Below are 144,179 nucleotides of genomic sequence, written 5' to 3'. Positions count from 1 at the left end.
AACCTTGCTACATTATTCATTAAACACATTGGACTATAAGTATATACTTCACAGACATGGGAATACGAAAAACAACAAAATACTAATTTCTATCCTAAATAACTGATACAAGGAATAGACTAATTCTTTATCGCGATGTCCACTTCCTCAAGCACAAGCCTTCACTACAAGTGATCAACATCTGCCCACTTTCATTGTTCAACTTGCAGTGAAAGCAACAACCTGGTCCGAAGGACCCGCTAACCTACTGATCCGCCTGCCCAATTTGCTTGGGGCCTTAGGTTGAAGAAATGACCACAAGATGCGGTCACATGTTTTGTCGTGGATGCATTAGAAGTGCTACGTCAGCTCAGGGGTGATCTCTTCCCGACAGATTGTGCACTTGCTGACATGGCACTTCTTATGCAGCCATGGCAATAAAAATGTGACCACATTTTGTGGTCATTTCTTCAAAATAAGAGCCCAACCAAATTGGATAGGCGTGGGTCAAGGCGTCTTCTATAGCTTGGTGCGGAGACTCCATATATATTCTCTTAGCCATAACAAGAAGAATGAATACATTCTTACTGGAGGCTAGAGTGCTATGAACAAGCCTGACACACCACTATGAACAATCAATATGTTATGATCTGATCTGGATAGACTGCCAAAGATAAGTGTATATAGTGAGAAAACAAATAAAATTAATCAAACATAAAAAATAGCAAAGCAGATTGAAAACACACCATTTTGAAAAAAATTTTACTCTTTTTGTCCTTGGTTTCTTTTGCAAAAAATCACTCTTTTCAAGTAGTCCTCCTGGTTGTTCTTCCGGTTCATCTATAACAAAAAGAAAAATAAATTATGAATCACGCATCCAAAAATTCACATCAAATAAACTGAAGAGAACAAATTACTTTCACTAAGTCTATAAGAAATGGATCTAAACTAATAAGAAAAATAAAAGTTAAAAGGATTAAAATGATTTTGACCCTGCAACACAAATCCTAACTGACTTAAAGACCAAAATAAAAATTCTTTATTATGCGAAAAGAGCTATATTTGTCTTAAATCAATAATAAGAAACAACTTTTGGGGATATCCCGAAATTAGGCTAAACAGATTTAAATTGAAGTGTTTTTGCAACATAAGCATATCCTTAATACCGAATTTGCGCGTAACTCATAAACAATATCTACTTCAAAGTGATTATAAAAATTGATATAACTTTAATTAAACTCAAAAAAAAAAAAGGCAAGATAAAGCATCCATTTCAAAACAAGCAGACGCGATTGATAGATTCAACGATGCAAGAATTAAATCGAAAGGAAGATCCTACCATTCTTAGTCATTGTGCCCTTCTAGCTACTTCTGATAAACCTTGGTATGTATGTGTATGTGTGCAAAGATCAGATATCAGAGCCCTTTTTGCAGGATTGAATTGAAATGGAGAAGAATGGAGAATATATATAGCCAGATATTAGCATCATATTTTAAACAAAATAAATAATACTTTTAATTAATGAACATTATTTCAATATATCGAGCCACCCGACACAAAAGATATAAAATGATCGTGTTGTCGGCAACAAACTACTTCTTTAATCGAAGGCTATAAGACATAAATATCTTCGTGTATTTCCAATTACGGGTGTGAACCCATGAATCTGTACAGCAAAACCAAAGGTAAATATATATATCAGATTTTAAACAAACAAACAAAAATAACACCATTAATTAATGTTCATTATTTCAATATATCGAGCCAACCGACACAAAGGATAACAAACTGCCATCGAAGGCTATAAGACATAGAAATCTTCATGTATTACCAATTAGGGGTGTGAACCCGTGAATCTGTTAATTAAAAACGCAGGTAAATATATACATCAGATTTTAAACAAACAAACAAAAATAACGCTATTAATTAATGCGCATTATTTCAATATATCGAGCCAACCGACACAAAAGATATCAAACTGATTGTACGGTCTGCAATGAACTACTTCTTTAATCGAAGGCTATAAGACATAAATATCTTCATTTATACCATTTAGGGGTGTGAACCCTTGAATCTGTTCATCAAAACCGCAAGTAAATATTTAAATCATATTTTAAATAAATAAAATAATTGAACTCTAGACATTAATGCTCGTTAATTCAGTCAATGAACTGAACAAACTCATCGTACGGTCGGCAATGAACTACATCTTATATTTTAAAAGTGTGTTCTATGTCTACCCTGATGAATAATTACAGTATATGTCAAATAAACCAAATAAATGAACATTATAAATTATTACACATTAATAATTCGGTATAATGAGAATTATATGCCACATACACCAAATAAATTAACACTACAAATTAATGCGAATTATTTTATAAAAGAAAAACAATAATTGTGTTTTTAGTTAAACCATGATGAGTTTTTGAGTGAAAAGTTAGTGAGAGGCCCCAAGCCTACGTGCAATGACGTGGCAGTCTTGTTTTTCAATTTTTAGTTAAAACACTACACAGTCACCTAGACTCAGCCTCTCAGGCGTCCCTCACACTTCACCTTCTTCTCAACCTTCGTCACTGTCGTCTTCAACTAGTCGACAGCTAACACTTCGAAGTGATTCAAGAACCCGCCATTTTCTAACAAACAATTCTAAATAATGTATATATGATATGGGCTCTTTGTTGTTATCAGCAAACTTTCAATTTGCTATTTGCAGCCCTTAAGTGTCTTGAGATCATGAACAATATCTTAGTCAATGCTGAAGTCAAAATTGAACAAGAACAGTTGTATTTCATTAGAAGTCTTACTACATTAACAACAAAATTGACCCTTTACAACTTAACTGGTCAATAGATACATGACAACAAAAAAGTAAAACAAACTGAAGGCGATAACTAACAACATAAATTGTAACAGTCAAAAGCAACTATTCAAAGGCTAGACTCAAGGCGCGATAACTCCTCCATAGCATGCTCCAATCCATCCGCGGTCTCCTTCCACTGCTTTTCAAACTCGTCAATTGACTTCTGAGCCTCGCACAATTTCAGGGCTAGTTCCTCTAGCTTTTGTTTAGCCTTGTCACGGGCCTCCCCACAAGAAATTCCTTCAGCTCGTGCAGCAGCAGCCTTGGCCTCGGCTTCTGCCTTTTTCCCCTCCGCCTTCTTTATTTTGCGACTTAAACGCTTAATTTCATATGTGAGTTCATCTATATCATCTTGCGCCTCTTTAAACGCCCGGTTATAAACAGTGCGCCTTTCTTCCTCCTTGGAGAATTCTAAGGCCATTTGGTCACGGGCGACTTTTATCTCAAAATCAGAATGTGGTTTCTGTTTGACTAGTGCCTCTTTGTCACACTGGTGACTAATAACAGAATAAACCGCTTTGTACAACGGTGAGTAAATCAACTTTGATGTAGGAAATCAACTTTCCTGATTTCCAGTTTAGAATCCACAGAGACGACGGTTTCGTACTGAAACCATCGGATCTTGATGGAGGCTTGAGTTCGGACAAGCGCGGGTGTTTATGAACAACTATGTGTTGATCCTCACTGGATGAGGGGTTGTTGTAACATGTTGTTTGTGTTTCCAATGTTGGCCCTTGCATGCGAACTCGATTTGTTCGGCTTCTTCTAGCTGAACTTTCAAAAAAATTACTACTTTCAAGACAATGTCGTGTCCGATTAGCAATTCTCCGTCTTCATCGTCTGTAACATTAAAATATCAGAATATGAATCACATAATCCAAAAATTCACAAAAAAAGAAAAAGAAAAAAAGCAATCAGATGGAGCAGAACAAATTTATTGAACTTTCTTTTTTTGCATATATATATAATTTAAAAATCAAAACTTACATATTATATATATTTTTAAAGCAATTAAGTTTAAAATATGCCAATTTATTTTTAAAGATTAAAATTTTGGCATAAAAACACCCAAATAGATTTTAGTTATTACATAAGCACATTTAAAAAATAAAATAAATAAAAAAACAACTAAAGAATTAATTAATAAGTTAAACACGCCAACTCGCTGGATTCAACACGAACACGACCCGTTTAGCTGAACATGTTCGTGGTTCGACCCGAACCCGCTTACACAAAACGCAAAAGTAGGCAACTAGAGATATCTTTTTCACAGTCCTCTTCATAACCACTCCTAAGAGATTGGTTATTAAAAATGGTAAAAGCTTTAACTAAACTCAACAAAAAATCGATCCGTTTCAAAACAAGCAATCGCGATCGATAGATTCAACAATGAATTAACAAAATCAAAATACAGATGTTACCGATTTCAGCCATTGTACCCTGCCGTTGATTTGGCTTACGCTGGCGGATATTATATGACATCTTGGCAAACCTCGGTGTGTGTTTGTGCTGGTGTGTGTGTGGGTTTGCAAAGAATAGTGAACAGAGTTTATAGCAGTGTATCTGTGCTTGTGTATGCGTGTTTGCAAAGATCAGTGAACAGAATTTATAGCAAACTTATAACAAACCACAGGTAAATATTTACATCATATTTTAAATAGTAGATTAACGCAAGAATTGAATGCTCATTAATTCCAAATGATGTGCTAGAAGACAGAGAACGTAACAAACTGATCGTACGGTCTGCACTCTGCAATGAACTACCTCTTAACCAAAGGTTACAACGACGACGACAACAACCATACTCAGTAAATCCCACAAATAGCCAAAGCTATCAGTAGGGTTTCGGGAGGATGGGATGTAGGCAAACATTATAGTAAAAGAAATAAATAATATATTGGAACAGTGTAGTATTTAGTACTAGCAAAAGATTTTAAATAAAAATAAATAAAATAATAATAATAATAATAATAATAATAATATCAATATTAATAAAAGTAAAGATTGCTAAGTAGGTAAAGTTATAATCATAACGCATATTTCTAATCAAAACTATTTCTTCCCCATAAAAGTCATTAACCTTTTAATCCTATGTCTCCAAGAAGTCCTATTATCAACCATATCCTCAGTAAGTATAATGCAGCCTGACCCGTATATCTAGAACCGGTGAAAATTATATTGTTAAAAAACTAAAGATATAGGCATGTAAACAAATCCAATGAATACAATTACGAACAGAGCATGTCCGTATTCGTTCATTTAAGTTTAATCGCTTAAATGATCAAACATGAACAATTAAAAAAACGAACGATTTTCTTGTCCATGTTCATTTGTTAAGAAAATGAGGGTGTTACGTTATGTCAGTTTGTTATTAGTATAAACATACAATTCACGAATGTAAACAAACGAACATAAATGTGAACAACAATGTGTAGAGCCTAAAAAGCTATTAAAACTGCACTAAGTTGTAATGGGCCGAAACAGTTTAAATGCATATATTAACGAACGTAAACTAATGAATTGAAGCAAACACATACTAATAAACATGAATGAACAAATGAGACATGTGTTCATGTTCGTTCGTTTAACTAAATGAACAGACATTTTTTTCTAAAATGTGTTTATGTAATTACTTACACTATTTGGGTGTTATGTTTTTTTGCCAAAAGTTTTGAAGTTTAAAGATAAAAAAGCATATTTTAAACATAATTGCGTTAAAAATAAAAGTAAGATGTAAAATTAGAACTTTAATGTATTAATGTGCAAAAAAACAAATCATTTCCAGCCTGTCACATGATTTCCAGGTTCATGTATAATTTTTTAGTCCAACGCGCCAACTGATGAACACGACCCGTTTATCAGCCCTAAGTAGATTGGGTCGCTAGGCACAAGCCGCCTATGCATTAATATAAAGTTCATGTTATCTAGTGTCATACCGTTCTTTTGATCCAAATAACATATGGATCAAAGAATGGTGTTCATAATTCATAAAGAAGCATAACATACAGTTGCTTAAAGATTTCTTGAAATGGTAAACAAACTCCAAATCAATAGAAAAGCAAACACAAAAGTGCAATAATAAAGCTGTAAGTGAGTTTTGAAGCATACCACAAGAACTAAACATTTTGAAACTTGGAGCCATTTTTTCAGCATGCGCAGAAGCAAGCTCGGCTTCATCTTTTGCATTTTTATTCTTTAATTCTTCCTCTAGATAGTCAATGTTAGCTATAATGACAGAAAGCTCATGTTGACCGTCTTTGACCACCGAGTCAACTCCAGGCTTTGTTTCTTTGACCAAACTTTGGCATCATTTGGTCATGCAAATTTTGAAACAAATGCATGACCCTTTTTTCTTTTGTGAAGAGGCGGAAGCTTATTTGTCTCTTTGAAGAAGGAAAACGATAAAAAACGCTTTGTACATAACTGCAGTGAATAAGGAAGTAGTGAACAACTTACAACAGCTAAAACAATGATTGCAGGTTAATAATAATTTAACAGAAAATGTAACTAAAAAAATCATATAGACAATGAACATAGAAGTATAAACCGAAAAAAAAAAACGATTTGAATCAGAGGAAACCAAACCGAAACAAAAACCAACGGTTTGGTTTTATGTTTTTGTAAAAACCGAACTTACGGTTCGGTTTTGGTTTTGCATATAAAAAAACTGTTAAAACCGAACCGATCCAAATTTATAGATTTTCATTTTTTATTTTAAGTAATTTATAAGGCAAATGTATTATAATCAATTAGTTAGTAATTAACAAAATGATTTAAGCTCAAATTCATTATTTTGGGCCAAAAAAAACCGAACCAAACAGTATATGAGAATAATTAGACATTTTGTTAATGAAAAATAAGTAACAACTGATTACTAACTAGGGTTTTAAGTTGAGTCATGTGTATCTTATTAAAGTAACAACCATGTTATTCAATAAATAATCTGATTCAACAATTAGCAAACTTATAATGCATAGAGGATTATCATGAATTAAGCTTCTTATAATAAAATATAAAACTTTACTTGGTCTTCGCCGGAGCTGAGGTGTCCGGTTAGGGTTTACGGTTTACCATAGACATTCGCCGTTGCAAATCTATTTTATATATAATATCAATATTAATATTTTATATTCAAACAGATTTTTATTTTAAACATATGGTGTGATACAGTTTTTTCAAAAAATGAATATTACTTTTTGTATGTTACTATTATTATACGAATCATAAAAACTAAGTTTTATATGATCAAAACTCATTTTGCTGAGCATTTTGATCTGAACCAAATCTATTTTGATAGTCATGGTTATTTGAGAAGTATTTTGAAACTTTCATGCATAACCAAAGATTTAATGTTCACCCAGAGTCAAAACTAATAATTTCTTTAAATGACCCATATTTGTTTTGCATATAATTATTATGACGCAAAGCAAAAGCTATTTTTTTAAAGATGAATCGAACTTATTATGCTTATAACATGTTTTAACCAGAATCAAAGTTGAAAGCTTACTTTTAATGTCCAAACTCATTTTATTTATTACCCATCTTAATATGAACAAAACTTTAATTTTTTTTTATAATAACCTAAACTCATTTGGCTTACATTCCATTATAACTCGAACCCGTTTTAACATGTCAAAGTCCTCGATCTTTAACCCAGAAAAATAAAAAAATGATCGAAACTCATTTTACTGGGCATTTTGACCGAACCAAATCTACTATGTTAGTCACGGTTATTTGGGAGTCTACTGAAACCTTCATAAACGACCAAAGATTTAATATTCACCCAAAGCCTAAATTGATATTTTTTTAAATGACCTGGATTCATCTTGAATATAATTGTTTTGACGCAAACCAAAACTTTTTTTTAAGATGACTCTAACTCATTATGCTTATAACATGTTTTAACCAGAACCAAAATTGACAACTTTTATTTATTAAACGACTCAAACTCATTTTACTTATTGTCTGTTTTGGCCTAAACACGATTTTAAACTTTTTTTTATAATGATATAAACTCATTTGGCTTACATCCAGTTATAACTCGAAGGCATTTTGACCTGTCAAAGTCCTCAATCATTGACTCGAAACAATAAAAGTATTTTAAAGAAAATGATCAAAACTCATTTTAATTGCATTTTGACTTGAACCAAATTTGATATTTTTTTTAAATGACACGAAATCATTTTGGTTATAAGTTTATAACATACGCGCCAGTATTCTTACATTGGAACGTCGACAAAAATAAACATGTCGTGATTGTATGTTTGAAATTTATTAAAACGTATTATATTCAAAGATATAAATGAAATCAAAGAAAAAGAATATATATGATTATATGGGTAAACTTAAGGGGATGGAAAAATAATTATTAATTAAATTTACAAAAGTTGAGTATAGTTGAAGGTTAAATTTGTAATTATATTTTAGATTCATAATTGCATATTTGAGTTGTACTTTATTCTTAATTGACTTGTACATTATAATCAACACCTCAAAATAAAACAAAATTTACATTGAAACGTCAACAAAAATATGCATATTATTAAATAATAATAATAATAATAATAATAAATAATATTTAATAATAATAATGATAATAAATTATAATATTAATAAATTATAACAATAATATTAATAGATATTATAGATAGTAATAATAATAATAATAACAATAGGGCACCCCATTTTGGTGAAAAGGAGGGTTAAAAAGGCCCTTATAATCCTCCTTTTCATCAAAAGGGACCCATATGCACACAAACAAACATTCAAACAAACACACACCAAAACACTTCAATCGTCGTCTATTACTTCTTTTTTTATTATTATTTATATATTAGAGAAATCTGCATTTTGTCTCCCTGGTTTATATCATCACGCGATGGGTTAACCCCTGAAAAAGACTTTGCAAAATGTGGGCCCCTATGTTTCTCCGGCGGGTTCTTCTGACTCCTACCGTCAGTTGACCGTTGGTATTTTAGTAATAATACCAACATATTAAGGGTATTTTAGTAATCTTCTTCTACTAAATAATAAATATAATAATAATAACAATAATAACAATAACAATAATAATAATAAATTATAATAATAGCAACAGTAGCTACGATAATACATACATATACTAATATTAATATCTATATTATCATATAATAATTGTTCTATGTTAGATTCATATAACAACAGCAGTTAATCTTTCTCATCATCATCGGTTCATCTTCATCATTATCAACCTCAAATCCTCAAACCCACCACCAAGTAATCCCTCTTAATATCATCATCTTCATCATCAGTTTCATAACAAGTAATCAAATCTTTCAAATCCTCAAACCCTAAATTTCATCACTCAAACCCTCAAATCTCTCAAATCCCACCACCAATCGCTTCAATAATTCAACCACCACACCCATAAATCATTCTGATCAAAACCCCTAACCTCCGGCACCACGCCGCCGCCAAGCAGCCACCGCCGCCATGGATTCCGGCCATCTTGTTTTTAGGTTACAGACTCATATATATATAAATACCTGAATAGATTTAGGGCCGTACTTGAACATGACACCACGGAACTGATTCTTCCGGTTGATAGGTCTGCCGGTTCCGGCGCCGGAGACGGCAGAGTTGGCGGCGATGGCTGGCGTGTTTGACTTGTGGCCGCGGACAACGCCGGAAAACCAGGAAGTGGAAGAAGATGCAGGTGGAGAATAAGATGAAGATGAGTTGTCTGGATTCATGTTGTTTTCAACCATTGGAATTGGAATTTCATTTGACTGAATGAATGAGTTCTAGGGTTTGTCAAAATGTTTTAACGGTTATGAACAAGACAGATATATATGAGATATGTTTATGTTTATCTTAGCTACTAATAATTAGTTTATTGGTGATTATTAGTGATGATAATTTTCAGGAATTTAAACATTGGAACCCTAATTAGAATTGGGGAAGATGAAGTGATAAAAGTGATAATATATAGTTTATGTTGTATAAGTATACCAAACACTAACTTAGTTCAAGTGGTAGTTTTGGTGCGATGTTAAACTGGAGGTATCGGGTTCGAATCCCGACATTCACATGGTTTTGGGTGATTATTTTTAAAATGAATTAAAGGCTCAGGGGTAAAAACGTAATTTCAATATTTTTTAACAAGTCAATGCTTGGTCAACTGACGGAAGGGCACAGACTGACCCGCCAAAATTTCACTGTGGTCCAAAGTTCGCAAAATCTTTTTCAGGGGTTAATACATCGCGCAACGATATAAACCAAGGAGACAAAATGCAGATTTCTCTATACATTATTATTTAATTATAATAGTTATTATTTATTTATTATTATTTATTTATTAAAAATAGGGGACGAGGTGGAGATGGAGATCAACACGCGCCCCTTACGTCCCTGTTCCTTTAGTCGAGTGTGCCCCAATAGCAGTGACGCTCCTTACCACCGCCATCTACCTTTGACCATGAAGCGAGCCCGTCGGGCGTTAGAAACGAACGAGGCGACGACGTGGACGACGCCTATCAGGGATCGGCCGTCAGACGCTGGGCCGACGACCACGTCAATGTTCACGATGCGACGTTTGCGGCCCCCGACATGGACGACACCCTGTTTTTATACTTCGTGTATATTTTGTTTTATTTTGTACAAACTCGATGTTTTGTATATAATAATTTTTTTGGTTTAGTGTATACGAGTATATTGTTTTGTTTTGAAAAAAAATTGTTATAAAAACATATCTTTTAAAAAAAAATATTATATAAAAACAATAAAAAAAGAAAACAAAAAATTAAAATTAAAACATTAAAAAAAGGAAAAAGCATAAAAAAAATTAAATATAAAACATAATAAGACAAAATTGGTTGTGTTTTCTGAAAAAAACTCTCAATAGGCCGCATATAGTGCTATAGGCGGCCTATTAAGGGTGTCTTTTAAAAAAACCCCATGGTGTGTCTAAAATTGGGACGCCATGAGTTTATGTTTTATGTTTATTTATTTTTTTGTTTTTTTCTTTTCTTTTTATGTTTTAATTTTATTTTTTTGTTACTTTTTTTTAATGTTTTTATATAATAATTTTAAAAAAAAACCATGTGTTATAATAACAAAATTTTTTTACCAAAACAATAAACACGTATATACACCAAACCGAAACATTATTATATACAAAACATAGAGTTTGTACAAAATATATAAAAACTAAAAAACGGTGTGCCGTCGATGTCAGGGGCCGTAAACGTCGCATCATGAACATCGACGTGGTCGTTGACCCTCCGTATGACGCCTGTTCCCTGACCATCGTCGTCACCCCGTCCGCGTCTAACGCCCGACGTGCTCTCCTCATGAAAAAAAGTCATGACAACTGAACACAAAGTCAAACTGGTCATCATTTTACCCATTTAAACCCGCTTACTTATAAATTTGTCGATTCGAGTTATATGCTTTCAACTTATAAAGTTGTCAATTCAAGTTATATATTTCTAACAAGTAAAAGAATATAGCTTAAATGAAAAAGGTTCAAACCGGTCAAAGTCACACTGGTCGAAAGTCTCTACTATATACGGTTAATGCATTACATTATCTTGAATCTTATTCAATTAATTCTATTATAATTGAAACAATGTAATTAAAAAAAATGATGATAATAATAATTTAAAAAGAAAAAATTAACTAATAGGCTGTATATAGGACAAAACGCCGCCTATTATCTTCCCTTTCAAATTTAGGTGGCCGGAAAGTGGCCGGATTCTGGCCATGTTTATTCTCCCCCGTCCAAATCTATTATTATAATAAACAAAAATGATGGTTCAACCACACATTCCTTAATTAGCCTAATATTTTGCCAAGTGTCACCCCTCTATCTTTTCATCTTCAATTCTTAACTATTTATTAATATAAATCATTTAAAACATTCCATAACTTATCTCTTTCACATCAAAGCACCAAAATTATAACATGTTTTTCTCACAATATTTAATTTTAATAAATGAAAATGGTTCTTAATGATTTCCCTCTTCAATATTTGTTTTAAAATTTGAATATAATATTCTATTGTTTTTTACAATTTAATGACTTATACAAAATAAAAGTCTTAATAATTTCATATTACAAAGTGAATGCATTAAATTTATACTTAATCTTATTGTTAAATTAAACTATAAACTACATTTAAATTTTTAATTTTTAAAAACCATTCATAATTTTTAAAATCTTTCACTTTTCGACTATAATTATAACTTCTATTATATTCCAAAAAAAATTACAATAATAACATGGTCAAAATTTAGAAACTAATTTTTATATAATCTTACTATCCTATGTGTTTTTATTAACATTTGTTTATTTCACATAAAAAAACAAATGTTTAAATGTTACAAGTTTTGGACAACCATTCAACAACGATAATATTCATTGTCAGTCATGCAACATGCTCATGCGCATCAAATCTATATAAATACCTTTTAGGAAAATACATGTCAATATGACCAAAATATTTTAGATTCGATGTTATCCAAAACCTATATTTGTTTCATATTGTTTGAGATGTTTTATTATTTTGAAATAGTGAAGCGACTTTTTATAGTTAAGATAATGTTTTTTTATGTTTTAAAGTACTTTTTCAGTTTTTGTGAATTAGTATTGTTTTAAACTCTTAGTATCCGGTGTTTTGATTATATATATTTTTTTTGAATGTTAAACACAGATATTAGTTTATATTGCTTTTATAAGAATATATTTATTTAAACTTTGAGTACAGTTTATTTTAAGTATTTATATTGTATCATTTTTTTAAACACCATTATTCTTAAAAATATAAATCCTTATATCAAATTAATATTAGTATTAAATGATGAGTATATGTTGTAGTAATAGTCGTGTGTTAATAGTAATAAAAGTTGATTAAATAAATTTTAAATATTATATACAAAGAAAGATTTTAGAGATTTATGTTGCACTTTTCTAGATTAATACTAGGAGTGTGTGCGTGGTACGGTTTGGTGTGGTTATTGGCAAAAACCATACTGAAAACAAAAACTTCGGTTTTTGAAATTTTTGAAACCGTTCGGTTTTTGTTTTTTGGTTTAGTTTCAGTTTGGTTTCGGTTTTTGCCATTTAAGCTTGAAAATTTTAGGTCTTAAAAAAGGTTGACAAAAAATAATTAATTTAGGAATAAATAATTTTGTTAATTGTAAAATAATAGACTATTATACATTTGATCAACAATACCTAAGTTACATATTTATTAAATTACTTAATATAAAATATAAAAAATAAAAATTTAGGAATTAGGTTCAGTTCAGGTTTTTCGGTTTTTTTTACATGCAAAACCAAAAGCGAACCCTGAGTGCGGTTTTTACAAAAAATTTCAGTTTTTTTGGTTTTCGGTTCGGTTAGGTTTAGGATTTTTGGTTTTTGCCATTTGAACTTGAAAATTTTAGGCCTTAAAAAAGTTGGCAAAAAAATAATGAATTTAGGTATAAATAATATTGTTAATTGTAAAATAGTAGACTATTATACATTTGATAAAAAATATTGGAGTTAAATATTTATTAAATTCTAATAAATTACTTAATATAAAATATAAAAAACAAAAGTTTAGGAATTCTGTTTAGTTCGGTTTTTTCAGTTTTTTTACATGTAAAACCAAAACCGAACCGCGAATGCGGTTTTTACAAAAAACATTAAACCAAACCAACATTTTTTGTTTGGTTTGGATTATTCGGTTTCGGATCTTTTTTTTTTTGGTTTCTTGTACATCCCTAATTAATACTAGAGATGGAGTAAATCTTCTAATATTCAACGAAGAGGGTAACTACAAAAATGTTGTATATGAAGAAATTTTTAGAGATTAATGAAAATTTACCATCTAATTTTCTTTTCTTTTTATATTTTATGAAAATTTTATTTTATTCAACGTTGTAATACATATTCATATTCATTCATCTAATACCAAATTAGTATAAGTATTTCACATTGTGTTGTTCTTTTGTTAATATAGTTTATCCGTCCCGTGTATACACGGGTATTTAACCTAGTCTTCAATAAATCTTAATCAAATCTTCAATAAATCTAATAATAACAATGATAATGAAAAGCGTACCTTTGAAATCTATTAATAACAATAACAATGAAAAACGACAACAATGATAATGAACAGCGACGGTGATGGTAATGAACGACGACGTGGTGGTGATGAACGTAATAGTAATAGTATTACGTAATAATATGAATAATAAATAATAATAATAATAATAATAATACGTAATAATAATATTAGATAATAATAACAATAATAATGAATAATTATTAATATTACTACATAATAACAATAATAATGCATATTAAAGCCATTCAATGTCTCTTTTAACAGAAAGGAGGGTTAAAAGACGACCTAACCCTCCTTTTTGTTAAAAAAGACCTTGTATGGTTGTAATATTTAATATTATTATTATGTAATATTTAATATTATTCATTATTACTATTATTATTTATTATCATTTCGTAATATATTTATTATTCTTATTATTATGTAATTTTATTATTAATGTTTAATATTATTATTATGTAAGATTATTATTATTATTTAATATTATTATTAATATTATTATACAAACAAACACCCATCCACTTGTTTTACAACTTTTTATAAAAATATGTCAATTTATATACAGAAATATATGTACAACGCTATTACAACTTTTTATAAAGAAATATGTCAATCTACATACAATTGTTTAGGCAGGGCGTGCCAAGCTTGACTTATGTTCATATACTCGTTTAGGCAGTCTTCGAAAACTTTTTCCCATTCTATTGCATCTGGTTGCGCGTATCTTGCGCAATTCATTACGTCATCTAGAATTGATATAATATTATAATAAAAATCCAAACAGTAATATTAATAATAATAATAATTAAATAATAATAATATAATAATTAAATAGTAATGTTCATTTCCCTCGTTATACGGTGAAACTTCTACTGGTACGTGGTACGAAGAAGACGATTGGCCTCCATAATCTGACCCGCCAACAGGTAACCGGTTCATTGGCTCACCATAAAATTATTCAGTTGAACTTTCGTAAGCGAAATACTATTGAAAATCGTAATAGGAACATATATTAGTTAAAAATCAAATAACGACTTAATATTAAACATATATTACCTGGTTCAGATTTGGTAACCCGGGCGTGCTTGGCTGCTCATAAGATTGTTCAGCCCGACTATCGTAATGGTGATACTCCTGACAAACGTAATGGTAACATATTTTAGTTATAAACAAACTAACAAATTTATATTATATCAATATACAACGAAACCTTATTCAAACCAGGTAATCTCGACGCGCTAGGTTGATCGTTAGGTGCGTATCCTGGCCTATATATAATAAAGAGAAGAAAGGGGAGCCGGGTGAGCTCAATTATTCAAAATGGACCAATAGCCGCGTATAGCACTATATGCGGCCTATCGGGTACACCATATAAGACAAACACCCCTTAATAGGCCGCCTATTAAGGGGTGTTTGGGGTGTCTCTAACACAACCCTTATAAAAGCTCACCTAGACACCTCCTTAAATTTAGGGGTGCAAACGAGCCAAGCTGCTCGGTAGCTATTCAAGATCGGCTCGTTAAAAAGCTTGATCGAGCTTGAACCCAAGATCGAGTCCAAGCTTCACTTATCGAGCACGAGCTAGCTCGCAAGCCTAAACGAGCCTATCATTTATATATTTAGTAATTATTAATTAATATATATAATGTTATGAAAAAATAAATGAAAATAAATAAATAATATATTATTTTATACATAAAATTATAATAGAAAAAAGTATATAAAAATAATTATAATTGATACACTAAACGAGTCGAGCCCGAGCCGAGCTCGAGCTTGAAAATCTACTCACAATCCGAGCTTGAGCTTCGAAAATAGAGCTCGAAACGAGCCGAGCTCGAGTTCGAGCGCTGTGTAAGTTAAACGAGCCGAGCTCGAGTCTAGTCGAGGTCGGGCTTGGCTTGTTTGCACCCCTACAGTTGAAATTTTGTATTTCGTAACCCCAAATGCATGCTTCATTCATGACTTCAACTTTGTTCTTTTCACTTCGACGGTGACTGTTGTTTATGTATGTTTCTGTTTGATTAAACACGAAAAACATGATTTTGCAAGGTAATGAAAGGAGAAAAAAGAATTTCTGTTTTAGATGCAGGTGATCAACAAATTTTCTGTCAAAATACCATATACATTATTTGCATATAGAACATACATAGATATGTCTTTAGATGTAGGTTATCAGCAAATTTTCAATTTGCAGCCCTTAGGTGTCTGAGATAATGAACAAGATCTTGGTCAATACGCGATGGTCTTAAAAAACGTGAAAAAACGGATTTTGACTTGTATCTTCTATTTTCCGAACCCTAATCAGGATGGACGACCAGCAGCAGCTATTAGGCAATTTTGGGTGAATTCCAGGGCTACCAATCATCTCTTGATCAATCCTAATGGCCTTCCTCATCATAAATGAAGATCTATCGATTACGATGCTCGGCTAGTCTTCTCCGAATCATACCCGGGATGTATAGTTTGTAACTTTTACAGTTTTTCTCATGTGATTAAGAACACTATGTATAATTGTTTATGGTTGATATATGATTACTGATGTTTAGTATTTCTGTGTGTTCAGTCGGTTTAGGTTTACGTTGGTCTGAACGATTTGTTACCAGTTGCTAGATAATTGATCATATGATTGTTTGATTAGATTAAACATATAATTTCCCTTAACTGAGTCACACTGGCAAGGACCGTTTGATAACCAGTGCCGTGTGTAAAGCGATTATTGATGTCTAAGGTTTTGTCTGATTGATCAGTTTGTAGTTAACCAGTAATAATTAATCTGTTAGGTTGCATGAGATTACTATAGGTTGCTTACTTGAATTCCCGAGTGTGATTTGCTTTGTTAATTGATTGAAACTTGTTAACTCGTTTGCTTGTTTAACTCTAAATTTAAACCATTGCTTGTGTGATCAACACTAAATTTGTTACTTCATAATATTAAAGTTGCTTACACGAATCACATTAACCACATACTCCTGATGAATACGATACCTTACTTATCCTATCTAGATAGTTTAATTAGGTTTTTGATTGACTCAAACGACGGTCATCATCTACCCTGATGAATAATTACATTATATGTCAAAATAAACCAAATAAATGAACATTATAAATTATTACGCATTAATAATATGGTATAATGAGCATTATACGTCAAATACACCAAATAAATTAACACTACAAATTAATGTGAATTATTTTATAAATAAAACAAGAAGTGTCTGAGATCATGAACAATATCTTAGTCAATATTGAAGTAAAAATTGAACAAGAACAGTTGTATTTCATTAGAAGTCTTACTACATTAACAACAAAATTAACCCTTTACAACTTAACTGGTCAATTGGTCATTAGATACATGACAAAAAAAAAAGCAACAGTCAAAAAGCAACTGTTCAAAGGCTAGACTCAAGGAGCGATAACTCCTCCATAGCAAGCTCCAATCCATCCACGGTCTCCTTCCACCGCGTTTCAAACTCCTCAATGGACTTCTGAGCCTCGCCCACTTTCGGGGCTAGTTCCTCGAGCTTTTGTTTAGCCTTGTCACAGGCCTCCCCACTAGAAATACTTTCAGCTCGTGCAGCAGCAGCCTTGGCCTCGGCTTCTGCCTTTTTCCCCTCCGCCTTCTTTAGCATACGACTTAGAATCTTAATCTCATCTGTGACTTCATCTATATCATCTTGCGCCTCCTTAAGCGCCCGGTTATAAACAGTGCGCATTTCTTCCTCCTTGGAGAATTCTAAGGCCACTTGGTCACGGGCAGCTTTTATCTCAAAGTCAGAATGCGGCTTCTCTTTGGCTAGAGCTTCTTTGTCACACTGGTGACTAATAACCGAATAAACTGCTTTGTACAACGGTGTGTAATCTACCCGGAGAGCATCAAGAGATGCGAATGCGTCGGATGACATAGCAATCATATCATCAGCATCATCAGCCTCTTTGATGCAGGAAATCAACTTTCCTGATTTTCAGTTTAGCATCCACAGAGATGACGGTTTCGTACTGAAACCATCGGATCTTGATGGAGGCTTGAATTCGGACAAGCGCGGGTGTTTATGATTGTCCTCTTCTTCACTGGATGAGGGGTTGTTGTAACATGTTGGCCCTTGCATGCGAACTCGCTTTGTTCGGCTTTTTCTAGAAGAACTTTCCAAGAAATTACTACTTTCAAGACAATGTGGTGTCTCAAGTAGCAATGCTCCGTCTTCATCGTCTGTAACATTAAAAAAACAGAATATGATTCACATAATCCAAAAATTCACAAAAACTTACATATTATATATATTTTTTAAAGCAATTAAGTTTAAAATATGCCAATTTTTCTTTAAGGATTAAAAATGTGGCATAAAAACACCCAAATAGATTTTAGTTATTACATAAGCACATTAAAAAATAAAAAAAAAACAACTAAAGAATTAATGAATAAGTTAAACACGCCAACCCGTGAACCAGCCGGATTCGACACGAACACGACCCGTTTAGCTGAACGTGTTCGTGGTTCGACCCGAACCCGCTTACACAGAACGCAAAAGTAGGCAACTAGAGATATCTTTTTCACAATCTCTTCATAACCGCTCCTAAGAGATTGATTATTAAAAATGGTAAAAGTTTTAACGAAACTCAACAAAAAATCGATCCATTTCAAAACAAGCAACCGAGATCGATAGATTCAACAATGAATGAACTAATCAAAATATAGATGTTACCGATTTCAGCCATTGCACCCTGCCGTTGATTCGGCTTACGCTGGCGGAGATTATATGACATCTTGACCTCGGTGTGTGTTTGTGCTAGTGTGTGTGTGTTTGCAAAGAATAGTGAACAGAATTTATAGCAGTGTGTCTGTGCTTGTGTATGTGTGTTTGCATAGATCAGTGAACAGAATTTATAACAAACTTATAACAAACCACAGGTAAATATTTACATCATATTTTAAATAGTAGATTAACACTATAATTGAATGCTCATTAATTCCAAATGATGTGCTAAAAGACAGAGAACGTAACGGTCTGCACTCTGCAACGAACTACCTCTTAACCAAAGGTTACAACGACAACAACAACCATACTCAGTAAATCCCACAAATAGCCAAAGCTATCAGTAGGGTCTCGGGAGGGTGGGATGTGGGCGAACCTTATAGTAAAACAAATAAAATAAAATAATATATTAGAACAGTGTAGTATTTTAGTACTAGCAAAAAGTTTTAAATAAATATAAATAATAAAATAATAATAATAATATTAAATAATAATAATAATAATAATAATAAAAGTAAAAAATGCTAAGTAGGTATAGTTATGACCATAACGCATATTTCTAATCAAAACTATTTCTTCCCCATAAAAGTCCTTAACCTTTTAATCCTACGTCTCTAAGAAGTTCTATTATCAACCATATCCTCAGTAAGTATAATGCAACCTGACCCGTATATCCAGAACCGGTTAAATTATATTGTTAAAAAACTAAAGATATAGGCATGTAAACAAATCCAATGATTACAATTACGAACAGAGCATGTTCGTATTCGTTCATTTAAGTTTAACCGATTAAATGATCGAACACGAACATTTAAAAAAACGGGGGTTTTATTGTCCGTGTTCGTTCGTTAAGAAAATGAAGGTGTTAAGTTATGGTCGTCTGTTAATAGTATGAACGAATGATTCGCAAATGTAAAAAAATGAATAAATGTGAACAACAATGTGTAGATCCTAAAATATTTGACCTACACTAAGTTGTAACGTAAACTAATGAATTTAACCAAACAAATACTAACAAACATTAATGAACGTAAACAACCAAACATGAATGAACAAATGAGACATGTGTTCATGTTCATTCGTTTAACTAAATGAAAAGACATTTTTTTTCTAAAATGTGTTTATGTAATCAGTTACACTATTTGGGTGTTATGTTTCTATGCCAAAAATTTGAAGTTTAAAAATTAAAAAACAAATTTTAAACATAATTGCGTTAAAAAGTAAAAGTAATATGTAAAATTAGAACTTGAATGTATTAATGTGCAAAAAAAACAAATCATTTTCAGTAAAATTTTTGAGTTTGTGTTGGGTTCAACCTGCCAACTGATGAACACGACCCGTTTAACAGCCCTAAGTGATTGGGTCGCTAGGCACAAGCCGCCTATGCATTAATATAAAGTTCATATTATCCAGTGTCACACAGTTTTTTTGATCCAAATAACATATGAATCAAAGAATGGTGTTCATATAGAAGCATAGCATACAGTTGCTTAAAGATTTCTTGAAATTGTAAACAAACTCCAAATAAACAGAGAAACAAACACAAAAGTGCAACAATAAAAGCTGAAAGTGAGTTTTGAAGCATACCACAAGAACTAAACGTTTTGAAACTTGGCGCCATTTTTTCAGCTTGCGCAGCAGCAAGCTCGGATTCATCTTTTACATTTTTGATTCTTTAATTCTTCCTCTAGATAGTCAATGCTAGCTATAATGACAGCAAGTTCATGTTGACCGTCTTTGACCACAGGGTCAACTCCAGACTTTGTTTCTTTGGCATAATTTGGTCATGCAAATTTTGAAACAAATGCATGATCCTATTTTTGTTTGTGAAGAGGCGGAAGCATATTTGTCACTGGCGAAGGAAAACGCTTTGTACATAACTGCAGTGAACAACTCACAACAGCTAAAACAATGATTTCAGGCTAATAACAAGTTAACAGAAAATGTAACTAAAAAATCATATAGACAGTGAACATAGAAGTATAAACCGGAAAAAAACACGATTTGAAACAGAGAAAACCAAACCAAAACAAAAACCAACGGTTTGGTTTTATGTTTTTGTCAAAACCGATTCGGTTTTGGTTTTGTATGTAAATAAAACTGTTAAAACCAAACCTATCCAAATCTAAGATTTTCATTTTTTGTTTTAAGTAATTTATAGGGCAAATTTATTATAATCGATTAGTTATTAATTAACAAAATGATTTAAGCTCGAATTCCAAAAAAAAACCGGACCAACCCCAAACGAAAACTGAAACCTAATGGTTTTTAAATATCAAAAACTGAACCCTAAATTACTAATCAAACAGTATATGGGAATAATCAGACATTTTGTCAATGAAAAATAAAAATGTATGTAAATTAAAGTAACAAGTGATTCCTAATTTGAGTCTATGTATGTATGTGTATCTTATTAAAGTAACAACCATAAAATAATTCTGATTCAACAATTAACAAACTTAATTATCATGAATTAAGCTTCTTATAATAATAATAATAATAAAAAAGTTTACTTGGTCTTCGCCGGAGCTGAGGTGTCCGGTTAGGGTTTACCATACACAGACATTCGCCCTTGCAAATCATTTTCAAGATATTCATATTATATATGCACACTTTATTCACAAAATTGAACTGTTTGTTTTTATAACAACCATTTAGGTTTTTTTTTTATATACTTTTATGCCAAAAATTTCAAGTTCAAAAATAAATTACCTTACTTTTAACTTAATTTCTTTTTAACTAAATTAATATGTAAGTTAAGAATTTTCAAGTACTAATATGCATAAAAAAAAATATTATAACTGTTTTTCAAGCTAAACGAGTCGAGTTCATGTCAATATACGAATATATGTGTCATGTTCAGGTTCATGTGTGTGACATGTTGTGTCAGGTTTGACCTGCTAACCTACAAAAACAACCCGTTTAATGCGCCTAAGTAGAACCGGTTGCTATGTACAAATGTATGAATCTCATTTATGAATTAAATTAATGTTCCAGGTTGTTTGGGCCTTAACTCTTTGAGCCCCATCTCATGTCACACGGTTGTTTAGATCTAAATGACAAACAGTTACACACTAATGATGTTGAACAGTTTATTAGAAACCTTCCAACTAAATGTAAGCATGAACAAAATTGTTTTGTTTATTTGATTAAATGAACAAGCATAAACACATGTTTTGTTCGTTATTTATGTTCGTGGACGTCCATTTATGTTCGCTCGTTTAAACTTTAATAAGTGATATAATTAGTTATAACTATATAAATATAAACATTAATTCATACATTTGAATAAATTGTTATGTATTAGACTTGTTCGTGTGTGTTCATTATTAATGTTAACTTAAGTCTGTTTATGTTTGGTCAAATATGTTCGTTTGAATTTGTTTGTTTACGTTAGTGAACTGTTAGTATAGTTTTAAACGAACAAACATGAATAAACACGATTAATGAACATGTTGATTTTCTTGATGAACGAACATGAACAACAAATTGTTTTATTACGTGCTATTATTTGTTCGGTTCGTTTACAAACTTGTAAGGTTTAGAACCGGACGTGACGCAGAAAATAGTTTTTCTCTACACTAGTAAAAGTGCCCGGGCGTTGCTGCGGGTTCACGCAAATTATCCCCTCGGATTGGTCTGTAGTGTTTGGTGGGGTGTGTATTATCAGTGCGAGCGCATTACCGCATGTGCATATGGTTTGTTGGATTTTGTTTGTGCGGGGATGCGCACTGAAATAGTGTACACATATATATACTGGATGCATCTTGTTTTGTGAAATATTTTTTAATAACGTAGGTTTATTGGTTTTGTGATTTTTAATCAACAAAAAGGATTGGATGTGTGTTAATTGATGAGTAATTAAAATTGAAATTTAATCGAAGATGTAAAAACACTCAAATTAAAGACGCAAAGTTGTCGGTCAACAAATTGTAAAAATGGTATAGTGTTGGGCATGCGCGGTTTGATTATGCACATGTATACTGACGTATGCATATATATTGGATAGATTGTGTTATAAAGTGATTGGTACTCAACTTGCAGAAACAAAAAAATGTCTATTGAGAGGCATTATAAACTGATCTAATATATTGAAAAAATATAACTGATCTTTTCTCCTTAGCTTGATTTCCTATCTCCTTACTTTCTTCTTACAGGGTTCTACACTTAGTCATTAGCACTTTCCCCAATTTTACTTTGTGGGGTGAAGTTGACCGCAACAACGTTATTCTGCAGCTCTTTTACTTTTCATTATGCTTCTGAAATTGCACATGTAAATCATTCAAGACCACTAATAATTAGTAATTAGGATTTTAATACATGTAAAAATCATGCTTTAGATTTAATTATCAATTTGTTTCAAATTATCTTAGTATTTTAGAATACTCATTTCAGGAGTCGCGCTTCGCGACGGGTACGCCGTACGCAGGAACTAATACCAAATTAATAAACGAAATGAACTATACTTGGTTCAAGTTTATGGTTTTATGCATATAAGATTAAACAAAAGATAAATAACAAATATTAATAACAAACAGAAAACGCCAACTGCTCTCGAAAAGCTTGTGCCACGATGGCTTTGCGTGCTGCCGCCAACTTTGGTCCATTTTGACTACAAAAGTCAACTCTTGCCTCAAACCAACTTTGAACCAAAAAAAGTGAAAATTGATCCGAATGTAAAAAATGACTAAGCCAGCTTCTTTTCACAAATTATATTAAATACCGAAATACCCCCGATGGCGTAACCCTTCATTTGACCCTCTTTCATACTGAACAAGAGTCCATCAATCCTAGTCAGCAAAATACCCACTAATTTTTACCCGTTAATGAAACAAAAAGTGACCTGCTGATTGGGTTAAGTTTAACCCGTTAACGAAACTCATATTTTATGCCATCGACAGGGTAAACTTGATACCTGACAACAAAACTTAATTTTTGAGTATTTATTGAAACAAGAATGACACGATTATTAGGTTGAGTTTGAGCTGTTTATAAAACTTAAAATTTACCAGTTTATAAAACTCACCTTTGATCTATCTAAACTGGTTGTGTGGCCTCCTTTTGGTTGTTTCATCTGCATAATGTTAAAGGTAAGTGTTAGTTTATTAGATGTTTACACATGGCGCTAGTACATTTTAACATTTTCATGTATAATAAAATACATGACTAATTGCAAATAATATTTGTTGCAGTTTTTTGGCAAAATTTTTTCACAATGAACCCGAGCCGTTTCTCCCATTCCAACACTACCCAATTCTACTACAAATACATGAACAAATCCGTATTCTTGAACCACGTACTTAACTATGAGATTATTAAATGTAACTAATGTTTACAACAGAATATGACCCACAACCAAAAAAAGATCAACATTGACCCTTTGTTACATTAGTAAAACATACATAAAACAGTATGTCAGTTTTTTCTGTGTTTGATGTTCTTAAGCATTTGATAAACATGCACATGAGAGACACATGAAACGATTTCTGTAGGTGTACAAGATCCTAATTATAAGTTAATAAAAAACTGAACAAAGTAACATTGCAGTAAGCGACCACTGAATATGTTAAGAACAGTTAACTAATTTGTAGTGAATGTGATACTAAAGGCGAAAAAGTATTTGGTTTTAAACTAATTTACTAACTACTAATTAGTAATAAAGTAATGTACACATTCACAACTACTTTCAATGAGATTTAACTACAAACTGATACTTGATGTCAAATATTGATAGCTTCAAATGAAAAAATTGCCATGCAGATTGCGAAAGACATAAAACTAAAATTTGTATTAATTGACCTTTAAAAGTCAAACCGCACATGTTAAACATATGACCCATAAAAGAGAATATGCATGCTCATTATTGCCAACTATAACAAGAACATGATATGCACATGTTTCCTGAAAATCCTAGTTGATGCTGCCATCTTCGCCATCTCTTTAAATAATACTCCGAATATCTACAAATCATTTGCCTGCATTTACTTCTAAAAGGTTATTTGACTGGTGTGCAATTAAAAAAAATAACCCACATTATGTAAATTTAATCTTCACGGGTATGCCTCAACTGATAATTAATGACCCAAAACGTTTGCAAGCTACATAAAAGTTTATTGCAATACAATTAAAGAATAATGCCACAACAATTAAAGAATAATACCTTCTAATCCATTGAATTTTACTTTTTAATTAGTTACAAAATTAAAATAATGAAAATGAGTTTAAAATGCAAACAATCTTACTAAAGAATGTTGCAATAACTGTTGTAACGGGTGCTATTATAAAGCCTTACCATGTTTTCCTTGGAAAAATCTTGATAAGCAATATCTTCTTGAAGAAGAATTCAAAGAAATAAGCAGCTACATCATTATTTGCTATAAACCTGAATAAACATTCAATTTCTTTATAATAATCCAGCTAAAACTTGAAAATTGAAATCAAGAGATGATAACTCATTGTCATATATATGAATGCCAAATTGTATATAAAATGTAGTGAACTTAAACCAAAAAAAATTGAAGGTAATCTTGTAAATTAAATGGTTTCCATACACTACATCAGTAAGAAAAGTCAACATAGTGAAATATACCAGCACATCGCCTACCAAGTCATTACTTTGACTGAATTGATATTTGTACATATTTTTCTTTAGTGTAAGAATGAACCACATGAACCCCCCGTAAGGCTGTAACATGTTTTTTAAATCTGCTAATTCGGTAAAATGTCACGTGTTGGCGATTATTTCTTCCTTTTGCAATTTTTTGCAACGACTCTACTCGATTAGCATTATTGGATTATAAAGACATGCACAACTAAAAAGTTAAGGAAAGCAGCAGTTACAGTCATAGGTATATTCTTAAATCAACTATGCTAAACATAAACTTCAAATACTAACAAAACATAATAATGGTTACAAAATTACCTTTAACAGCAGGCGTTCCAAAAGTAAACAGACTCGAACTCAACAACAGCCTACGTAGCAACATAAAAAAAACTAAAGTTAACAAACCGCAGTACACAGATGCATTCGCAGCCGCCAACTCAAGGCAAGTTTCTTGTAGCTATGAAACAATCCCAAATAGCAATAAATAAAACATTAAACCCAATCAAAATAAACCCTAATTCACACAAAAAAAAACCCTAAATTTGTTTTACCTTTTATTTGAATAAAACTCGGAGGATGTAAGGGTGGTGCCACTGCCACCGACGCCCTTCCCACCACCATCGTAAGGCGAAGAAACAATTAAAACGTAAGGAAATTGAACAATTGAGGTTTCAGTGGATGAACGATTGGGATTTTAAAGGTCCCTATTGTTTAAACAAGATGCAATCTGAGAAATAAAAGGAATTGTAACAGATATCAATTAAATAAGATTGCACCCCTAGTATTGATTGCAATTGAATGTTAATGTCTCCGGGAGTCAATTGTAGCGTCGGGTGAGATGAACTGGAAGGTCGCCGCCGGTGAAGATCATAAATTTAGCGGCGTCTCCGGTATTAATGTTAGCAGCGTCTCAAAATAATGAAATTGCTCCATCAAAAATGTTTTATATCTATAATATAATAATATATATAAACGAAAACATAAAAATCCAACATGTCACGATGTGGTCGCTCCCCATTTTTTTGAAGTCACCAGATTTGCTTGATTTTTAAATCGTGGCTTCTCATGCATTTGACCCGAATTCATGGGTATGGGTCTTACCAAACCCAGTTATTCCTTAAACGGGTTATAACATCTCATTAAATAAAAAATTATTCTCACCAAATTATTGATGTAAAAATCCTATAAAATAGAATATACTAAAAATTAATATCTTATTTATTTTAAAAAAGATATATATATTATTTAAATTAAAAAAACCAATTTTATAGTAAAAAAAATAAACGGGTTTTGGGTCTCATCAAACCATAAGTATATTATTAACTTTCATAAATATTATTTATAATTAAAAAAAACCAGTTTTATAGTAAAAAAAATAAACGGGTCTTGGGTCTCATCAAAACCATATAGCTTTTAAACCGGGTTATAACATCCCATTTATTTGTGAAACAACTTATCATTAAACCATAAGTATATTATTAACTTTCATACAATAAAAAAATATAAATTCAAAATATAAATAAATATTAAAACAAATAATATAAAAAAACCCCAGTAATACAGGAGATAAAAACTAGTGTAATATAGATATAGATAATAAAATTCAAATATTCAATACTAGGTTTTAAGCTTACAACTCTTCCAGTCAGTTATGTTATATTACATTTATCCTCAAAAAAAGTCATTCTTTTACACTAGGTTGCTTCTTCAAATTTGTATCTCTTAAAACAAAAATTCATAAAACTATGACCAGATCTATTTTCCCAAAAACTGCAAATTTGTTATTGCAACACATCCTAAAAAATCAGATTTATTAATATAGTTAAAGCAAACTCCTTATGTAGCAGGTAAGAACACAAACAATATACAGCTAACAGCCCTATTCATATTCAGCATGCCCAAAAGTTATATGATGATATTATTAAATATTAAGTTCTTAAAGGCACATATGAGTTGAATAAAAACTACCAACTATCTTCTGTCAGTCTGTCACTGTGTCATGAACATAACATTTTAATGTGGATATGTGAATTCATTATCTATTTAAAATTGTGGTTTTGTGAGTTCTCAAAAAAGATGTTCAACTTTGTAATATTCCAATAAATTGACACATGTTTTACATAGATTGAAAACCATAAATAAACGAATACCGATATCGGTTCTAATAATACCGTTACTATAGTTTATAGTACCAAGAAACACTCTATTCTAAATACTTCACTTTCAACATTGTTCGGTCATAACCGATTCGGTTGATCATGGCACGTGTACGATACCGGCACTAACTATATAGTTTACAATACCAAAGAAAAAAACACTCTATGTTGCTAATAACTCAGTTCACAAGAAAAATTTTACCATAATGTCAAGAGAAAAAATTAAACACATTGTGTGTTCATCTTTTTTTTTTAAGTTAACAAACAAAGATTATTAGAAAACAACTCTGATAAAAACTAAATGAGCTAAAAAAGTATATTATTTATAACATTAGTGATAAAACTGAAACTTATAAAGAAACATTACAAACATGTTTTGATGAGTTATACCTCATCGATCATTATTCATAAACACGCTTTTTACGGTTAATATAATGTAATGCAATGTAATTGACAACCGACAAGGACAGTTATTATCAATCTGAATAATTGTTTTATATTTATTTAAGAATAAAAAGGTATATGGCATTATGAGACTACCTCTGAATCGTGTGACTATTTCGGGATAGTTGTTATAACTGCGTTGAGCCGTTTAGAAGTCAAGCGATTAAGCAAGTAGCCTCCAAACCAGTAAGTATGTTTCTAAAACTTATCCATTAAAAGGCTCAATGAACCATTAAGCGGTGTATTCTTAAGAGGTTGTCATACAACCTCTTAATCAATTAAAGATCATGTTAGTTAATATTCGAACGCCCTGCTTGCGGTGCGCGCATATAAAGTATATATGTGTGAACCCTCGGGTGGGCAAAAGTAAAATTGCACTAATTTTGACGTTATTTTACCAATCTCGTGAAAATAACGTTAAAGGTGGCGGAAGGTTAATCAGGCATCATGTGGTGGCGTTGATAGCCGAAAGACAAGGGCACATGCACCAATCAGCCGGTGTCCCTGATGATTGAGTGCTATGTGCCTTATGTCCAAGGCTTGATGCAAAACTACTATCGAGCCGGGGGTCTCACCGGAAGCAGCCTCTCTATCCCTATGGGATAGAGGTAAGGCTGTCTACATCTTACCCTCCTCAGACCTTACCATAGCATTGCTATTGGTGGGATATACTGAGTACGATGAAGATGATGATGATGATTAGTTAATATTCGAATTATATATTGAAATCAATAAAAAGTTACATCAAAAGCCTAATGCCAACTCAGCTAGAGCATTCACATTCAATCCATTAAAAAATGTAAATGAATTTTTATAATGTAGTAGTGTTTAGGGTATCGTGAGTGGAGAAGAGAGGAATATAGTGATTTTCTATAAAATTTAAAAGTTATTGTTCACCCCTATAATTTTTTAATATATTTTGAAAGTGGTTGTGAGTGAATGAAAGATAAACGTTAATGATAAATGTATAAAAAAATATTATTTAATTATATATGCAAGAGAAAATGTAATTATTTTTAATGTAATTTTGGGTCTAGAGATAGAGGAAAGGATGAGAATGCTCTAATTCACATCTCTTCCTCTATATATTGTTAGTGGGTGTTTTTGTAATTTAGAAAGGGTTGTGAATGAAGTAGAAATATATGTTATTGTTTTTGAAAATGGTAAAAAAATAATTTAATGATAATAATATTTAAAAGTAGGCTTATATAATTGAAAAAGAAAAAATAAAAGTAGTGTTTTTTAGTGTATGTATAGGAACGAGGATATCGAAAGGGATATGCATGCTCTAATGTAATGTAATAATATAATATAATGTAATGTCATATAATGATGTAATGTGATATAATATAATAGTATTGTTTTATAATAACAAATAAAAAACATAATAATTACAAATGGTCATGTTATTCTATATAAAAGAACGAAAATGAGAACGATGAGAATGTTTTGTAGCTACAAAAAAACCCTTAAGAAAAAAAAAATCATAACTCAAAATATAATTGAAAAAACAAAAATAAATATAAAAACACAAATAATGTTTTCATTGTCTCCCTCGTTCTCATAAAAAAACGCAACGTTGAGGAAAAAAGATAATTATGTCATTTTATTTATCATTGTGTTTGTGTTTATTTCCATCATTGGTTGTGTATTTTTTTTCGTTGAATTGTGTATTTTTTTTTCTTGATATTGTGTTATGGTATTCAACATTTTGTTATATTTTGTTCTGCATTGTGTTATATTTGCAATCTATTGTGTTTTTTTATTTATAATTGTGTCTTTTGTTAATTTTTGACACTGTGTTTTTTTTGTCGTCGTTTTTTTTTGAAAAATGAATGACAGAGGAAACATTTAAGTTTTTAAATTTTTTTAGTTTTTTATTTATATTTGAGTTATGCTTTTTTTTATGTTTTTTTTAAATATTTTTTATGGTATTTTTTTTCCACAAATTCTTCTCATGCTTCACATTTTTGTCTCAAATTGTATTTTAACTTTTCCTTAATAACAAAAGAATCGGAATCAACAACAACATAATAACAACAGATAATCATAAGAACAATATAAATAAATAAAAACGATAATAACAACATCAAAATTGAAATCAACAAACACTTATAATGTTTCATAATCGAAAATTAGAAAAATCCAAACAAAAAATAAGAGCAAACACTTGTAAAAGCATACCTAATATAACAATAAATTGATTCTCATTGTTTTCATACTAATAAGTATTTGTGTTTGATTCTAAAACATATTTAGCATAATATAGTATAGTGTGATGTGATATTTTACGTTATGTTATGATAGTATAATATAATATAACATAACATAACATAACATAATATTGGTTAAAAGTTAAAATTTGAGGGAAATAAACTTTATAATTTTCTTGATTGGTAATGTAAAAAAAATATTAAATACACTATAATTTGACTGTTTTTATCTCAACTTAAAAAAAATTATTTTAGAAATTTATATTATTCTCAAGTAGCTTTATTCTTGATTGGATGGTCGTTTGTTTTATACATTGTATTTTTTTAAATATTATTATATTTTTCTATTATCAAAAAAGTTATTTACAATTAACTGATTGTAAGTTTTTATACTTGTATTATCTAGGACTTGTGGTGAAAGATGAAAAAAAAAGACAATTGTGCATCAATTTGTGTGTGGTGGTGACGATTTGTGTGCTCGACAATTCAACAAACATTTCTCACTATTGAGTGACGAGCGTAGTTAATTAAATAAAATTAAACGATGTAGTAAGTCCAAGAAATATGTTTTTAGTTTGGGTGTGATGAAAAAGTGGAATAGCCTTTCTTTCTTTCTTCCTTTCTATTTTTTTAATGTGTTCTTTGTATTATATAAATTGTTGTAAGTTAATGAAATAAAAATTTTTGTTCATGACCCATGAGTAAGTTTGAATAAACATTGTGCACCCTCCGTAATTTTTTAATGTTTTTATAAAGTGATTGTGAATGAAGGAGATAAATATTATGATGATAAAAACATAAAAACTAAAAAGTATTATTTAATTGTAAAGAAAAAATAAAATATAATATCTTTTAATGTAATTATGGAGATAGAGATGTTATGATGATTTTTTTTTTCATATAAAGTCACTTCTTTTATATTTATAGACTAGATCTGATCCTCCACACAAACCCAAAACATTATCATGCACATGTGACACATAGGTGCAAAAATCAAATCTTACCAAATCTACATGACCACATGTGAGTTACTTTGTACATATGTACACCTTCACTGGTTGAATGAATACATAAGTCTAGACAAAATATTGAAATTGTAGATGAACATACATTGTGAATTTATGATGGGGGTGTTAAAATAAAACGAATTCGAATTATCTGAAAAAAGAAAAATAACTAACAAAATACAAAAGTGATGATGAATACTTTTGCTTAACCCCTCGTATTTTCACGTTATCTCACACACACACACAACTATTACATATTATTAATGTGTTTTTCTTCTTAATAACAATAAAATACAATATATTTCTATAGATTTAATTGTATTTGTCAATGATGTTCAGTCCAACTGGTCAGAGATGGAAAGGTTTACCTACTCGTGTGGGGTTCTAGAGATGGCAATGAAACCCGAACCCGATGGGAAAACCCGAAACCCGACATAATTTGAATGGGTAATACCCGACCATTAGGGTTTGGTATTAGTTTTAAAATTTTTCGCGGGTTTGGGATTTCCAAAATTCCCGATTACCCGACCCGTTTACCCGATTATATACCCGACATAGTTTTTTTATATATGTATTATATATATATTTATATATTAAATACGTAAGTTATATAGTTACTTATATTGCAATTTGTAATTACCATACTTTTTCAACTTAATAAAAAAGGACTTTTGAGTTTCCATTATCTAAACTTGTGTCTCTAAAAAATTACGCTGGCTCCAATCTTCTGTGTGTCTATCAAAAATCGGGTATAATTTTTTATGTATATATATTGTTAATTAATTATAGGAAAAGAGAAAGAAAGAATGAGTGCATTTAAAGCCAAAAGATGAATGAATTTACGTCTTGAATTTTTTGATAGTTGCTAGCATGCTACTTTTTTTTGTTGTATTGTGTTTTCCTTTCATAGAACTTTTGAGAAATACTTATTTGTCCAAACTTAGTTATGTGAATCATTTGAAAATTTTACTTTTTATGGAAATCATTGTTTGTAATTAATTAGTTATGACGAGATTTGGCTGGGTATACCCGACGAGTTTTTTTGACAAAACCCGATAGGAAATCCGAAACCCGACGGGTAATTACCCGATAAAACCCGACTGGTTTGGTATGGGCTATAACAATCGGGTATGGGTTTGGGAATACATAAACTCGTACCAAACCCGACCCATTGCCATCCCTATGGGGTTCTTGCCCTGGTGGTCCAGGTTTGATTCCCGATTCATGTGCACACTTTGAAATATAGACAACACCATTGTAAAGAGGATTAAAACTCGGATAAGTGAATTGTATAGATAATACACGTTTAAAGTCTCCAAACAACCATCCGAACAACCAGTTTTCTTTCGCCGTTAAAAAAGTTGTAACTCAAACACATGTATGCCTAACTGGAAAGTCAGTTTTAGATGTTTAGTGGAGTCGTCGAAAGATATGGTTATGTGGACGGATAAGATTAATTAAAGCTTCGTAATTATTTATTTATTAACATTTTCTAAGTTTGCCTTTTTGAAAAGCTTTTATACATTTATATGTATTTAATTGGCTAGCAAATTCTAGATGTTCTAAAAGACGACCTATTCAAAGCAAGTTAATTACGATTGTTATTAGTTGTTTTTGACCAAATCTCTTTGTTGTTTAATTTCAAAATTTTCCTTTTTAATTGCTATTGTTAATCACGGGGTTAATATTTTTTTTTGATTTTTTAGTTTTATGTTTATAATCTATGTTGATAAACTTCATGCTTTAGTTTACTTACATGAGTAACTATTAAACTATGTACAATGATGATAAAGAACATACACATCGTATGTGCAAAATTCGTTGTAGACATGTAGGACTGGTATCAGTAGTTATATGGTATCAACTGGATGCCGATTAAATGGTTGTTTCTCGCTTCACATTCTTTTTTCATTTTAGGTTTTAAGACGAAAGCAGTAGAAACCAAATGATCGGCTAAGTAGCAAAAAAATATCTTTTTAGCTAATAAAATATTTTCTTAAAAATCCGTAAAAACCCTTCAACAACATCTCTAAAGTTTTCTAAGTGGACGCTTTGATGACATAAACAGTCAAGCCTACTTGGTTTTTTATGTTGTTGCCTTTCAAATTAGAATCCACATAAGCTTGTGTGATGAATTTGTGATATGTGGGGGACGATTGCACACATGTGTAGCAAAGTCGATGGAAGCTGTTGCACCACAATTAGGTTTTTAGAGTTGATTACAAATTTCATGATGTTCATGCTTTTGTGTATGACAATGATCATTAGTCACTAACACATGATTAATCTATGATAAGAGTCATCATTTTTTGGCCTTTGCACGTCATCTTTTGATTTGATTTAGAGCATTCCCATCTCATCCCCCATAATTATGTGAGGGGAATTGGTAAATTACAGGGTGGAGTATTAAATAATTGTGAGTGTAAATTATAAGGTGGAGAGTGAATTATAGTGATGTTTTGTAAATTTGGGAAACATTGTTTGCCTCTATTTATTTTCTAATATTTGTTGGATTGGTTGTGAGCAGAGGAGAGAGAAACTGTAATGATAAAAGTATTATTTAATTAAACAGGAAAGAGAGATATAGCGTTTTGTAGTGTAATTATAGAGATGAGAATGGAGAACGGGATGTGAATGCTCTTATACAAATTTAAAGCCTATTTCAATTTCAACTTTATTTTTTTTAAAATGTTGGTGAAAACAACCTTAAAACATTGTTTTAGGAACTAAGTGTGCTCATAAAAATTTAACACGAGAGGTTTGATGCTTGAAATACGAGGGTGGAGACAAACTGGTCATGGATGGTATAAAGCCATTTGAACTAACAAATTTTTATGATAGTCGTCAATTTTGATCCACTGTCTAATTTGAGACTTGAATTGACTCTTTATCTAGTTTGACTTACCAAAGGGTTTATAGCATAACAGTACACTTTGTGTAATAAATGTGTTTTTCTCATGTGCTTGATGTTTCTAGTTTTATGGTGAATAATTGTATAAATTTATAAACAATTGTGAAAATTTATAAGTAGTTTTACATATGGATGAGCTTGGGACAATACATGTATCTGTACCCGTACCAAAAATCAATCAAAATATGTACCAATACTTGTACCAAATTTTTCGGTATGGTACAGGTATTTCGGTACGGTACCCGTTTTTATACCACTTTGCTTTATTATTTTCAAATCTTCGACGATCTTGAAACCGATACCAGTACGAGTAATAGACAATCTGAACTAGTCCGGGTATCGGTACTTGCACAAGTACATGACGAGTACCAAATTAGTATAAGTACCATATTGGTTGTCGATTTAATGAAGATAATATTGAATATCCTTAATTCGATCGCCGACTTTAAGTGATTTGTTTGTTGGTTCGAGACTTGGATATTATATTATTTAATATTGAATAAGCGTTTGATAACCGTTGAATAATAACATGGTTGAAGAATTTATTTTATATATCAAATATGAAGAATCCTAATTAAACCCCTATATATTCCTAATAGGTACAAAATACCAAATATACTCGTACCTGATTGTACCTATACCGAATTCACCAAAAATGAGTATCAATATCCGTACTAAATAGGCTAAATCGGTACGTGTATAAGTACGTATACGGGTACGGTACGAGTACGAGTATTTTGGACAAAATGCTCATCCATAGTTTTAAATTGCATGTTAGTTAGTTGGTTTTTTTAAGAACGAATCATGATTACCCCTATTTTTGAGTTTAAGTAGTGTTTTAAAAATCTTGATTAATCGCTAGTTTCTCCCTCACTGACTTGTCGTCGATTAATACCGATTTTCCTGATGAATTGAAAATTTTATACATAAAATTTGGAATATATATGTATATTTGAAAATTTATGTATAAATTCCAATTCGATTAATCCCGGCTAATTCCTATTAATTCAATTAATCGCTAGCCCTAGTTTTATGTAATATTACGGAATTTTTGAGCCATAAAAGACAAGTTTTCAAAGTAAAGGGATTGAAAATGCCAAATTCCAAACTCTAGGGTTTATTTTGTAAAATCTGTTTCTTGACCCATCGCGGTACGCGATGGATCAAAAGAGACACCCATTGCGATACACGATGGGGTGTCTGACAAAGTGTGACACGTGTGCCACGTGGCACACGGTGGCACTGTCTGTCGCCACGTGTCACCACGTGGCAACATGTCCGCCATGTGTCGCCACGTGGCACGGCGAATGCCACGTGTTGCCACGTGGCAGGCCTATGCTGTGACTCAGCTGAGCTACGTCGCAGTATGCGACGAGCCACCCTAAGGACCCATCGCGTACCGCGATGGGACCCAATTTCATGTCTATAAATAGCAAGGTCCGGGATTCATTCTTGGCACACCAAAACTCAGCCTTGTTTTCTCTCTCTAACATCTCTCTAAATCCCGACAATCATATTAACGATCCACCTCGATAAACGTGCCCCGATCCCTTGTTTGTGTACCGACGTTTTCTCGAAATACGTGTCACCCTCCACCCACATTTGACCAAGATAGTGTTTGTTCTCGAAGTACGTGCCAACGTGTGTTGAAGATTGACGTTCATCGATTTGCGTGTCGAGAAAAGAATTGATCGAGAAGTGAGGCGGCGTTGGAGTGCTGTTTGTGACAACCGCCAAAAATTAGACTAATCTGGTAATTATCTTAACCGTAATCGCGTATTAATTAGTAAAATAAATACATAGGAATAATATTTTTAGCTAAAGTTTTTGATTTTAGTTAAGTTTTAAAATATGGAACCCGAAAAAGTTCAATTTTGTCGTGTAGCTGACACTATACAGATTGACACCGGGTAATGTTTCGAAACAGATAAATTCATAAACGTGTCAAGATGACCTCGAAAAATTAAATTTTATATTAGGATATTAGAGATAGTATATAAACTTAATTTTAGAAATTTCGAATCGCAAAAATTAGAAAATAAGTAACCAAAAGCCAGTAGAGGACACCGTGAGGACCCGACATCAAGTTTCTCAGAAAATTATGTTTTTCGGCAGACATTGACTGTAATCTAATTTCGCTCAAAATCTGATAAAAATTATTAGAAACAGATGTCGTTTGGCTAGATAAATTACGAGATACGTTAAACCTTAACACCTAGATAATACCACATGTTATTATTTACAAACCAACTCTTTTAATTTCCCACCCCTAGTTCAGCCGTCATTTTCTCACAAAACCACCCACTTGCATTATTATATTAATATATACATACATACATACAATGATTACCTAGATTACTTGGAAGCTTCAAACATGGACACATTCACACTCTATTATCCAACTCATAAACCTATACCTCTTTCTCTCTCTACAAAACCGGTTACCACCACCACTTCACCATCATCACCATTTCAGAAACCACCTTACACCATTGTTAAAGATTAGGAGTTTTGATGGAGGATTAGGCAAATAACAAGGAGTAGGAAGCCAAAGAGGGAACCATAAGCTAACTTAAGGCCACATTATCACCTCCATAGGCACCAAATCGGAAATCCAAGGTAACCCACTTCAAGATTTGTGTATATTAGTTGCTATTTGATGTTTAAAGCTTGGTTTTGGTATGTTTGATAATGTGCATGCAAGTGTAATGTGGATGTATGCATGCATGTGTGTGACCCGTGAGTTTGCATGTGAATGTATAAGATGGGTTTTGTTGATTATAGGACTTGTTATGGTTGCATTTTAACTTGTATAGATTGTCTATATTGATGTTACTTGAGTTTATTTAACAAATGGGTTTAAGTATTGTTTTAATAATGGAAGTAAATGTGTAAATGGTCAAAAGTTTGGAAATGGATTATGGGTAAAAACGCCCATTAGAACCGTGGGTTTTGATTTGGGTGTTGGATTGAAGTTGTAAGCTTGTTAAATGGTAAAATGGTTAAAAAGAAAGAATGATAATTTTGAAAATCCACATACTTGATTTCTTGAAAAAGTTGTAAGTAATAATAATAATGGTTTTAAAAAGATAAAAAGGATATTGGAAAAGGGTTGACAAAAGTGTAGAGATATGATTTTGTTGGAAAGTTACTTACACATGCAAGTAATACAAAAATTTGATTTTGATCATAAAGCTCATACTTGTCTTGTATTGATTTTTATATGGATTGAAAATGACAAACTAAGTGATTGAATGGGACATATAGAAAAGAATAAAATCTACTAGAAGTACTAGGATGCATGAAACATGATAACTTAGATAAACCAGAGCTTGTGTTAAACTTACTAATAAAAGAAACTTCGTAAATTGTACAAGATGTTTTGCAAGATGATTTGATAAGTGAACATAATCTTGTGTGGATGATTAAAGACTTGTGGTTAGGATTACTTTAGTAAACTCTATTGTAAAGATTGTTAGTATGATAATAAGGTTATTAAAAATTGCTACTTACTAGTAATAGAAACTTGTTGTTAAAGAATCAAGAATGTGTTTGTTTAAAAGATGATAATGGAATGAAATAAGAGGTTAATATGGGTTATTAAGATCTGGAAATTTTGGTACATAAACACCTTGTAGAGACTATAGAAATAACATGTTCATTGTGTAATTGAAAACTTAAGTTAAGGTTTGAGTATGTGTAGAAAAAGAATTGTTTTGTGTGCATACTTGGTGCTAGATAATCAAACATGGGTAGGATAATATATTACTTGTTATTATATGTATATTTTCTGTACCAAATGGTTCGGTTTTGACATTGTGACTTAAATAGCTTGTCGGTGACTTTAACGGTCGGAAAGTTCGACTTTTAAAGTGAACCGACATGAATTTTTGGAACTGAATTAAAACAGCTCCTAAAGTCATAATATTCTTATATTTAACATAAGTTAAAGTATAAGAAAAGACAAGAATAGCAAAACTTAAACCAACCCGGTTCGTGTCGCGAAAACCGACACGAAAACGTCAAAAATTGGCTTTTTAAGAAATTGACAACAAAATAAAAACCATAACATTTTTATTGAAAAACTAATAAAACCTGACTAGAAACTATATAAAAAGTGTTTTTGATAATTTAAAACTAAAAGTTTTCACAAAATAACAACCGGCTTGTTTTTAAGCTCAAAATCGACGAAACCGATTATAATAGAGTCAAAATCCTAAATAAAACAATAATTTAAATTTTTCAAAACACTCCAGCAACTAAAGGTAATAATTTTTATAAATTTTAATAATTAATTTAAATTATTAAATAAAACAATTATTAGTTGATTACTACTTGTTTATATTTTTAAGTATGTATTTATAGAATTATAAGTAGTAAACTTTATGTGTTGTGTGCTTGTATGGATTTTTAGAATAAGAATATATATGTATATTTTGGTCAAACCCGACTTAAAATTAACGAACGTGTACTATTATAGGACACGAGCGTTATACGAACATCGGATTCAAAGGTGAGTTCTTCCTCCGAAAAGCATATTGTATATTTATATTCGTATTTACATATATGGTTTGAAAGCGCATTATACTTTACAAATTGTCGTTATTGTGGGATGAATCAATTTGGTTAAATAACTGTTAATCGAATTAGTAAGGGCACATAAATGTTGGTAAATCTATCGGGGTGACGCCCCCCACTTCCATTCGCGTTGGGTTAAAAGTGGGAATATTTCGAGTATGGTACGTTTCGAGTTATCAAATTGGTAGTCATACACGCGTTGTATTCTTAGCTAGTTTACAACTAACGCTTTTTGTGCTAAAAGGTAAAATGCGGGTTTCGTTATTGTGTTGTGCCGTGTAAAGATCGGTATTGTTGGGAGTATAATGGCCGTACATTATTATATTCATGTGTTATTTATATATAAATGTAAGGCTCCGTTACCGGTAGCCCTACTTTCGTGTTGGATTTACTTATAAACACAGTTCTAAATATCAGAGTTAATTAAAACATTTACGCGGAATATAAAACTTTCATAAAACATTACATAATTCATAACTTGTCTTAAAACATCCTTTGTCTTTCAATATTAAAGCATTAAAATTAAAACATCATAAGTCTTCAGATGTCAAACTCTTATTCAGTGCCACGTGTCTCCTCAAGCGAGCTGCCTCATCCTACTCACCTGCGTGCATACTAAAAGTCAACTACGCTGAGTGAGTTCTAGTTAATCATACACTATACAATACACATAAACTTATATTCTTTCATTCATACTTTCTTACTTTCATACTTTCTTTTGTATTAACTTACTTTCATATCTTACGTTATAAAGAGCATTACGCCCTACATTCCTCGAGTATTATTAGGGCTCGGTACCCTCCTTCCTCGAGTATTATTAGGGCCCGGTACCCTCCTTCCTCGAGTATTATTAGGGCTCGGTACCCTCTTTCCTCGAGTATTATTAGGGCTCGGTCCCTCTTTCCTCGAATATTAGTAGGGTTCGGTTCCCTAGTTCTCGAATATTAGTAGGGTTCGATTTCCTCTTCGTTACCATACAACCATCATTTTCTTCTTTTATTAACTTTATCACATTCATACACATAAGCATACATATCATACTTACCTTATACTTAGCGTTACAACCTGACAGTACGTGCAATATCCGAAGATCGTTCACGTACCATCAAGCAATCATTCATACATATCACATCATTCACATAAGGCATACACTTATCTCTTAGGATAAGCGTATTAACAAACATATCGAGTATGCACACAGCCCCGAAAACATAACACATAAATGGGGCTAGAAACTCACCTGAACACGGTTACGTTCACCGTTAATTGTAATCCCTTTATTCAGTTGTGCACGGCTGACTGTATAACAAGTATACGTATCAATTAATTATTACTACTCATATCATCTTTCTAGTCTTAACTACTACCCACAACGAACGGGGGTCCGGGGGCAGCGCCCCTGGCGGCGGCGTCTAGGGGCGGCAGCCCCTAGCAGGGTCCAAGGGGCAGAGCCCCTGGCTGGGGTCGAGCTGCCAGGTCAGCTTGGAAAAATTTTATTTACATTAACTGTCTTAACACATTTTTCATTAGTTTTTTTTTTTAATTTATTTTCTAATCGAACTTGGCTTTAGGCGAAGTTAAACCTTAGGCGAACTTAGCTTTAGGCGAAGTTAAACCTTAGGCGAACTTAGCTTTAGGCGAAGTTGTCATCAGGCGAACTTGGCTTTAGGCGAAGTTAAGCCTCAGGCGAACTTAGCTCTAGGCGAAGTTGTCATCAGGCGAACTTAGCCGTAAGCGAAGTTATCAATTAGGCGAACTTGGCCTCAGGCGAAGTTATCGCTTTGAAGGCGAAGTTATCGCTTTGAAGGCGAAGTTGCCCAGTTGCACGCGAAGTTGCCTAGATCAGCCGCTGTTTTGGTTTTTATTGAGCATTTTGGCGATTTCAACACCTTTGTTAAGGTTCGACATCACCCACTACGCTTCCCGACCATTTTCGGTCGTATCTACACTATAAAACTTGGATCTTTAAACTTCAAAGATCAAGAATCATACCTTTCTGAGCTTGTTTGGATCTTGTTTAACTTGTTATCACAACTAATCGCTCTCTCTCTCGGATCTGGCTCGGTTCTTCCCTCAGCCGGCGGCGGTGTTGGTGTATGGTGTGTGTGTTTTGGAGTGTTAGAGAATATGGTGAAATGAAATATATTTTAGAGTTTAGGGGATATTTATATCCCTTAAATCCCATGGACCTAAGGCCCATTCTCATTTATCCCATCTCAATTAATCCAAGTCCATGATCCGCTACTTACTCGATATCCAATAATTAACGCGAAATCACTAAACATAACTTTCTTTATTCAACATTAAAATTTTAGGATGTTACAATAAATTGTCTATATAATAAGTTTTTATCGGGAACAACTCACCAACATTCGTGTTGACCCAAATATTATTTTAATATACTTTTCAGTAAGTGAAGATTTCGATGTGGCATGGAAATAAGAGCGTGGGATGTTTGAACAAAAGTGAAGTATTGTAAACCGTGCATTAGCACGTGTAATAAACTCTGATTTGTAAAATATTTTCTTATAATAAAAGATGATGCTTTTATTATTAATTATCTATTATTGTTGGCTATCGGCATCTGTCATAACCCGAACGGCTTAAGTTAAGACTTCCGTTGTGTTAAGTTAATATTTTCGGGGTGTGACACTGTTCGAGTCCCTAGGGTTTCCAATACGCCAATAAGGTCAGGCGTAACGACAAATGAATATAATATAATATTATATTAAAGGCTTAAGCCTTAAGTCGAGGTTATACTCGATACCTTGATAAAAGAAAAAGAAAACATAACAAAGAAATGAATGAAAGATAAGATATTGAATATTGATACGTATATATGTGTGTAAGTATATATGTATGTTCTTTGTTATGAAAATATTATTTAATGAATAACGAGTATTCTTAAATAATAAAAGAAAAAGAATACGTTTCTTGTAGAAGAAGAAACGTCGGGTTTTTATATAAACTAAAGGTTTATAATTACTTTTAAACTAAAGGTTTTCAAGTAAATGAGATATATGAACTAAAGGTTCATCGAGGTATAAAACAAGACTAAAGGTCTTAAGCCGGATTGTGTATCCGACTAACAAATATTTATACTCGTACTATAGGTACGAGATAAAGAATGGAAAGACCCTTGGACGGTGAATGAAGCCGATCCTAAAGTGAAAAGGTAAATACGCCCCCAAACTTTTATAAACTTGTTTAAAAATGAGTCAAACATGTTATGTGAAATTGTTTACAAGGAACTACGTGTTCCTAAAATCGTTATAAATAAGGGTATAATCCTAGCCCTCAGGCTGTGGTATACGTGTGTTTGGATCCTTACATAGGTGGTACTACGCGATGAATGGACACATCGCACCACCCTTGGTCGTAGGACGCTCTCCTGTAGGGAGTACGACCGTTGTGTATATTTACGGGTACTTAACTAAGTCGAACGCTGCGGTGTTTGCTGAGGTGACCTAGAGTAGAGGCTCGAGTTTATAATGTGTTATTTAACTTTGTTATTCCTAAGCCACGTTGGGCCGAGGCAGGCGTAGTCTCGAGGGGTAATAAAGTAAAATAAAATATTTTGCGTCGGCGTGTTCACCAGCATTCGTTGCTGACGTATTTTAATGACATTTTGCAGGTGAACAAGATTAGCGCTTGGAATGTCGAAGTGCTACATTTTAATCCGATGGTTCGGATTCATTTTGTAAACTTAATATATGGTGGTTTCTAATTATGAAACAAGTAATACTTTTTGTAACAACTTAAACAGGTATTTTTATAATCCCGTCTTTTGAATATATGTAAATGTTATATTTTGATCCTTAAAGTTTTATAAGTCTTCCGCAAACTAACGCAACTCTGATTTATTTACAATTATGATATCAACTATTGGTCGCATTCCTAAACCTAAGACGAGGGTGTGACATTTTAATTACCCATTTACCTATTGAAAATTAGTAAAGTATATTAATTTGGACTAGCAAAACCAACCATGCTTCTTTTTTTTTAAACTAAACCATTACCTATTACCTACTTTATAATAAAAACCTACTAATTCTTTAATCCAAATACACATTTTGTGGTGCATAGAAATATTCAATGCTTAATCACACTTTTTAATCACATACTTTTTGTCCTTACACTCATTTTTAACACATAATCATAGTAGTCGTTTGGCTAATGGGGTGGTCAAACAAGACAATTAGCAAAAACAATAAATAAGTTTAAAAGGTTTTAGGTGCTGTTTGTTTTTGCTTCAAACATCCTCAAGATGACTGATGTCTGCAGGCGGGCAGACATCAGTTGTGAAGACAGTTTGGTTTTCTAAAAATATAAGATCTGCAAACATCTTAATACATCTTAAAAAAAAAGCTCCTAGGGTTAGCTTCAAACTTCTTCACATTTCTCATCCATCCCCTGTGCACCTCTCCGTCGCTCCTCCACTCGCCGGTCGGCCATCGCCACCACCTCTGCTCCTCCAGACACACTCCTTCTCTTCCTCCTCTCCCTTGGTTCCGGTTGGCCATCGAAACCGCCGCCTCCATATATATATCTGTTAGGTGCCTCCATGAAAACCGCCGCCTCCATGGACCATCGAAACCGCCGCCTCCATGGACCATCACGACCACCGAAACTGCCGCCTCCGGTACACTCTTTTGCCCCATCATGACCACCGAAACCGCCGGAAACTTCCGATTCCCCACCGCCTATTCCTCCTCGGCCATCTGTTACCTCCACCGCCTAATCCACCATCTCACAACCGACCATCTGTTACCTCCACCGCCTAATCCTCCTCGGCTTTTCGATGTGACAGGAACCAGTTGTTGACCAACGTACATATTGAATTTTAAAGTAACAAGAAAAAAAAAACCTCAAACTACACTTTTTAGTTTAACATGTAAACTTATAAAAACAAACGGTCTTAAAATTTCAGCTTACAGATCTTCAGACCACATCTTCAGTTGCAGACATAAAAACAGATGAAATCAGCTTACAGACAGTTTATGTCTGCAAAAACAAACAGCACCTAATTGTTTGTACACTTGGAATGCCAAAGGGATCTCATAACAATAATAATAATAATAATAATATTATTATTATTATTATTATTATTATTATCAAACAACACACATGCTTTCAAGATTTCTCATTTCAACTCAATTTCTTCTTTCTTGATCTTGATCTCTGATTCATTCAATCATCCAAGAGAGAGAAAAAGCAAGAATCTTGAAAGACCAAGTTGTCCTTTTTAACCCTTTGACCCATCTGGGTCCAAGAATCTGCAGCTCTTCTTGAATTTTTAAACAAAGGTTTGCCAGATTTCTTGATGGGTATTGATTCTTAAGAGTCTGATTTGATTTGGGTGTTTTGGGTTTGGGTTTTTTAGTTTAAAGTTGAAAGCTTTAGCTGATTTGAGCTTGAAGTTTGGTGCCCTAATATGATTCTTGAACTTGTGGTTTCTTGATTTTTTTTTGATTTTCAAGATTTTGATGGGCATGTTGCATTAGTTGCTAATAAGTAAATTTGTAGATCAATTGGTTGAAATATAGCTTTTAAGCAGGAAAAAGGTTTTACCTTTTGAAGCTTTATAGTCACTTTTTTGCCTAATTTGTATACTTTTTTGAATCTTTCTTGAATTAGGAGGAGTTTTATAACTGGGAGTTTTTAACTTTGTAACCCTAGTTAGATTCTTGTAACTGTAAGTTACTGATTTTTGCTAATTTAGGGTTGATTTTTATATTTGCATGCTACATTTATGGATAATAATGGAACTTGTAGATGCAAAGTTGAGATCTTGCTGATTGTGAAAAAGAATTTGGAGGTTTTGAGTTAGAAAAAAGATATTATTTTTAAAAAAGATTATGCTTTTAATCTTGTTTTGTAGCATTTCAAGATTTGTGTTCTTTAAACAGTTATTAGGTGAGCCTAATTTGTGTTCCAATGCTGTTTACCAGGTGTTTTGATGTTACAAAAAGCAGAATCTTGATTCCCTGATTATAAATTATATAATATACTGAATCTTGATCATAAATTATATATATTGAGAAGTCAAAGATTACAAGTAAAAGTCAACTGTCTAGAGCTTATTTGAAATCATGGGCTGCGAGTTTTCTAGAATGTGCTCGTGTTGTGATACCGTGCAAGATGGAGTTGTAGCTCAACCTGGTAATGTTGGTAAGTGAAAATACTCATTTTGTTCATTTAGTGTGCTAATATAAATTTATTTAAATATTTAGGCTCTTTACAATTTAGTCTAATTTTGACGTTATTTTACTAATCTCGTGAAAATAACGTTAAAAGTGACGGACGGTTAATCAGGCATCATGTAGTGGCGTTGATAGCCGAAAGACAAGGGTACATGCACCGATCAGCCGGTGTCCCGATGATTGAGTGCTATGTGCCTTATGTCCAAGGCTTGATGCAAAACTACTATCGAGCCGGGGGTCTCACCGGAAGCAGCCTCTCTATCCTTATGGGGTAGAGGTAAGGCTGTCTACATCTTACCCTCCTCAGACCCTACCATAGCTTTGCTATTGGTGGGATATACTGAGTACGATGATGATGATGACAATTTAGTCTAATTTGAATAACTTTTTAGGCCCAACACATTGTTGTTCACTTTTACTTAAATTGGTTTTAATCTATTTATGTTTGTTCATTTATGTTTAGTTATGATTGTTCGTTTACGTATGTGAATCGTTTGTTTGAACTGTTAACGAACAAACATACACGGACACAAACACGTTTATTTTCTTAACCAACGAACACGGACAAGCGTTCGTTTGATTGTAGTGTTTGATCGTTTGTTCGGTCAAAGTTAAACAGGCGAACACGAACATGCTCTATTCGTGTTCATTCTGTTTGTTTACAAGCCTAGACATGCGTTATGCTATGGGTCAATTGGCTAAGCTAAAAGATATGACTAAAAAGAAAACAGGTCAAATAGGCCATGAAAGTCATCTAATTATGGTTCAATTGAATAAAATCGTTTAAAACATTTTATGAAAAGAATCATGTAATTATTGTTAAGTTCGTGTTTTTAAATCAGAAGCTAAGAAACAGTACAAAGAGCTGACCCGTCAGGCCAACACATTTTAAACTTGATTCATTATGAATCTATGATCTGCCACCCGACACGCCTGCTCAACTTTGCTTATCTTGGCACTCCACACATTATCATTATCGTATCCGAAAATGGCTTATGTTTGGTGTATTTGATGTTTTTATTTATTTATATTTTTTCGACAGAAAATGAGTTAGGCGAGGCAAGTGATCTGCCGGCATTTCGTGAATTTTCTGTTGAACAATTAAGGACAGCTACTTCTGGATTTTCTGTTGAAAACATTGTTTCTGAACATGGGGAAAAAGCCCCCAATGTGGTCTACAAAGGGAAGTTAGCAAATCAAAGAAGAATTGCTGTCAAACGGTTTAATAGATCCGCTTGGCCTGACTCGAGGCAGTTTCTGGTAAATACACTATATACAAATATTTTTTTTATGCAGAGTTTTCTATTCATGTCATTGTGTTGGCTAAAGTGTTTTTTGGGACCTGAAGAATTATAATAGGATAATATTAAGCTATTGATGGTTATGCAATTTTACATTGATTTCATTAATTAGTTTTTTATGTCAAGTATGATTGTGTTGATCTTAAATAATCAGAATTGGTTTATTGTTTACATTTGATTATCTACTAGAGTTTGTTTACTTTTGCTTATTTTTAGGGATTGTAATACTTGAAGTAGATATATGCATTCTTTCTTGTGATTTATTTGTTTTTCTTGATTAATAAAAAATGAATATTTTGTTTAAGTATGTTCAACTTAATTTTGTGTATCATAACAGGAAGAAGCAAGAGCTGTTGGTCAGCTTCGGAACCCTAGATTAGCCAACCTGCTCGGCTGTTGTTGTGAAGGTGATGAAAGATTACTTGTTGCTGAATTTATGCCACACGAGACCCTTGCAAAACACTTATTTCACTGTAAGTTAGTAAAAAAGATACATTTTTCTTTTTTTCAACAAATTAAGTTAAAAACAACATTTTGAAGTTAAAGTTATCTTTTTTGAATCTTGAATTAGGGGAAACGCAACCTATGCAATGGGCAATGCGGTTACGGGTGGCTTTGTATCTTGCGGAAGCTTTAGAGTATTGCACTAACAGAGGACGTGCTCTTTATCATGATCTTAACGCATATAGAATCGTCTTCGATGATGTATGCTATTAAGTTTATTTATTTAACTATTATTATTTTGTTCAACTTATAATATCTTTTTAAAACATTTTGTAGGATGTAAATCCAAGACTTTCTTGTTTTGGTTTGATGAAGAACAGTAGGGACGGAAAAAGTTACAGTACAAACTTAGCTTTTACCCCTCCTGAATATTTGAGGACTGGTATTTTTTACCCTTTATTATTTTGAACACATAAATCATATATAAAAATATCATTTTTACCATGTGGGCTAAAAAAGTTTGTATCTTTTATCATTGTGTTTCATTTTCTTTATAGCATATTATGATTTCTTGATTTCATTGATAATTGTTTTTTATTTTTTTTCTTGAAATTGTAGGGCGGGTCACACCCGAAAGTGTAATGTATAGTTTTGGCACCCTTTTGCTTGATCTTCTAAGTGGAAAACATATTCCACCTAGCCATGTATGCGCATATTCTAAAATTACATTCATGTTTTGTAATCAAGAAAGTGCATTTTAGTATATTGTCAAACTGCTTATGTTATACTCTAAATATATATTATCAGGCACTTGATCTGATACGAGACAGGAATCTTCAAATGCTTACCGATTCATGCTTAGAAGGTCAATTCTCTAACGATGATGGAACCGAGTTGGTACGGTTAGCTTCACGGTGTTTGCAGTATGAGCCACGTGAGCGCCCAAATCCAAGATCCTTAGTTTCTGCTTTAACCCCCCTGCAAAAGGAAACCGAGGTAATTTATATATTTTTTTATCATTAAATCACAAAAAAAAGCATTTTTTAACTATAATGTATAATGTATATGCAGGTGCCATCTCATGTGTTAATGGGAATGCCTCAAGGTGGGTCCGCCGTGCCGTTAACCGCACTCGGAGAAGCATGTTTAAGAAGGGATTTAACGTTTATACATGGAGTTATGGAGAAATTGGGGTATAAAGACGATGAGGGTGCTGCAACTGAGGTCTGATTATTGACTTTTTTGCGATTTTGACTATTTTCAATACAAGTGTGTTTGACTTGACTTTGCAGCTGTCATTTGGGATGTGGACTAATCAAATACATGACACGTTGAACTCCAAGAAAAAAGGTGACTCGGCTTTTCGTCATAAGGAGTTTAAAGCTGCAATAGACTTTTATACACAGGTTTGTATTTGTCGTCTTAAAAAAGTAATATCCAAAAAAACATCAAACAAAAGCCGGTTTCTAATGTTTGATGTGTTTTTTTGCAGTTTATTGACGTTGGAACGATGGTCTCACCAACGGTGTTCGCGAGGCGAAGTTTGTCACATTTAATGAGTGATAATCCACAAGAAGCACTTAATGACGCGGTACAAGCACAGGTAATATCCCCTATTTGGCATATCGCGTCTTACTTACAAGCGGCTGCTTTTTTCGCACTCGGGAGGGAAAACGAGGCACAAATTGCACTCAGAGAAGGCACGGTTCTTGAAGAGAAACATGAAGCTGTTTGAAAACTATGTGAGAAAAGGGTTTAATTTGTTTGTTTATGTTGAATTATTTTCGGTACTCGTTTGATAAAATTGTTTTTTTGGTTATTTGTCGCGTTTTTTTATAAAAGATTAGGGGTGGTGTAATGACATGTTTTTTACTTGTTTCTTGAAGGAAAGCAATGACCTTTTTCTTTTTTCATGTTAATACAAAATCTTTGGTGGATGGAATGGATTTATTTTATTTTTTGTTTTTCTTCATGTTATTGTGAAGTTATATATCTTTAATGTTTTCTGTAAAGTTAGGTTGTTTAAGCTTAAAAGAAACTTTAAAAAAACAAAAATGAGTTTTGTTATTTGAGAGTACTCATTATCTGCAATAAGCTTTTCAGTGTTCTTAAGTTGTATTCATACTCTTCAAAAATTTCTTTTCATGAAAAATGTTGTATAAGATGATGCTATAAAAATTCAGGCAATTAATATAATTTTGACATGAGTTATTTGCAACAAGCTTGTTTAATATTTCAAGTTGAATTCTACTCCTGTAAACTGTGTGTTCATGTTGTCTTAATTTTTATAAAATGAACACTTTGAAGAAAAAAGTTCTAAGTGTAATGCTTTTGAACAAGACAAAGAATTAAACAATCTAGTTTTCTTTCTTTTTTTTTAAAACAGTCTGTATAATATATTATATATCCAAATATAACTTAACAAAATATAAAAGTTAAAAATGAAAAAGGCCCAACCGGGTTCGAACCGGTGACCTGTTGATCTGCAGTCAAATGCTCTACCACTGAGCTATGGACCCTTGCTTGTCGTTTTGCTCAGTATCATGTATCTTATCTGGTTAACGAAGTTTAACTGTCTAAGATTAAATTAAAAACAGTACTAACCAAGCTGTATACAACCACACAAGTATCAAGTATGTGAGATAAATCATTCAGTGTAACAAAATATATCATTACTTATATCATAGCAAGCATATAAGTTTTTCATAAAAAAATAATATTATGGTAAGGTTGTTGTCATGTGACATGAAGGCCGCAGGTTTGAGTCGTAGAAACAAACTCTTATAGATATACATGGTAAAACGCGTACATCAGGCCTAAGGGCTAAGTCGGCCTGACAAACATCACAATTGACAAATTTCAATAATAGCCCCTTTCACTAAATATTTGAATGAGTATATGGATATTGGTAAAAAAAAATTATAGATGTTCAAAAACTAGTGTAACTAGTCATATTCTCCAAACTGAACAAGTCGGCCGGCTTGATCTATACGATAATTTAATTTGTATTTGATCCAAACCCTAATACTAGCATATAATCCTTTTTTATTTTACACTCTGACCATAGGGCTATTAACATTTTTTTTACCAACAGACTTTAGCTCAACTGACATGCTCACATGGGAGGAGAGGTGAAGATTTGGATTGCAGGCTATAAGGTATCAAGTTCGAATATGATCTCAACCGGGTTTTACCGCAGTGGGACTTCGGGCGACATGTTTTCCCCGAAACAGGAGATTGTTGGCTTGGGCTACCCAACGTTGTCAATGATTACAAGCCTATGGGGGTCACATTAGGCCATTGGTTTAATGTTATTATTTCACAGTTATTAGTTTAATCCCTTTATCACTTGTATTTTCACAATTCTAGCCTTTACGAATAACGAGCCTAGTGTATTTTTAAGTTTTAACTTTTTTGAACTTTTATGTATTAATTTCACACTGCACAGTTTAGCTCGAGTTGAGCGTTGGCTCGTTAAATCAAAAATATACATATATAATTAAAATGTATATAAATTAAATAATAAATAATAAATTAGTTGAGCCTGAGCTAAGATTGAGCTTGAAAAAATGACCACGAGCTCGACCTCTCATAAGGCAAAACGTGCCGAATTCAAACCTAGTTGATCTTGAGCTCGGCCCGTTTGCACCCATAGTTACGAAGTAATATTACCAACCTAAACATTCTGCATTCATGTTTCCCTTCAAAAAAAATTATACTTGCAGTAACTAAACCCTATCATCATCATCACCGAAAAGTTATTCATATTGTTCCAATGATCAAATTAAATATGGCAGTTTATAAATGTTTGTAAACCATTTTTTAAAAATGGATTTTATATTCCAACATATTTTGTTCATGAAATTCTTTATTTATGAAAGACATAAAATAGTCTTTATATGCATGAAAGTTATCTGACAACTCGTTTATAGATATTGTCTTTGTAAGAGACATGGATGAATTTTTTAATTGAAAAGTTGTTTAACAACTCTTAACAATTCTTTGTTTATTAAGACATGTGTATATGTCTTTAGATTCATGAAAGACATGAAGTCTTTATTTATTTTCTTTTGTTTATTAAGTTCCCAATGAGAAGTCATTTAGTTTTGATAAAGATTAATCGAGTTTTGTTTTGAGAAATCAAATTTTTGTAGAAATGCTTAAGGAGAGATTATTATAAATACCTTTTGAAGCAAATTAGCAGTTATGAAATAAACCATACCTCTTCTTCTTATCCAGCTAAGTGAACCTTTTAAGTTGAATTTTACAAGTGACCAACCCAACCAATCTGTTCCCTACGGCCTCCTGCCTCAACGGTACTCTTATGGCTCCAGGGCTCCAGGTTTTATAAAATTCTTAAAGATGAACTTGATAGATAATAAGAACTGATATATTTATTTCACAACTGTTCTTCCCGAGGGAAGAACTTCTTAGTACTTACATAATACTCTCCTTTAGCAAGGAGATTACTCTCTAATACACATGATTACAAGAGAGAAAAGAAAGATAGAATGGGATCGAGAATGAGATGCCTAAACGTAAGAATCAATCTCCTTTATATAGAGGAGAAGATTTATACAATGGACTAAAATGCCCTTCTAATTTCGTCATGCATGACGTTTTTTAATCGACATACCCATGTGTTGGGTCCAGTTTCCTGGTGTCTTCATCCGAGTAATAGCTGTAAAGTTGAGAGCTATTATCTTCTTTTGTACTGTCTGAACAGTATTTACAATTATGATTTTCATAAGTGCGCTGAAGCTCATGACATAGTCTTTCTTTTGTGACTGGCCCTGCTTCTACTTTATTAAAGATGATTCTTTGCTCCATCTTTTCTAAAGCTTCTTTCTCGTGCTTTGGTAGTGGAAGACTACTAAAGCTGGTAATTACACAGTGGTGACTGTAATAGTTCACTTTATTAAAGCTTCCAGCTTTTATTTTTTGCAAGTTTTCAAGAATTTTTAGAAAACTCTTGATTCTTATTTCAACCCAGTTGCTTGGGTCTTCATATTTTTCTTCCATGACTTTATATGGATTCACAGTTCTTGTTTTAGCAAGACCGATTTCCAGATGGTGGTAACTTTGGAAGGACTTTCCTTGGTGCCAATCTGGGAGTGTAGAGGTACACTTGATGAAGATGTTAGCATCTTTTACTGCTGCAATCTTTTTTTGAAAGTTTTTGATAGCTTTCTTCATTCCTTCGGCCATTAAATTAATTTCTTGTAAATTAGAGGAAGTATAAATATACTTAACTAACCCAGCAGAGAATGCTAAGGAGATAAGTTCCGGGCTTGCGCCTGGACAAAAGACAATTAAACTTTTAGTAGCCTTATCTTCTGTGTAAATGTGCTCGGATTCAAAGTCATTTTGACTTAAAGACCGTGCTTTAGACCATAATGATCTAAATTCATCAAGAGATACAATATCTTGGGATTCTTTTTCTTCTTTCTCTTCAGTAAATTTTAATTTTGAAGGAAATGGGGAAGCTTTTCTGAACTCAACGGTTTTTTCTTGTTTTCCTGGTTTTAAAGGTTCAGGAAAAATTGTTACATTCAAAGGTATTTCTCTTTTTCCAAGATTTGCTGAATAACGAGTGGCTTCTTGTTGGGCTTGTGCTAACTTCCCAAATTTTTTGAATGGATAGCTGGTTCCATCCACGTAACTTTTGACTGTTGACCAGTCTTCGTATATCCCTCTATGCTCACCGTCAAAGATAACATAGAACCTTGTTTTTGGATTTTCTGGTCTCTGTGTGATTTGAGAGTAACTTGGTCTTAATGAGACCTCTTCAGTTTTTGGCAAACTGTCAGCCATCAACGGATTTGATTTGTCTTTACCAGAGCCATTTGCTTCTGGACTAGATGAAGATCTTAGTTCTTCATTAACTTTTCTTTTGCTTTTTTCCAAAGCAACAGGAGTAAGCAGACTTGTTTTTTCTTTACCCTTTGCCGTTTGAAAGGGAATAGATTCAGATTGTCTCCTTTCGGATTCCTGCTCTGAATTAGCAATTGTTTCTAGACTTTCGTCATAGAGTGCTATTTTTTCTTGAATAGACTTTAATTCTATAAGAAGAATTTTTTCTTTGAGACGTAATGCCTTTAGCTCTTCCATGGGTTTTTTCTTTTTACGGAAAAGATTTGTATACTCCACTTGAGGAAGGTTTTAGCTCCTTAAATAGGAGAAAAAAAGGTGTGAATAGTATTCACGATTATTGAAAGTCTCGTGTCAGGCAGTCAGCCAGCACGTTTTTGGTTCCCTCGAGATGCTCAATGTCGAAAGAATATCTAGAAAACCACATTTGCCATCTGACTAGACAGCCTTTGATATAATTGGAATTTGAATTTAAATTTAAATAAACCAATTTATTTTTCTTTTGAAGATTTTTTCGAAGATTTTTATAAAAATTATCCGGGTCTTCATCTTCATCACCCCCCCGTTTATAAAGTTTTATTTTTATTCATCTCGAACTATTAGAGCTATTGCTACTGTCTGAAGATGAATCATAAGTGTAGGTTCCCAGCCGGATCTACACAGGAATATCTCGTAGTACGTAGGTGCGGAATCCCTACGTAACACGATACGAGCGTAAGATGTATAATACGTTAAAACCAAATACAAACACACGTTACAATACTAATAAGACACGTTGTATTGCCACTCTTCAACACGTGATGTTCAATCACTAAAACACGTTCTGGAATCCCTCCTTAAAACAACCCGTAACCTATGTATATATAGTCCTCGACAACTTCGCCTAACAGACTAGGCGAATTTGTCTTTAACTTCGCTTGTCCACAAATTCGCTTACATCAGGCGAACTTGTGAGACAACTTATCTAAAACCAAAACAAAACAAACTAACACGATTACAGACACAAACAAAACACTAGATACTGAACTACTGACATCATGCACCAACAGACTCCCCCTTGGCAGTAGCTTCATATCTCTATCTTCATTCACGTGTCTTCAAGCATGAACGCCTTCTCTGACACAAACAGAAACAACTCTCTTATATTTCTTGGCTTCATCTTTCCATGCAGGAATATAGAATATCTTTTTCTCTTTTAGCACCTGCAGGTCAGCTTGAGACAAATTCACCAAGTGCATCGGATCATACACTCTCTGGACTTCTTGTTCATCTTCATCTTCCATAACCGCTTCAGCTGTTTGGCTATCAACATACCACCACTTTAGATTCTTTAAAACATTCTTGGGCATTTGTTTCATCGGCACTTCTTTCAAACACTTGATCGGCTTATATTTCATTACCATCCAAGGTTTGCCATCAGCTCGCATTCCTCTTTCCTTATCTTCAACAAGCTTCCCTTTCTGCGGCTTTAACAACTCGAACTTTTTCTCTTTTATACTTTCTTTCCACACAATCTTCCCAATAATTTTGGCCATATTATCATCACTTCTATTAATCAACCCCAACTTGGCCAAATCCTTCACCTCACACTCAGGCAAGGTATTCAAAGATCTCAACAACCTCTGAAAGTACTGAATCCCATCAAAACGTTTAATCACAAATAGTCTCAACTGTTCATCATACAACCAGCATATATTACCCTTTTTCGATTCATCATACCCTTTGATATTGTAACTTTTCTTGAACATAGTCGGAACCGCTGGCTTCTTTGTCTTTACGAACCACTGAGCGTAGCCTTCTTTCCATCTCGGCTGCTCTTCCCATTCAGACTCATCAATTTCCATATCTTGACCCACATTTGCCTTATCAACTTCTGGGATATCATGTTCTACATTGTCCTCCACAATCTCCCCCTCTTCAATCTCACTATCAATCACAATCTCAGCTCCTATCTTCTCAATCTCATCAACCGGTAACACATCTTCATCACCCACAATATCATCCAACATCTCCTCCTCATCTACAACCAAAACATCGTCACCACCTGAACCACCTGTTGTACCAGTTGACTCCCCCTGAGATGTGGAAGTCCCAAGAGTTTGGTCAGTTCTTGGCAACTCACCACCTGCACCTTTCGATGCATTGGGATCATCGTCTCTGTCATGACTTTTCTTTGTCCTCAACTCATCGCCCTTGCAGCTCGTCTCCCCCTGAGATGCTAAGAACTGTTTTAAAGCATCAAAAAGTTTACCGTGCTCAACCAGGAGGGACGATTGGATCTGATTTTCGGCAACAAGGCGTTGAATAGCTTGAGTCTGGATAAGATTGATTCTTGATTGTTCAGCCACCACCCTTTCAAGAGCCGCTATCCTTTCAGAATCAGATAAGGTAGCATCAAAATCAAACCGCATATGAGAAACGTCTTGCGCATACGGTGGAGGAATTCCCAGACTCGCTGGAATATCCAAAGCAGGCTGAAAAGTAACCGCGGGTGGTATTGTCACAGATAACCCCTCAGTAGCCACTAATGTTGAGTCAACAAATCTTGCAACGACCTCCGATGGAGTAAGAATAGGAGGTGGCAAAGAAACTATCTCAGGAGGCGAAAATTGAAACGTGGTAGGTGGAGTGCCAAATGATGATGATGTAGTTATCACGGGAGCACTTGAGATGATCGGTCCTGTCACAGTCATCGATGCAGGAACCATGGTCATACCAGATAACGCGGGTGGAGAGAAACGAACCACCCATGAGCTTTCACCAGCTCCCGATCCCTCACTAAATCTGACTCTTTTCGATCGACGTATCAACCGATCTAACTCCTCCTCAAAGTCAGATTCACTGTCATCCGAATCTTTCTTTCTTTTTCCATGAATTCTTTCTTGGGTGACCAGAATCTGTCGTGCTTCAGCAACATCATCAGTGAATCTGACTTTGAGGAGGAGTTAGATCGGTTGATACGAATCTTTCTTTCTTTTTCCATGAATTCTTTCTTGGGTGACCAGAATCTGTCGTGCTTCAGCAACATCATCAGTTGAGGAGTCAGAATCGGTTCTCTCAGAATCAGCTACAGACGTAGCTACCATCGACACATTTACACCAGAAACCTCTGCTACTGAGACCTGAATCTCTGCAGCAGGATCAACTCGCTCCATATCAAAGAACCCTTGGCCACCAAAAGCAGCCTCAAGATCTACCTGTTCCTCCGGTGCCACAACAGGAGCAGCAGGCAATGCTTGCTGTACCACAGGTGGTGGTTGGGGAACATCAGCTTGTTGCGGTGCCGGGTCCCGAAATTCGTCTCCACGAGGAGCAACATACGCAGGGTTTATCAAATAACCAAATAGAGGAGTATGCCGTGGACGAAGCTCTGGTTTACTACGAGCACTCGACGACCTGCATTGCGCGAATATCCTCTTGCTTACACTCTCTACATATCGAATGGGATGGCGTTGAGGTAGCGTAGGAGCTACATGATTCAAGATCTTCTGTAAGAATCTGGGATACATCCAAAACCTTTCACGAGCGACCGCGCGTCTATGACGATCTATCTCATAAAACACCATCTGACTGAAGCTGTAGGGCTTGTTGTAAGTTAGTGCTGTCATAGCTGATTGCATCGTTGCACCCATACCGTCAGTACCAGCTTTACGGCCCGACATGCACACAATCATCACATGCATCAGAAAACGCCATTGATCCAATAAAAATCCCTTTCGCCTCTGAGTGTCACCCAATGGACCTGAATAGCCCATTCGTAAAAATGCACCATCTCTGAATGGAGCAGGAAAGTCGGTTGGATCATCTCTAGTTTCAGTCCCGAACTGCAAGGCGACCCTGATCTGTTCTGATGAGAACTGGACCTCCTGATTGTTTACTGTGGCGCGCATGACCGGAGGCTCAACTCTACAGTCATATTCTACCGTCCTCCAGAAATCTTCAATGTTCGGTAGAGATATGGGTAAAGTTGTAGTAATAGCGTGGAAAATACGCGAGCGAGCAAGGAAGGAGATGATCTCGCGATAATCATCTACACCACTAGCATCCGGATCCAGCGTGATGTACATATTGTGACCCAGAAAGAATTGACGGTTGTTATCACCACATACGTCACCACCAGTACCACCAGCTCCCGTTACAGCAGCCATATCTGCACAACAAACAGTCAAGTTAGAACATCGTAAAAGCAGATCATAACTTCATCTCTTACCATGAGCGAAGTTAAGATAACTTCTAGTGTGCAGGCGAAGTTAGACATAGGGCGAAATTGAGTACAACTTCGCCTTTACCATAACTTCGCCTGATAACACATCAGAACTTTAAATTATATAAAGCAGCAGGCGAAGTTAAGTATAAAGCGAAGTTAAGGATAACTTCGCCTAACTATAACTTCGCCCCTGAACAACTTCGCCCCTGAGTAGATAAAACAATTAAAGAAGCAGGCGAAGTTATGCCTAAGGCGAAGTTGAGAACAACTTCGCCTAAAGATAACTTCGCCTGAATATGAAACGGCATATACAGAAGTTGGATCTTGATTTAATTAGTGAATTTGGTGATAGATGACAAAACGGATATTACATTAGAGATCTTAGACGATCAAATGAGTTACGAACACATTAGAAGGAGATTGGTTAGCGGATGTTTAAAAGTTTGCATGAACGAGGTCACAAATCGAACCAAAACGACATCTGATTAACACCATTGACAAGAATTATAAGTCATACCGACCCTACACACCTTTAACACGGATTGAAAACAAATAATAACAAGGTTCGATTCGTGTTTTAAGTTCGCCGAGGGTGTAAGAGTTGATATAACTTCGCTGAGATTGAAAATATGAACTGGGTTTGACCAAAGTTGACCTTTATATAGGCTGTACATTACACAGGCGAAGTTAAGGTTAACTTCGCTTACCCTTAACTTCACCCTGTAACAACTTCGCCCCTGTAACTTCGCTTTAAATTTACAAAACAGGCCCTTAAACATTTGAACAAAATGCAACTGTCTTTTAAAATCCTCCGTTAAAGATTTAAACTTTATAATCAAAGAACCAAGTAACCAAGCTTTGAACCATAAAACGAAAGATGCAATGAAAATTTTAGAAATTTAGTAAAACGGGATCAAATTTCAGTCTTGACGGGGACCAGCATGTTTTAGAAAAGATCCGAACAGGAATCATACTAATTAAGTGGCTGTCACATAGATCCATGTTCAGCGATATTATGACATAAAGAATCAGGTTGTAAGCAGGTATAAAGCTTAGTATGGTATTCATCGCTTCTGTGATACGTATTAGGTTCAATTAAGCTCAAAATTTAGATGGACATCACTTCAGAGATTGTGATGTCTCCTATCTATTCTCAAAGCGTATTTGGCTTTCCCCAAGTCACCCCGAGTTGACCTCGACCCGTAGTGTCCGATTAAACAGTAGGTACATATCGATCATTAGAGTCTTCATCCCATTCTCGTTCTTAAAGGCTTAACAACACACACATTTTTTTTTACTAATAAGATTAACACAGCTTCAAACAGTAGACGACTGCAAGTCCCGAATCTGGATCACTGCAGGTGCTTGACACTCTATCTTCTCGGGAATCAGAACACTTACGGGCTCGTGTATGACTGGGTAATGACTTTTCTGCCTATCACTCGGAAAGATGTATAAGGAGACATGCACAACTTCTAAATGATTCTCCACTTTAAATCGAGAAGATTTAGTTAGTATCACTTTTACTTTTACGCACCATACAAAGCTAGCATAACATACAATGGCTGTTCTAGAGTCTTTTGGGCTTAATAACTTCACCAGATAGGCACACAGAAATAGTATTTCTATCACTTTCCATGGTTGGATCAATTTTCTTTTAAACATTGTATTGAAACTTCCTATGAAGTTATAGACTTGAAAAATTATATCATCTCCCATAAAAAAATTTTAAATTCTATCGCCCCGATCAAGTCAAAGTCTTCAGGTAAACGGCTATCCTGAAGATCCAATGGATCAGCTGGACCGACCACATACGAGTATGTGTCCTTCTAACTAAGTATGAACGACTATTTTTCAGCGAAAGAATAAAAACCACATCTTAAACCGCCCCGGTCACTTTGAGTCATCTGGTTAATGGCTATCCTCATAATCTACTAGTAGAAGTAAGGACCAAACGTATCCGAAGATATGTCCTTCAAACTGAAGCAACCGACATAATTCTAAGCGATAAAGATGTTTTTTTTTAAACGAATAAACCAGGTTACTCGGGATTGATCATCCCATTAAGTTCAACAAGATTTTGAAAACGATTTCGGTCAAATGCTTTAGTAAAAAGATCGGCGAAATTATCCAACAATCAACCTTTTCTAGCACTATTAATTTCTTCTCAGCACAATCCCGTATAAAGTGATGACGAATGTCAATGTGTTTAGTTTTGCTGTGTTTGACGGGATTGTTAGTTACTGAGATTGCACCAGTGTTATCAATATAAATAGGAGCTAGAGTGAAATTCAGACCGTAATCGCGCAATTGCTGTTGAATCCAAAGAACCTGGGAGCAGCAGTTTGATGCTGCCATGTACTCTGCTTCACAGGTGGAAATGGCTACTGAGGTCTGCTTCTTGCACTGCCATGACACCAATCTTCTTCCCAGAAACTGACATCCACCGGTTGTCGACTTCCTGTTCTGATTGCAACCTCCATAGTCAGAATCCGTGTAGGCTACCAAATCCAGTTCTCCCCCTTTCGTGTACCACAACCCCAACTTAGGCTTGCCTTTGAGATACCTCAGTATTCTCTTTACTCCCTTCATGTGAGATTCCTTTGGGCTGCCTGAATTCGGGCACAAAGACAAACTGAAAACATAATATCAGGTCTAGATGCAGTTAAATACATTAAAGAACCTATGATTGCTCGATATTGGGTGGGGTCCACGTCTTCATCACTGTCTGACTCAGCACCCAGTTTGTGGTTGACGCAAACTGGAGTATCAAATGGGGTGCTATCTTTCATCTTGAAGCGTTTGAGCACATCATGGACATATTTTGTTTGATGAATAAACATCTCATCTTTCTTCTGGTCAACCTGCAATCCCAAAAAGAAAGTTAATTCGCCCATGGCGCTCATTTCGAACCTCTTTTTCATGACTGCTTCAAAATTCTGACACATGGCGACTTTGGATGCAGCAAAAATGATGTCGTCCACATAGACTTGCACTAGTAGAAAATCTCCTGCTTTTCTCTTGATGAACAACGTGCTATCGATCTTTCCTCTTTCGAACCCATTCTCAAGCAAATAATCAGACAAGGTTGAGTACCAGGCTCGAGGGGCCTGATGTAGCCCATATAACGCTTTGCTCAGTTTGTACACATGATCAGGAAAATCAGGGTCAGGGAAACTTGGAGGTTGTTCAACGTACACCACCTCATCGACTTTACCATTAAGAAAGGCACTTTTCACATATAACTGGAACACCTTCATCTCATTGTGTGCAGCAAATGCCAAAAATAGTCGAATTGCCTCCAATCTTGCCACCGGAGCAAACACTTCATTGTAGTCGATTCCTTCTTGCTGATTAAACCCTTTTACTACTAGCCTCCCCTTGTTCCTTATGATTATCCCTTTCTCATCTCTCTTACATTTAAAAACCCACTTTGTTCCAATAGCATGTACATTCTTTGGTTTTGCAACTAATTTCCACACTTCCATCTTCTCGAACTGTGCTAACTCTTCTTGCATGGCTTCGACCCACGAGCTATCCTTTAGTGCCATTTGATAATTCTTTGGTTCAATCTGGCTGATGAAGCAGGTGTACAAACATTCATTTATGATACCCGTTTCTTTAATGCTTGCGTAAACACACGTGTGTTCATTCAGACTTCTTCTTGTTTGAACACCGTCAGACAGATCCCCTATCACGTTCTCCAACGGGTGATTTTTGTGAATTCCAGTAGTCGGAACTGTACTGACCTCCAGATTGTTTTCTAAGTTCGAAGAGAGTTCATCTATGTGAGATTGATGTTGAGAGTGAAATGGATTGTAGAATTCTTCTTCAGTAGGAGCAGCAAAAGTATCAACGGCACTTGACGAAGAAGGTTGACTTTCATCGCATCGCGGACATTGCACAACATTTTCCTCATCGTCATACAGAATCTGTGAAGCAATTTTCTCATCAACTTAGGCTGTGGCAATAGCTTCAGCCCAGAACACCACAGGAAGTTTAGCATCAGCCAGCATGGTTCTGGCTCCTTCAATTAGCGTTCTATTCTTCCTCTCAGCCACCCCATTTTGTTGCGGAGTATACGGGGCGCTGTACTGATGGTCTATCCCTTTCTGTAAGCAGAACATCTCCATCTGGTAGTTCTTGAACTCTGTCCCATTATCACTCCTGATGTACTTAACCTTTCTCCCAACAATATTTTCAACCTTGGTAATCAAGTTAATTACCAACTGAACCGTCTCATCTTTTGCCTTCATAAAATATACCCTAGAGTATCGAGAGTAATCATCGGTTACTACCAAGCAGTATGACGTTCCACCTAGACTCTTTACATTCACGGGACCGAAGAGATCCATGTGAAGTAGGTCTAGGGTACTGACAATCGAGTTAACCTTCTTGGAGTGATGAGGTTTCTTGTGTTGCTTTCCCTTCTTGCACGACAAGCATAGATCTTCAAAGTTAAAATTCTTCAAGGGAACTCCAAGCACTAGCCCATTCTTGACAATGTAATTCATTTTGCGAAGATGTATATGTCCCATTCTTCGATGCCATAACTCGGACTCGGACTCAGTTTCCTTTGACAAAAGACATGACTCTTCTGTTGTCATTTCAGTTGACCTCATATCTATTACATACGTGTTCTTTTCTCTTGGAGCTTTCATCACCACCCATTCCTCTGGAATCTTGAAACCCGGATAAAGAACGATTGCTTCATTTTTAGTAAAGTGCACTGTATACTCTTTGTCACAAATCTGAGACACACTCAACAAATTATGCTTCAGCTCTTCAACAAAATTCACCATCTCTAACTTCATTTTTCCATTTGTCACAGTTCCAATACCAGTGATTCTACCTCCACTCTCTCCAGCGAAACTAACTCTTCCTCCTTGAACAGGTTTCCATTCATGTAACAAATTCTTGTTACCAGTCATGTGCCGGGAACAGCCACTGTCCACAACCCACAGATTGTTTACAGTCCTGTTCAACTGTTCCTGCACAATTAAAGCAAAAGATTAAAATCTGGGGACCCAAGACCTACTGGTCTTGGGTCGATTAAATCTGTTAAACAGCATCCCGTACTTTGGTTGCCCAAAGTCAGTTTAAGGATGATTTCTGTGAGTTCTGAAAGGAAACCTTCTTGAGGATTGACTATGAGGCCATCCAAACCTTAGTGAATTAACTGAATTATAATTGTAAGTTTGGTTGTTAACTGGGAAAAACTGAGATCGATTTCTTTGAAATCTTGGATTTGTCCAATGTCTGAAGTTTGGTGGGTTCGCATTCTTACCAGTATAATAATTACCATACTTTTTATACTCAGTTTTCGGAGGCCTCATTCTTTTAAATTTTCTCTGGTTTAGAGGGCAATCAGCAATAAGGTGTCCTACTTGATTGCATCTAAAACAACTCCTGTGTTCAACTTTCGTCTCAACAGTTGTTTCGGATGTTGAGATTACATTACTACCCGTTTGTCTCACATACGGTGGGACGAACGGGTTTAGGGAAGAACTCTTTTCATCAGGCTTATATTCCTCCCCCCGTTTTAGTAATGTTACCTCTTCCTTTATCTCACCCGATTCGGATGACTTGTCCGAATTTGATGAGACAGAACTAGGAACATAAATCTTAACATTTGGAATTGGCTTACTCGTTTCGCTTTTACTAACTTCAGGTTCTTTAGTCGAAATTTTGACAGGAACTGTCTGATTAATCTCAACATCAGCAGATTTCTGATTACTAGGATTATAAGTATAGTTATGGTTATACGGTGGTGGAACTTCAGAAAATCCAATTCCCCCTTTGTTAACTGGGGAACGTTGAACACTTATAATGTGATCAAGCATTGCTGAGGAATTTCTAAATTGTTCAATTTTTCTGTTTAGTTCCACCACTTTTACCTGGTAATCAGCAATCTGTTTATCTCTTTCAGCAATTAGTTTGGTTTTCTCTTCTAACACTTCATAACTAAGATCAATTACTTGTATTTTATCAGCTAGACTGGCTTTAAGACTTCTGATATCCTTTTCACTAGCTTTTATTTTTACCGAGTAACTGTTTTCTCTAGTTTTAGTATAGTGATGATCTTCTTTTAACGTTTTAAATTGTGCGTCCAAACTAACAAACTGATCAGTTATTGTTTTTAATTGTTCAGACAGATTTTCACATTGCATGCAATGAAGTTCAGAACTTACCTCAGAGAGCTGATCGTTGACTTCTGCCATATAGGCTTGATTTTCTCCCGTCTCCCTCTCACTTCCTTCAGTCTCTATGTTTACCAAATTGGCCTGTTCGAACACTTTCTCAACTTGCAGGTTCCAGTTGTATCCACCATTCTGTCTAGATACCATAGCCCTGTTCTCACTACCTCCCCCATTCTGTTGTGCAGGTCTATTCTGACTACGTTCGACTCTCTCATTTGTACATTCCTTGGCAAAGTGACCATTTTGTTGACAGTTGTAACATCTAACTTTTGATTTGTCAAACCCTGGTCTTTCTCCAACAAACTTTCTACCTGTTTTCTTCATGAATCTTTTAACCCTTCTTACAATCATAGCCATCTGCCACTGCAGATCCATCTCTTCTAAATCATCAGCATCGATCTGATCATAGTCTTCATCCAAAGTTGCAGGGTCGACTATTTTACCTTTGATGTAGTTTTCATACGATGCAATGAAGGATGCATAGAGAGCAAACTGCTGTTCAGCTGATTTAACACTCATGGGCATCTGTGAGTAATTGTAGCTCGGAACGTTTGAGGATACATTACCAGTTGTTGCTTGAGGTATTGAAGAACTCCTACCTCCAGCTACAAAACATACGTCGCCGTCCATATTGAGAATCACATGACCATCTCGAGTTGAGTTGGAGTTTGATTCTCCCTTTGAGTAGTAGGCAGACGATTCTGATTTTGAACTTGAACTTGGAGAGATGTAACATCCTAAAATATTATAATGTTAAATAAGAAAGTTACGTTTAGTGATTTCGCGTTATTAATTTATTTAATATCGAGTAAAGAACGGATCATGGGCTTAGATTAATTAAGGTGGATTAAGTGGTAATGGGCTTTAGGTCCACGGGCTTCAAGAGGTATAAATATCCTCCTAAACCACCATAAAACCCTAAACCTCATTTCATTCCATCTTAATCTCTACACACTCAAAAACACACACATCCTTCACCTCACACGGCCGCGAGAGAGAGAGAGAACGGGACTCGAGTCCAAAATCAAGCCAACCATTATTAGACCTTCGATATACGAGCTAGATACGAGATAACCAAGCAAACCGCGACCACACCGAACGCATAAAGGTATGCCTTTTACCTTAAAGTTTACGTTTTTAGGATCGGTTAGCTTTGAAACTTAAACATAAAGTAAATCGGGTCTAAACGAAACGTAAAGTAACAAACTTGATGTTGGAAATGAACTTGACAAACCTATGGCTATGTACAGCGACTTGTTATTAAACGTTTTAAGCCGAAAGCTCCAAACTTTATGTCTTTCCGGGCTAAGTTTTACCCGAACTAGGCCATGGGAATGATCGCGGAGTTAGTTAACGTAATATCCAAGAAATTCTAGATGAAATAAGGGTGATTTTGGTGATTAAGTTTGAACAGAGACGGTAGCTGGGCAACTTCGCCCGCAAGCCATAACTTCGCCTTCATGCAAGTTCGCTTGCAAGCAAGTTCGCCTAAAGCCAAGTTCGCTAACTGTAACTTCGCCTGGTGATAAGTTCGCCCATGATAACTTAGCCTAAGGCTAAGTTCGCTAATGCTCAACTTCGCCTGGCATATGTTCGCCTAGGGTTAACTTCGCCGATCACTAACTTCGCCTGAGTTAAGTTCGCTGAATGCTTAACTTCGCTTAATGTTAAGTTCGCTTAACACTAAGTTCGCTTACAGTAAGTTCGCTTAACACTAAGTTCGCTTACAGTAAGTTCGCTTAATGTTAAGTTCGCTTAATGATAAGTTCGCTGGAGTTAGCAAATTAGAAAGTAAATTAAAAACCTAATGAAAAATGTGTTAAGACAGTTAATGGAAATAAAATTTTTCCAAGCTGACCTGGCAGCTCGACCCCAGCCAGGGGCTCTGCCCATTGGACCCTGCTAGGGGCTGCCGCCCCTAGACCCCGCTGCTAGCGGCGCTGCCCCCGGACCCCCGTTCGTTGTGGGTTATATAAAGATAGAAATACAACATGAGTTGTAGTAGTTAATTGATACATGTAAATATTATACAGTTAGCCGTGCACAACTCAGGAAGGGAATAACGATTAACGGAGAGCGTAACAGGATTCAGGTGAGTTTCTAGCCTCATTTATGTGTTATGTTTTCGGGGCTGTGTGCATACTCAATATGTTTGTTAATACGCTTATCCTAAGAGATAAGTGTATGCCTTACGTGAATAATGTGAAATGCATGAATGATTGCTTGATGGTACGTGAACGATCTTCGGATATTGCACGTACTGTCAGGTTGTAACGCTATGTATAAGGTAAGTACGATATGTATGCTTATGTGTATGAATGTGATAAATTTAATAAAAGAAGGAAAGGATGGTTGTATGGTTGTATGGTTCCGAAGAGGGTACCGGGCCCTAATAATACTCGAGGTATGATGTATGGTTGTACGGTAACGAAGAGGGAATCGAACCCTACTAATATTCGAGAACTAGGGAACCGAACCCTACTAATATTCGAGGAAAGAGGGTACCGAGCTCTAATAATACTCGAGGAAAGAGGGTACCGAGCCCTAATAATACTCGAGGAAAGAGGGTACCGAGCCCTAATAATACTTGAGGAAGGAGGGTACCGAGCCCTAATAATACTCGAGGAAGGAGGGTACCGAGCCCTAATAATACTCGAGGAATGTAGGGCGTAATGTTCTTTATAACGTAAGATATGAAAGCAAGTTAATACAAAAGAAAGTATGAAAGTATGAAAGTATGAATAAAAGAATATAAGTTTGTGTATATTGTATAATGTATGATTAACTAGAACTCACTCAGCGTAGCTGACTTTTAGTATGCACGCAGGTGAGTAGGATGAGGCGGCTCGCTTGAGGGGACACGTGGCACTGAATAAGAGGCTGGCATCGGAAGACTCAAGACGTTTAAGTTGATTCGGTTATTTTGAAAGACAAGATGATGTTTTAAGACAAGATGTGTTTTGTTATGAAATGTTTTATGAAAGCTTTTATATTCCGCGAATGTTTTATAATTAACTCTGATATTTAGAACTGCGTTTATGAGTAAATCCAACACGAAAGTAGGGCTACCGGTAACGGGGCCTTACAAGAGACTTTCGCACCATACATTCCCGGATCCTGAACCTGATCAGTTGGTGTCTCCTTTCGAACCATGTTGAGCTCAAAATTTTGTAACTTATTGACTGCTGTTTCAAGATCAATATTGGTAAATTCTTTATCCTCTCTCATTAAAACCGTATACATTTCCCATTTTGGTGGAAGAGCATCAAGAAGTTTTTCTACTATCTCATCTTCTTTGTATACAATGGAGTAATTGTTGAGCTCGGTCATCAAGTGGTAATATATGGTGATGATATCGTCAAGGGATTCATTTTTCAGATACTTGAATACAGAGAATTGGGTTTTTAGTAGCTTTGTTTTGGAAGCACGTATCCCCACATTACCTTCATATCGATTTTCAAGTGCTTCCCATAGCTCTCTAGCAGTTTTGTACTTCTTGAATGTATGAAGAATCTCTTGTGGAAGAGCCATCGTTATTGCAGCATGAGCTTTACTTTATGTTTCATACATCTTCTTTTCCTCCTCTTCCATCTTATTGTACTTCTTAATCTGTTCACGACCCTCAAACAAGGCCGTTGGTGGAATGTATCCATCCTGTATGCACACCCACATCTTAGCATCTTGGTATTTCACATACTGTTCAAACCGATCTTTCCAAGCAACAAAATCGGTACCCTTAAGCATTTTTGAAGCCTTAGTTGCTGAACTGGCTTCAATCTCCATTTTCACTAGTTCCGTAATGTTTATTGAAGTCATCGTTGAAAGAAACACGACTCGAAAACACAATGAAAGTATTAAAAATTTTTTTTTATTCTGAACAGTGATCAGATGGCGAAGTTATGCTTAACTTCGCTTAAGCTTAACTTCGCTTGTTTCCTCAACTTCGCTTAAATCTATAACTTTGCTTAAATCTATAACTTCGCTTAACTTCAACTTCGCTTAACAAACAACTTCGCTTAATTGATAACTTCGCTTAATTGATAACTTCGCTTGATTGATAACTTCGCTTAAACCCTACGAACAGTGACGACAACTTCGCCTGATGAACACAAGGTTTTTGCAGGTTTTAATTTGACGTATTGCGAGGTATGCGAAGGTGTAATGGGTTATATTTGATGGTGGGAGATGGGTAAAACACAGAAACTATGTATTTCAACGTAAGCTCGTTCCGCGAATAGTCGAACGGAACGATCTTAACACTCGTGTGATAATCCCGAACCACACAATCACGAGCAAAAGCTCTGATACCAATTGTAGGTTCCCAGCCGGATCTACACAGGAATATCTCGTAGTACGTAGGTGCGGAATCCCTACGTAACACGATACGAGCGTAAGATGTATAATACGTTAAAACCAAATACAAACACACGTTACAATACTAATAAGACACGTTGTATTGCCACTCTTCAACACGTGATGTTCAATCACTGAAACACGTTCTGGAATCCCTCCTTAAAACAACCCGTAACCTATGTATATATAGTCCTCGACAACTTCGCCTAACAGACTAGGCGAAGTTGTCTTTAACTTCGCTTGTCCACAAGTTCGCTTACATCAGGCGAACTTGTGAGACAACTTATCTAAAACCAAAACAAAACAAACTAACACGATTACAGACACAAACAAAACACTAGATACTAAACTACTGACATCATGCACCAACAATAAGTTATTTCAATTGAATATACCTGCATATAGTCATCAAAAATATTTTCCGAAGGATAATATCCTTCAATTTCTGCCTCAGAAATGAGCTTTACCTTTTCTGGGAACTTTTGTCTATTAGGACATTCGTTGGCATAATGCCCTTCTTCCGAGCATATCCAGCAACAACATTTCTTTTTTCCTTGGGGACAAACCTTAGGTTTTTCTTTTGAAAAGTATTTTCCAGGGACGAATTTTCTTTTCTTGGGTTTCCAAAACCCTCTTTTAGTTTTATATTTTCTTTTATATTTCTTTTTGAAATAATTGTTTTTCTCCTCATCGCACCCGAAAGATAATTGAGGTGTATCAGTAATTCTATGGCAACAATTTTTGTTAAATCTTTTAACTGTTTTTGCTTGTTGGAAAAGTCGCAGTAAACAGCAATTTCTTCTTTAACGATTCTTGTAGCAAAACCTAGAGAATGCTTTGTTAAATCGTTCTTTTCTTTATTCCATCGTTCTTTGGCTTTTTTGCCAACAATAGGAATTTTCATTAGGTAAACTTCTATCCAAGAATGATATTCGCCTGTGCTTAGCTTATATAAGTTTTGTTCAAAAAGAGAAGTAAAGTCATCTAAAAGACATATATCACAAAGTTGTGATTGGGTTAATATCCGCCTTGCTTTTTCAAGCAATTTTTGGTTCTCGTGATCTTTATTTGTAAGGAAATCGAGGCCTACGAACATCATATACATGGCATTAATAATTTGATCAAAGAGATCTTCCCCATGTAACTCTTCCTTCCAACTTGTTCTTTTAATAAAATTTTGGACTATTCCTGCGGACCTATGTTCTATTAATAACAATAAGGCCTTAGCATTAGAAAATTCTTCTAGATTAGATTGAATAATCAAACTAATTTCGGTATTCCATTTGTCGATTGTTTCTTTTCTTTGATTAAAGTCAAAGATACAATCAATTTTTATGGTTCCTATTTCTAAATTTTTAAGAATTGGCTGTGATGGAGTCATTTACTAGCTATTTCCTTAAGAATTTCACCATATCTATCAACTTTTTCAGACATAGATCTTATTAATTGTGATTCAGTAAAACTGGATTCTCCTATTCTCAAATGGTTTCCAGTAAAACTGTGTCTAGGTCGGGACACTAGAGGTTGTTTATTGCGAGCAATATTAATTGCCCAATCTTCTTGTAACTGTGAAGGTTCAGAAAATTTACTTCCTTCGACAGTTCCAATTTCTGAGAATATATCATCAATTGTTATATTCTCTTTCTCTTTATACTCAATTGAATGAGTACTATTTGTTAAAGCATACGAGATTAAATATTTAATCGTAAATACTTTATTACCCGGTTCCATAAGGTCGGTTCTTTCACATTGATGTATGAAACTTAATGTTTTATCGAAATCTTTTGAATCTCGATGTAAGACAAATTTAGGATATATGGTAAACATAGATTTTCCATATGCTAAATTTCCTTGTACTGCTCCTAGAAGAGCATCTTGTCTGTTAACAATTCTATTGTCAACTAGAGCCATTTTATAGGAAAATTAATTCCATCTCTAAATTGTGCTTTTAGAAGAATTTTTACTGCTCCTATATGCACCATGTTCATGGTTCTTCTTAACTCAGGTTTCATAGTCAAAAGCCTTTTTGCTATTTCTCCTTTAGTTAAAAGAGGTAGATATACTTCTTCTGAAGTATTTTTTATATCTACTGAAAGTTCTTCAGTATTGAAGCAGTAGAAAATCTTATTTTTTCTAGAGAAAGCCCTTGAGACTAAACTCTGTAAGTGATTAGGTTGGTGAAAAACCGTTTTTGTGTCAAGCTTGAATTTAAGCCTGTTAATTTTTTCTAGTTGATTAAAATTAATCATATAATATGAAGCAAAACCGTTTTCATTTTCTCTAAAGTTTATTACTTCGGTTATTTCTTGATTGTTTGATGATTCACAATCAGTTTCTTTATGATCTATTTTAAGAGACATTTGATTACTAGTAATTTGTTGATTACTAATCCCACTTTTTTAAAAACGAGCACGAGGCTCTGATAGGAGGAGGAGTTACTGTTGACCAGCTTGAAACCCGCAGTCAGCCTGTGGCAGTGTATGTTCTCTTTGTTAAACAGTCGGGTCAAAATAGGCCGGGTTGAGTTTTTTATGTAATATATTATATATCAAATCCGATTAGTAAACCGTATAATCATAGTAATAATTCTATATCTGATAGACATGGTTGTGTGCAAATGCAGTGTGGATTAGGTGATGCATTTAGTTGCAATACATGTCCTTACAAGGGTCTTCCTCCTTTCAAGCCGGGTCAGAAGGTATGTTAGGGTGTAAGCGAGCCATGCTGCTCGTGAGATGCTCGAGATCGGCTGGCTTAAACGAGCTGAAGCCTAAAAATGAGCTCGTTTAGTAAATGAGCCGGTGCTTCACTTATTGATCTCAAGTTGGCTTCTAAGCCTGAACGAGTCTATTATTTATATAATTTTTATTTGATATATCAAATATATATTTTTATAGTAATTCATATTATATGTAAAATTATGATAAAATAACTAAATAATATATATTATGTTAAATATAAAAATTAAGTATAAATATCTATATGTATAAATTATTTAATAAATAACAAACATGCCGAGCTCGAGCTTAAACACTACTCACGAGCTCTCGTAAGTTAAACAAGCCGAGACGAGCTCATGCTTGGCTTGTTTACACTTTACAGTTTACACAAAACTCCAAAACTCTTTTATTTTTAAGAAACCATTGATTCTTATTGCTTTTGATTTTTTACCCATAATAATGCCTTTTTGACATATAATCATAGTTGTAAAAATCCTGAACCAGGCGCCGATTAATTACTGATTAATCCCTGATTAATGCTAGTCTCCACCCCACCGGCCTACTAGCGATTTCTACACACACTCCCTTTATCACCTAGCCAAGGCTAGAATGGCTCGCCTTTTCTTATTGTAAACTATGGTAAGATATTTCATATTTGCAGGTGACATTATCTGAAAATTTTCTTGCTGCTGACCTTTAAAGACCAGAAGAAAGAAGAAAATACTCAACATCACATATGAGTGTTCTTGACGATTTTGATCGAAACTTTGGTATGGAATATTTATAAAAGCAAATAAAGTAATTCATTACGCATTGTTCATAATATGTATACATTTAGCAAAAGGTGAATAAGCCATGATATTGAGCGACTTCTGTAAAACTAACAACATTTAAGTCATAACTTCAATGACTCTTTGGGGCGTTGGCGATTGTTTTCTCAAGAAGCAAGTTGATTTCAAGTTGTTTAGAATCATCATAACATGTGTCTACTAACTCGGTGAGTTTCTTATATTTGGAATCATATATCTTTCGAACTATGAAACCTGGCTGGTCTTTAGCACACGGGATCTCCTTGTTTGGTGGGATAAAGTGAACGCGACACTTGTGCATAACAAAGTTGGCCAGGAACTCGGTCTTATCAAAGCTATAGAAAAGCTCTCTTGACTCACTCGATTCCCACTTTTCACCGTTTTTGTTCACTGCTACTTCAAGTCGATAAAACCTTTGCCCAGTCACTGTAATCCTTCCATCTTGTGTTGCACTAATATCCTGTTTACAGTCATGAATGAACATGAAAATATGTTCAATATTGAATAAATGTAAAAAGTAAAATGAACCATCAACTAATTTTGTAATTTGTAAACCACCATATAATAAACAAAAATAGAAAAACTACAAGAAGCCAAACAAATAAATTTTCCAAAAATACATCAAAAAGTCATTTTTATCGTATGTTGATATATTAAAGTTCAAAACTTGTCTCATGTAGTTGTTATGGAAAATTAGAAACTAGAATAATGGTTTGCCATTCATATAGTCATCAAAATTTGATAAAAAGAGTAAACCGTCAAAATCGTCTATGAGAGTTCGTCATTTTTACGACTTTTGTTCAAACGCAATGATGTTTTTAGATGTTTTTCTTTATTTCTTTCACTATCTTACATAGAATGCAGCGATATAAAGGCTACAATATGAATGCTAACAAATATAGAATGCAGTGATATAAAGGCTATACAATATGAATGCTAACATATGTAAACAAGAAAATATATCATTTTACCTTGACCGATTAAAAAAGATAACTCCTTTTTCATGATATTTTAATAAATTTAGAGTTTAATATAAATTAAAATAAAAATTACATAAACAAAATTAATATAAAATTTAGTGTGAAAATGTGAAATACCTTAATGATAGCCACAGAGGGCTTCATGTTCTCATAAGGGTCATCTGGAGATACAAGAATAGCATCCTCCTGCAATCAAAACACGTCTTAATCTTGAAATCAAAACTAACAAATTATTACATTAAGTAAAAGTTATGTGAACAAGCCGAGCTGCCTGCGAGCTACTCGAAACAAGCCGAATCTTTTTCAGGTAGAGCCCGAGCCTCAAATAAAGCACGTTTAGTTATCGAGCCCGAGTTTGAGCCTTGTGTATTTTTATGTTTTGTCTCTGCTGGATTTTTATGTATTAATTTCACACCCAAGCTTTGGCTCGTTTAAGTTACCACACGGCCTCGAGCCGAGCTTAGACTCATTTCAAGGTTTTTGTCAAAAGGAAAAAATACATATCGTGACAACCATATTTATTCCTTTTGCTTTTAACACTTTTGGTTTCCTCGCGCCAGAAGCTATGAAGTTACTTTTGCCGAGTTCAACGGGTCATGAATAGTAAAGTTAAGTTGTAGAGTTACTTTTGCCGAGTTCAACGAGTCATGCATAGTAATGTTATAACTCAAAGATCAGCCAATGTAGTTTTAAAAAGATTGGGTTTTACAATTCAAAAAGGGTGGCAATGCGTAGCTTGTTGCTCAATGTGATCACTACTTTTTAATATTATATGCAAATTATATAGAAATAACTAAAACAGTATATATATAAATTAAGTAATTAACTAAAAAATAATAAACGAGCATGGAGCATAAAACAAGCATTTTTTTAACAAGAAATGTACTATTAAAAATAATAAAAAAAAAGTAAAGGATCCAATTACAACAAAGATGCATGTAAGCGGGCAACAAGTTGCGCCGCAAGCCCTTTTGAATAAGCATCATGTAGGGAACATCATGGCAGCTTTATCAGCCTATACGAGTCATACAGGCCCTACATGAGTCAGTCGTATAGGTTTCCTGGTGTCAGAATAATCAATTTCTAAAAAAACAACTGGCGAGTCAAGCTCGAGAAATGAGCACTTACGAGGCGGTAAGAAACGCCACGGGCTTCGAAGGCGTTAAAATGATGTATTATCGATTCTCCTGGATTGCAAGAAACCCTGACTGCATCTCCGATTGGCTTTATGTCGCCTCTAACTTCTTCGTATTCGTCCATTGCAACAAACAAACAAACCCTAACATGCAAATAGTAAGTAATTGTCGGTGGTGGTGGGCTAGATAGATATACCAATCCTTGTTTTTACTATTTTATCCTCTCTTTTGTTTTTTTATAAAGGGCTTTATTCCAACGGACTATGTTGTTTTAACCGGGCTCACACTGCTTCAAAGTTTGGCTTGGCATTCATTGGGTAACCATACCGCTAGTTGTCACTTGACAGTCGTTGTACCACCATAAAAGCATAACTCTCTTCGATGGGACGAAAACCCAGGAGGGATCGAGATTCGAACTGACAACCTTACACAAGCCCTAGCTCAAATCTTTAATTGTCGTAATACACCCAAAGTAACATAAGTATAGATCGAACTTGGGCCGCTATTGAAAAAAACTCAAACCTTCCTACAAGTAGGTCACAATAAATTGTATTTTTAACTATAACTTAGCTATTATTATTTATTTATTTAATATGAATAAAATACAGGTTTGGTGCCGCAAGATTCCTCGTTGGCCAAGTGGCGGTCAACGATTGAGCCATGTCAAATGTAATTGAAACCGACGGAATTCGCATCGACTCACTTTCGCAACGCACGAGACCGACAAGACTTACCAACGCTCGAGTTTTACCGGCTTATTTTGTTTTAGTTCAACTAATGTGCATACGAGTGTTGCCACTGGTACATGCGTTAACAAATTAACTTTTTCTATATATATACTATTGGTGTCTTAACGAATTTAACCTATGTTATTTTTGGTTTAAAATTATTTTATGTTTTTTTTAGGGTTTTTATGTTACTTTCCTTGACGGGTTGAATTCGTGTCGGTTCTCCACCTCAAATCGCCTTGCAATACATGCCCTTACAAGGGCCTTCCTCCTTTCAAGCTAGGTCAGAAGGAATGTTAGGGTGTAAATGATCCAAGTCGTTCGTGAGATACTCGAGATCGGCTCGCTAAAAGCTTAAATCGGGACACGCTTAAACGGACTCAAGCCTAAAAATAAGTTTTTTTAATTAATAAACGAGCCCAAATTTCACTTACTTAGCTCGAGTGGGCTCCTAAGCCTTGCGAGCCTATTATTTGTAAGTTTTTTATTTGATATGTTAGATATGTATTTTGTTATTATTATCATATATAAAGTTATGATAATAATTAAATAATATATATTATGTTATATATAATATATATAACTTATTTATAATTTATCTAATAAAAATAATAAACGAGCAAAGTTCGAGCTTAAAAAAACTACAAATGAGCTGAGCTTGAAGTCTTGTAAGTTAACAAGCTGAAATCAGGCTTGCTTACACAATGTGCCCAACACTCCAAACCTCTTTTAAGATTCAAAAGCAATCACTCATTGTGTTCTCGAGTCTCATCTAAGTAGAAAAGGAGAATTAGAACAGGAAAGAAAGCTATAAGAAGGAAAATGTGTGATTATATTTTGTGTTCCTGAGTTTAATGAAGATGAAAAGAAAAGAAAATCCAAATTTTTATTTATACCCTTTAAGTAAACTATGATAAGAAGTTAGATATGAGGGTAAATTAGTAATTGATAAGAGTTAAAATTATACCAAAAATATTTTCTCTTCTAATCTCTGCAATTTGAGAGGTCAAATATATGCTCCCATTTTCCAGGATTTTCCCCTCATTTCCCTTCCCCTCCCATTCTTAAAAAATTATCTGGAACGTGGTTTTTTGTTTTTTTATCTTTTCCTCTCTTTTTCTTTCCTTTTCTTTGTGAAATGAGACTAGGGAACACATGTAATATTATTTTGAATTTTAACCCGTACTAAACCACTGGCCGACTCATACATTTTTTACCAATAATAAGTCAATCGGTCCCTCTTATTCTTGCTGCTGCTGACATTTGAAGACCAAAAGAAAGAAGACAATACTCAAGATCACGAGTTTTACCGAAGATTTTGATCAACGCTTTGTGTGGAAATGGAATACTTGTAGAAGCAAATAAAGTAATTCGTTGAGCGTAGTTCATCATCTATATATACATTTCACATTTAGCAAAAGGTGAATTAGTTATAATGTAGAGCTACTTCTATACAACTAATATATAACTTACAACTTCAACGACTCTTTTGCGACGTTGGCGATTGTTTTCTCAAGAAGCAAATTGATTTCATGTTGTTTTGAATCATCATAACATGTATCCACTAACTCGGTGAGTTCCTTGTATTTGGAATCATATACCTTTCGAACAATGAAACCTGGTTGATGTTTAGCACGCGGGATCTCCTTGTTTGGTGGAATAAAGTTAACGCGACACTTGTGCATAACCGCGCTAGCGGGGAACTCAGTCTTATCAAAGCTATAGAAAAGTTCTCTCGACTCACTCGAATCCCACTTTTCACCATTTTCGTTTACTGCTACCTCGAGTCGGTAAAACCTTTGTCCGGTCACTGTAATCCTCCCATCTCGTGTCGCACAAATATCCTGTTTACATAAGCGAACATGAAAATGTTATGGCCCAAATATGAGAACCCAACCCAAAAGACTAGTCTGGTGAGCGAGAGAGTTCATTAGCTTTTCTTTCTTCTCCAACCACAATCACTTTTAAAATATTAAAAAATTTATACAGGGTGAACAATGTAAACCCAAATTTAACTTTCTCATATAACATTTTCTCTATCCTCTATTCACAACCACTCATGATCATACTATATCATTTACAAACTCACATATTTATAGTGAACGGGTTGAAAATGCTCTAAACCCACATATGTTGCACATACAACCGACGCGAAACAAGTTTCATACTCCGTATCATAAAATGAGTCCAATATAATAATAAATGTAAAATTAAAATGAAGCACCAATTTTTTCTAATGAAAGGAAAATTATCACAAATTGTAACCACCATGTAACTTTAAAATAGAACAGGGAAACATAAATAGAAAAACTACAACAAACCATACTAGAATGGTTATCTTGTACTGTTTTAACTTATGTATTGGTCAATTTAATTACTACTAATTACACATTTGTGATGTGATCGGTTTTATTGTTTGTTTATGTCATTGAATGTATAGTTATATTTACTTCGTAACTTTGAACATATTGGGGTTGTTTGGCAATCTTCTGATAAGTCATTAAGATGCTTGACTAATTAAGAGGTAACTTCTGAACCGTCCACATGTTTTTTAAACTTAATCATTAAAAGATATCTTTTAAGCGAATCAAACACACTCTACCTCTCGCTGATTCAGAGGATGTCTCTTTTAGAAACTAACAAACAACCATAAGTTTTGGATTCAGAGGTAGTCTCTTAATAAAATTGATTCAGAGGTAGTCTCTTAATAAAATCGTTAAAATGCCTTAACGTACATTACGTACGCGGATCTATTTTTTCACGAATCGATTCATGAAATCACATTCAAACATCTCGGAATCGTTAATACATATCCAATCAATCATTGGTTCACCGAAAAAAACAGTTTTGGATGGTTAATCAATTTTTCAATTTTTTTCACAAAAGCTGTTTTTGAGCGTTTAAGTTTTTGTGAGCGTTTTAGGTTTTCGCCTTTGAGCGTCTCGCGTACCTACCGTACGTTAAGACATTTACGTACAGTAACTGCACCCATAAAAATATATATATATAAAAACAAAATTTCCCAATATAAAAGCCTAAAAATGTTCACGTGCTTGTTAAAAAAACAAGTAAATAATGACCGGCTACCGTTGAAGTAACCAATAATTGTTAATGTAGTTAATAATGTTAGAACATTCATATTAAAATCTCTATATCTTCCGACCTTATAATTTAACAAAAAGGTTAATATTTCATTAACTTTAGTGTTTTATCAAATTCTCTCTGCGTATGAATTACTATACCCTTCACTTCATATACTTATATAAATTAATCAACATAAAAATGTGAAATACCTTGATGATAGCCACTGAGGGCTTCATGTTCACGTAAGGATCATCAGGTACTACAAGAATAGTATCCTCCTGCACAAACATGTAAGGATCATCAGGTACTACAAGAATAGTATCCTCTGCACGTCCGACGATCAAACTAAGAGATTGAATAATTTAAAAGAATATTGTTCAACTTCTATTTATTTTTTTATATATATGAAAGTGATTGTGAGTGGAAAAAAAAGTAATTATAAAGATGTAAAAATAATATTTATTTAATTGTATATGAGAGAGAAAAATATAGTGTTTTTTAGTGTAATTATAAAGATAAAAATAAAAAAAACGGTCAAAAATGCTTACAAGTTCACATTGGAGTCTATACATCTCTATAATTTAATTAAAGAACACATTTTTCTTTGACGTTTTGTTTACTTTTCACAAACCCCCAACAGCCAACGCGTCATATCTATCTATATCATGCTCATAACCATTTATTTTATTATTCTTGTTTTTTATGCACTCATAAGAGCATTCAAATCAGCTCTTATAAAAATTTTGTGAGAAAATCTTTAAAAATTTTTAGAGAATGATGAGTGGTTATAAGGAGAGAAGAGAGAAAATTTAAAGAAATAGATAAATTTTGAATAAATTTGGAGGATGTTGTTGATCCTCAATTTATTTTTTAATATATTTGAAAGTGGTTGTGAGTAGGGAGAGAGAAAAGATAATGATAAAAATTTAAAAAAGTATTATTTAATTGTATATGAGAGAGAAAATGTAGTATTTTTTAATGTAATTATAGAAATAGAGAAGGTAATTTGAATGCTCTAATAGGTTATAGAGAATTGAGCCTTAAAATTGAAATATAGATGTATTATTTAGTTTTCAATAAACTTCTTTATTAGGTTATAGAGATAGAGATTTCAATGTAGTGTTGTTAGTGTTACAGTTGTTTCATCTATTTTTACTTTATGCCATATAGAATGCTCATTATCTTAGTGAACTATTTCAGAATGGAACGTCAACCATTCATAATAATTTTGACGTTTCAGGCATGATTCATTCTAGAACACCATCTAAGATGAAACCCAATATTATGAGGAAACCCCCGTTCAATCAGGTTTCAAATGAAACCTAAGACTATAAAGATCTCAAGCCTCAATCACGTCCCCATGCCCTTAGATTAGAAGACCAATTACATAAAAGCTCGTGAATGCTCTTTTTATCATCGTTTTCAGAACTACCCTCAATACCCGAGTAAGCCTTCGACAGGATATCACTTATCCATACTAATTTTGGCACTCCAGCCTGACTCACCCATGAACACCGTCAAAGAGAAAACCCACCATTGTAAGATCGAAAACCCTTTGAATCAGATTTCGAACCTAAAACCCTCTCAAACATTAACCATCACCCCCGATACCTTCTTTCCATGAATTCAATTGTGAGCATCCATTTTAGAAAGTGTTCTACGATTGTAAATCAACATTGGTGGATCTAGATGTAAAGGTTTTTGTAGTTTATGAGATTTGAATCAAAAACATTTTAAGTGTTTAAAAGATGTTAATAGACAACCAACTCCGAACATGTCAAATAGTTAAGTGGTTTTATTGCTTTTTACTTAATTAAACTATTTTCAAAATTTTAAATGACCTTTTGTTATTCTTTTCTTATTAGTCTAATAACTCGTGAAGCGCAGGGTCTCCTACTAGTTTTTTTAAAAAAAAGTAGCATGACTTACGAGAAGGTAACAAACGCCACGCGCTTCGAAACCATTGAAATGGAATATTTTTGATCCTCCAACGCATGAAACTTTAACTGCATTTCCAATCGGCTTTACGCTGTTTCCAACTTCATCTTCTTCTTCTTCATCGTCTTCGTATTCCGTCAAGCCGACCCGCAAAGGTGTTGGTGGTGGTGGAGAGCCGGAACAGTGGCCGGAGGGAATAGAGGGAGAGTCACCATCGGTAATCTCCGCCATGGCTAGGGCCAGTGTGGCAGTGGGCAGGGTCTGATTGTGCCTGTAACCTGCAATATATGGAGGGTGGTGGGCTAGATATACTACTACTTGGTTTTACTATTTTACCCTTCTCTCTATCAATATTTATTTATTGTTTTGCGTTCACACATTTCAATTTGGATTTACTCGTTCTGTTACTCCTACTCTTTTCAGACTATGTTATTTTAACTGACACCATGCTGGATATAGAGTTTGGTTTGGGCGCGTGTTTCCCTAGATACCATACTGTCGCATGACACTTGACAGTCATTGTACCATCACAAGAGCACGACTCTCTAAGATGAGATGAAAACCCCGATGAACTCGAAATTCGAACTGATAGCCTAGCAAAGTCTAACTCAAATCTTTAATTGTCAATATCCACTTCCGACGTGACACAAGTGAAAATCGAACTTAAATCTTCACTGAAGAATCCATCTGGCCCACAAGTGGGGATGTGACTTTAGTATACTTGTATTTTCTAAACTTAATAATTGTGTGTATTTAATTGAATTTTTTTAAATAAATCTATATTAGTACTTTAGGTAAGAGTATATTTTTTTTAAATTATCATTTATTTGCTTAAATAATTTTTTTAATTAAAATAAGTCTAAAAATAGATTATTGATTGAGTGGAAAATGAGAGAGTAAATGTAAAATTAGAGGGTAATGAGTTGATATTTTTTTTTTTATTTTTTTTTATCCGGGAGTTGAACCCAAGATCTTATTCTTTTTAATCTAGATGTTTAAAAATTTTACCTCCGTTAATGGACATCACTTACTTGACAACTTTATTTTTACTAAATACAAATATGAGAATTTTAAATGAAAGTTTTATACCCTTGTGAAACATGTTACTCCCCCGTCAATTGAACAATATCTTTTATCTTTTTATCTTTTTTTTTTTAATTTAATCGGAAAAAATTTGAAGTTTTTTAACTATTTTGAAAAAAAATGTTTTCTTTAACTTCTGTTTATCCATTTTTATTTCTTTTTCTAATTTGGTTCTTACGTATCTTTGTAACAATTTTTTAAATATTTTATATTAAATGATTTGATGTAACACAACTTTATAAGAGTTATTTAACATGACATAATATTCTTTGAAATTATTTTTGATATGTATATAAATATTTTATACAACACAAGCTTATGTAAAAATTAAATTTGATCTTACAATAAATTATAGGATTATTGGATTAAAATAATTCTATCTGAGTTATTTCCTTCTGACAGTCCCACATTTTTCATGTTTTTTGTTTTATGATCCCCTGTTAAAAATAATTAAATGGGTTAACTTTTTACTGATGTGGCTATATGAGTTGTCATTTAAAAATCCAACGTGGTTTTTTATTATTATCTAAAATTAAGTTTTTTATATGCTTGAATCCTTATTAAGCTTCAACAAACCCATGTCGGAGTAGTTACGGCACCACCTCCGCCGCCGCCACAGCAGAATAACAAACGATCTTATTCATCTTCTTTCGAATATGCACCGGAAAAAAATGGATGAAAGTTATCAGTTTCCCAACCACCAACAGCTCTAGTGGAACCAGCAGCAAGAACCAACTGCGTCGTCAAGATTAAGGAACACCGACGGCGAGATTGTCGAGGTTCAAGGTGGTCACATTGTACAGTCCACCGGAAAAGCAAACCAACTGCAACTCCGGTACCAAGAAACGCAAACCCTAATTCTTCAATTGTGAATTTTGAGTAGAACCCGGAATATTTGGGTTAATTTGAGCAACACCCAGATGATAATATTGTTGATATCAACTGGGTAGTTCTCAGAATTCAAGCTTTTTGCCTCCTTCACTTGATTCCGACACGGTTGCTGATACGATTAAGTCGTTTTTTCCGATGGGTACTTCTTCAAATCCAGCGGCGGAGATGGTGCCGTAGCTAGTCCGGCGGCGGAATTAAGGCTCCAATGGATAATTTGGGAGTTATATGGGTGAGGGATTCCACGTAATTTAGATAATAATAAAATAAACCATTTTGGATTTTTAAATGCCAACTCATATAGCCACATCAGCAAAAAGTTAGCCCCGCTAATTATTTTTAACGAGGGATCATAAAACAAAAAATATGAAAAATGTGGGATTGCCAGAGGAAAATAACTCAGATAGGATTATTATTGGTCAACTCATTAAAAATGAGATTATTTTAATCCAATAATTCTAAATTCTATAAATAATTTATATGACATTAGATTTTATACAAATAATATTCAATGTGACAAAATATTTTATCCAAATTATTCTATATTTCTTTTATATGATATACATATGCATACCAGTGGCATACCAGCCACACACACCACTTACGACTCATATGCATACCAGTGACATACTAGCCACACTCACCACTTACAACTCATGTGCCATATGGTTATATATATCATATGAGAGCATTCCCATTCTTTTTTTAATAATCTTTATCTTCAAAATACATGAAAAAAAAATCACCACATCCTATTCTTTATATATTTTTTTCATATCCATAAATCATATGGTTTATATATATGATTGATTAGTGATTTCTTATATTTACCAACTCAATATTCGTCCCATATTTTTTTTTGAATAAAAGACAAATATAATTGCAAAAAATGATTAAAAATGTATTATTTAATTGAATAGCGATAATGATATGTGGAAGTTTTCTAAAAAATGAACAAAATTTAAGGTTAAAGTTAAATTTTAGCTAAATTATATAAATAAGAATAGAATGTGAATGCTATGAAGAGGTTATGTGTGGTCATATGACTATGATAGTAGCTAATCATACAAGAAAAAATGTGTATAAAATTGTATGAGTTGGTATTCTTACAAATTATACAAGTCAAATGATGTGTTACACTGATACGGAAACATATTATGTAATAACAAACTGCACTAACAAAGGCCATATTACCCATATGACCTTTTTTTTAAAAACCATTTATATGGTATGAGGATTGGTGTAATACAAAGAAAAAAAATAAAATATACAAGATATTTGCCCTTGACATGTGACCCAACTGTGTTGGTATATGAGTCAAAATCTTTCAAGAACAATATACAATATCCTGTATTCAAACAAAAGTACAACACCATAATTAGTCTCGTGGGCAAGTGATTTAACACAAAGTGTACACCTTTTAATATAAAATTATCTTTTTATTTTGGTAAAACTCCATGCAAATTCGTTGTATTCGGTACTTATTTGAGTTATTTATGAATTTGCAGATCCGAGCGCCCGCCCGCCCGACGAAGAAACGATGAAAAGATGACGTTTTCGGACAAAAATCAAGAATCTGTCAAAAGTGCATGACCATGCAGAGTGCAGGTGCATGACCATGCTAAGGAAGTGTATGGCCATGCTGAGCAACTGCACCATCATGCACTTTATGGATATGATGGTGCACCTTTATCGAAACCCGTGCACATCTGATACCGTGCCAAAGTGCATGACCATGCTAGGAAAGTGCATGACCATGCTCTGAAACGGCACCATGATGCGCCTTATGTGCATGACGGTGCCACTTTATTGGAACCCGTGCACATCTACTATCGTGCCAAAAGTGAAACTGCACCATCATGCACTTTTTGTGCACCATCATGCACTTCCGAGGGCACGAGCCCGTGCACTATCCGATGACGAGGACAAGACACATTAATTTTGAAAGTGCACTAGCTAGTGCCGGAAATGCACGACCATGCACTTTTTGTGCATGACCATGCACTATTTTTGGAACCTGCAACTCTGAGCGTCGAAAGTGAATGTTTGACTTACCCAAAATAGTGCATGACCATGCACTTTTTGTGCATGACCGTGCACTTTGTCCAGAAGCTTATAAACACTTATTTTCACTTCATTTTGGTGTGTGGAGTCTTGGGGATTCTCTCCCAACCAAGTGCAACAATTTTTGGGGATTCTTGGAGGCTTCCACCAACACAAGATTCATCATTCCATCCTTCAATCCTTGTTTGATCTTAGTTTGCATTCCTTTGTTCTTGAACATGTTTTGTAAGCTTATTTATAGTTTGATTGTAGTTGTATTAAGCCTTATGGGCTAGCTACTTTTGCTATCTAGACAATGTTGAAGCTTTTGCTAATGTGATATATTATCTACGCATGATTTTGATAAATTGGTGTTATTTCAAGAATATGGTTGAGTTTAAGTTGATATTGATGGTGTGCATGCTTGTTATGTTACATAACCTTGTTAGTTTTGCAAATGTTTAGGCATTCATGTTGAAAAACTATGTTCTTGATGTTTGTTTGTAAACTTTGAATGTTCATCTTTCCTTTGTTTACATTATTAAGTTAGGAATGACTAGTAAAAATTAACTTGGTTATATAATTATTGATGAGTATGAAACCCTACACTTAATATTGGAAAATTGATGAGTGTTGTTATGATTCTTGACTTGGTGATGACTTGCTAGTTAAAGTTTCATAAGTTTATATTAATTTCATTAATTTGGCTACTTTAGTGTAATCTTAGGTGGTTAGAATGTTGTTCATGCTAGCTTTCCTTTGATTATGAGACTTTGTTGTTTTGACAAACAAGTTAGTCTATGTTTATCTCTTGATTGAAAACCCATCATGATGATGATTTGCTAGTATTAGGTTGCTTTATTAAAATCTAGTATTTATGTTTAGATTCATGATGTTTTGTTATATCATTGCTATTTTGTCATGTTAGTAGAGTGGATTCTTGTCTATGTAGTTTGTTGGATTGATTGTTTTTCTTGTATTTTTACTTGCTTTGTTTCATTGTATGCTAGTTTAATTAGTTAAATATTCAAATCAAGATTTATTTGTTCGGTTGATCATTTACAAAGATTTAGTACTAGAAAGTTGCCGTGTCTATGGATTGATACTCGGTTCTTACCGACACTTTATTACAAACGATAGGTACACTTGCCTTTCGTGTGTGGTTTAGTTGTAGGTGAAAACATATTTTAAAACCCGATTTGTGTGGAACTTTTACTTAAATATTTATATATATATTCACACACGTCAGCAAGCTAAGCAGAAAACAAATTTGTAAAATAAACTTGTATCTAGACAACATGTGTTAATTATTGTGTACTTGTTTTAACATTTAAAGTATATTTTATTACAAGTTAAAAATGTGTCTATGAGACGCATCTAGACAACATGTGTTAATTATTGCGTTTCTGGCGATGGTTGGCGTTTTAGGTGATTGATGGTCTTCATCCGACTGCTGCCTAATTGTTCTTCTCGACCTTAGCTTCAATAGTTGCTCGATTCGCCTTAGCCTCAACCCTTTAACTGGTTTAGGGCTTCTCATTTTCTTTAGGCTTTTTTTTCACTAAAGGGTATATGAACTTTTTAAGAATAGTTATCTAATGGGTTAGAGAAAGATTATTGAGAAATAAATGTTTAGTTTTGAGAATTAAACAAATAAATATTGAAAATCACATCCATCAACTTCTTAATTGCATAATAAATTGTGAATTTATATCAATTATTTTGTAAGGTTATTGGTGCACCCATGGGAGAGAGAAAACAAAAATAAAGTAAAGGAGTTTAAAGGGTGGTGAGAGAGAATGGAAGGTGTGGAAGAGCATTAAAGACTTTTCATTTAGGTTAAGGGTAGTGGGGTTTGTTGAGTCCCAAATGATCCAATATATTTGCGTTACGTAGGTGTTGATGTGACACATGATCAAGCCCCTTAACCAAGCCCAAAAGGGTGTAGTGGTCTAGACGATCCGGGGCTTGATTGATTTTATTTATTTATTTTTTTTTGTTATACATACAAATATAAAATTAAAATACTTCATTAAAACATAAATAAAAAAGAAAATAAAAAGGAAAAATAAAAAATACATATAAATAACGTTTTTATTTTTGTGTTGCCAATTCTTTCCGAATACCTTTCCGAATATGTTCTTTTTCTTCCTCCATTAGCGCTTGGTCGTATGGCGGTAGGTGGCTAAAGTCTTTGACTAGAAAAACAAAACTCTTGAAACGGTTTCTTTTGTGTCGAGCTTCACCAATCGAGAGGAGGCCACTTGACAATTCCTTAATTTCTTTTTTATAGTCGTTATCGAAAAACAGTTTTTTTTCCCATGATCCCTACTCGGAGGGCGGCTACAACCTTGGTCTTTCAAATGACATTCGGACAAGTTTAGGTCGAAGTCAATCTGATTCTCCGACCCGCTCGAAGAGACGTATGTGCCGGACGCACTAGTTTTTGTACGTTTTGCCCCATCGCCCACGTCCTCCGCACATAGTTCAATCCATTTCGAGCACTTTCTTAACACCTCCCACAAGTAGCCCTCGTCAAACGTCTTCACCACCCCGTACCTCCTCAGCACCTCTTGTTTCCATTCATCACATGTGAATTGGTAAACCGCGAGATCATCGGACCCACTCGGCCGCATTCGGTTAACATTGTGGTTATGTATGTTGGTAGGCAATCCTACATATTTACGAGTATCAGTCCACCGACCCGATATCATATTATCGGTGCGAGCCCTACTCCCCACTTGATCATAAAAACATTCCCGAACCTTGCCCCAAAAAACTCGAGCTCTTTGAAAGTCGGCTACAAAATAAATAACAAAAAATGTAATAAGTACACACAAAACTTAAAAGATATATTAAACAATAAAATTCACGAAATAATTTACCCGCGAACTGATCTTGGGATATTTCAATCCAAGCTTTCGCCAACGCAAGTTTCTATTCTTTAGACCACGGAGTAGACTTCCGCTTCTCCGGTGCCGAAGGACCATCCGCTTCGCCGGTTTTCTTCCTCTTCTTATTATGGGATTGTTTTGTCGGCTTATTCGGTGCCGGCTCCGGTTGTGTTTCCGGGACCGAATAATTGGGTTGTGACATATCCATGAACTCTTGAACGATTCGTCGTCCATGTAGTTAATCCCTCGGGAAATTGAGTGTCGTTGATGTCGATATTACCGCAACCCGAGCCCGACATGGTTTGTAACTTGAGAGATTCTTAAATTATTAGAGAGAAATGTAGTGAGAATGGTGTGTTATTGTTATAAAATAGGTAGTTATTTATAATGGATTTACAAAAAACAAATTAAAATAGCCAACGGCTATTTTTTTTAAAACCAAAACCTCTAACGGCTATATAAGCCCCGCAGTCCTAGCCACGGCGCTCAACCGCGCCCCGGCTCACTTGAGGGGTGTAGCGGTGTTCGCGAGCCACATCAGCAGTCGCGCCCCCGTTCACCCCCCATTACCCTCGGCCTTATAATCAAATTCCAATATTTTATTAAAAAAATTAATTTCTCTCTTTCATTTACAAAACCAACCATACTTAAAATTTTCACTTCCACTAATACTAAGTATATATATAACAAAGAGGATAAAATGACTAGTTCAGAGTTAGAAACATATCAAGATCGTAGAATTGGTCGTATTACTATGAAGCATAGGAGGACGAGCACGTTTTAGTCGGATTGATCGAACGACGATTCAGATTGAAAATAGTTATGCTTTAGTATACTTTATTGTCTAATTCTAATCTTTAATTACGTTTAGCTACATTAGTGTATTTTTAATGAATTTATGTGTGTAAATTATATATAAATTTCAGTTTATGAATTTTGATTGGTAACTTTTATTTTATAAAATTTATATATGTACAGTGAACAAGTGCAAAAGAATCAAATATAAAATAAAAAAGGAAATTATGTTTTGCTTCATCCAAGGTTGGCCGAACATGTCACCAACCATAATCGGGTTTTCGATCACTTTTTTTAATTGCAAAAACCCTAATCAACCAGTCGGTTAGAGTCGGGTCAAAACAATAAAAAATGTTGGATTTGCCAACCAATATGGTCTCAGATTCTAGTTGGAGTCGGGTCAAACAAAAGATCTACATGTGCCACCTAGATAAAGGAACGCGCGGGACCACCGTCAGCACCATACTTTTACGGGGGAGAGAAAGCTCAACGGGGTAGCGCCACCTATACATGCGACGACTGTATAGGGAAGACAACACTACTGCACAGTATGTTATGCGCAAAACGGCCTCCACGATCTCCACCACGTAGGTCACAGAGGGGAGAAAGCGGATATCCCAATTGGCACTTAACCCAATAGCAATCCAGACCTTCGGCTATAAATAGAAGACCTCTCCAAGTTGTAAAAGGATTTTGCTCTCTCAAATCTCATTCGATATTACTCACTACTTACCATACTGGTATTTGTAACTAGGGATGGAAAGGGTACTCCTAATTTTTATATTAACAATCTAAAACATCAACCAATTAAGTAGTGTCTTGTCATTTTTATTCGTAAGTACCCAATACCACCCAAAGGGAGGGGGCATCATTTTTGTTACCCAAAACATCGGGTTCATGAACATGAATTACCACCCGATTTGCAAACCTAAATGGCTTGCGATGGTGTCCCCGAATGAAGTCGAGCCACTGCTTGAGGATGCCCCTTCCACCCTACAACGCGTTAATACCAAAAGGACAAAACTTACTCTGGATAGCGGTATTAAGGTGTGTATTGCATTTGTTCTTTTCAGGTGGATGAAAGTTCCATCCTCATAATGAACATTAGTGCACATTTGTAAGTAGGTTTCAAAGGTGCAAGTTAGTCATTCTAAAAATTATATACATACTATAAACTTATATGCATGGTGCATATTAAATATGCACAAGATACATGTAACTGAACCACTTTGATGTTTTGTGATGATATATCCAACAATAAAAAGAAGTTGATTGAGAACTCTAAAGTCAAGATTTTAGACAAAAATGAACATACAAGATAATCTAGCTAATCAACTAAGCATCAAAATTCTTCACTGCTTAGATAATGTTACAGTTAAAATTCATTCAACTTCCTTCTCTAATCACTTTCAATTTCATCAAATCTCACTCAAACTAGTCCAAGATTTTCTTCTCCTTCTGTTAGACGATTTCTCGACAACTGGAGTACTTTCGGGTACCACTTTTTTCTTAGCCCCCGACCGCTTCCTCTTCTTCATCAATGACTCCAGCAAAGTCATTGTCGGCTTGGTCAATGGAGTAGTTGGACCAGATGCACCAGTCCCGGTTCTATCAGGTGATTTTATCTCCACAATTCCCATTTTGTCCCTGTGAGGACCGTCTGTTGTGGGTCCCGGTGAAGCTGCTATAGTGTTTGCAATAGTGCTATTGGTTCTTTGATTGTTTGACTTTGGATGTGGTTTGACCTTTGGTTGACTTGTGTTTCTTGGAGTGCCTCTTTTTATATTTCTGTGTGAACAAAAATGACAAGTGTATACAATGTTGTTTTGAGGTTGATGTGTCGTTTTCTTGCCTATGTGTCGAGTACGTACATTGTTTTTCTCGATTCGGATGGTGCAGTTGGAGCCTGGATGAAGTATTGATTCACATCTGCACAAACAGCATGGTCATGAGTAGGCTTGCAAATGACTGAACATTCGTTCAGTGAACTGTTCGTGAACCATTCGGCGGTAAGTTCATTTATGTTTGTTTATTTAATAAATGTGCATGAACAAAAAGTTTGTGTACATTTAATTAAACGAACGAACACAAACACGTGTTCAATTATGTTCGCTTATTTATGCTCATTCTTGGATGAATCATCAAATTATTGTTTTTTATTTGTTAGTGTGTGTTCATATATGTTCGTTTATCTTTATTCAATCATGTTCTTAAACTATTCGTTTAGATTTTAAATAAATGAACATAAACGAACAAGAACATGGTCATTATTTAATCGAGCGAGCATGAACACAAATATTTGTCCGATTAAGTGTTCATGTTCGTTCGGTACGGTTACAGGCCTAGTCATGAGATAACTAACATAGTATTATAATATGAGAGAGTTTGTGTGAATGTATGCACCTTTGACAAGTAAATAAAGATGGGTCAACCGGGGCACCAATTGACTCGGAAGAAGTGGCTAAATGGTGACCGAAAAAGGCACCTAACGAAGGTATAACAGTATCCTGACTAGCCCACATTGCAAGGTTCTTGATATGCTGCAACTTTAAAGATGACTTAGTGTTGGTGTGTTTCTTCCCAGTTGAAGCTTCTCGTAATGTAACCGACATTTTCATTCAGCCCATACCCATTAGTAGTGTTAAGCTCGATGGTCGGGCCCTCTGGCCCATTTCATTTAACTATCTTATTAATTAATTATTTTTTTGGGAGCCGGGCCTTTTATCTTATCCTCATGGATAGAGAGAGATAAGCCAAGCCCCTACGGGCTGTTTATTAGCAGAGCCGAACAGTGCTCGTTTACAAGCCGAACTCATTGTTTGGCTCGTTACAAACCGAACTGAATAAATCCGCTCGGTTACAAACTACCCATTTAGCCCAATAACCGATTAGGGTACCAACCGGTTTTAAATGATTAAACCACTATCCAGTAAATAACTGGAAAAAAAAGGTTTGTTTAAAAACAAAAAACCCAATAACAAGTTTTGGAAATCAATGCTATAAACCGGTTTCTAACCGCCGGTTTAAACAGGGTACTAACTGTTTTTTTTTCTTAACCTGTTAGTGTTTAACCAGTTTGTTTATGCATCACTAATCGGTGAAGGTGGCCCACCAAGTCACCAACCATTGCCGTAAATATTGTTTTTTACTAAATAAATCCCTGAAGGCCCAAATGTTGCTTAAGCAGCAGCCCAAACAAAATACACAAATAAACCAACGTTGGCAATCGATTATTAATTAATTGAAAATTTGAGAGTATAAAATATCTTACAATTCATTTTCAAATGTATAGTTATTTTTTCTTTTTTAAATACTGTTATTTTATGTTATTTAACAGTGGTATCTTATAAGTTGATTTTGAACGGTAAAAAAGGCTTTGTGTTGTAAAAAGTAGATTTTGGATTAGAAGGAGCCCGACCAAATAAATCAGTATTATTCAAATATAGTGAGCTAATACTTACACATCTAAAATAAAAATAAAAAAGGCCCAAGGCTCTTCTATTCTATGGAAGCTTTACCCTTCCCACACCGAAAACAAAAAAAAGTTTTTGTAAAATCGTTATAATTATATAATTTTCAAATGATTAAAGATTAAATAACAAAAAAATAAACACACTTAATATGTGTGTGTGAGATTCGGTATTAACTAAATTAATCTACTAAACATATAAATAACTAAAATAATTATGATTACTCTAGTTTAGAAATTGCAGAGTAATAATAATTGTAGCTATTTTTATGTTTTCTCACGTTAGTATTTGATCTTATCATATATATATAAACCGAACCACCTAACCCGCTAATCTTAAAAACAAAATTTCAAAACATCATCATCCAAACATCCATGAATATGTTCCAATCACGTTTAAATAAAAGGCTACGCTACACACGTTAATGTAATAACGAGTTTGGTGATATTTAATTTTTTATTATTATTTAGTAACTGTTTTGGAAGTTTTGGTGTTCGAATTGACAACACTAACCTTTGACATACGATGTATGATCTAAATCTGAAAGAGCAATGTTGTCTTTTCATATGGTTTTTAGCCTCATTGAAGAGAGCAAAAAAGCAAACTTGAAATTGATAGTTCAAAAACTTGGCTCCATTGCTTTTATAAAATTTCAAATTTCACCCTTAAGTTGAGAAAGTTGTCATTTTAGTTCCTGAAGTTTTAGTACATGTTATCACATACATAAATTGAACTTATTTAATCTTAGTTATATTTTCTTTAGAATAAAGCTAACATAATCAATTATTATTTTCTTTATTGTGTTCGACTGATTAACTGTATATGAAAAAAATGGTATACAGTATTAAGTATGTGAGAGTTAACCTATATGTATTAAAAGAGCTAGTTTTTAATTCAATGAAGGCATTAATTTTTTTATAAACCTTGTATCTTTTTGTTAAGAAAAATATGAATACATGATTTGTATTATACACAAGACAAAATAAAAATCATAATCCACTATAGTATAATCCTATATGATGGAGAAGGGGCACACATGTTACAAATCACTATCTTGTTGTGTGTTGATTGAAGACGGTAGTTAAAATTTAAAACTACATGTCCCATCTTGAATATAATTAAGTTTAGAATATATGGTGGTTGCATATTCAAATCCAATGAATGCTAAGACTTTTTGATGTTTAGTAATTCTCTTTAATTGAACTAATAGTTACAATTATTCTTAACATAGAGTAAAATAAATAGTTTAGAAAAAAAAGTTAATATGAAACTCGCAATCTAAAAAAACTTGTTAGCAAGAGATTTGTTTTCAAAAAGAGTTAATGTATTGAAGATGGTGTATATTTCTACTTGATACGACACATTCAAATATTTTCATGATTGCTCATACGCTAGGTAACCTCCACTGAAATTTTAAAAAATGTTGTGTTTATTCTCTAGATTAATGGTTAGATAATTTATTTTCATTACCTTAAATTGAACAAATACTCTTAGCATAAGACTTTTAACTTTTATTTTATTAAAGCCGAATCAAGTGATTGAATACAAATAACATATTACCTGCGTTTTAAACAACTAACATTCTCAACTTGAAAAAATATAATAAAGCTTTACATACTTACCTTTTTTCTAATTTACAAGTAATGTATCATCATAAGATTTCTAAAACCACTAGGGACTCATTTGCATATTTTTCAATCTATAAGGGTCAAATTTAAGCATGAACTCAAACTTATAAAGTTGCAAAATGATTTAAGTTTCAGTCAAAGGAAGCAAGATGCTTTTGGTGGACAAAACCACAAAGCACTCTCACTCTTATTATTTCATTTGACAAAAATATGAAAAACTGTGATACACACACACATGTGTGCATATATTATACACACACACACATAGAGAGAAGCAACAGTAGCAAATAGCCACTTCTCTCTCTCTCTACAATTATCTTTTTGTTCTTTCTTTCATCAAGACACTTGCTTTTTTCAGTTTTGGGGATCTTGTTTGAGTTTGTGATGATGGGTATACTTCATAATTGGAAGAATCATCAAAATATTGCATTTTTGTCAGGAGATAGAAATCAAGATTTTGAAAAGACATGATTTTTAGTTTCTTTGAGGGGTTTTTGTGTCATTGAGATCTGATCACTGGTGGGACACTACAGTTTCTGTTAAAGATTTGTGCTTTGTTTGGCTCAAAATGCAAGAGTAAGTTTAAAGATTTATACTTTTTCAGAAATTATGTTTCTTTATTATGGTTATTATTATTTTGCACACCACATGTTTGATACTTAGTCACAAAGAGAGTCCTGTTCTTGAGGTTTTTTTTAATAACTTTTTTGATGTGGGATTATGTGTGTTGGAAACTTGAATGGTGATTATTAATTGGGATTCTTAATCTTGTTTATTCCTTGTTGATTATCACTTTCCAGCTACTAATGTCACATGCATTAGCATAACTTAAAGTATGTTTATGTGCTAAGTATATATTCTCTATGCTTTTGCTTTGAGTGTAGATGGATCAAAGATTAATTTGTGTTTTTGAGATTTAACTGTTTAAGAAAGTACCAATTTATTCTTAAAATTATGGAAAATGTTTGTTATTGAACCAATATTTTTTTGTGTGTTTTGTAGATTGTGAATTTATAAATGGGTCAAGATTTAGAGCTGGAATTTGAGAAGTATTGTGTGGTAGATGGAAGTCCAAACACGGTTCTTTTATCGCCTCGCGATTCAAGAATTAAAAAGAAAACGGTTAGAAAAGAACCGAGGTGTGGAAATGAATTATTGTTGCATCAAAGCAAGGAAATTAGCTTACGTCGGTACCGAAGTGCATCATGTCGAAACGCTCGGTCAAGTTCAAGTTCGAGAGTTAAAGAAACATTTAAAAGGGGCTCTGTGCATCAAAGTTCAAATGAAGTGTTTAAAATGAATAAGATTGATGGTAAAGGAAATGAAGAAAGAAAAAAGATTGAATTTTCAAGAAGTGATCATCTCTTGCCCTTTGAAATATTTGATTCGTTGTGTGGTTTAGAAGAAGATAAAGGCTCGTTAGGCTCGATTTCAACTTCTTTTTTAGAAATGTCTATGGATTCGATCAACAAACAAGAAGATAATAAAATTCAGTCTACTCCTTTACATAAATCTTTATCTTCTAGATTGGAACAGCCTCATTCTCCTACCAAATTAGAAACCGAAATCCCAAAAACTACCCGTTTTACCCCTTTCAAAACCATGTTTGACCGGAAGTCAAAGTCTCAGAAAAGGCAGAACCTTCCTTTAAAGAAATCACTGGTACATGATTTCCCAGATTCCGGATATAATTTGAATCTTTTCAAGAAAGATTCTTGTAGCTCGGTTGTGTCATCGTCATCTTTTTCATGTTCTTCACCAGCTCACTCGAATGGTGTTTTGAAGCTCGAGAACAAGAACCAGACGCCTTATTTTGAGTTTTTAGTGAAGAATCCCCCTAATGATGTTTTAGTTGCAAAAACGTCAAAAGTGGAAAATGGTAACAATTGGGTCTATACGTTTCACAATGGTCAACATAAACGAAAAGTCAACAGTAAAGATCACAAAAGTAAAGATCTTAGTATAGTGGGCCAGATGCGAGTTTCCTGTTATTTATGTACAGAATTAGTTAATGCAGATAACTCAATGGTCACCGAGTTTGTACTATATGATCTTGCACAACCAGAAAAGGCTGTTTTCCACGAGTCAAAGGAGTCAACGGATGAGTCAAAGGTCAATGCTGACCTTGAAAGTGCAGCAATTGTTGTACAGTTTCCATCTGAGAAAAGAGAGAGCTTCAAATGCAACCGAGGGGATGCAGAAAAGATTGAACCGGCAAGAGTGAGTGTGGTGATCCCTTCAACGAACCATGGTTTGCCATCTGGCGAATGTCGTGGGCCCTCACCGTTACTTGACCGATGGAGATTAGGTGGCGGTTGTGATTGTGGAGGGTGGGATACAGGGTGCCCCCTTATTGTTCTTGGTAATCATAATATCCAGAAAGAGGAAACGTTTAAGCAGCCAGTCAAACTTTTTATAAAGGTAAAAACTTTATATTTTATACTATTGACAATCATTGACCAGCAATATGGAGAAGAATATTTTGACTGATTGAACTTTTTTGTATGTTATTATCAATTTTATACTATTGACAATCATTGACCAATAATAGGATAAATCATTTTGTGTAAACTTTGTAAGGAGTAAGTTTGACTTGAAAAGTCAATCGGTAGACAATATGTCGATTCATACCTGAAATGAGGGCGTTAGGTAGCACCCTAAACTTTCAATGTGTAATTTTGTTGGATATGCTGAACAAATTGAAGTTCATAAACGATACAAGAAGATGAAAAAGATAATTTTGGATCTTGAAAAGAATAAGTTTGACATCAAAAGTCAACGTGTAGACCATTATACTTGCTTAAAATATTGCGTTTTAAACTGTGTATAGTTATTAATGCTGTTATTATAATGTGATACAGGGAAATAAAGAGAATACACCTGCATTGATCATGAAAATGACCGAAGAGGGTCAATATGCAGTTGACTTTCACAACCAGTTGACTTCACTGCAGGCGTTTTCTGTTTGTGTTGCTATCTTGCACAGTACCGAAACATCGATTAATGTGGCTCATGATAGCCGTAGAGAAATGTTGCAGTGTGATTCATTGAGAGTCTTTGTTGAGGATGAAGTCAAACATTTGATTGACGTGTTGGTTGATGAAGACAAAAGAAAACCAGACAAAAATGAAAACCCGCCTTCATTTTTGGTCAATCCACCATTTTCTCCAATGTCACGTGCGTGATTTCGAAAGGGTATCTTTGATTCTCCAAAAGAATCAAACTTTACGCGGTTTTGACCATGATGGTCAAGCACAGAGAAGTTGCATGAAGAGGTCAAAGTTTGGGTTTAGGTTTGGTTTTATAGAAAAGTGAAGTATGCAGATGTTAATGTTACTCTAAAATAGTGGATTCTTTTAGAAACCGGAATTTATGATTATTTTCCAGAAAAAATAGGCTCTTAAATCATCTAGGATTTCAGTAGTTTCAGTAGAAATTTTTGTGTGTAGGATAATAATGTTCATCCATTAGCTTTTAGATTAATCCAAATGTTTGAACTTTGTAATGTCCAGTAGAATTAGCTTACTTTCAATGTTAGATACAATTTGTTTATTTGTTAATCAATTTTCATGTATTGATAATTTCTATCCATCAATCTCATAATGGCAAATAAGTGTCTTAATTTGGTCCTAAAGTTTCAAGTTCAAGGTTTTACAAGTCAGGCTGCACTAGAGAACTTTTATGTCAGTCACATTGCCAAGTTCAAGCTTTGTATAGCAGTGTTATGTTCAACTTTTATAAATGGACAACTGAGATTAATCAAAACAAAATTTTAGACTTTTACCAATTATAGTTATTTAATCATATAATGATTTATAGTTACATGTTTGTACTTTCATAGTGTTACATATTAAAAGTATTAAAAGGCCTAAATATGAAATCATGTAAAACAACAACATATTTTAGACAGTTTAGACTTTTATTAATCCTAGCAATCTGTTTATTATATATTTTTTTTTCAATGATAGCATCATACTTTAATTAGTAAGTTATGAAATTACTTTGTGATCATGGGTAACAAACCTATAAGTAAACACTAACTAATAGTTTTTATCTGTTAAGTGAGTTTTTTTTTCCATACCATATATATAAGGTTCACAAATAGTTGTATCTTGCATGGTAAGCTAAGTATAACACGCGCATTAAAAACACAAGATTAATAAATAAATGCCATACGAAACTTGAAATATCGTATTTTTAACACGATTAAGCGTTTCGAATCAAAACTTTCGAAAAATAATAAGATCACCGTATCAATTTAAAAGAAGAACATATAATCAATCAATGATTCTTCTTAGTTGTACCGAAACAAAATAGGAAATAATATAACCGTATCACGATGGTTATTTTTAAAAGGAAAAAAAACACTAAAAAATTATACTAAAAATTGGCATTCCTATCCTAAAAAAAAAAAAAAAAAAACCTCTTTATTTCATAATATCTCTTAAACCCAATTTTATTAATCTTATAACCATGTTACTGAAATATTATTTACAGCATTAAATCAATACTCATTATAATAATCTAAATTCACAAAACATTAAAACATATAGTGATGAGAGTATCAAATTACAGAAATATTGTAATTATAATCAAGAAAGTATTTAATAACATTTAATGGGCTCTTGAAAAATATTCACTCACACCTTTGTGCTTGCTGTCTGCACTCTTTCTACAATTTCATATAAAGATTAGCAGAACCCATATTACAAAAACCCTAAAGGTTCAATCTTTTAAAAAAATTGAAGCAGAAAAATGGATTCTTGAATTGAATGAAAGATGATCAAATTTATGTGTTCTTGTTCTGAAGGTTAGTTCATATCTTGCATGGTTAAACATTTTTTATTTGCAATTTTGTTATGATAATGTGGAATTTTGTAGGTTTTACTGCAATATGGGGTTCTATTTTTTTTTTTTGTTTGTTATTATTTTTGCCAAATTTTGGTTAATTATTCATAGGGTTTTTAAAAATTCTGTTCACCAATAGGATTTTGCTTCTTTTTAGCATGTTTTGACTTGAATTTGGTCAACTGTGTGGTGTTCTACTTCACAACATTGAAAATATTCAATTAGGTGTCTTTTTTTTAGCATGTTTTGACTTGAATTTGGTCAACTGTGTGGTGTTCTACTTCACAACATTGAAGATATTCAATTAGGTGTCTTTTTTTTTCTTTAATTCCATAAAAAATATCCATATTTGACTTTTAAATGATGTGAAAGTTAAAAAGAAAAATGTTGATAATTAGGTATATAATCAAACTACAAACTTGCAGATGTGGTGTTACAAAACATTATTGTATCTGTCAGTTGTCACAGTTTGATTTGCATATAAATATGCTCGAATTTTCGAATTTGAAAGCGGTTTCTTTTGGGCGATGGAGATGTCGAATGGAGATGTTGATGAACTTATTATTACTTTTTTTTTTTAATTATTTGTTAGAAATTTATCTATTTGATTGAAGGCTGGTTCAAACTCTAATGGAAAGTTATGTAATGCTGCAGGATTTGGTCTGTTACAAGAATTTTTTTTATAGAAAGTTGAATATTCGCACGATCAAGAATCGCATTAAAATATTTGATTTTGAAGTACCCGGATCAAGAAAATGAATGCAAATCAGAATTTCGATCAAATTTGGGGATTTAGAAGGAATGGTGATTCCTCGAGTGACGAGTCAAAGTCAAAGTCAAATTCTGATGTAGGAAATGGTCAAGAAAAGGTTAACTTGGTTCCTAATTTAGTTTCTCCTGAACACGACCATGTAAGCGAAACCCAAAATCAACAAGCTCAAGTTGAGAAAAAGCCGAAAAGAGCCCGGAACACACCTAAAAAGGAGAAGAAAACCAAGAAAGAAGTGAAGACCAAAGTCACCAAACCAAAGAAAGATTCTTGTGCTTCTACTAACATAAAGAAGAAAGGAAATAATAATACTAGAAAGAAAAAGAGCAAAGTTATCAGCCAAATGGCGGGCTTCGATGACTTTAGGATATTTACCAAATCAATTGTGGATGATCTTCGGGATGCAAGAGAAACCATGTTTGCAAAAATGAGAACAGAAATGGATCAACTGGTGAACTCAAAACCGCGTTCCAGATCAAAGAAGCAAAAGGTAAGTGGAACTAATGCCACCAAAAAACCGACCCAAAAGCCCCGTGCAAGAAAACCGCCAAAAACAAAGCAAAAACCCGAGCCACCAGCCTCAAAAGGTCTAGACCGTCCTCAAGAACACGTTGAGAACGACAACCTGAAAGACCCATCTTCGAAAAATCCAATCTTGACTGATTCTTGTCCTAAAAAACCAATCTTGACTGACTCTTGTCCTAAAAAACCAATCTTTACAAATGCTCCAAGTCAGATTATTACTTCTTCATATCTGACTTTACCATTGGTTTCACCAAATGACAGAAAGAATCCAGTTTTGATTGACCCATGTGCTAAAAAACCGATCTTTACAAACGCCCCGGATCAGATTGTTACGTCTTCATATTTGACTTTACCGTTAGTGTTACCAAATGACACAAGTTTGAAACAAAGGTGTAACTTTTCTGCGCTTCAAGCCGAAGAAAGACTTAGAAGCTATGTGCATAACATGGCTGAACCTGCATGTGTTGGAAACGGGTACCCAATGGGATTAAACCATCATCAACGGTTCGATAATTCCAACAGTTTTGGGATCCCGAATGGAAGAGTTCAAGATTTTCAACATGATGCTAGTCTTTTAGGTGCACGGATGATCAATGGAGGGTTAAGATACAGTTCGGGGTTATCGGGCCATACTATACCAAGTCATCTTGCTTCAAGTGGTTTCCGCAATCTTTACCCGAATTAACCGATAAAATGTTGTTAAGGTGGTTCTTGAAGTTGAGTTTTTATGGGGTTTTGCTTGTTTTTATGTTGAATAGAGAAAACATTTTTAGATTTGATAATGTTTATGTTATCTTCAAAAGGTGGTTTGAAGAAGGTGGTGCTGCAGCCTGCAGGCATTGAACTGGTATTAGATGGTTTTTTTTTTGTTTTTTTTAAATTTGTTTCTGTCACATTCTCATTCTATTGACCTTTGTTTATTTGATTTTTGAAAGTCAAGTTATTTCATTAGTTGGGATTATTTCAAATGGTTTGAAGGTAAATAAAGACGAGTCTTGTAAAATATAAAACATGTGACCCGAAAATAATATTGTCAACATATCGAAAATATGCGTGAAAGCATGCCTCATTTTGCACCATGTGTTAGTGTTACTTAGGAAGAAAACTCTCAATTAGGCCTCGGCGAAGATGGACGAGAGCTTCTTCGTGTTTTGTTTGTTTAACATTAACCGAATGAGCATGGATACCTAAACAAACGGAATTTTGTTTGTGTATATTAGTTAAGAAAATGAACATGTTTTTGTAGTCAGATTATTAATTCATTGACATCTTGGATTCGTTTTATTTATTTCATTATTGTCTAGTAGTATAAAGTTACCCTAGGTTATTTTGGGCTTGCTCATTTTGTTTTGGGCCTAAGGCCACAAAGGCTTATGCTGATTTGGTTTGGTTTGGTTTGGTTTGGTTTGGTTTGGTTCGGTTTGTGTGATTGTGTCTATGTGATAAGAAAGAAGGCCATGTCTAGGGCACCTGTGACGCTCACCGAAGGAACCCGCTGGAGATCCAACTGGATAACTCATAGCAAATCGTCGTTAACGGCCCAACCGCCATTCATCGTTTATCGCAGGAACCCGTCCAACTCAAATCTCTCTCTCCTTTGCACACACAAACACATCTCTCTCTCTCACTTTCTAATTTTCTCACCTTCCTCGGCAACAAGTAACCGAAATCCACTTTCTGGATGTGTAACCGAAAGATCGGTGATGCTTTTACCGCTCCCCCCCTAATATGCGTGGTAGTTAGGATAAAAAAAAATAACTAAGTGCTTGTGGTCTAGTAGAGCATTACATTACATTGTATAATCCGGGTCTAATGATGGATTTGATGAAAAACCCATATTGTTTACAACAAGAAGTCCATCATTGAACTTTATTATTTAATATAATCTTCAAATTAAAAAAAAACTAAAAGTTAATAGTTTACATTATCATAGAATTAAATCATTAATTGATTATTGAGCCATCAAGTCTGTTAACAGCACTAAAACAATCAACCATAATGTATGTTTCTTTAATATGCATATTCGATTGGATGGAAATGGTATGAATGAGTTTGTAAATTATAACAACCGGATATATTTGTTTAAGAATTATTCAAATATGTTGTGATCTAAAATAAGCATTATCAACTTTTTATCTAGTGGTAGAAATAAAAATGTAGTTTTAGTTTAAATCATTTTAAACTAGTACTTTATATTTTATGGCATATTTTGAAACTTTATCACAACCTAAAGTGGTTTAACCTTTGAGGAATTATTAGTTTCAGATAATGAAAGTTCTTAAAAAGCGTCTTTAAGACGACATACGTGTCACTTAAATATGTTCTCTTTATTTTTCACATAATCCGTTTTTGAATATTTTTACTCAAAAACATTCATCCTATCACTCACATGCCACATCATCCGTGTCTCATTCCTCTCTTTCCATGTGAGTTTAAAAACGATCAAAGATCAAGCATCATAGATGTTATAAGTTTTGCAACAATTGTTTTACTTGTGTACTATTTCAGCCTTAGGCTTGTTGGTTTAAGAATCATGTTTAGCCTTCCTTCACTAAAGAAGATTGGTTTAATAATATTATTGCTGTTTAATTGTTTATAATGTGGGAAAAAAGAGAAAAAAAGATATAAAAAATTAAAGAAAACCAATAAGTTAACTCTAACTAACTGAGTGCCCGCGCAATGCAGCGGGATGTGCACGCAACTCGACATTGAACGTATAGTACGTGTCAGTACATACGTGTAACATCCCGTTTTTCGGGTTTCGGTTAATAAATGAATGTATGAGTTATTATGAGTCGGGCTAGTGTTGGGCTAAATGGAATTGGGTTATGGACTTGGGTTATGAAGGAAGGAGGAAAAGACCATGGGCTTAAGCCCATGATCCATAATTATATAAATCATTAATCACCCATTTAATTCATTTTACACACATTCCATACACCTCCCAAAACACACACTTAAGCTCTCTCTCTCTCTCTCTCTCTAGCCGAAAGATAGAAGAAGAACCGATTCCGACCTAAGGTAATGATAGTATGATATTATATGAGCTTAAAACGTTAGATATAGTCACGAAACGACGAGCCGACACCGTTAAACCGTTTAAGTCACGAGATCTAGGTGGATTCGGGTATAAACCGAACCTAAGATGAGCTTAGGAATCACCCTAGCTCAGATCTGGATCGAACGGGGCGAAAAACGAGTCAAAACTCGTTTTTCCGGTGAAACCACGTTTTTCCGGCGACGGCGCCGGAAAAGGTGTACGAGGTAAGGATGTCAGGGAATGTTTCCTGACATTCTGACCTAACCCTAGTTCGTTAGCGGGCGTAACGAATTAGCAGGTAATTCGTGTGTTGATTCGTTAAGGGAGGAATAACGAACTAAGTCCCATTCGCTAAGCGGTTCGTTATAATGCCAGTTCGTTATAAAGAGTCCAATTCGTTATGATGACCAGTTCGTTAAAAAGTCTAATTTGTTATGAGGACTGGTTCGTTATAAGAGTTCAATTCGTCATAAGGTTCAATTCGTTAACCAGACCAAACGAATGAGGTCTGATTCGTTATAAAGTAACGAATGGGTTCATTCGTTATGAACCACATTCGTTAAAGGACTGGGACGAACTAGAAGTTTAATAAAATGGTAGAATGGTCCATGGACTTATAAAGGAATGGATTAATTACAAAAAAGTCCTCGAACTTTTAAGTAGCAAATTAATTAACGATTCAAAATGCTAATGGAAAATGTGATAAGACAGTTAATAGAAATAAAATTTTTCCAAGCTGACCTGGAAGCTCGACCCCAGCCAGGGGCTCTGCCCCTTGAACCCTGCTAGGGTGTAACATCCCCAAAATTTTGGTCCAAATTTGACAACTAAGTAAAGTTGAAGGATCAAAATTATTCCCTAAAATAAGTATTAGGGAAAATTTAAAGAAAACAAGATCATTCCATTTGGAAATAAAATATCCCATAAATAAAGTTATCTTATGTTAGTAATATGAAATAAGGAAATTTCATCTCACATGGAAAGATGTAAGAAAATGGAAGCCTTCCATCTAGATATAAATAAGGAATATAATCCCATCCCACGTGAAAAGTGGTAAATAAATGAAAGCTCTTTATAAGTAAGAGAGTTTCCATTATAATATTCTTATATGCCTAGCATGCACCCAGTGGTCCTAGCGGAGGGTGCGAAGCACCCGACGCGCACGGGCTCGGGCTCGGGCACGGGCTCGGGTGACGGGCGTTGGGCGCTTTGATGGCGCACTTCACACGCTCGCATCGCCGCGAGCCGCTTGAGAGTCGCCTTAGTATTTTTGGACAATGGGAGTTAAATCTAGAAGTAACAAGCTACCAAAAAGAAAAATGACTAAAAGTGAAAATTTAAGTTCAGGGACCCATCGCGCTACGCGATGAGCCCAGAACACAGGTCATCGCGTATCGCGATGGACCTTGATGAGTCAGCAGGACACGTGGCAACTTCTAGTATGGGGGCGTATATTTTGCGGCGCCGCGATACGCGACGGGGTTATCAAGACCCATCGCGTATCGCGATGGGTTGCAAGTTCAGCCTATAAAAGGGGGGCTTACGACTCATTCTTTCTCACACTAAAATTCTTTCTCTCTCTAGATTTACTCTCTCCCTACCTTGGTTTCCGTGCCGACCCGACAATCGTCACCTCGTAATCCGTGCCATATACCGACGATACCTCGAAGTACGTGCCACACGAGAATAACCCAACAACCTATCTCGAAGTATGTGCACAACACGACGAACACCATATGTCGCCTCGTTTTACGTGCCAACCTTGAAGTTCGTGCCAAGCTCTAAGGTTTCGACAGGTTAAGCTCTAGCATGCATTAGAAGTAGAAGTGCTGCTTAATCAATTTTGGTAATCAAACTCCGAATACCCGTGTAAGGTAGGGGTTCTGCCCAAGACATTATTTTATTATTATATTATATGGCTTAGACCATAGTCATGGGTATAGCCCAAACCTTAATCATAATATTAAGCTTTAAATATACAAAAGATTATAGTAATGTTTCTTTACAATTAAGAAACACATAATTTTTTATTCATAAAGATATAGTCAGAATATAGTTTCTTCACAATTAAGAAACGTAGCATTTTATATTCATGGAATATAATTAAAATATTGTTTCTTTATGCTTAAGAAACATTAGATTTTACATTTAATACTAGCAGTCAATGAATGTTTCTTCTTGAAGAAGAAACAGATTATAGATGTTTCTTCATGAAGAAGAAACTCAGCATATGATTTAGTAAATAAATAAAAAGACTATATGTCTCGATATTTTATTCAAACAAATGATCAATCAAGGTTTAAAGCTATAAAAACCAGACTACGGGTCTGTAGCCGGATCAAGTAACGATCTGGATATTTATATAAACCTATTTATAATAGGTCAATCAATCAATCATTCACAGTCAAGGTTTCAAACGAGATCACCGATCATTCAGAACAGACAATCACAGGTGAATACGTTCAAACCTTTTATAACGTGAATACGTTAACCTTTTTAATCAATCAAAACATATTTATACTCGATAAGATGAACGGGGTGTTTGTCTTAACAAGTCAGTCAATATTTACATGAGATTATGTGATCTCTAAAACGTTATAATACAAGATAGAAAATAAAATCAACTCAGACCGAATACACATGTGTCTGGATCCAAACATAACTGTTCAGCCTATCAGTAAATGGCCAGGTGGCCGCGGGCTAACGGTCATAACTAGTTCTCCTTGTAGGGGCTATACGCATATAGCTCGGGGGAACAACTGTGTGTGTGTAGGGGATTGGTACAAATCCCAGATGTGGCCGTGCATCTGCTGAGTGTAAAAGAAAACTATCATTGTATTGTAATTGTCATTCAAATATTTTAAAGAGTCATACGTGTTCACCAGCATATAGCTGATGTATTTTTCCCACATTTCAAGGAAACATATTAGTATAGATAGCAAGGAACATAATCATTCATGATGATAGACGCTCGCAAGGTATAGATGGCTCAATTTTAAATCATTAAAATATTATAAACAAGATTTAAAAATACGATTTATAAATCAAACACTCGGGTATTTATTATTCGAGAAGTTTTCAAATAAATTAATATTATATTCAAACCAAAGTCTTCCGCTAAAATAAACCGCAACTCTGATGTATTTATAAAACAGGTACCAACTATTTGTCATATGCCTAGGCCCTAAGCGGGGTGTGACATAGAGGATGCCGCCCCTAGACCCCGTTGCCAGGGGCGCTGCCCCCGGACCCCCGCTCGTTGAGGGTTATAATTGGACTAGAAATACGATATGGATAGTGATAGTAATTAATATTCGTAATTGTTATACAGTTAGTCGTGTCCAGCTAAAGAGGGGAATAACCGTAAACGGTGAACGCAACCGCATTGAGGTGAGTTTCTAGCTCCACTTCCTTATTATGTTTTCGGGGCTGTGTGCATACTCGATGTGATAGTTAATACACTTACCTTAAATGGTAAGCGTATGCCTTGTATGATTTATGTATGATGATTGCTTGATGGTGTGTGAACGATCTTCGGATATTGCAAGTACTGTCAGGCGGTAGTTAAGGATATGATTGGTATGTATGATGTATGAATGATGTATGTATGGATATATATGATATTATGATGTATGAATAATGTATGTATGATATGTTGATGGTACGTGAACGCTCTTCGGAGATTGCACGCATTGTCAAGGAAAGTATGTAAAGGGCAGGTATATTATGGTAGTACGAATGTAGGGAACCGACCTTGATAGTATCAGCGAACGTAGGGAACCGACCCTAATAGTACCGGCGAACGTAGGGAACCGACCCTAATAGTAACGGCGAATGAAGGGAACCGACCCTAATAGTATCGGCGAATGTAGGGAACTGACCCTAATAATATTGGCGAAGTTAATAGAGCGAAATGCTCTTAAAACATATATGTACGAATGGAAGTATTATGTAAGTATGAAATAAAGGACGAAAGTACGAATGTATGTACGCATGTGAATAAATATGAAGGTGTGTACCTTCGGAGCTGACTTTTAGTATGCACGCATGTGAGTAGAATGAGGCAACTTGCTTGAGGGGAAGCACATGGCATGGATTTGAAGACACTGACATCTCAATGAAGTGTTATGTTATATTATTTTAAAAGACAATGTTTTAAGTTTAAATGATTTGAATGTTTGTTAACAAGAATGTAAGGCCCCGAACCCGGTAGCCCTACTTTAGCGTCGGATTTACTCATAAACACAGTCCTTCAAATCAGAGTTTATTAAAACTTTTCGCGGAATATAAAACATCAATCATTTGTTACAAAACATTAAATCTTTTCTTTGATACCATAACATAAAACTTTATATTCAAAACATCTTTACTTCTTTCTTCAGATGACAGCCGTTCAATCCATGCCATGCGTCATCCTCTTGCTAGCTCTGTAATCGGCTCACCTGCGTGCATACTAAAAGTCAGCTACGCTGAGTGAGTTCTAGTTAATCAGGTATCATACAATTTATTCCCATATATTACTTCCCGTATCCGAAGACACATATTACTACCTTAACCTTGTATAAATATCCATAGGGGGATCGTCACGTAATATTTATTAAAAGAACCATTACCATTACCCTACCATATATAATTTCCATAGGAGGAACACTATACTATCCATAGAAGGAACACTTTACTATCCATAAAAGGAACACTATACCTTCCATAAAAGGAACACTATACTTTATTATTTAATATCCATGTAAGGAGCTAGTCACTTCCCTTGACGATACGTGCAATATCCGAAGATCGTTCACGTACCGTCAAGCAATCATTCATATATTTCACATTATCCATATAAGGCATACACTTATCTCTTAGGATAAGTGTATTAACAAACATATTGAGTATGCACACAGCCCCGAAAACGTAACACATAAATGGGGCTAGAAACTCACCTGAATTCTGCTTCTTTTTCTGATAGCTGTAAATCCCTTCTCTAACTGAGCTCGGCTGACTGTACAAGTTACACGTATCAATACTCGTCTGATCTAATCTGGTGGCCTAGTATTAGCTTACTTTAACTTATCGCTTTATAATTTATTTTCTAATCAAACTTAGCTCTAGGCGAAGTTAACCTTAGGCGAACTTAGCTGTAGGCGAAGTTACCAGCTAGGCGAACTTAGCTTTACAGCGAAGTTGCCATCAGGCGAACTTGGCTTCAGGTGAAGTTGTCGTCAGGCGAACTTGGCCTCAGGCGAAGTTACCAGTTAGGCGAACTTAACTTTACAGCGAAGTTGCCATTAGGCGAACTTAGCTTGCAGGCGAAGTTCATCAGGCGAACTTAGCTTGCAGGCGAAGTTCATCGCGTTGAAGGCGAAGTTGCCCAGATGCAGGCGAAGTTACCCAGACAGCCGTTGTTCGGTTTCTTTCCAGCATTTTGAGCGTTTTTAACACCCTTGCTATGGTTCAATATCACCCACTACGCTTCCCGACCATCTTCGGTCGCTTATACACTAAAAAACTTGGATCTTTAAACCTTAAAGGTCAAGAATCATACCTTTTTGAGCTTGTTTGGATCTTGTTTAACTTGTTAACACAACTAATCGCTCTCTCTCGGACCTGCCCGATTCTTCCCTTGGCTCAGCCGGTTCCGGCGAAGTTAGTGGGTATGTGTGTGTTAGGGAGTTTGGTGAAATATGAAAGATATTTTGGGGTTTATGGGATATTTATATCCCTGAAATCCCATGGACCTAAGGCCCATTCTTATTTAACCCATCTCTATTAATCCAAATCCATAACCAACGTCCATTACCCGACACTAGCCCGACCCATACCAACTCCTATTCTTTTATTTATTTCCTGATAACCCGAGTAAACTTTCCCTCTATTATTAAGTAATATAATTAATATTATCTTGAAATTTCGGGATGTTACAAGTCTTCCCTCCTTAAAGAGGTTTCGTCCCCGAAACCTAACTTATCCCTTATAAAAGGAAAACTTCTTATATTTACACGCTTTATTGAATCGCCTTCGTTTTCTGAGTTACCCTTCTTACTTCCGACTTTGCAGTTATCGAATGGTGGTCACGTGTATTAGCTATTTAAGGTAGCTTGTCCATGAGGCCCTCAATGTACCAAGTCTCGTTTCGATCTTTAAGAGGCTTTGTCTTATATCATATTAATGCTAAAGCCTAAGTCGACACTCTATCACAACACGTCAATTTATCATGACTAACATGCATTCAGACAATTCGTACCATAATTAATAAACACCAGTCTAAATTTCAACATAAATCAACACGCATCGAGTCATCAATAAGTTACACATAGATTTAATACTTATGGCTAGCATCTAGCCTTCTTGAATGGCTTCTCTAAGCATACGGAGGAATCTGTTAAACCTCAAGCACTCTTCTCTCCTTCATGTCCTCCCTTTGGCTTCTTGCAATCCCTTGCTAGGTGCCCGCGTCCTCCACAGTTGTGACACCTATGGTAATCATTACATTCCCAAGAGGAATGTCCTGCTCTTCCACACCTGTAGCAAACACCTAATCCCTTTCTGCACTCTCCGGGGTGTCTCTTCCCACATTTTTCACAAGCAGTGAACCCCTCTTGCCTTGCCTTCTTTTTGCGTGGATCCACCTCATTGGCTTCCTCTGGTTCTGGGGTTGGGTTCTTTTTCTTCGGTTCCATCTTCTCCCCTTCACAGTTGGCAAGGTCCTCATAAATCATCTCGGCCAATTCCACGGCCGAGTCAAATGTTGCGGGCTTACTAGACTTAACCAAAGTGCGAACATTCCGTGGAAGTCCCCTTACGTAACACTTGATCCTTTTAGCTTCGGTGTTCACCATGTCAGGTACCAACCTAGACATGCGGTTGAATTCAGTAGTATACTCCCGTTGTGTCATCTCTCCCGCTTTCAAATTCAGAAACTTCATCTCCACTCTTTCAACTTCTGTATCAGCGCAGAACCTCTTCATCACCATGTCCTTTAGGTCATTCCAACTCATCGCCTTGATCTCTTCACGGGTCTTCCTCTGCTCCACACTCTCCCACCAATACATAGCCTCATCTTCAAAAGATTAAGTGGCATAACCGACAGCTTGGTCAGGACGGCACTCGCTAATGCGGATAACCTTATCCATGGCGGTTATCCACTGAAGAGTAGCGATTGCGTCTCTTAAACCAGTCAGCTTAGGCGGGTCACAACCTTTGAAGGACTTATAGTTGCAACTGCCTCGGCCCCTCTTCCTATCATCATCTTTCACAGACTTTACCTCACTCGAGTCACCCCTTTCCCTCTCGTCATCCTTTCTATTGTTACCACCTGCCCCTTCAACGGTTCGTTCACGGCTTCCAGCAGATCCTTCGGGATTCAGGTTCTTCACAGCAGCAACTACAACTTGAACAATGGCTGCTTGAACCGCAGGGCTAAGTTGAACTTCTTCGTTGTTGTTCTGGTTTCCTCCAGCGGCGCTCCCTTCATCTTCGGTGTGGGAAACTTCTTCTACCGAGGGTTGCCGGACAAGACGAGGCCTGCCACGACGTCCAGTGCGACCCCCAGTTCCCACAACTTCTCCAGCTCCAGCCATCAGTATTCTTAAAGGGACAACACAAATATCATCACTCAAGGAACTATTTAGTACAAGGATAGCAAGGCTAACAGGTAATAACAGTGGCCAGCTGTGACTAGCTGATCACGTTGCTTTCCGTGTCCTATTCGCTTCCCTTTATGAGTCTATTTGTGCTGGTTCTACTTAAGCAGTTAGTCAAATCAAACAATCAATTACTTCTATCCTTATCGTTCACGTATCTTTTCTTTCTCATTAACATATATCATTTAATCATACACCTTACCTTTACTGATTTTTGCTTGAGCGACACATGGCATTCTTGAACTGGCATCTTCTTTCTTTTCTTACTTAAATCCCATTCTCTGTTCGAGTCTAAGCATGTAGGATGCTTAAATCTCTCGAACATATGCTCTGATACCAACTTGTAAGGCCCCGAACCCGGTAGCCCTACTTTAGCGTCGGATTTACTCATAAACACAGTCCTTCAAATCAGAGTTTATTAAAACTTTTCGCGGAATATAAAACATCAATCATTTGTTACAAAACATTAAATCTTTTCTTTGATACCATAACATAAAACTTTATATTCAAAACATCTTTACTTCTTTCTTCAGATGCCAGCCGTTCAATCCATGCCATGCGTCATCCTCTTGCTAGCTCTGTAATCGGCTCACCTGCGTGCATACTAAAAGTCAGCTACGCTGAGTGAGTTCTAGTTAATCAGGTATCATACAATTTATTCCCATATATTACTTCCCGTATCCGAAGACACATATTACTACCTTAACCTTGTATAAATATCCATAGGGGGATCGTCACGTAATATTTATTAAAAGAACCATTACCATTACCCTACCATATATAATTTCCATAGAAGGAACACTTTACTATCCATAAAAGGAACACTATACCTTCCATAAAAGGAACACTATACCTTCCATAAAAGGAACACTATACTTTATTATTTAATATCCATGTAAGGAGCTAGTCACTTCCCTTGACGATACGTGCAATATCCGAAGATCGTTCACGTACCGTCAAGCAATCATTCATATATTTCACATTTTCCATATAAGGCATACACTTATCTCTTAGGATAAGTGTATTAACAAACATATTGAGTATGCACACAGCCCCGAAAACGTAACACATAAATGGGGCTAGAAACTCACCTGAATTCTGCTTCTTTTTCTGATAGCTGTAAATCCCTTCTCTAACTGAGCTCGGCTGACTGTACAAGTTACACGTATCAATACTCGTCTGATCTAATCTGGTGGCCTAGTATTAGCTTACTTTAACTTATCGCTTTATAATTTATTTTCTAATCAAACTTAGCTCTAGGCGAAGTTAACCTTAGGCGAACTTAGCTGTAAGCGAAGTTACCAGCTAGGCGAACTTAGCTTTACAGCGAAGTTGCCATCAGGCGAACTTGGCTTCAGGCGAAGTTGTCGTCAGGCGAACTTGGCCTCAGGCGAAGTTACCAGTTAGGCGAACTTAACTTTACAGTGAAGTTGCCATTAGGCGAACTTAGCTTGCAGGCGAAGTTCATCAGGCGAACTTAGCTTGCAGGCGAAGTTCATCGCGTTGAAGGCGAAGTTGCCCAGATGCAGGCGAAGTTACCCAGACAGCCGCTGTTTGGTTTCTTTCCAGCATTTTGAGCGTTTTTAACACCCTTGCTATGGTTCAATATCACCCACTACGCTTCCCGACCATCTTCGGTCGCTTATACACTAAAAAACTTGGATCTTTAAACCTTAAAGGTCAAGAATCATACCTTTTTGAGCTTGTTTGGATCTTGTTTAACTTGTTAACACAACTAATCGCTCTCTCTCGGACCTGCCCGATTCTTCCCTTGGCTCAGCCGGTTCTGGCGAAGTTAGTGGGTATGTGTGTGTTAGGGAGTTTGGTGAAATATGAAAGATATTTTGGGGTTTATAGGATATTTATATCCCTGAAATCCCATGGACCTAAGGCCCATTCTTATTTAACCCATCTCTATTAATCCAAATCCATAACCAACGTCCATTACCCGACACTAGCCCGACCCATACCAACTCCTATTCTTTTATTTATTTCCTGATAACCCGAGTAAACTTTCCCTCTATTATTAAGTAATATAATTAATATTATCTTGAAATGTCGGGATGTTATAAAGAAATGGTGGATATGTAACATATTGGTTTGAAGTTTAATATTCCGCGAATGTTTTAATTAACTCTGATATTTAGAACTGTGTTTATGAGTAAATCCAACGTCCAAATGTGAGGCACCGGTAATGGGGCCTTACAATACGCCATCTGATGACAATGTGCACGTAGCCCGAAATTTGACACGTCACTCGTGCAAAACTAGTTGCGTGTAATCGAAGATTGAACACGCGTAACCTGCCCGGAATGCACGTTACTGACATTAAAACATGCTTAACCAACACCACGCGTGTAATTCATAACGATTACCGGTGCAGGGCGCTATGTTGAGCGCTTACCAAGATTTGGTTATGTGCGTTATGTGGTGCTGAACACGCGTTTATCGGCCCCGGTACATGTAAACAACGATATTTGTGTAACTGGTGACGAAAATCAAGAAGCAAACCTGAAATATACAGTAATTTCAAATAAATCACTTTTGTAAACCAACCCGATTTGGCCCTAAACCTGTTCCGACTCGACATCGGTCTGACCTGACCCTATCTACTCGAACCCGAACCAAATTAACCATTTTTCTTGTATCGACTTGTTCTAACCCTAATCCACTTTTACAAATGACCCAAGCTCACCTGACTCGACCTGTTACCAGTTCTACACGGTGATCGTGTAACATGCTAACTTTTTAAAACAAAAAAATATAGCAATATCATACTCAAATTAAATAGAATAAAATACTCATTTTTATGATGTAGTTATTTTTAAAAAATTATTAAGATGTGAAAAGATATGGCTGTTAAAAAGTCGAGGGGTAGTTGGTTTTGAATTAGGGGGCATATGTGTAACTATTATATAAATTTACAAAAAATGTAGTGAAGTTGAGGGACCAAAGTTATAAATATATTTTAAAGGAATGAAAAGACTTAATTACCCTTAATTTTTATATTTTTGATGCATTGTGTGTTGTACATAAAGTATTGAGTTTGGTACCTCTTATATATAGATATAGATATAGATATACATATAGATATAGATTTGTTGATTAGAACCTAACAAATGAAACTAGCTCACGTCGAAACAATCAAACTAACTGAAATTTCTTAACACCAATTGAACTTATTTGATTATCCATACATGGGCTGATCAAGTATACCTGGGCACAAATGAATGCTTGTTAGTTGTTACGCAACATCGTTACTATTGTTTTTTTTTTTTTTTTGTGATATGTTATAATACGAAATGTATATATCTAACATTAAAGAAAATGATATCTTCTGATGCTGATAAAGATAAACGAGCGCTTTGAAAGTAGTTTAAAGTTTTTAACATAAGCCAAATAACTTTATATCAATGTCCAATGTTTATGTTTCTTAATTTTAAGATGTATGTTAACAATTTTATATACTTACAGTTCGTGATTTCTGCCACGTGTACCAATATTGGAAAGGTGAAATGACGTGGAATTTGTGGCTGCGCTAAATGGTAGCCGTATATATTGTGGGGCGGTCGGTTGGTTGGTCGGTGGGTTTTGTTTTGCTGCTTGCTGATGCATTGAACCTTAAAACTAAAATCAATGGGATTACTTTCTTTACATTATATGGATGCCACGTGTTCCAATTTTAGTGGCTTGGGCGGTTTGTGTCAGGTGTTTTTTTTAACGTATTTCATTTTTCTTATATTTTGTATTTAGTTATTTTAAGTAGACACGTACTACAAATTAAGATGCACCTTCAAGTTTCAATGCATATGGGAGGTGATTAACAAATTATTCACAAAAGATTCTTTTATCATAATGTGGATTTCACGCACAATGTTTAGTTTTAACTTTTAAAACATGCAATGATGCAATATTTATGAGTGTCAAGAAATTTTTGTGCACGGGTATATTTGATCGACCTATATATACTCATTATTAAGGTACTTGGCTTAAAATGATTCTAAGAGATGCAACTAGGTTATCATTTTGTGACTTAGTAAAAATTTAATTAATTAATTCCTCTTATTGATATATAACATTTTAGTAATTTGTGATAGTAACTACATATAGCTGTTTTTGTGTATTTATTTCTCGTTCCTAAGTAACAAATTTGGGTTTACATAATTAGCTCAAAATAAGAAAAAAAATAATGAAAATAATAAGATAATAGACCGTTATAACTAGTAAAATAAAATTTTGAAAGTAAATAGCATATAAAAGTAGTTAAAAAGAAATTACTTTTTTTTTTACTTTTATAAGTTAATAGATATATGAAGCATACAAAAATGAAGTATTTAACTTAGAAAATTTAACACTTTTTATCTTTAAAATCAAAATTTTACTTCTCTAAAATACCGCCTTGCTTATTTTTATGTGGCTTACAGAAAAAAAACAATACGAGATATGCGAATTCTCTTATTGTTGTTATTAATTGTACACTGTGGAGTTTTTGGGTCGGTATAAAAGTATGTTATTAAAAGAGTTATACAAATATATAATATGACCACATAAAAAATAAATGTGACTTAAGAGTGAAGGTCCCACACAAATGATTAATTACAAAAGAAAAAGAAGTGGCTAAGTGGAATTGGTTGTATACCGGGATTCATGTGAAGATGATGGAACACCAGGATGGCATCTTCTTCCATGAGTTGTATTTTTAAAATAATAAATCATGGAAACCAAATTTCTTAAAACTACCAAGGTATTCATGGAGAATTAGTGTAACTTGTATTTTAGGATTAACAAACATTTAAGTTATATCTATGTACAAATCTTTTACTTGGGTAAAAATATACAAACACCTTAGCGTATCATTTTATTTATCATTTAACATATGTTATAGTGATCATTCGCCATTCACCTTAATATTTTTAATACAAAAAAAAAATATTATTTTTATAACAAAAATTACTAGACAAAATATATAAATAGAGGATTGATTAATTAAAACTTATCACCGATAATTTAAAGAAATATTACATAATGAAAAATTTTAAAACTCGTTTTCATTAACAAAGTTTAAGCACAACCTATTTACCGGTTTTATTAGGTTTGTTGCCGTGGCCTCGTGGACTGCAAAATAGGCTTCAAAATCTGATGTGACGTATCTTTAAAGCCAGGCACACCGCACCGGGGCGGTAAAGAAGGGGCTTCAATGAATTATCAAGAGGTAAAAGAAAAGCTTCAACATATGGTGGAGCCCAAATACTAAAGGGGTGAGACTTTAAACCACAAGACAATGTTAAAAGGGTGATATTTAACGTAACGTAATGTAATTTTATCTTGAGCTTTAAAGCCCCTTCACAACAATCAGCCTTATGGCCTAAAAATAATTTTTTAGCTAGAAAATAAATTAACATATATAAAAATTATCATTCAAACAAAGTTTCTACATACTAAACAATTTATTTCACAAAAATATACAACTTTTGTAACAAACTATACATAAACATATTAAATGTTACCTTTGATATGCAAACTTTGATCTAGATATCAATTTCCTTTACCAAACCCACCAAACCCAAAGTTATTTTTAGAAGCTAACATGATGACTTCTCACCTATAAAAACCACTTAAACTCCCTCCACTTCTCATCACAAGCTCACTACTTTGTGCCTAAACTTAGAGAGACAGTAAACCTTTTCTAGAGAGAGAAAGGTAAGAAACAATGGAGGGTAAGGAAGAAGATGTTAGGCTTGGAGCCAACAAGTTCACCGAGAGACAACCCATTGGAACATCAGCTCAAACTGACCAAAGATTACAAAGAACCACCACCAGCACCTTTGTTTGAGCCTAGTGAACTGTCTTCATGGTCCTTTTATAGAGCTGGGATTGCTGAGTTCATCGCCACTTTCTTGTTCTTGTACATCACTGTGTTGACTGTCATGGGTGTGGTCAAGTCTCCAACCAAATGTGGGACTGTTGGTATTCAAGGTATTGCTTGGGATTTTGGGGGTATGATCTTTGCACTTGTCTACTGTACTGCTGGTATCTCAGGTATGTTATTATTATCTACAAAACCCTTGTTTTCTTTTATGCTTTATAACTGTTAATTTGGTAAAGTTAAGTGCTTTTTATATGAATTTTAGTTTTGATCTAATTGTATGCATTGCCAAATTGATATTAAAGGTTTCAGTTTCTGTAAAAATAAAAAAAGTGTGTTTCAAGATTAAGTTTCTTGAATTTTACATTTGGTCTCAAGAAAATGTTGCTTTCCCTTAAAGTTCCAGTTTTGTTACTGTATTAAAGTTTCATGCTAACCCTGGTTTAACAGAACATAATTTTGCTTGATATGATATGATATGGGCTATTGTTGTACTAAATTAAAAGTTTCATTTTCTTGAATCATACACTTAATTTTAAAGAAAATGTTATCTTCAACTTTTGTTCTTTGGGTTTCATCATTGATTCAATTTTCTATTAACACACTTTAGATTGGTTACAATTTGCTTTAATATGATATGGGTTGTTTTTATTTTGTGTAAAAATATAATCTTTATATGTTAATCATGTTATCTGTTGATTCAAAACAGGAGGACACATTAACCCAGCTGTGACTTTTGGTTTATTGCTGGCAAGAAAGCTATCTTTGACCAGGGCAGTGTTCTACATGGTTATGCAGACCCTTGGAGCCATCTGTGGCGCGGGTGTGGTCAAGGGTTTCATGCACAAGAATCAGTTCAACGCTCTGGGAGGTGGTGCCAATTCTGTAGCCCATGGTTACACCAAATGAAGAAACACTAAGTGAACCCTGGGCAGATTATAGATAATCTGGGGGTTAAGTAATGTTTCCCACGAGGATGAGGTCTAGCAGAGAAGGTTGTTCTTCAGGGGACCTGCAAAACAGACACCGTAAGCTCGTCACTGAGAAGGGGTGGGGTTCCTCCTTGTGACCACCCTCCGGCGTGAGAATCAGACTACATTGCTCTGAATATAAGTGTATATTAAGAGATTGCTAGATAAGATTGAGATATCAGATGATGTCCTTACCATTCCAAGGTGTTGGAGTATTTATAGCCGAAGGTAGGTTTCCTAGAAGGTACAGCCGGCTGAATAGTATTCCTGTTCCACCAACAGTGGACTACGCACAGGCCATGCTGGTTTGTGAATAGGCTACGGCCAACAGTAAAGGTCGGCTGTACACTGTTCCTTTACTGCCGGCTACGCACTGTTCCACCAACTGTAGGCTGCGCACGTCCCATCGTAAGGGTTGGTGAGTAGGCAGCGGCTAATAGTGACAAACAGTACTAGAGGGTGCTCCTCCTCGTATTGTTGTCGGTGAGCTGTCACCCTGTGATTGGTTCATGGGCTGTTCTGGTCAAATTGTCTGTTCCGCCCATACCTTGGTAGGTATAGTACGAAAGATCTTCCAGAAGCATACGGACTGGCTCATTTAGGTGGGAGTATTCCTGCCTTCCTCATTCCTTCATGTGACTACTAAAGTAGGTAATGCCTTGTGCGTGTAGCCTTGCTATTAGTGCGGGTAGCCTTCCCTGATGGCTTGTATCCGCAGCTGCGGGAACAGGCGGGGTACTTCACCATTGGGAGGCTTTCCCTGCATGTACAGCTGGCGTACTGCGCGTAAGGTTCTCTGAGCATGGTGGGTCCTGCTGGAGCAGTTGGTCGTTGCGCAGACGTCCCTGTTCAAGGTGAGTCTTGCGGGTCCAACTGGGCTCTGCTGTGACCTACCTCTTCAAGTCCCCCCAGTCCAATGTTCTTCTCATGAATTATTAATAAGTGAGGTGAACTTTTGGACTTAGCAAGGGGTTTTGAAAAGGGTTTAGATCTTAGGTTTTCCGTGGTGATTCTCCCCGCGGTTTTCCTGATGTCACGCAGAAATTCCCGACTTTTCTGCTTGATCTTAGGGTATGAAGCGGGTAGGTTTGTAGCCTTCTCGCAAGTCAGGAGCGTTGAGTCCCACTTGTGTGGATTCTCCCTGGGGTTTTGATAGTTTTCAACATAGTGATCAATTATGCTAAAACCACCAATTCCATCTTGGAGTTTCAAACAATATAGTTCTCGACGATCCCGTCATGCGGGGATGTTATTCCCGTTTCCGCAAGCATGGCCCAGAAGATCCTTCTTGGTTTGAATTCCCTGCAGAGTGCTACGTATGTGAAGGGTTTTGCCTTGACACTGTACCCGCACTCGTCTTACGGTTACTTTATTCCCAAGGTATTCCTGGTGCCAATTCCCTGCGGGTGCTAAGTATGTGAAGGGTTTTGCCTTGACACTGTACCCGCACCTGTCTTATGGTTACTTGGTTACCAAGGTAAGGGGTATTTTCCCGCCTACTTTTGAATCTTTTTTTTTTTTTTTTTTTGAATTTTTTTGAAATTCGAAGAGTTGGTGAAAGGATAAGAACAGTCCAAACCTCTGAAACGTCGTGCGACGGTTTCTTCTGACTGTGTCAGGACGTGCAGGAAGTTATGGTGACGTGACAGTACATGGTCATTCCAGACGCTTTTTCAGGCGCGTGGGCGCGAGTTTTCGGGCGCGTGGCCGCGAAATTAATGGTACGCGTCCTTTCAACAGCTGTTGCCAGCTTGCTTTTTGCCACGTGTCATAGTTTCATTGCACCTTCGATTTCTCTCTCCTCCGCATTAAATTCATCGCATTAATTGCGATTAGTATATAAAAGGGGAGAGGGTTCTCTGTAATCCACACTCACTCTTCTCTTCATCTTAAGAACGATTTCCGGCGAATATTCATCTTTCAGTCGAGCATTCTCTTGAAATCGTTTTCTTCTCTCTTTTTGCAAGATGTCGTCTCGTGATCTCGAATCTACAGCCGATGACAAGAGTACTGCTGGCGAGTGCCAGTGTGCTCTGCCTAGCGATCTGTATCAGTACATCGTCAGGAAGTTCATGCTCGAGTCTCTCGAGCCTGAGTTTCCTGAACCCCACCAGACGGTGTATGATGCCCCCAGAGGCAAGATCGGGGTTTATGCTGCATTCTTTGTTTATGGGAATCTTAGGTTCCCATTGACAAAGTTTGTTTACCGTGTCTTTGAGAGGCACGGTGTGCACCTGACCGAGGTGCACCCGATGGCGATTGCCAAGATTCGGCACTTCGAGTGGGTGTGCCAGATTCTGGGCATTGAGCCCTATGTTGACGGCCTGATGACCTTCTACACTTGGAGGTGCATCCAGGGGTGGTATACATTGATAACCCGGATTAAGGGTTTGAAGATCTGCGCAACCGAGCGCAGTCTTCGCTCGTGGAAGCGGGAGTTCTTCTTCATATCCGCTCACGCCATCCCCCTTGCCATGAAATTCAAGAACGGGCAAGCACTTCCCAGCCTTCACGCCTCCAACTACGAGGAGGCGGAATGGTTTTCGAAGATATCCCGAGTCCAATCTCCGGTTTACCGGTTTGCGGAGTCCGGGATGGTGATGTTGGGGATGAGCCGGGTGTGGAAGGAGGCGGATGCGCGAAAGATTCCGATCGTCCTCGAATACGGTTCGAACTCTGTCCCTTACGGTATGCTTTGTTTCTTTTTGTTGATTCTGAATTTCTTCTAACTTTTTTCCTGTTTATTTCAGAGCGGAACGACTTGCAGTCGCTCCTGAACCCGCGGGAGGCTGACGGTCCCGCTCGGATGGGTACTCGCGCTCTAGACGAGAACGAGTTGCCCATCCTAGAACAAACTGCGGATCGGTTCGTGGAGGTCTATCCGCTAGGCCACGAGATCCTTAGCGCCAGGCGGCCAGGTAAGGCGCTATTCGACCCTCGACCCCTCAATGTTGAAACCTCTGCTGAAATTCCTTTAATCGTATGTTCTGATGAGGAATCCGCAGATGGTCCTCCGTTGGTGCGGAAGAAGAAGGCTGCCGGCGGGAAGGGGAAGGAGAAGGTGGCCTCCACTGCCGATCCGGCGCCTCGGTCTGATTCGGAGACCGAGAGCGAAGAGGTGGCGGGGAATCCCGGTGGTGATAAGACCACCGCTCCGGAGGCTGCGACTGTCACCTCCGGAGAGCCCAAGAAGACGACGGTGAGCGGCGCAAAGAGGCCGGCTCCATCGGGTTCGTCCCCGCCTCTCCGTACCTTTAGGCTCAAGAAAACCCGTAAGTACAACTTCCTTTAGCTTTTATCTTCATAGCTTAATATATATCCTTTAACACTTCTCTGTGCAGGCGTGGATGTTGACACATTCCAGGGTGGAGCGCAGAGGAGTACCTCTCCGCCAATGACGGTAGGCTTGGTCAGCCTACCTGAGGCGACGACCCAGGCGCCTGCGCCTGCTTCCGCTGGTTCAGTTGCTCACTCCTTTGAGCCGACTGTTCCAGCTGTGATGACGTCACCGCCGGCTGTGAGTGCTGTTTTTACCGCATCTTTCACCGAGCCGGCGGTTACTTTTGCTGCGGATTCCTCGGCGGCGACCGCGGCGGCTTCTACCATGCCTCCGTCATCGGCAACGACGGCCGATCCGTCAGGTATGCATGGGGCTTTGCGCCAACCTCTGCCTCCTTCCCATCTGCCTGACCTCTTGGATGGATTTCCCTTGGGTTCAGGTGATGGATTTGGCGGCTATCGGCCTGTAATTGACCCTACAGGTGCGCAGGGTTCTTTTGGCCCATTTTATATATATATTTTTTTATCATCTTTTCCTAACTGCTTTATGTTTTTTGCAGTGTCGGATTTCAATGAAGTGTATGTTCCACGATGGAACATTCGCCGAGGAACAACCCTTCGCACCCCTGTGGAGTGCGTGGAATGGGCTCGTCACGCTGCTCCTAGTGGTGCATTGGGGGAAGCCATGGCTAGCTACCAGGAGGGTAGGCTAACCAATGAGCTTTGGGTTCTCCTGGCCCGGATGCAGCCGCGCGTCGAGCTGCTTTGTCGTGAAAACGACAAGTTAAAAGCAGCTCGCCTTAAAGAAGTGGCTCAGGCGCGGGCTGTCCGGGAGGAGAACCAAAGGCTTTCCGCAGTGGCTGCGGAAAAGGAGAAGGCCTTCAAGGCCCTCGAGGTTGAAGTTCAGGCTCGACTCGAGGCCCGTTCCAAGGCTGCCCAAGCTGTTAATGAACAGCTTCGGCTGGCTAAGGAAACTGCGAGGAACGCAACCGAGAGGGCCACCAAGGCTGAAGCTGTTGCTGAGCCTCTACGCGTGGAGAATGAAGAGCTTAAAGTCAAATTAGAGGCTCTCCAGCAGGCTCATGATGCCTTGGCGATGGAAGACGCCAAAAAGCTCCAGGAGATCTTGGACCAGAGGGGGGTGCTTGACCATACTGAGCGGAAACTAAAGGGCGTCGTAGAGGCTGCGGCTAAAGAAGTGTTGCTTGCCAATCTCAACAAGAGTGAAGCCGAACGCGCCCGTAACGAAGCTCAAGCTGCCCTCCAAGAAGCTCTGGTTGCCAAAGAATGGCTTCTTCGAGAAGCGTTGTCTCAGGTAAGCTTTTCATGTCTTTACGCTTTTCTTTGTAAGTAGAAAGGGTTCTGATACTTGTATATTTTCTTGTAGGTTGTGCATCGGGTCTTCTCAGAGACGTCTTATGACGATGCTATGAGCGCAGCCCTCAACGCTTCTCATAAGGATGGGGAAAATGCCGGCTTCCTGCTTGGTCTAGGGTTCGTTGAGAAAGGCATCCCGCCTTCCAACTTCCCTTTGTACAATGTTGATACTGAAGCTGTTTACGACCAAGCAGTGAATCAGTATGCCGCCTTCCCGCATCCGGTGGTGGAGAAGGTGAACGAAGTCGCTGCTGCTGATGATGGGCTAGCTATCCTTAAAGCTTTCCTTGAACCACCACGCTCTACTGATGGAGCGGGTCCAAGTGGAAGTGGTCCTGAAGCTTGATTCTGAAGATCCCTTTCCACCATTAGCATAGATTTTTGCTTTTGTATAGCTCTTTGTAATATTTGAATTTTGATGAAATAAAGATTGTGTTAGTTCTTTGCCTTGTTTATCTTACGCATGTTTTGATCTAACTTAGCAATTCCTTTAGTACTTTGATAAGTTAACTTTTTAACGTGGTAAATTATAAGTTTGTTTCGCTTCCTCTTTCATGATTGTGCGGGTATGACCGTCACTTACACTTAGTAGGATGGCTTAACTTTACTTATATCTGACCTGCGTGGAAGTTTTTCTCATCTTTTCCTTTGAAATTTTCTAAGTGTTCAGAATAAGTTAACCTTTGAACGTGGTAGATGATAGGTTGAAGTTTTGCTTCCTTGTTCGTGATTGTGCGGGTAAGACCGTCACTTGCACTTACAAGGATGCAAAACTTTACTTACATCTGACCTGCGTGTAGGTTTTCCTTATTTTTAGCGTTGTGTTTATGCGGGTTTTGCCGCCTTCCACACGTAACGACTTACTTCTTCCCCCATTTATGCGGTGAATACCTGCACCAGTGTGGGAAGTTCATAAGTCTAAAGGTAAGGCTATCAACACATTGTGAAAGGAGAATCATTTCCATTAGAAGTGGCTCTAGGCCTTTTCTTTACAAATTTGGAATTGATCTACATATAACATTTGCGTAATTGAGCTCCATTCCATGTTCTTGGGATGGGAGTGTCATCGAGCCTTTCGAGCCGGTATGCGCCCTTTCCCAGGACTTCTTTAATAATGTAAGGCCCTTCCCAGACCGGGGCCAGCTTTCCTGGGCGTTCTTGGTTCGAAGCCTCGTTGTTACGCAGTATGTAGTCTCCTATATTGAAGTTGCAGAGTTTTATCTGCGTGTTGTAGTACTTTTGCATTTGTCGCTTTTAGTTTTCTTCACGCACTGCGGCTAAGTCTCTGCGTTCCTCGGTTAGCATAAGGTCCAACCGTCTTTCCGCATCATTGTCTTCTGGCTGAATCAAGACCCTTGGTGAGGGTAAACTAATTTCGACCGGGACCATGGCTTCAGTGCCATAAGTGAGGCTGAACGGGGTTTCTCCCGTACTGGCCTTCTTCAGCGTTCTGTTTGCCCAAAGGACGTGCGGAAGCTCGTCCGCCCAGCCGGATCTGTGTTCCAAGAGTCTTTTCTTTATGCCTTCGACGATGCTCTTATTTGCTCTTTCCACCTCACCATTACCTTGCGGGTGTGCCACTGAGGTAAAGGTGTGGGTGATTTGAAGTTCTTTCAGCCACTGTTGTAGCTTCTTGTCAGCAAAGTTGGTGCCGTTATCGCTCACCAAATTCTGTGAAAGTCCAAAACGACAAATAATAAATTCCCAAATAAATTTTTTGATATGTTTCGCGGTTGTTTGGGCTAAGGGTTTTGCTTCTATCCACTTGGTGAAGTAGTCGATGGCTACCACTAGGAACTGAACATTTCCTGCTGCTGTAGGAAATGGGCCTGTCACATCGATGGCCCACTTCTGAAATGGCCATGAAGAGGTGACTGGAAGAAGTTCATTCTTCGGGCGGTGCGTGTTGGGTGCGTAGAGCTGGCAAGACCTACATTTTCTGACGTATGTCAGCGCATCCGTATGCATCCCCGGCCAAAAGTATCCCGCGTTATTTAGCTTAGCTACAACAGCGCGGGGACCTGCGTGTATTCCACAGATGCCTTTGTGTACTTCCCTTAGGAGGTAGTCAGCATCTTGGTTGTCCACGCATCTCAAAAGTGGGCCAAAAAAGTTACGCTTGTAAAGAATGTCATCGATGAGTTGATAATTCAGTACTTTACAGCGTAGTTTTCTTGCCTGGGCAGATTATAGATAATCTGGGGGTTAAGTAATGTTTCCCACGAGGATGAGGTCTAGCAGAGAAGGTTGTTCTTCAGGGGACCTGCAAAACAGACACCGTAAGCTCGTCACTGAGAAGGGGGGGTTCCTCCTTGTGACCACCCTCCGGCGTGAGAATCAGACTAGATTGCTCTGAATATAAGTGTATATTAAGAGATTGCTAGATAAGATTGAGATATCAGATGATGTCCTTACCATTCCAAGGTGTTGGAGTATTTATAGCCGAAGGTAGGTTTCCTAGAAGGTACAGCCGGCTGAATAGTATTCCTGTTCCACCAACAGTGGACTACGCACAGGCCATGCTGGTTGGTGAATAGGCTACGGCCAACAGTAAAGGTCGGCTGTACACTGTTCCTTTACTGCCGGCTACGCACTGTTCCACCAACTGTAGGCTGCGCACGTCCCATCGTAAGGGTTGGTGAGTAGGCAGCGGCTAATAGTGACAAACAGTACTAGAGGGTGCTCCTCCTCGTATTGTTGTCGGTGAGCTGTCACCCTGTGATTGGTTCATGGGCTGTTCTGGTCAAATTGTCTGTTCCGCCCATACCTTGGTAGGTATAGTACGAAAGATCTTCCAGAAGCATACGGACTGGCTCATTTAGGCGGGAGTATTCCTGCCTTGCTCATTCCTTCATGTGACTACTGAAGTAGGTAATGCCTTGTGCGTGTAGCCTTGCTGTTAGTGCGGGTAGCCTTCCCTGATGGCTTGTATCCGCAGCTGCGGGAACAGGCGGGGCACTTCACCATTGGGAGGCTTTCCCTGCATGTACAGCTGGCGTACTGCGCGTAAGGTTCTCCGAGCATGGTGGGTCCTGCTGGAGCAGTTGGTCGTTGCACAGACGTCCCTGTTTAAGGTGAGTCTTGCGGGTCCAACTGGGCTCTGCTGGGACCTACCTCTTCACCAAGGGTAGTGGGCTAGGTGCTGAGATCGTTGGTACTTTCGTCCTTGTTTACACCGTCTTTTCGGCCACCGATGCCAAAAGAAGTGTAGTGACTCACATGTTCCGGTATGTCACTCTTACAACATTTATACTTGTATCCATAGCTGATATTTTATCTTGTGCATATCCACAAATTTTTTATAGAATTAAGTAATTTTAACTTACAACATGACACCATATTGGTTCATGTTGAAAGACCTTAATTAGCTTTTGTTAATGCGCATATGAACTACTAATAAAGAATCTCGAGTTTCTTGGTGACCGATTTACGATAATGGATAGCATAAGTCTCTTACTTAAAGATTAATCTAACTTTAATTAGTATTCTTAAGTTAAACTTCTTATTGACAAAAGTTTCATACACCCTTGTCTTTAATTGTTGCACTCTTTTGTCACATTCTATACTTTTCATACTAAAAGACATAAAAACCCTGATGTAAATATAAAAGGGATCACAATAGATTTCCACTTATTCTCTGGATAATGACCAGACTACCTTTTGTGTTGTTTTTTTCTTGTGAGGAGAATATTGGAAAGTTTGGCTAGTAACTTTATGCCTATATATCCTTTTTTTTTCTTTTCTTTTGGCATTTATGTTAGTGATGATGATGTTCACATGTGAAGTGCATTCTCTTTATGTTTTCTAGTCCACTAGTGCTTTTCATGGTCATACTCATGAATGTTCTAGATAGCTTTAAGTGGAAGGTCATATTTGTCATTTCACTATAAAACCTATAGGTCATTAGACATAACAATCAATCTGGCCTGAAACTATGCAGGCCCATATCAGGCCCAATAGGCATTTGTTTACAACTTGTAGCTTCACATCTAACTTGCAACTGTTTTCAGATTTTGGCCCCACTCCCAATCGGGTTCGCAGTGTTCTTGGTTCACTTAGCCACCATCCCCATCACTGGAACCGGATCAACCCTGCAAGAAGTCTTGGAGCTGCAATCATCTACAACAAGGACCATGCATGGAACGACCACGTAAGTCGTCAACATTCTAAAAATACGTCAAGATTGCATTTTGATATAATTTTTGTACATTTATGATGAATGTAGCAAAAGGGTTAATGCGCGTTTTATAAATTTTGCAGTGGATTTTCTGGGTTGGTCCGTTCATTGGCGCCGCACTTGCTGCTGTGTACCATCAAATTGTCATCAGGGCCATCCCCTTCAAGAGCAGGTCTTAAATTTGAGATGGTGTGTGTGTAATTATGGTCCTAAAATCGATGCTATTTATATCTAAGCTCTTTGTGTTTGTCTATAAACTTGTTATGATTTGAAGTTATAATATGGAATCTTGGGCTTTATGGTTCATGCTTCATAATATTAACCGTTTTTGTTAATCAATTTTGTGATTAAATGAATGAGTGAAACAAGAACTCGTCTTGAAGATGAATGTATTAATCGAAAAATTCAAATGCTCCAAGTATTTAAATAGATGTCTATTCTCCACATAAGCTAAACGGCTAGTGAATGCGAACATGGCGAGTGAGAACCGTGAAGAACATATTCAGAAGTATAAGCGAAGTAAACACAGTCTATTCTTTATAATCTTTTTTATTTTTATATACATGTTTAAACACAACATTACATATACACACCACACTCCCCTGGTTCTATAAAAAACACACAAAAACAGCACTCAAACATCATTCACAGAACACAAACCGAAAAGAGAATCGAAACCATGGACTGTATTACAGAAGAAACACCGAATTGTACTTGTCTAGTTCACTTTGACTTGGTCAACTCCATACTGAATTCCCATAGTTTCTTTGCCAACTCGGCATCTTTGGCGTAAGCAGTTGGTTCCGCCACGTTATTGTCAGCAAAATACTCGCCACTAACTCCGTTCACCTGTGGGTTTAATGCCAAATAGCATGTAGTTGAAGCTCCCTGAAACCAAAATCAAGTAACAGTTGCCATTAATCACTTACATCTTGTGGGAGAAGATGCAAAAAAGAACAAACCTGTGGGATATTCTTTTGAAAGTACTTAAACAATCCATATATGAAAACTGTAAGAAAGAAGAAAAATATTAGTTTATGACAAACCCAACTGGAAATATCTGTAATTACCTGACATAAAGCTCGAGTGACGTGAAAGATTGGTAGGAATGACTCCAGGATGCAACACATTGACAGTTATGTCCGCCCCTTCTTCCTGTACTCAACGATGAAAATGCAATTTATCACAACACGACTTAGCAACGACCCGTATGGTCTTATTTAAGTACATGGTAATCATGTGTTTGATATATTAACAATCCTAATAATTACCTTGAGGCGCCTGGCTAGCTCCTTAGCGTGTAGAATACTAGCAAGCTTTGCTTGCCCATAAGCATCGGAACTATTGTAGCTGAAACGTTGACGGTATAGCGAACGCTTAGATTAAACATGTCATGAATCTGGTCTTCATTTGTCCATTAGAAAACATGCTAAATGAACGGACTTAATTGATACGTACCTTTGTTCATCATTTAGCTTGTCAAACCGAATCCCTCCTTTGTAAGTCGTCCTATGAAGTAGTGATGAAGTTAAAATAATCCTCCCTTCACGACCGCAGTTTCTAGCAGTAACTTTCATTGTATCCAACAATAGATTCGTCAAATGGAAGTGTCCTAAATTTTAAGTAAACGCGACTTCAGTTATGAATATATTTTTCCTAGTAGAAACAAAAGTGTGACATACTGACATATGAAACAGAACATACACAATGCATGAAAACATTGGTCGAAGACGTACCAAGATAGTTAGTTGCAAACTGACTCTCAATTCCGTCTTTAGAAAGGGAAAATGGAGACATCATCACCCCTGCATTACAACTACAAACGACAAAATCAGTCGATTCGACTAGTGCACTTCAAATTAAATATATACATGATTAAAGACAACTGTGTTGCATTTTACATGAGGATATTGAGGGGTAGACCCATGGAAATGTACTCATTTGCAAAGTTTCTGACAGATTCCAACGAACTCACATCAATCTTCATAACATCAATCCTAGCACCAGGGATACCCTTTATTATGTCTTCCTTGCATTTTGCAGCGGCTTCCATGTTCCTGGCTGCCATAACTACATGTACACCACGCAACGCTAGCACACGTGCGGTTTCTAGACCAATACCACTTGTAGGTCCTGAAAACAGCAAACCTTTTTATTAGATGATGAAAAACAAAAGATACAAAAGCATAAAAGTTCATAATGTTTATAGCCTTATAGGCATATATAACTATCAAAAATATCATGTAAACAATATTTCGTGAGCCAAGTCTCAAATCTTTCATGAAATCACAAACAATTTTCATCAGCCACTTTTTGAAAAAAGAAAACATAAAACAAAGCACAAAATCAAGATTCTTTTCAAAGTTCATGCTGGCTTCTGTTCTAATGGACGGTTAACGAAAGTCCCAGTTGAATTCTCAAAGCAAAACGACCTACAAATCGCGGAAACTTTGAATATCTATTAAAATGAAGAGAGGAACAAACCTGTAATGATGGCAGTTAAACCATGACCATCAATTCCTTTTGTAACATCTTCAGCAGTGTTTTTGGCTGAGAACCCTGATTCTCCTTTGCATGCAATTAGCCAAGTCATGCTTTCAAGAATTAGATACACCAACAATGGATGGTTTTCAGGTTTTTATAGTAGTTTTGCTTGATTAAGGTTGTGTAACAAGTTATGCCAAGGGTTATATACACTCTAAGAATCTGGAGTTGAATATTTGTCTCTTTTCTTAATTAAACTCACAATGTTTATACAGATGATCAGTGGATTTGCATCACTGTTAATAAAACTCAAGTTTTAGTGATTAGATAGAGATCATATATTGTGATTGCATTATTATATTAGAAAATTAAATCTAGGGGAAGGTTAACATACAAATGAAATTAACGTGCTAAACATGAGAATCAAGTGAAGTAATTATATATACAGGTAGAGTAATTATGTAATTACATCATAGAGTAATTATGTAATTACATCATAGAGTAATTATGTAATTACATCATAGAGTAATTATTATAGATTAATTACATAATTACCCTACTTGTATATATAATTACTCTACTTGATTCTCGCGTTTGGCACGTTAATTTCATTTGTATTTAATCTAAACCCTATATATACTAGTTTAAACAAATAAGTTTATCTTATTTCCAAAACTAATTCGGTTAACTTTAAAAAATTGATCAACAAGGAGTGATGAATTGTGAAATACGAATAGATTCATACTAATAATGCACCTTTGATAATTATAAAAATAGATAATTAAAAAAAAAGATTCTTAACTTTAATTCCAGCTATTTGGTATTAAACTAATATAGAGATCTCAGTGGTTGTTTGATATATGCATTTTACTTAAAGTAACTTTAATTTTTTGTATTGAGAATATAACAATCATACAATTAATTTTTAAAAAAGTTATTATTTAGAACTTATTCAAAAGGGCTAGAACGAATGTTCTAGACCAAAGGAGTAGTAATCTAATAGTACTCTTGTTACTTTATTTACGGGAGGTCGTTGGTTTGAGTCTCGTTCGTGACAAAATGTCATGCGAGCCATAGATTTTACTATAGTGAGCCTTCGTGCAATGGGGCGCTTCATATTCTTGGATATGATAACTCAGGGTCGTAAAATTCTATACCAAATTCATGGTCACCACATCATATATATAAGTATTTATAAAACGATGATTGCGATAGTGGCCCAACAAGTAGGCGATCTACTACCGGGTATTGTGTTCTGGTTGGGCACACTTGTGTCATGGAAAAACAATGAGTGTGTTATGTCTCAATTAAGTGCAGAATCAGAGATTCGGAGTATAGAGTTGCGGCACAACGTGTGAACCTTTTTAGCTTGGAACCTACTTGGTGAGATTGTGATCGGACAAACTAAACCAACGAATCTGTGGCTTGAACGATAATGCGGCATGCAAGCAACCCGATATTCTATACAAAACTAAACACATTGAAGTAGATTGTCACTTCACTCGAGAGAAGCTTGAAGATAAGACGATCATCACTAATTAGTTAGCTGATGTTACATGGAAGTCGGATTTTCCACATTATGCTTCACCCTGAGGGGAGTGTTAGATTAAATTTAATATGTAGCTCAATTGGCCATAAAGAGGTTTTGTTGCTATAAATATATAATTGTGATGTAAGTATATAACACAAATATATAGAAGGTTCCTCTAATTTCATCCTTTGCAACATAACATATAACCCATACATGCACATTACACAACCACTAGTGTTTCAAAAAATCATGCAAAAACAGCACTCAGTAAACAATCATAATCCCCATACAAAATAAAATGACAAAAGAATATAGAACATGAACTATATTACAAGGGAAACATTAAATTAAACTCATCCATTCATTTTGACTTGGTCAGCTCCATACTGAATTCCCATAGTTTCTTTGCCAACTCAGCATCTTTGGCCAAATTGGATGGTTTTGCCACATTATTGTCGGCAAAATACTCGCCGCTAACTCCTTTCACCTTTGGGTTTAATGCCAAATAGCATGTGGTCGAAGCTCCCTGAAACAAAAATCAAGTAACAATAATCAATGATCGCTTAATTACAATTTAAACATGAAATTAATAGGAAAAAAGATGCGAAAGTTACATACCTGTGGGATATTCTTTTGAAAGTGTTGGAACAGTCCGTATAAGCAAACTATGCCAAGAAAGTAGAAAGATAAGCTTAACATCATGTGAAAAACAAAAAGAGATTACATTTCTTGAATCCAACCAGAAAGATTTATTATCACCTGCCATAAAGCTCGAGTGACGTGAAAGTTTGGTTGGAATGACTCCTGGATGCAATACATTGGCAGTTATGTTCGCCCCTTCTTCCTGCACTCAATGACAAAGATGCAATTTGTCACAACACAATTTAGCAATGACCGTATATTGACATTAATGTGTTTGATTGTCAATCCTAATAGTTACCTTGAGGCGCCTTGCTAGCTCCTTAGCGTGTAGAATATTAGCAAGCTTTGATTGCCCGTAAGCATAGGAAGCATTGTAGCTGAAAACAATATGTGTATTAGGTGAATTCTAGTGCCATAAATGTTATCATATAATGAAAATGCTCATTAAGATTTGAATGTTTTATGTTAGTCATATTGTAATATGTAATAAAGATAATATGCTGTAAGAATGGACTTAATACCATTGTTCATCATTTAGTTTGTCGAATATGATCCCTTCTTTGTAAGTCATGCTATGAAGCATTGATGAAACTATAACAATTCTCCCTTCTTGACCGCAGTTTTTAGCAGTGGATTTCATCGTATCCAACAATAGATTCGTCAAATGAAAGTGTCCTGAGTTTTAAGAAGTAAACATGATTTCCGTTATGAAAACCTTTCCAAGTATGTGAAATAGAGCATACACAATGCGATAAAAGATGTGCCAGTGACATACCAAGATGATTAGTCGCAAATTGACTCTCAACTCCATCTTTAGAAAGGGAAAATGGACACATCATCACCCCTGCATTACAACTACACACGACAAAATCAATCACTTAGACTTGTGCAATGACAATTAAACTTTAGGTACGATTTATGAAAAAGTGTAGCATATCTTACATGAGGATGTTGAGGGGTAGACCCTTGGAAATGTACTCATTTGCAAACTTTGTGACAGATGCCAGTGAACTTACATCAAGCTCCATAACATCAATGGTAGCACTAGGGCAACCCTTTATTATGTCTTCTTTGCATTTTGTGGCGGCTTCCACATTCCTGGCTGCCATGACTACATGTACACCGCGCAAACATAACACACGTGCGGTTTCTAGGCCAATACCACTTGTAGGTCCTGAAAACAACAAATATTTTACATGATGAAAAATAAAAGATATATAAGCATAACAAATTCATAAGCCTAACTTTTTTATGTTTATAGGTATAACTACTTAAGGTTGTTGGAATGGTTGGGATTTGGGAAACCATTCCAATTAGCAACCTCAATGTTTTTAAGTCAGTTGAATCAGTGTCACACGCTTTTGTAAAAAGAAGTAAAAATGAAGAGTTCACCATTACAATTGGGACCATCCTGTGAAAATGTGTAATGTCAAATCATATGTATGTATGCTTTTAGACTCTAGATGATTTGGGTCGCCAATTGAAATGGCAACCTTGAAATTTCCCCTCGTATTGACCACCGGATGACAAAACTATATGTGGCTTTAGGGGTTGCTAAATAGAATGATGACTACCCCTTTGTGTTAAAATGACAAGTTTTTGTCCCTTTGTGATACATGGGGGATGGGGTATCCGAAACAACAAAACTCAAAAACATTGCAATCACTTCTAAACTTGAATAAATTTTTCTATAGAAAATAACATAAGATAAACATTAACTTGTATAAATTCAGGGTCGGTCTATTGGTTTGAGATTAGGATGAACGTTTTTGAGTTAAAATCTCTTATCTGGTCTACCAAAAAGCCAATTAATCTAGTTTTGGGTTTGAACCCGACTTTCAGTTGATTAGCAGAGCATTAGTCAAGTGAGCATTGGTGAGGTCTTGACAGGTCCTCATGGTCATTAAAAAAATGGACAGTAATACCCTTTGATGTATGGTCCTTATGAAGAAAATAAATCAACTAACATAGTTTGAGCATTTATTAGATGAATAGATGATATCCCAACATAAATGCAACACATTAAATTGCTTCAATATCAAAATGAGCAAATTATATGTGGACCAGGAAATTGTTTTTGATGTATAATACTTTATTGCCATGAACAAAACGAATGATTGTGTTTTCAGACTTAAATACAACTACTTGTTAGTCACCGGGCCCATCGTGACAAAGCGTACCCACACTTTCTAATTTGGTGTTCAATTTCTATTCTTATCATAATGAATAATAATTTCAGTATTTTCTTTACAAAAAACAAGTTAGAATAACGATTTTTGAAATGTACAGCCGCCTCAATTTTATTTTTTTATTTTTTTTACCTAAAATGCATAATAAAATTAAAGCTCTTTTCAAAAGAAAATTGGTTCTAATACTTTGACTCCCATGCATGTCATCTATGAGTATAATCATATAGCAGGAACTTTATCATCAAACAATCTCAAAACTAAAATTACCTACATATTGTTAGTTTTGTAGGCCTGTTGTTTAGACCCGATTTATTAGTTGAAGTCAAAAGAGGAGACAGATGCGGGGCAGTCGGCCTAAGCAACCCGGTTTATATTTCTTGTTTAATAAATAATAAGTTACAAACCCCAATTTTGTCTATATCTCACGTTATGCACATGTAATTGATGTCACTCAATAAGAATAACTAGTTGCCATTCGTGCATGTAGACCGAACTGTGTTAAATCCTCATATTCATTATTGTTTTTCGCTTGTGTTCGTTTCATGTGAGTGTGCAAATCCTAAGACATATAATTTGTTATTTTTTAGAATTTGGGCTTTAGAAAAATGGGGGCATGAAGCCGCGGTAACTAGATCTCTTGATGGTTATAGTGAAAAAATTAATGATAAAGCTAACCGCGACTGATAAGGATAAAACGTCAATAACTATCTGAGTTTTCAAACTAGATATAAAATAATAAACAATGAACAAATTTCAAAAGCCAGATGAATTCTCGAAGCAAACCTGTAATAATCGCGGTTAAGCCATGACCATCAACTCCCTTTGTAACATCTTCAGCTGTGTTTCTGGCTGAGAACCCTGATTCTCCTTTGAATCCAAATAGCCAAACCATGTTTTCAACAATTAGAGAGACAAAAGACACCAAAATTGGATGCTTGTAGGGTTTTTTTGGTAGTGGTTTGATTAAGGTTGTGAGACATGTAATGCCAACAAGGCAGGGGTTATATAAGAATCTGGATGTACAGGTGTGTAAGGGGTAAATCCGTAAATAAACAACATGTTGAACATATGACAACAAGAATGTGCTGTTGAAGTTGCCAAATATGACTTCCATAGGCTTAGTTTGAAATGTGAACCGAAGATTCTACATATGTTGACCTTCATTATATATTCTGCTCTTTTATTTAACGTGTCAGAAATCATATAAATTATTGCCTTAGAAGAGTTAGAAGTTTATTTTTAAGATTATTAACTCTGATAAAATTTAAACAAAGTTATTTTACACAAGTTGTCTTAAAGGTTTAGATGTTTATCAACTCAGTTCTTAGTGAATTCGAAAAAGCGGTTATCGAATCAGAAAAATAAATACTTTTTTTAAACGATAGCTTCATTAAAAGACAAGTAGCAAAATGCTGAAAACTACAAACCAGGTTAAAAAAATTACATCAGTTTTTCTAACATAATAATTTAAATGATATTTTTTTATAAAAAATAAACCAATAACTTTATATCTTCCACAATATATTCTATGAGATTGATGAGTGACTTTCTTAAAAAAAATAGCATTATTTTTTTTTTCCTCCAAACACATCAACAAGTTGTCATGATGATAACAGAGAACTTTTTTTTACCTATAACTATTTTTAAATTAAGTGATACTTGTTATGGTCCCTAACGAGCCTGTTTTCTTTTAATATATTCTATTTTTTATTAGTTAAAAAAATACTTATTATGGCCATTTATTAATTATAGGGCATTAATGCGAGCAATTAACATTAAACTAATCTTGCACATGTAGATCTTCCATTTCACATAATGGAAACGCGTCCTCTTCACTATAACAATAATGTACTTTTTTAATTTATTAAACTATTTTTAATTTATTAAACTAATCTTGCACATTCAGTTTTTCCAATAAAAAAACTTTAGTAACAGATAGATTTTTAGATTTATTTTCTTATGGTCTTTTTCTAAGCGATCCTTTTCATATTATTAACCTTGCCTTGCACATTCAATTTCATTTTTAGCAAAATGATTAAAAAAAAAGAAGTAAACTTTACTATTATTTTAAAACCAGAAAAAGTAAATAAGAAATTAGAAAAAAAAACAACTTGTATAAATAGTTTTAGAAAGTAAACTGATTATAACATTTGAGTTGTTTTTTAACGACTAAATATTACACTATACAAGGTTTAAGCCTTGAGCTTCTATTTCATACTTTAATTATCTTACCACCCCACCAAAGCATACGTCGTTAAAATGATATATGCATTGAATGGATTCAATTTAGGTTAGATAAACAATTAAATGGATGTTATTAGATGGCTTCAAAATTGAAAGTGGTTATGAAACAAATGAACTAATGAAGTAAAGTTATATCATAGATTATAAGTTATCCAAACTATGAGGACCATTTTACAAACTCTAAACTTGTTGCGAAAGATAAGATTAGTTGACATAATTACCCATCTTATGTCATTAATGACATAGAGAGAGAATATTAAGAAGATATTTCTAGAGAAGCCGACGTTTAAAAGTCCAAGAGCAATGCATCTATCCTTAGTTTAGTTGGTACAAAAGCAAACATTATTTTGTTAGTGACGTCATATGATAGAACTTTCCGCAATGTATCTCTCCTCACACGAGCATGTAAAATTATTCTTATTCACAAACCAAGAAAATCCAATTTTTATTTATAAAATGAACTAGGTTAAGTACCCGTGTGTTACACAAGTTAGAATAAATAAATGTATTCAAACGACGTCATTATAAGAAATACAAAAAAATGTGTTCAACTGTTAATATAAATATGTATTATACGGTATATTAAATTACATATTAAACAATATGAAAAAATATATATACATGTCGGGAATTCATAAATATCTAAATATTTCCTTTTCATTTTTGTTACAAATAAAATAAAATTTATTTAATATTTTAACTCATTTGATATAAAAGCAGTGTTTAGAAATTGGACCATAGCGGCTGTTCAACCGACAAATAAATTAAAAAAAATAAAAAATGGTTGGTTGTTCGCAAACCAGCTTTTAAACCGCAAAAAGAACCGAAAAAATAGCCGGGATAACATTAAATATTTTTAAAATTGAGTAGCTGTACACAATAGTTCATGCACCATAGAACCGCCTAATGATAATAATAAGTTGGATGCACTACCTTGTCTTTTATAAATGTTAGTTTTCTTCTTAATTTCTCATTGGAGCAACATGGGATGGGATATAGTTTTATTTGGAACCTTGAAGTGTCAAGTGAGTGACACAAAGTTGGTCCAATTAGGTGTCAAATGGCATAACCATGTTTTTGTTTATTATATTAAAGATGAGTTTTCATTGTTTTCTTTTTTCAACGGCACAAGAATATGCATTGTTCGTATTAAAGAAGGTAAGAAAGATAATTATTTAGATGGGATTAAAACAAATGTGTTTGGAAATTTAAATTTTTATTTTTCAAATTAAATTCAAGTTAAATTTAATAATAATGGAATACCATTTGAAATGTGTGACAACAGACCCGCAGATACATCGACTGAAACATTAAAACAAATAGGTGCAACCTTATATTTAAGTTGTAATATAAAATAAACACATATCCCATAAAATTTAATAATAAGCAGGTAAACGAATGATACTTTGTTGTATAACTGTTGTTAGAATCATTCTCCGAATTTATAAGGTGAGCTTTCAATCTTTTAGACATCGCCTTATCATTTGACAAAATAAATATATTTATAAAAGGAATCATATGAATGGTAGAAGAAGTATAAAATAGCATTAACGATGAATTTAAAGTGTAAACAACATGAAGAAAATTAAAAATGACCAACCACCTCCTATAGTCCGATTTAGTTTATACGGCTCATAATTATAAAAATTGTAAACCAAACCGTTGGTCATGATTTTACACAATTATTAGTGGGGTACCACCTTTATGTTTATTGAATCGATGACGAACGATCATTTTTTATAAAACAACTTCATTTTAATATTCGAGTGTCAGCGTAATTAGTTTTTATTTTGTATATTTATTTAGTTATGGTGCATGTTATTTAGGGGAGCTATAAAAAAGTTATCATCCAATAGGTACATGTAAATTTTATATGAAAACCACGTGTAATATGACGTTTGTAACACCAGTATATAATATATGTATAAAACTGTATAAACATAAACAACTGATTTTAAGGAGAATTTCATTTCAAGATGGCAAGTTTGGGCGATTTAATGGTTTTAAAGGCAACCAAGAAGACACCTAGTTGATATACATGTAATACACATATGCTTAAAAGTGCGAAGAATACAATATTAATATATGACGCGCAATATAAAATACGTAATTGGATGTAGGAGTTGATGTAATTAAGGTAAATTGATTGAAGAGGAGTAGAGCTATGAAGGCTCCTCAGGTGTGTTTGTGAATACGGACACTGTCAAATAAAGGTGTTTAGTACTAAGGAATGAAGGAGACCAAAAAATTTTAGTTTTCGTTGTTGTTGAAGGAAATCGCTAACGGAAATAAGCAAATTTTATGGTAACTAATAGCTATTGTATATTAGTTGTCTATGTAATTAGTGATACATGACTTAAAGGAAATTACTAATTATTAATTGATAATGACATTTTGTTTTCATAGAAGAAAGAAGTCAAAACAACTATTATGATTAAATATTAAAACAATATACAATAGCTATTTCTCATGGTCCATGTGTTATCAACAATGAGTATGTCGACTACAATAGCCACACGGATCGTGTAGATGGCCTCAAGCTAGGTCCGTGTAGCGATTGAGTCAGAGAGTTACCAATTTTGGCAACAAGCCATAAAGTGTCATGCAATAAATAGATGCTAGCTAGCTTATCCAAGTTGTTTGAGCATATAATTGAAGTCAGGAAGAGAACTCTTTCATGCATCCTTCACCTTGAGGTGATCCTAAAACACACACACATACTTTCCAGAGAGATAGAGAGAGAAGTGAGATTTCAACTCTTTGAAGTAATATCTCAAGCAAGACCTAAGAATGCAAGGCTGTTTCGAAACGTTTCCAGAAGCACTAAGATCATATCCAAGTCTTGTCCAAGTTATTCTAATCCAAGTCTTGTCCAAGTTATTCTAAGTGTTTAGAAGCTTGTTGAGGTAAGAACTTGTTTTTAACCCATTAGTTTCATAAGTTTTGATTAGGTTTATAGTTCTAAACCTCATAAGGCGAATTAAGATGATCCATAGTGGTTCACAATGATTAATGCCATGTTTTGGAATGATTAAAATGGTTAGATAACAAATGGATTAAGTTTGGCTCGAAATCAACATAATTGAACACGTACATATAACACGAACTATGTGATCATCTATAAAGTTTGTGTAGCAGTATCTTCATGTATACGTAATTTCATAGCCACACAAATTGCGTGGTAATTTAACAAACCCTTATACGGTTTGTGTAAAGGTAAAAAAATATTACCTTGTCAAGTTAAACAGATTTAAACCCTTAAGACCTTAGTCGAACATCTGTTTTATACGAGGTACATATACATAAACTAGACCCTGTAAAAAAATATAACAACATATATTACATATGTAAAAAAATAATGTTATATAGGGTTTTACAGGCTTTCTCAACTCAACTGAGTTTTCATTCTATACATGCCTTATTAGTTATATAGTTAATTCCATCATAATTTTACATAGAGCATAATGTAATTTAAATATCTATTTAATATATTTCAAAAATTCATATAAACAATAGGCTTGTTTACACTTGCTTGCCTACTCGAGCCTGATAAATACGTAAAGCTAGCTTGGGTTTGAGCTCCTTTATTAAATGAGTTTAGTTTTAGGCTCAAGCTCAAGTCCAAGCTCATTCTCATTGAAGCTTGACTTGACGCGAGCTTCTAACAAGCCGATTTCGAGTAAATTGCAATGGCTTGACCTGTTTACACCCCATAGTTGTAAGAAAGCTTGAAAAACTTAAAAGTTGAGAGACTTTGTATGAACTTAGAACACTTAAACACACAAAATATATTTAGCAACAAAATGGTAAAGCTCAATTTAGTGTTCTACCCTGCCAGTTGCCACAACAAAATGGTGAAGTTCAATTTGGTGTTTTTTGCATTATTGTTACTCCAATTATATTTCTAACGTAATTAAGTCTTTGCAAGTGTATTTTATATCTATTTCGTTTCTTATAATATTTATTATTAAAGTTATGAACGATACCCTATGATTAAAGTCCATGTCTTCAATACTTAATTCATGTTTGTTGGAATTTGATACCTTTCTTTCTAGCTCCATTTTGCTTTATATTTCTTAAATTTTCATTATAAAATATGCTTGGCATGAATTTTACTAATGAAACTCCAAGTTGATGTTTTGGTATATGAAAAAAAAATAAAAAACGATGACAACTAACTTGTTGGCGAAGAACAAACTAGAATTAATTTCTTACCTTATGGATGGGTTCACCACAAAAGACAAAGTAGTTAAACCCATCGACTTTTAACTCTAAGCTATCTCATAAGCTTAAATGATCAAAGGCTCGTGAGCATCTATTTGATAGGATATCAACGGTAACGCCTTAAAGTCTATGCCCCCTATATAAAGACCGATGATCACTATAGCACGTGGTTGAGTTAAGAAAGTCTATTGTCTAGCAGATAGAATTCTCACTCTTGGAAGGATAAAGTCCCACCGGCAATCGAGAGAATGTGAGAAGCGCCATGCCCTTTTGAGCATTTGAGCTATCCATAAGGAGCGCGCTTGGTCAAGGAGTTCCTTTACAAAAGGATGTCTTTGACACCTCAGGCATCACATTCTAAATCCATTTCTTTCACTACTCCTTAAGAATAACTAACTTATTCTCATGCTGGAGGTTAAAGGAGACCCCTATTGTGATAAGCTAGTTGTTTGTTTATTGTGCAAATCGCTTAAATCCTTAACTCTTGGATCCATTTATACTATCCCCTACCGTTATTTATTGTATCAACATTACCTATATTCCCAAATTTCGCAGTCAAATTTTAAATGAAAAATAACATTAACTTCTCTTATTCAATTCATATCAACAAATAGTCAAATATACAAAACTAATACCAATTATAAAACGTTGTCAACTTTTGATAATAAATAAATCCTCAATAATGAAGGTGAACTTATAAGTAATCATCTCTCGTTCACATTTCAAACCGTAGAAAGGAAAGTTCTATCTATTGGATGAAGAATGGAGTCATAAGTGGCAACTTGAACATGTTCTCATTATCTGTACACACTATTGTTTGTTTACGAATTTGCCCCTGACACACCTGTACAGGTCAACGGTCATCCAGATTCTTTGAGTGTATATAACCCTTACCCCCCTGGCAAAACTTGTCTGACAACCTTAACAAATTATTACTACAAAAGAACCTTAAAACCATCCAACTTTTTTGTCTCTCTAATTCTTGAAAAACATGCCTTGGTTGTTTGGATTCAAAGGAGAATCAGGATTCTCAGCAAGAAACACAGCTGAAGATGTGACACGAGGAATTGATGGCCATGGCTTAACAGCTATCGTTACAGGTTTGTCTCTCGATCTCTCTCTTCTCTCGTGGCGGAACCAGGACTTCATCAGGGTCATTATAAGGCTATATTCTCTAGTGGCTACAACTAGAGGATCCATATATTGTTTTTGTATAGAAAAATCACGAATTTATATTTAAAAAGACAACAAATTTCAGTGGCCGGAGGGTTAGTGGATCATCTTGACCCCTCTAGTTCTGCCTCTGTCGCTCTCTAAATAGATATATCAAGTATTCAAAATTTATGCAACTTTTAGATTGTTTTTCTTCAAGAACTTCTCTGGGATTTTTATTTTCCTTCCATTAGATCAACATACACATGAAGTTATAAAAGAATCTTGATTTTATGCTATGTTTTGTGAATCAAGTGGGTGATAAATTATTTGATCTAGTAATTAATGCTTAAGTCTTGTTGATGTTGACTAATTAGGAGCAATCACAGCTTTCAAACTTTTTCACCATCTTTCTTTCTACATAAAATATTGAGACTTAATTCATGAAATGGAACAAAAAATCGGGCCCAATGGCTAAAAAATAATCGTATCAAATCTGTAAACACTGCCTATTATTCGATTTGGCCACTGGCAATAAAATTTTGTTATAGACAATACTTTAATACATGTTGTATATATATTAACCGATCATAAACTGTTACATGGCTCTGTTGTTTAATTTCAGGACCTACAAGTGGTATTGGCCTAGAAACCGCGCGTGTGTTAGCTTTGCGCGGTGTACATGTAATTATGGGAGCGAGGAACGTGGAATCTGCTGCAAAATGTAAGGAAAACATAATAAAGGGCTGCCCTGGTGCTACCATTGATATTATGAAGATTGATGTGAGCTCACTGGAATCTATCACAAACTTTGCAAATGAGTATATTTCAAAGGGTTTACCACTCAACATCCTCATGTAAGATACATTACATTTTAATCTAAAACTTGATTTTAACTATAAAGTGTAAGTCTAATCAATTGATTTTAAATTTGTCCGCAGTGGTAACGCAGGAGTGTTTTGTCCTCCATTTTCCCTTACCAAAGACGGAATTGAGAGTCAGTTTGCAACTAACTATCTTGGTATGTCTCTGACCAATGTTATCATGTATTGTGTATGATTCATTTCACCATGTCATACTTTGTTTCTTCTAGGAAAATATTTTCATGATGGAAACCATGTATTATTCTTGTAATGTAGGACACTTTCATTTGGCGAATCTGTTGTTGGATACGATGAAAAATACTGCTAAGAGCTGTGGACAAGAAGGGAGGATTGCCTTAGTTGCATCAGACTTTCATAAGTTGACTTACAAAGGTGGAATCATGTTTGACAAGCTAAATGATGAAAAAAGGTATTAACTGTGAAGTCTATTATCTATATAATTTCCTTAAATAGAGATTAAAACAGGATCCACATAAAACATTCAAACCTTAATGATGATGAATTTCCTAGATTTGGTAATATTTATGATACTAGAATTCAACAAATATCCCTGTGTCAAATTTTCAGCTACAATAGTTTGTATGCTTATGGGCAATCAAAGCTTGCTAATATTCTGCATGCTAAGGAGCTAGCAAGGCGCCTCAAGGTAATTCTTAGAATATTTGGTTTTAGTTTTGTCAGCATTTTGGTCTTAATTTTGTGTTGTGACTAACGCATGTTTATAACCGAGTTCAGGAAGAAGGGGCCGACGTAACTATCAATGCATTGCATCCTGGAATCATTGCAACCGATATCTCTCGTCACTCGAACTTTTTGTCAAGTAATTACAAATTTTTCCATTTTGGTTTTTCCGAACAATTATCATTTTTCTTGTTCATAATGTTAAGTTTATTTTTCAACTTTCTTGACATGTATATAGTTTGCATATATGGAGTCTTCAAACATGTTCAAAAGAATGTCCAACAGGTTTGTTCCTTTTCTCTTTTCTACATTTTTCCTGGATCCTTAATTATTTTTTGATATGGATTAAATGGAGGCCAAATACGATGTAAGTCATAACTGAATACTGATGATTGTTACTTGATTTTGGTTTTAGGGAGCTTCAACCACATGCTATTTGGCATTAAGCCCAAAGGTGAAAGGAGTTAGCGGCGGATACTTTCTCGATAATAATAAGGCGAAACCCGGCAGTAAGGCCAGAGATGATGAGTTGGCAAAGAAGCTATGGGAATGCAGTATGGAGTTGACCAAGTCAAAGTGAAATAGGTAAATATAAATGGTGTTTCCTTTGTAATATAAGCCATGTTTTTTATTCTTTTGTTGTTTATTTTCTTGTGTGAACATTGTGAATGATTGTTTTGAGTGTTGCTTTTGCTTGTTTTGTATAGAACTGGGGCTTTGTGGTGTGATGTGCATGTATCCAGTTATATGTAGTGCTGTATTTGATCATGTATAAAAATATCTTTTTTTTATAATTAGGTTGTTTAGTTAGTTTGGTTAAGAAGCAACTATTTCTAACTAACAAACTAAAATAACCCATCGATAGAAACTCATTAGTAGGAAAACCAATGTTTGAACGGTTAATTATTTCTAGTGTTTCACATGTAAAAGGGCTAAATGGTGAAGAAGGGGGTCAAAGATAAAATTGAAATCATAGGAAGAGATAAATCAAAAGACATAGAAGAGATATTGATAATGATGGATTATAGAGATAATTGTTAGAGTAAGAGATAAAATTTATTTATTAATTGTTTGAATATGATTATTAGGAATTAAAGTTTGAGTAGGATTATTATAGTTTTTCAAGTATAAATAAATGGTCCAGGGTAATTGCAATGTGTGGTTTTCGTTCTTAGTTATAACAAGAAAAAAAAAGTCGAATAGGTTGTTCATATATCGTGTGTTTTCAGTTCGAGTTTGGGACCCGATTTCCAGTAATAAAAGTAGTGTGTGGTAATTCTTCTTACCTTGCAAGACATTACAAGCACTTGTTCAAGCAAAAATTGATATTCAAAGGTGGCTTAGTCATTCACCAAAAGGAGCTTTCAGTAGCCTAGATTCAAGGACTGATCAAACTGATAGTTAGCTAGTGAAGTGGACGTGATATCCAAACTAAATGAAGTAAAACGCAAAAAGAAAAGAAAAGCCCAAAATTGCCAAAACCAAGGAACAAGTTTTTGGTTGGATTTCTAGGGATTATTCTTTAAGTGATGACTCGCCAAGAAATAAATTGTTTCCAGAAAATAAAATCAAGTTGGTCAGTTTTCGGTTAACCTTCCCGAGACAAAAATTGTCCCGGGAACCCATGTCTATTTAAACGTTGAGTGCATGCAGGGTCAATCAAGGAGGACCATCAAAGTACTTAAATAGTGGTTGCATCCGGCATATGATGGGAGACGAACACTTGGTATTTGATGCTAATCCATTCGATGGTGGATTCGAGTATTTCGTAAGCGACATGGGAGGACAAACGTCAAGGAATGGAAACGTTTCATATGGTACTTTTTGCTTCAACAACGCCAACCTTGTTCAAATGGCTCAACCACAACTTTAAACCTTAAACGTTCAAAAGTAGATCTTAGGGTTTCTTTTAAATGAGTCGTTTCCATTTTTGGGATCGTTTCTTTCATTTTTAACATCAAGTTCGTTACTTTAAGGTTCGTTTATAGCCGATCTATTATAGTTCCAAGTTTCAAGGCCAAACGTTTAACAAAATACAAACTTTAAGATCAAGAACATACCTTTATGAGTTCGTTTGGTCTCGGTTAGCTTGATTATAAATCTTGAATCTTGTATCTATCTATATATCAAGGATCTATCTATGTTTGGCTTGATTTTGGTCTCGTATCTCGTTTCTCTTGCTCACGGCCATCTATATATAGTAAGGAAGGTGTGTGTGTGTGTGTGTGTTCTTGAGTGTGTGTAGAGATTATGGAAAGGATGGAATGAGAGTTAGGGTTTTAGGATGGTTTAAGGGAGTATTTATACCCCTTAAAGCCCATGGACCTAAAGCCCATTACTCTTTAACCCTTTTAATTATCCAAGTCCATAATTCTTTCTATATTTAATATTAATTAACTATTAACACTCGTTTTTAAATCATAGATTTCTTTTATTTATTATTATAAAATTTGGGATGTTACAAGTCTTCCCTTCTTAAAGAGGTTTCGTCCCCGAAACCTAGCTTATTCCTTGAAAAAGGAACACTTCCGATATTCACGCACTCTATTGAATCGCCTTTGCTTTCCGGGTTATCCTTCTTACTCCTGACTTGCATTCATCGAGTGGTGATCATGTGTTTAAGCTATTAAGGTAGCTTGTTCGTGAGGCCCTCGATGTACCAAGTCTAGTCTCGTCCTTTCAAGGGACCTTGTTTCATACTATTAAACACTATTGTCTATAACGACATTTTATCACAGCATAAATAATCATTAATAACCAACTCAATACAACACACGTCACAGATAAGCATAAGTCTGTAAACATTAACACAAAACAAGTTCTTGGGCAATCATAATTAAAACAAAATAAAACTATTGCATAAGCAATTATTCTTTCGTCGAGTGTTCCTCCCTGAAGTTGTCCTAAGTCCTTACCCCCTTTGCACCTCCAGCCTCTGATTCCTTGCAATCCCTAGCCATGTGGTCAGCTTTTCTGCATTTGAAGCACTTCGGACGATCAGGGCATTCTCGAGAGTAATGCCCACTCTTTCCACACCGATAGCACCTGTCTGTCCCAGTCTTGCATTCTCCCTGGTGCACTTGCCCACACGTCTTACATGCATCCTTGTTCCCAACCTTAGCCTTCCTCTCATCAGTTGTTGTCACCATTTCGCAAGACCGCTTAGCAGATGTAGCCCATTTCTTCTCCTTCCTTTCCTCCACCACCACATCGTCCTCAGCCAGGTCAGCATAAACCACTTCTGCCAGCTCGACAGCCGAGTCAAAAGTAGCAGGTTTATTTGCCCTGACTAACATGTGGACTTTTTGTGGCAATTCCCTCACATAACATTTGATTCTCTTTACCTCGGTGTCAACCATATCAGGCACCAACCTAGACATTCGGTTGAATTCAGTAGTATACTCACCATGTGTCATCGTTCCGGCTTTCAGGTTCAGAAACTTCATCTCCGCCCGCTCAACCTCGGCGTCCGCACAGAACCTCTTCATCACTAATTCCTTCAGATCCTCCCACTTCATGGCCTTAATCTCGTCCCGAGTCTTCCTCGGCTCCACACTTTCCCACCAATACATCGCTTCCTCTTCAAACGATTGGGAGGCATAACCGACAGCTTGATCGAGACGACACTCGCTAATGCGGATAATTTTATCCATGGTGGTTATCCATTGAAGGGTAGCGATTGCGTCTCCCAAACCAGTCAGCTTCGGCGGGTCACAACCCTTGAAGGACTTATAGTTGCAACCGCCTCGGCCCCTCTTCCTATCATCAACCTTCACAGACCTTACCACACTCGAAGCCTCCCTCTCTCCATCATCATCTTTCCTACCACCACCTTCCGCCCTTTCAGCGGTTCCTTCACGGCCCCCAGCAGACTTTTCGGGATTCATGTTTTTCACAGCAGCTGCTACCGCTTGAGCGATGGCAGTTTGAATTGCGGGGTCCAGTTGAACTTCTTCGTTGTTACTCGGATTTCCACCGGCTACACTTCCTTCTCCCTCAGCGTTAGTAGCTGCTTCTACTGACGGTTCTCGGACAGCGCGTGGCCTACCACGACGTCCCGTACGCCCTCCTCTTCCAGCAACTTTCTTAGCTCCAGCCATTCATATTCTATAAGGAAACACAAACGTCATCACTTAAGGAACCATTTAGTACAGGGATAGTAAGTCTAACAGGTAATAACAGTGGCCAGTTGTGATTAGCTGATCACGTTACTTTCCGTGTCATATACATTTCCTCTTATGAGTCTATTTGTGCTGATCTAATCTTAAGCTGT

At 35.3% G+C, this 144,179-nt stretch overlaps 8 protein-coding genes, 2 long non-coding RNA genes, 1 other non-coding gene and 2 pseudogenes across 12 annotated transcripts; 6 read left to right on the top strand and 7 right to left on the bottom strand.

Annotated features, from left to right (window-relative positions):
* Positions 1 to 43,704: 43,704 nt before the first annotated feature.
* Positions 43,705 to 48,505, top strand: LOC143627316 (serine/threonine-protein kinase BSK7-like). The gene is made up of 11 exons (XM_077097164.1): positions 43,705 to 43,914; positions 44,560 to 44,779; positions 45,854 to 46,071; positions 46,450 to 46,585; positions 46,684 to 46,817; positions 46,893 to 46,998; positions 47,175 to 47,260; positions 47,364 to 47,552; positions 47,628 to 47,780; positions 47,849 to 47,962; positions 48,049 to 48,505. The coding sequence occupies exons 2-11, from the start codon at positions 44,701 to 44,703 to the stop codon at positions 48,289 to 48,291; spliced, it is 1,458 nt and encodes a 485-aa protein (XP_076953279.1). The 5' UTR covers positions 43,705 to 43,914; positions 44,560 to 44,700; the 3' UTR covers positions 48,292 to 48,505.
* A 498-nt stretch (positions 48,506 to 49,003) lies between these two features.
* Positions 49,004 to 49,075, bottom strand: TRNAC-GCA (transfer RNA cysteine (anticodon GCA)). The gene has a single exon. It is a non-coding gene; the product is annotated as a tRNA-Cys (tRNA).
* Positions 49,076 to 68,564: 19,489 nt separating this feature from the next.
* Positions 68,565 to 69,098, bottom strand: LOC143627259 (uncharacterized). Its single transcript, XM_077097124.1, has one exon. It carries the CDS (start codon positions 69,096 to 69,098, stop codon positions 68,565 to 68,567), a length of 534 nt encoding a protein of 177 aa, XP_076953239.1.
* Positions 69,099 to 69,640: 542 nt separating this feature from the next.
* On the top strand, positions 69,641 to 70,649 carry LOC143627226 (uncharacterized). Its single transcript, XR_013152559.1, has 3 exons — positions 69,641 to 69,665; positions 69,811 to 69,885; positions 70,569 to 70,649. It is a non-coding gene; the product is annotated as an uncharacterized LOC143627226 (long non-coding RNA).
* LOC143627225 (ASI1-immunoprecipitated protein 3-like) lies at positions 70,637 to 72,985 on the bottom strand. Its single transcript, XM_077097099.1, has 3 exons — positions 72,825 to 72,985; positions 71,814 to 71,882; positions 70,637 to 71,176 (listed from the first exon to the last, which is right to left on the bottom strand). Exons 1-3 carry the CDS (start codon positions 72,954 to 72,956, stop codon positions 70,811 to 70,813), a joined length of 567 nt encoding a protein of 188 aa, XP_076953214.1. The 5' UTR covers positions 72,957 to 72,985; the 3' UTR covers positions 70,637 to 70,810.
* A 2,044-nt stretch (positions 72,986 to 75,029) lies between these two features.
* On the bottom strand, positions 75,030 to 78,813 carry LOC143627258 (ASI1-immunoprecipitated protein 3 pseudogene; annotated as a pseudogene).
* Positions 78,814 to 87,568: 8,755 nt separating this feature from the next.
* Positions 87,569 to 88,897, bottom strand: LOC143627257 (uncharacterized). Its single transcript, XM_077097123.1, has 2 exons — positions 88,689 to 88,897; positions 87,569 to 88,214 (listed from the first exon to the last, which is right to left on the bottom strand). The coding sequence occupies exons 1-2, from the start codon at positions 88,895 to 88,897 to the stop codon at positions 87,704 to 87,706; spliced, it is 720 nt and encodes a 239-aa protein (XP_076953238.1). The 3' UTR covers positions 87,569 to 87,703.
* A 2,646-nt stretch (positions 88,898 to 91,543) lies between these two features.
* Positions 91,544 to 95,068, top strand: LOC143627315 (uncharacterized). The gene is made up of 3 exons (XM_077097162.1): positions 91,544 to 91,959; positions 92,386 to 93,804; positions 94,245 to 95,068. Exons 2-3 carry the CDS (start codon positions 92,401 to 92,403, stop codon positions 94,566 to 94,568), a joined length of 1,728 nt encoding a protein of 575 aa, XP_076953277.1. The 5' UTR covers positions 91,544 to 91,959; positions 92,386 to 92,400; the 3' UTR covers positions 94,569 to 95,068.
* Positions 95,069 to 113,709: 18,641 nt separating this feature from the next.
* On the top strand, positions 113,710 to 114,980 carry LOC143627256 (aquaporin PIP1-2 pseudogene; annotated as a pseudogene). Its single transcript, XR_013152562.1, has 2 exons — positions 113,710 to 114,244; positions 114,781 to 114,980. The product of XR_013152562.1 is annotated as an aquaporin PIP1-2 pseudogene (transcript).
* An 8,729-nt stretch (positions 114,981 to 123,709) lies between these two features.
* LOC143627314 (uncharacterized) lies at positions 123,710 to 124,259 on the top strand. The gene is made up of 2 exons (XR_013152575.1): positions 123,710 to 123,848; positions 123,959 to 124,259. It is a non-coding gene; the product is annotated as an uncharacterized LOC143627314 (long non-coding RNA).
* Positions 124,260 to 124,465: 206 nt separating this feature from the next.
* Positions 124,466 to 126,567, bottom strand: LOC143627313 (short-chain dehydrogenase TIC 32, chloroplastic-like). Its single transcript, XM_077097161.1, has 8 exons — positions 126,360 to 126,567; positions 125,777 to 126,008; positions 125,612 to 125,691; positions 125,334 to 125,487; positions 125,147 to 125,225; positions 124,946 to 125,030; positions 124,838 to 124,884; positions 124,466 to 124,763 (listed from the first exon to the last, which is right to left on the bottom strand). Exons 1-8 carry the CDS (start codon positions 126,466 to 126,468, stop codon positions 124,599 to 124,601), a joined length of 951 nt encoding a protein of 316 aa, XP_076953276.1. The 5' UTR covers positions 126,469 to 126,567; the 3' UTR covers positions 124,466 to 124,598.
* A 1,502-nt stretch (positions 126,568 to 128,069) lies between these two features.
* Positions 128,070 to 131,715, bottom strand: LOC143627311 (short-chain dehydrogenase TIC 32, chloroplastic-like). The gene is made up of 8 exons (XM_077097160.1): positions 131,505 to 131,715; positions 129,475 to 129,706; positions 129,308 to 129,387; positions 129,054 to 129,207; positions 128,831 to 128,909; positions 128,650 to 128,734; positions 128,509 to 128,555; positions 128,070 to 128,416 (listed from the first exon to the last, which is right to left on the bottom strand). The coding sequence occupies exons 1-8, from the start codon at positions 131,611 to 131,613 to the stop codon at positions 128,252 to 128,254; spliced, it is 951 nt and encodes a 316-aa protein (XP_076953275.1). The 5' UTR covers positions 131,614 to 131,715; the 3' UTR covers positions 128,070 to 128,251.
* Positions 131,716 to 138,074: 6,359 nt separating this feature from the next.
* On the top strand, positions 138,075 to 140,542 carry LOC143627224 (short-chain dehydrogenase TIC 32, chloroplastic-like). The gene is made up of 8 exons (XM_077097098.1): positions 138,075 to 138,289; positions 138,967 to 139,198; positions 139,283 to 139,362; positions 139,481 to 139,634; positions 139,793 to 139,871; positions 139,961 to 140,045; positions 140,145 to 140,191; positions 140,322 to 140,542. The coding sequence occupies exons 1-8, from the start codon at positions 138,181 to 138,183 to the stop codon at positions 140,484 to 140,486; spliced, it is 951 nt and encodes a 316-aa protein (XP_076953213.1). The 5' UTR covers positions 138,075 to 138,180; the 3' UTR covers positions 140,487 to 140,542.
* Positions 140,543 to 144,179: the final 3,637 nt, after the last annotated feature.

The sequence above is a fragment of the Bidens hawaiensis genome, unplaced genomic scaffold (genome assembly GCF_021521415.1).
Source record: "Bidens hawaiensis isolate Kalapana, Puna unplaced genomic scaffold, B.hawaiensis_p1.1 tig00004618_1, whole genome shotgun sequence".
In the NCBI taxonomy this organism is placed as follows: Eukaryota; Viridiplantae; Streptophyta; class Magnoliopsida; order Asterales; family Asteraceae; genus Bidens; species Bidens hawaiensis.
The sequence above is the reverse complement of the archived record's forward strand: the minus strand, read 5'-3'. Positions and strand labels throughout refer to the sequence as shown.

Coding starts and splice junctions, on each gene's coding strand:
- LOC143627225 (XM_077097099.1), bottom strand. CDS start 72,956: ATGGACGAATACGAAGAAGTTAGAGGCGACATAAAGCCAATCGGAGAT. Junction 71,883..72,824: donor GTGGCGTTTCTTACCGCCTC/GTAAGTGCTCAT, acceptor TTTTGATTGCAG/GAGGATGCTATTCTTGTATC. Junction 71,177..71,813: donor CCTCTGTGGCTATCATTAAG/GTATTTCACATT, acceptor GACTGTAAACAG/GATATTAGTGCAACACAAGA.
- LOC143627313 (XM_077097161.1), bottom strand. CDS start 126,468: ATGACTTGGCTAATTGCATGCAAAGGAGAATCAGGGTTCTCAGCCAAA. Junction 125,031..125,146: donor AGCTAGCCAGGCGCCTCAAG/GTAATTATTAGG, acceptor CGTTGAGTACAG/GAAGAAGGGGCGGACATAAC. Junction 124,885..124,945: donor TCACTCGAGCTTTATGTCAG/GTAATTACAGAT, acceptor TCTTTCTTACAG/TTTTCATATATGGATTGTTT.
- LOC143627259 (XM_077097124.1), bottom strand. CDS start 69,098: ATGGCTCTAGTTGACAATAGAATTGTTAACAGACAAGATGCTCTTCTA.
- LOC143627316 (XM_077097164.1), top strand. CDS start 44,701: ATGGGCTGCGAGTTTTCTAGAATGTGCTCGTGTTGTGATACCGTGCAA. Junction 46,072..46,449: donor CTGACTCGAGGCAGTTTCTG/GTAAATACACTA, acceptor GTATCATAACAG/GAAGAAGCAAGAGCTGTTGG. Junction 47,781..47,848: donor ATGAGGGTGCTGCAACTGAG/GTCTGATTATTG, acceptor TTGACTTTGCAG/CTGTCATTTGGGATGTGGAC.
- LOC143627224 (XM_077097098.1), top strand. CDS start 138,181: ATGCCTTGGTTGTTTGGATTCAAAGGAGAATCAGGATTCTCAGCAAGA. Junction 139,635..139,792: donor AAGCTAAATGATGAAAAAAG/GTATTAACTGTG, acceptor TCAAATTTTCAG/CTACAATAGTTTGTATGCTT. Junction 140,192..140,321: donor TTCAAAAGAATGTCCAACAG/GTTTGTTCCTTT, acceptor TTTTGGTTTTAG/GGAGCTTCAACCACATGCTA.
- LOC143627311 (XM_077097160.1), bottom strand. CDS start 131,613: ATGGTTTGGCTATTTGGATTCAAAGGAGAATCAGGGTTCTCAGCCAGA. Junction 128,735..128,830: donor AGCTAGCAAGGCGCCTCAAG/GTAACTATTAGG, acceptor CATTGAGTGCAG/GAAGAAGGGGCGAACATAAC. Junction 128,556..128,649: donor TCACTCGAGCTTTATGGCAG/GTGATAATAAAT, acceptor TTCTTGGCATAG/TTTGCTTATACGGACTGTTC.
- LOC143627315 (XM_077097162.1), top strand. CDS start 92,401: ATGGGTCAAGATTTAGAGCTGGAATTTGAGAAGTATTGTGTGGTAGAT. Junction 93,805..94,244: donor CAGTCAAACTTTTTATAAAG/GTAAAAACTTTA, acceptor AATGTGATACAG/GGAAATAAAGAGAATACACC.
- LOC143627257 (XM_077097123.1), bottom strand. CDS start 88,897: ATGTCGGTTACATTACGAGAAGCTTCAACTGGGAAGAAACACACCAAC. Junction 88,215..88,688: donor TCTTTATTTACTTGTCAAAG/GTGCATACATTC, acceptor CTGTTTGTGCAG/ATGTGAATCAATACTTCATC.